The sequence below is a fragment of the Bubalus kerabau genome, chromosome X (genome assembly GCF_029407905.1).
Source record: "Bubalus kerabau isolate K-KA32 ecotype Philippines breed swamp buffalo chromosome X, PCC_UOA_SB_1v2, whole genome shotgun sequence".
In the NCBI taxonomy this organism is placed as follows: Eukaryota; Metazoa; Chordata; class Mammalia; order Artiodactyla; family Bovidae; genus Bubalus; species Bubalus kerabau.
The window spans coordinates 105,920,825-106,065,003 of record NC_073647.1 but is presented as its reverse complement, the minus strand read 5'-3'; the positions used below and the strand labels follow the sequence as shown (position 1 = coordinate 106,065,003).

Genomic DNA, 144,179 nt, shown 5'->3' with positions numbered 1-144,179 from the left:
CTCGCGGAGTTCACTCAAACTCATGTCCATCGAGTCGGTGATGCCTTACAGCCATCTCATCCTCTCTCGCCCCCTCCTCCTCCTGCCCCCAATCCCTCCCAGCATCAGAGTCTTTTCCAATGAGTCAGCTCTTCGCATGAGGTGGCCAAAGTACTGGAGTTTCAGCTTTAGCATCATTCCTTCCAAGGAACACCCAGGGCTGATCTCCTTCAGAATGGACTAGTTGGATCTCCTTGCAGTCCAAGGGACCCTCAAGAGTCTTCTCCAACACCACAGTTCAAAAGCATCAATTCTTCAGCACTCAGCTTTCTTCACAGTCCAACTCTTGCATCCATACATAACCACTGGAAAAACCATAGCCTTGACTAGATGGACCTTTGTTGGCAAAGTAATGTCTCTGTTTTTCAATATGCTATCTAGGTTGTTCATAACTTTTCTTCCAAGGAGTAAGCGTCTTTTAATCTCAAAATCAAGATTACAGTGAAGTACTTCCTCATACCTGTCAAGTAGCGATTATCAAAAAGACAACAAGTAAGAAGTGTTGGTGAGGATGTAGAGAAAAGAAAGCACTCAGCCACTATGGAGACAATGAGGGTTTCCTCAAAAACTGAAAATCAGAACTACCATATGATCCAGGAATTCCACTTCTTAGTATTTTTCTGAATAATAGAAGAAACACTAGTCACAAAAGATATATGTACTCCTCTGTTCACTGCAGCATTATTTAAAATATCTGAAATAATGAAGGAACATAAGTGCCCATTGATCGATGAATCAAAAAGGAAGAAATGGTATACACAGACACATACAATGGACTTTTACTTAGCAATAAGAAAGAATGCAATCTTGTCATTGTTGACAACATGGAGGGACCTAGACAGTATTACACCAAGTGAAACTAGGCACACAGAGAAATACAAATATCACACAGCTTTGTTTTTAAGTGGAACCTCAGAAATAAAATAAGAGAACATGGGAAACAAGATAGAAATAGAGTAAGAGACACAGAGAACAAACTGGTGTTTACCAGAGGAGGAAGGAGTAAGGAGACGTGTAAAACAGGGAAGGGATTATGAGACACAAACTTCCAGTTATAAAATAAGTCATGGGAATGGAATGTACATACAGGAAATATAGTCAATAATCTCGTAATAAAACTCTATGGTGACAGATGGTAACCAAACTTATCCTAGTAATTCATTTCACAATCTTTAAAAATATGGAATCACTCTGTTGTGCACTTGAAACCAATATAATATCAAATGTCAACTTTGGGCTTCCCCAGTGGCTCCGTGGTAAATAATCCTCCTCCAATGCTGGAGCTGCAAGAGGCATGGGTTCAATTCCTGGGTCGGGAAGATCCCAAGAAGGAGGTCAAGGCTATCCCAAGAATACCCACTCTAGTATTCTTGCCTGAAAACTCCCATGGACAGAGGAGCCTGGCAGGCTACAGTCATGTGGTCGCAAAGAGTTGGACATGACTGAAGTGACCTAGCATGCACACATGCATGGCAACTTTACTGAGAAATAAAGAGTGTGGGCTCTGAATGGAGGATGCCGAGGTTTGTGGGTCAATTTTCCTCTGACAGCCTATATGACTTGGAGGAATCCCCCTAACTTCTCTGTCCTCTGCTTTCTCACCTCATCAAATAGGATTGAAGTCTTCTAAAATGATGGGTCTGTGAAGGAGGATTAAGTAAGGTGACAGAAAGAAATATACTTGATGTGGCCTGATACCTGGTAAAGGATGAACAAACTTGAAATGCCATGTTACCCCTGATAAACGTACCCACAGGAACTAAATTCAGCCCCTGAGTTTCAAGAAAACAGGCCCTGCTTGACTTACCTATTCCCTTGGAGCTGGGAGACAAGTCTTCCAAGATAAGTTGGGCTCTGAAGCTCTCTGATGAGATCACAAGTTCAGAAACCAAAAAATTCACCTGTTCACAGAAAGCCCTTGCATTCCTATACACTAACAATGAAAAATCAAAAAGAGAAATTAAGGAAACAATCCCATTCACCATTGCAATGAAAAGAATAAAATACTTAGGAATAAATTTGCCTACAGAAACAAAACACCTCTAGTACCCAAAGCAATCTATAGATTCAACACAATCCTGATCGAAATACCAATGGTATTTTTCACAGAGCTAGAACAAATAAGCTTCCTTGATAGCTAAGAAAGTGGAGAAAACCACTACGCCATTCAGGTATGACCTAAATCAAATCTCTTATGACTATACAGTGGAAGTGAGAAATAGATTCAAGGGACTAGATCTGACAGAGAGAGTGCCTGATGAACTACAGATGGAGGTTCGTGACATTGTACAGGAGACAGGAATCAAGTCCATCCCCAAGAAAAAGAAATACAAAAAAGCAAAATGGCTGTCTGACAAGGCCTTACAAATAGCTGTGAAAAGAAGGGAAGTGAAAAGCAAAGCAGAAAAGGAAAGATATACCCATTTGAATGTAGAGTTCCAAAGAATAGCAAAGAGAGATAAGAAAGCCTTCCCTAGTGATCAATGCAAAGAAATAGAGGAAAACAATAGAATGGGAAAGATTAGAGATCTCTTCAAGATAATCAGAGATACTAAGGGAACATTTCATGCAAAGATGGGCTCAATAAAGGACAGAAATGGTAGGGACCTAACAGAATCAGAAGATATTAAGAAGAGGTGGCAAGAATACACAGAACTGTACAAAAAAGATCTTCACGACCAAGATAATCACGATGATGTGATCACTCACCTAGAGCCAGACATCCTGGAATGTGAAGTCAAGTGGGCCTTAGGAAGCATCACTACAAACAAAGCTAGTGGAGGTGATGGAATTCCAGTTGAGTTATTTCAAATCCTGGAACATGATGCTGTAAAAGTGCTGCACTCAATATGCCAGCAAATTTGGAAAACTCCAGGCCACAGGACTGGAAAAGGTCAGTTTTCATTCCAATCCCAAAGAAAGGCAATGCCAAACAATGATCAAAGTACCACACAATTGCACTCATCTCACACGCTAGTAAAGTAATACTCAAAATTCTCCAAGCCAGGCTTCAGCAATACATGAACCAAGAACTTCCAGAAGTTCAAGCTGGTTTTAGAAAAGGCAAAGGAACCAGAGATCAAATTGCCATCATCGAAAATGCAAGAGAGTTCCAGAAAAACATCTATTTCTGCTTTATTGACTATGCCAAAGCCTTTGACTGTGTGGATGACAATAAACTGTGAAAAATTCTGAAAGAGATGGGAATACCAGACTACCTGACCTGCCTCTTGAGAAACCTATATGCAGGTCAGGAAACAACAGTTAGAACTGGACATGGAACAACAGACTGGTTCCAAATAGAAAAAAGAGTACGTCAAGGCTGTATATCGTCACCCTGCTTATTTAACTTATATGCAGAGTACATTATGAGAAATGCTGGGCTGAATGAAACACAAGCTGGAATCAAGATTGCTGGGAAAAATATCAATAACCTCAGATATGCAGATGATACCACCCTTATGGCAGAAAGTGAAGAAGAACTAAAGAGCCTCTTGATGAAAGTGAAAGAGGAGAGTGAAAAAGTTAGCTTAAAGCTCAACATTCAGAAAACTAAGATCATGCTATCTGGTCCCATCACCTGCTCAAAGGAACAGAAATTTGAACTGAGCATTTTCAAGGTTCACTCACTGACAATTCAGTTGAGAAGTGGCTGCTATAATGATTATGCACTAGGAAGCGGAAAGGTGGGTGTTACTCTGGCACAATAAGCTTCTGGACTTTGTGGGGATAAAAAACAGAAACAGCCCTTCAGTTCAGTTCAGTTGCTCAGTCGTGTTGGACTGTTTGCGACCCCATGAATCGCAGCACGCCAGGCCTCCCTGTCCATCACTATCTCCCGGAGTTCACTCAAACTCACATCCATCAAGTCGGTGATGTCATCCAGCCATCTCATCCTCTGTCGTCCCCTTCTCCTCCTGCCCCCAATCCCTCCCAGCATCAGAGACTTTTTCAATGAGTCAACTCTTCGCATGAGGTGGCCAAAGTACTGGAGTTTCAGCTTTAGCATCATTCCTTCCAAGGAACACCCAGGGCTGATCTCCTTTAGAATGGACTGTTGGATTTCCTTGCAGTCCAAGGGACTCTCAAGAGTCTTCTCCAGAACCACAGTTCAAAAGCATCGATTCTTCGGCGCTCAGCTTTCTTCACAGTCCAACTCTCACATCCATACATGACTACTGGAAAAACTATAGCCTTGACTAGATGGATCTTTGTTGGCAAAGTAATGTCTGCTTTTGAATATGCTATCTAGGTTGGTCATAACTTTCCTTCCAAGAAGTAAGCGTCTTTTAATTTCATGGCTGCAGTCACCATCTGCAGTGATTTTGGAGCCCCCTAAAATAAAGTCAGCCACTGTTTCCCCATCTACTTGCCATGAAGCGATGAGCTTGTTATTTATGTAGGTGTAATTGATAAAGACTCTTTGAAAATTGACTTTGCTGAAACGTTTTATGAGGAATCTCTGATTGAATTTGTAAAAGGCCTTTGAAGTCTAGGAAAGTCACATCAAAGACTTGCCATCAGATTCCTCCTGAGATAGCTATAGATTTGGATGAATCTTATTCAGTTCAGTTCAGTCGCTCAGTCCTGTCCGACTCTTCGTGACCCCATGAACCGCAGCACACCAGGCCTCCCTGTCGATCACCATCTCCTGGAGTTCGCTCAAACTCACATCCATTGAGTCGGTGATGCCATCCAGCCATCTCATCCTTTGTCGTCCCCTTTTCCTCCTGCCCCCAACCCCTCCCAGCATCAGAGTCTTTTCCAATGAGTCAACTCTTCGCATGAGGTGGCCAAAGTATTGGAGTTTCAGCTTCAGCATCATTCCTTCCAAGGAACACCCAGGGCTGATCTCCTTTAGAATGGACTGGTTGGATCTCCTTGCAGTCCAAGGGACTCTCAAGAGTCTTCTCCAACAATTAGGATTCTTCAAATATTTATATTCCACCACCGGTCGGGAAGTGGTCTTTTTTCATCTAATAAGTTTTCTATGAACCCAAGAATTTCCAATCTCTGGTGGGATCAGGTAGAGAAAAAACATAAATATTTTAATTCTGCTCACAAAGGTATAATTTTATAATTTTTCTATAAGTTACAATTGGCTTGAGGTGAAAGGTTTCCTTTTATCTGGAAAACACAGATTAAAAGCCAGTAGTATTTCAGACAGAAATTGTAAAATTATAACCATATTCAACAGTTCACTCAGTCATATATAATTAATCCTTGATCTCTTGTTAACAGTTATATGAAGCCATCAGGTTTTTCCATTAGAATTATTTGCCCAGTTAAGCGATATGATCTGAAAGTTATTAGAAACATGTACTTGTCAGAAAGTCCTTGTTATGAATTTTCTTGAAGAGGAAGCATTTTTGCAAACAGACAGTAAAACAGTAACAGTCTATGAATGACAAAAGACTTAAGGCATGGTTAAAGACCTGTTTGCAATGCAATTGACAAAGAAACTTCATTACTGCTATTACATATAATATTTTAAGATAATAACTAGAGTTATGACTGATAACATTTTACCAGGACATATCAGATTTTTAGGAATTCTATATAATTTCTAGAATATCTATGTTAATAACATTTACCCATACAATAATATTCTAAGAAGATTTTCTACCCATTTTACAATGCTTCCCATATAATTTATCAAGCCAAATGAACCTAATTAGTTTAATATCTCTCTTTGGGATATTTCAAGGGCCCTTTGAAGCATCCCAACGTTAGCTAGAAATCAAAGGAACTTCACTAGAATATGATTTGGGAAATGTGTCAAAAATATTGAAAACATTGGGTCAAAGAGGATCATAGGTCACTATAAAACTATACTTAGTCTCTTAACCAAAGTGACAATAAAGGTTTCAAAGGCTAATCCAGAAAGTTAAAGCAGATTAACAGTTAAAGATAAAAAAGCTTTACAGTCTGTTATCAAAAGTTGATCAATATTTTAAGGAAATTTTGTCCTCCTAACAGAGGAAGAAACTAAATTCAAGTTTCCACCATTTTATTTTTAAGGTTAAAACTCAATTAAATTTATTCTAATTTTAGTTCTGGCCACATGCAGAATATCTTTGTAAAGATTTTTTTCTTTCCCTAGAACCTTCTACAACTTTCAATATCCATATTAATTTGCTCCTTATTTATCTTCCTATTCAGAAATAACCATGTTTAAGACAAAATTACTTCCTTTTCCTGTAACAAAATGGTTTTTTTTATTCCTCAGATCTTCTTTTACTGAACAAGCACACACATCATACTTTCCTTGTTTATTGAAATGTTTTCCTTATTATTTCTAGTAACTTTAGTAACATATTTAAATTAAAATCCTCCTCATAGAAATCTTAATTTTCAATGAAAACTATGAAGTAATCAATTATGAATAATCTTTTACATTAGCATTCTACAGATTGGCAAACTTATAAATACCAATATTTTCTACAAACATGTGCTTTCTTATAGAAAATCTCATATTGTGGTACCAAACATATTTATTTATAATCCTAACTATCTTTAGTTTTTGCTAAAATGAAGCCAATGTTCAGTAATTAATGTTTCAGTATCCTTTTATTTTGTAATGGCCTAGATATTCAATAAACTTCCAGCATTTAACTTAATTTAGCAAGACTCTACAGTTTGAAATTATCAAATATCTGCAGAGACTATTTTTAAGTAGACTTTTTTTTCATACCACACAGCTTGCAGGTTATTAGTGCTTCTACCTGGGATTGAACCTGAGCCCTGGCCGTGAGAGTGCCGAGTCCTAACCATTGCACTGCCAGGGAATCCTCAAGCAGACATTCTTAAAACATAATTATTCCTAAAGAGTTTACCTAAAAGCTCTTATCAAATTTACATTTAATTTACTTGTAAAGAATTTCATCATGCCAAGTTATTTATCCTGCTGACAAATTTGCAACAAGTATAAAAACATCTTGTTTGACAATACAATAAAAATATATCAACACAATGTTGATGGCCCTAAAGACATGTCTGTATTAACTAAACCAATAAACTTAAACTAACTCTAATACCAAATGTTAATCTAATACTGAATATTATGCTGTAATTAAAAAGTTATATGAACATGGTCTCTCTCTCAAAATATTGTACTGTAATCACCTTTCATTATGGTGTGAGATGACAAAATACCAACCTGATGAAGTAAAGTGAGGTGTGTGACATAGGCATTGTGATATAGCATTAGGCTAGGGAAAATAAAGAAAAAAATGCAGAATATTTCCAGTTCATGTGAACCTGAAATTCATTTAGATTCATTTCTTTTATATTTCTGGAAGTTTATATAATCACTTAATTTCCTTTAAGCCAATAAAGCAGCACTCATCTACAATTTAACTTTGATAATGCCTCCCAAAGATAAAGACATATATTTATGATGTACACATAGAGAAATAGGTGACAGACACAACCAGAGATCTCATAGCTTCATTTTAAAACTTAGTCATGAATCAAGCATTATAATATAAAATTCACTATTTTATAAATAACAGTTGGAATAAGTTAAATTTAAAAGGGCTTCTTCTCTCTCTCTCTCCCTCTGCCCCCTCAGTCTCAGGAATTAGAGCTGGTCTAGATAAGCATTCCTGAGAGCCTGGACAGAACATTTATATCTCAAGGCACACGGAGAGAAAAGCAAGTTCTTCTAGAAGGACTCATTCCCTTAGGGTCAGAATTCAAAAAGATGTTTATCAAGCCAGCTTTCTCAAACTTAACAACATATGCAATAAAAGAGTCCCATTTTAGCCATTTTCAGGTCTAGATTTCCTTTAATTCCCAAGTTAAGTAAGTACTTGTAATTATATGTTTTGTAAGTACATAAACCTGGATGGGGTGTTCATTGGAGGCTGGATTTCTGACATTGTTCATTTCTCTATTTTCCATTTTAAAGAGACTATTTTCCATTTTAAAATTGAATTTGTTGGATATAAAATTTATTTATGAAATTGTGTAGTGGGCCAATCTGCTGCTTGTGAGCTTAACTCCGCTAGGTGTCACCCTAGAGTAATTTCAGCTCTAACAAGTCTTGATTTCTCCTTCAGACCATCTAAAACCACCATGGGTCCTTGGATCACTGAATGGGCCAGTTTTTATACATGATCCATGGATGAGCAAGTCTTTAATTAATGAGTGGGTTCCCCTGTGGGACCACTGAATGATATGAAAATTCTGCCACCATCACTCCTGTAAATTTCTCAGTTGCCTGAGAAAACCACAAAGTCCACATGTAATATCTTCTCTTTCATCCTGACAAGTTCTGTTGAGGCAGCCAAATTGCAGAAACTATCCAGGTCAGCCTCTTTCCCAACCATTCAGCCCAGACATCTCAGTGTCTTTCAACTGAGCAAATTCCACTGTCTTTCAACCTGATTCCTTCAGTATCTTCCAACTGAGGAGACCAGATAAGATAGGATAGGGGCAGGGCACAAACATGCCTGAGACTTGGGACATGACCATTTTTTTGTTCCACACTCTCTTTCCTGCAACATCATTGCATAATGCTATAGTTCTAGTTATCTTAAATTTTATGTCACTTCTTTATTCATTATACTGTAATCAGATGTTTAACTATGTCTTTTAAGTCTTTTGTCATTTATAGTCAGTTATTTTTGTACCCTTTGGCTTCATAGAATATAATCAGTCTGATTTCAGTACTGACCATCTGGTGATGTCCATGTGTAGAGTCGTGTCCTGCGTTGTTGGAAGAGGGTGTTTGCTATGACCAGTGTGTTCTCATGACAAAACTCTGTTAGCCTTTGCCCTGCATCATTTTGTACTCCAAGGCCAAACTTGTTACTCTAGATATCTCTTGACTTCCTACTTTTGCATTCCAATCCCCTGTGATGAAAAGGACATCTTTTTTGGGTGTTAGTTCTAGAAGGTATTCATAGAACTGGTCATCTTCAGCTTCTTCAGAGTGAGTGATTCGGGCATAGACTTGGATTGCTATGATGTTGAATGGTTTTACCTTGGTAATGAATCAAGATCATTCTGTTGTTTTTGAGATTGCACCCAAGTACTGCATTTCAGATTCTTTCGTTGACTATGAGGGCTACTTCATTTCTTCTAAGGGATTCTTATCCACAGTAGTAGATGTAATGGTCATCTGAATTATTAATAAATTCCCCCATTCTCATCCATTTCAGTTCACTTATTTCTAAGATGCCAATGTTCACTCTTGCCATCTCCTGCTTGACCATGCCCAGTTTACCTTGATTCATGCACCTAACATTCCAGGTTACTACGCAATATTGTTATTTACAGCATTGGACTTTATATTCACTACCAGACAAATCCACCACTGAGCAACATTTCTGCTTTGACCCAGCTTCTTCTTTTTTTTGGAGCTATTAGTAATTGCCCTCCACTCTTTTCCAGCAGGATATTGGACATCTTCTGACCCGGGGGGCTCATCTTCTAGTATCATATCTTTTTGCCTTTTCATATTGTTCATGGGGTTCTTGTGGCAAAATTATTGGAGGGATTTCCCATTCCTTCCTTCAGTGGACCACTTTTTGTCAGAACTCTTCATTATGACCCATCTGTCTTGGGTGTCCTTGCACAGCATGGTTCCTAGCGTCATTGAATTCTGCACGCCCCTTTGCTACAACAAGGCTGTGACCCATGAAGGGGAGAAGCTCTATGCAGTCAGCAAAAACAAGACTTGGAGCTGACTGTCACTCCGATCATGAGCTCCTTATTGCAAAATTCAGGCTTAAATGGAAGAAAGTAGGGAAAACCACTAGGCTACTCAGGTATGACCTAAGTCAAATCCCTTATGATTATACAGTGGAGGTGATGAACAGATTCAAGGGGCTAGATCTGGCAGACAGAGTGCCTGAAGAACTATGAATGGAAATTCACATCATTGTACAGGAGGCAGTGATCAGAATCACCCCAAGAAAAAGAAATGCAAGAAGGCAAAGTAGTTGTCTGAGGAGACTTTACAAACAACTGAGGAAAGAAGTGAACAACAAGAGAGAAAGGGAAAGATATACCCAACTGAATGTAGAGTTCCAGACAATAGCAAGGAGAGATAAGAAAGCCTGCTTAAATGAACAGTGCAGAGAAATAGAGGAAAACAATAGAATTGGAAAGACTAGAATCTCTTTTAAAAATTGGTGATATCAAGGGAATGGTTCTTGCAAAGATGGGCATGATAAAGACATAAATGGTAAGGACCTAACAAAAATAGAAGAGATTAAGAACAGGTGACAAGAATACACAGACAAACTATAGAAAAGGTTTTAGTGAGTTCCATAACCACAGTTGTGTGGTCACTCACCTAGAGCAAGATATCCTGGTGTGTGAAGTCAAGTGGGATTAGGAAACATTACTAGTAATAAAGCTAGTGAAGGTGATGGAGTTTCAGCTGAGCTATTTCAAATTCTAAAAGATGATGCTGTTAAAGTGCTATACTCAATATGTGAGCAAATTTGGAAAACTCAGCAGAGGCCACAAGATTGGAGAACATCAGTTTTCATTCCAATCCAAAGGAAGGGCAATGACAAAAAATGCTCAAACTACCATACAACTGTGCTCATTTCACATGCTAGCAAGGTTATGCTCAAAATCCTTCAAGCTAGGCTTCAGCAGTATGTGAACTGAGATATTCCACATGTATCAGTTCAGATCAGTCACTCAGTCATGTCCAACTTTTTGTGATCCCATGGACTGTTGCACACCAGGCTTCCCAATCCTTCACCAACTTGTGGAGCTTGCTCAAACTCACATCCATCAAGTCGATGATGCCATCCAACCATCTCATCCTCTGTCATCCCCTTCTTCTCCTGCCTTCAATCTTTTCCAGCATCAGGGTCTTTTCAAATGAGTCAGATTTTCACATCAGGTGGACAAAGTATTGGAGTTTCATATTCAGCATCAGTCCTTCCAGTAAATATTCAGGGCTGATGTCCTTTAAGATTGAATGGTTGGATCTCCTTGCAGTCCAAGGGACTCTCAAGAGTCTTCTCCAACACCACAGTTCAAAAGCATCAATTCTTTGACACTCAGCTTTCTTTATAGTCCAACTCTCACATCCATACATAAATACTGGAAAAACCATAGCTTTGACTAGACGGACCATTGTTGGCAAAGCAATGTTTCTGCTTTTTAATATGCTGTACTAAGTCGTTCATAGCTTTTCTTCCAAGCAGCAAGCGTCTTTTAATTTCATGGCTGCAGTCACCATCTGCAGTGATTTTGGAGCCCCGCAAAATAAAGTCTGTCTTGGTTTCCATTGTTTCCCCATTTACTTGCCATGAAGTGATGGGACTGGGTGTCATGATCTTAGTTTTTTGAATGTTGAGCTTTAAGCCAGCTTTTCACTCTCCTCTTTCACTTTCATCAAGAGGCTCTTTAGTTCTTCTTCACCTTCTGCCATAAGAGTGGTGTAATCTGCATTTGAGGTTATTGATATTTTCCTGGCAAACTTGATTCCAGCTTGTTCTTCATTCAGCCCGGCATTTCACATGATATACTCTGCATATAAGCTAAATAAGCAGGGTGACAATATATAACCTTGACGTACTCCTTTCCCAATTTGGAACCCATCTGTTTTTCCATGTCCAGTTTCAACTGTTGCTTCTTGATCTGTACACAGGTTTCTCAGGAGGCAGGTAAGGTGGTCTGGTTCTCCCATCTCTTTAAGAATATTCCACAGTTTGTTGTGATCTACACAGTCAAAGGCTTTGGCATAGTCAATAAAGCAGATGTAGATGTTTTTCTGGAACTCTCTTGCTTTTTCTATGATCCAACAGATGTTGGCAATTTGACCTCTGGTTCCTCTGCCTTTTCTAAATTCAGCTTGAACATCTGGAAGTTCACAGTTCATGTACTGTTGAAGCCTAGCTTGGAGAATTTTGAGCTTTACTTTGCTAGCATTTAAGATGAGTTCAATAGTGCAGTAGTTGGAATATTCTTTGGCATTGCCTTCCTTTGGGATTGGAATGAAAACTGACCTTTTCTAGTCCTGTGGCCACTGCTGAGTTTTCCAAATTTGCTGGCATATTGACTGCAGCACTTTCACAGCATCATCTTTTAGGAGTTGAAATAGTTCAACTGGAATTCCATCTCCTCCACTAGCTTTGCTTGTAGTGATACTTCCTAAGACCCACTTGAGTTCATATTCCAGGATGCCTGGCTCTAGATGAATGATCACACCATGTGGTTATCTTGGTCATGAAGATCTTTTTTGTACAGTTCTTCTGTGTATTCTTGCCACCTCTTCTTAGTATCTTCTGCTTCTGTTAGGCCCATACCATTTCTGTCCTTTATTGTGCCCATCTTCGCATGAAATGTTCCCTTGGTATCTCTAATTTTCTTGAAGAGATCTCTAGTCTTTCCCATTCTGTTGTTTTCCTCTATTTCTTTGCATTGATCACTGAGGATGGCTTTCTTATCTCTCCTTGCTGTACTTTGGAACTCTGCATTCAAATGGGTATATCTTTCCTTTTCTCCTTTGCCTTTAGCTTCTCTTCTTTTCTCAGCTATTAGTAAGACCTTCTCAGACAACCATTTTGCATTTCTTTTTCTTGGGGATGGTCTTGATCATTGCCTCCTGTACAATGTCATGAACCTCTGTCCATGGTTCTTCAGGCACGCTGTCTATCAGATCCAATCCCTTGATTCTATTTGTCACTTCCACTGTATAATTGTAAGGGATTTGATTTAGGTCATACTTGAATGGTCTAGTGGTTTTCCCTACCTTCTTCAATTTAAGTCTGAGTTTGGCAATACGGAGTTCATGATCTGAGTCACAGTCAACTCCCTGTCTTGTTTTTGCTGACTGTATAAAGCTTCTCCATCTTTGGCTTCAAAGAATATAATCAATCTGATTTCGGTATTGACCATCTGATGATGTCCATGTGTAGAGTCTTCTCTTGTGTTGTTGGAAGAAGGTGTTTGCGATGACCAGTGCGTTCTCTTGGCAAAACTCTGTTAGGCTTTGCCCTGCTTCATTTTGTACTCTAAGGCCAAATTGCCTGTTACTCCAGGTATGTCTTAGAGTACATATGTCTTGGTAATGTCTTCCTATTTTTTTGTTCCAGTCCCCTATAATGTAAAGGACATCTTTTTTGGATGTTAGTTCTATAAGGTCTTGTAGGTCTTTATTAAAGTGAAAGTGAAGTCACTCAGTCGTGTCTGACTCTTTGCAACCCCATGGACTGTAGCCTACCAGGCTCCTCCATCCATGAGATTTTCCAGGCAAGAGTACTGGAGTGGGTTGCCATTTCCTTCACCAAGGTCTTTATATAACCATTCAAATTCAGCTTCTTTAGCATTACTTTTGGGGCACAGACTTGGATTACTATGATACTGAATGGTTTGCCTTGGAAATGAACAGAGATCATTCTGTCATTTTTGAGATTGCGCCCAAGTACTGCATTTTGTACTCTTTTGTTGATTATGCTGGCTACTCCATTTCTGCTAAGGGGTTCTTGCCCATAGTAGTAGATATAATGGTCATCTGAGCTAAATTCGCCCATTCCAGTCCATTTTAGTTCACTGCTTCCTAAAATGTTGATATTCACTCTTGCCATCTCCTGTTTGACCCATGGACCTAACATTCCAGGTTCTTATGCAATATTGTTCTTTACAGCATCAGACTTTACTTCCATCACCAGTTACATCCACAACTGGGTGTTGTTTTCAGAGAAGAGTGAAGAAATAACACCTCCAGATGTATAGGCCAGGTATAGTAAAGGCAGAGGAACCAGCGATCAAATTGCCAACATTCGTTGTGTCATAGAGAAAGCAAGGGAACTCCAGAAAAACATTTGCTTCATTGACTATGCTAAAGTCTGACTGTGTGGTTCACAACAAACTGTGGAAAATTCTTAAAGAGATAGGAGAACCAGACCACCTTGCCTGTCTCCTGAGCAACCTGTATGCAGGGCAAGAAGCAACTATTAGAACTGGACATAGAATCACAGACTGGTTCAAAACTGGAAAAGCAGTATGACACAGCTGTATATCGTCACCCTGCTTATTTAACTTATAGGCAGAGTACATCATGTGAAATGCTGGGCTGGATGAAGCACAGCTAGAATCTAGATTGCTGGGAATAATCTCAACAGCCTCAGATATGCAAATGATACCACTATAATGGCAGAAAGCAAAGAGGAACTAAAAAGCCTCTTGATGAGGCTGAAAGAGGAGAGTGAAAAGCTGGCTAAAACTCAACATGCAAAAAGTCAGATCATGGCATTTGGTCCCATCACCTCACAGCAAATAGAAGGGGAAAAAGTGGAAACTGTGACATATTTCCTTTCTTTGGGCTCCAAAATCACTGCGGATGGTAACTGCAGCCTTGAAATTAAAAGGCACTTGCTCTTTGGAAGAAAAGTTATGACAAACTTAGACACTATATGTATTAAAAAGCCGAGACATCTCTTTGCTGACAAAGGTCTGTATATTCAAAGCTATGGTTTTTCCAGTAGTCGTGTATGAATGTGAGAGTTGGGCTGTAAAGAAGACTGAGTGCTGAACAATTGATGCTTTCAAATTGTGGTTCTGGAGGAGACTCTTTTGTGTCCCTTGGACTCCAAGGAGATCAAACCAGTCAATCCTAAAGGAAATCAACCCTGAATATTCATTGGAAGGACTGATGCTGAAGTTGCAGCTCCAATACTTTGGCTACCGGATGTGAAGAGCTGACTCTTTGGAAAATACCCTGATGCTGGGAAAGATAGAAGGCAAAAAGTAGAAGTGGGTGGCAGAGGGTGCAAGGTTCAGATAGCATCACCAACTCAATAGACATGAATTTGAGCAAACTCCAGGAGACAGTGAAGGACAGGGAAGCCTGGCGTGCTGTAGTCCATGTTGTTGCAAAGAGTTGAACATGACTTAGTGACTAAGCAGCAACAGCAACAACTATTGTACTCTGATACTGTTACAAAAGAGCTTCATCTCCAAGAAGATGCAGTAGAGGGCTACAGAAGCAGTTACAACATCAGGATAATGGCTATGGGAAGATTCCAGGATTGTAGCCCATACCAACTAAAACAAGGCACTGTCATACCCTTGAAGCCCTTAGATCAGGAATCCAGAGATTTTAACTCCCTGACAGGCAGAGTTGATGGCCCCATTTAGCCCTGAAGCAGCTATAGAATACAGACCATCCTCCCTCTGCTTCCAATAAGATTATGGGAGTAAAATCTCTGAGGGGGAATGAGATAGGAAGAGGGAAATGGCACAAACACTAAAAGAATGACAAAGCCCAAGAACATGACATAAACTGGTTAGAATAAGCTACATCCAAGATGGTGGATGAGTCAGCTTCCTCTAGACCTTGAGCCTTAGTATATGTTCACTGTAACACATCACAAGATAAATGAGATGCCCACAAGCACCATGACAGTCCAAGACCAACCATAAAATGTCAAAAAGTGAGTGGTGACCTAATTCCTGGAAAACCAACCCCTCCTATCTCTCAGGTGCCTGTCAGTGCCTGTGTATTCAGTTACTCAGTCATGTTCAACTCTTTGCCACCCCATGGACTGTAGCCCACCAGGCTTCTCTGTCCATGGAAATTTCCAGGCAGGAATACTGGAGTTGGTGGCCACTTTTTTCCTCCAGGGAATCTGTCATAGACTACAAAATAAAACTCAGGATCATCAACTAAGAATTGGGAGATCCAAGAACCAGGAGAGACTCACCAAAATTTGCCTGGACTCTCCAGGGAGATGGACAGGCACAAGAGACTTCTGTTGGTCCCAAGTTTCTAGATCCTTACAGAGTTCAGGCAAAAGAGGGGTCTGCTCTGGCCCCCCTCTTTGGTTGTCAAAACTGTCAACTGGAAAAAAAAAAAGCACAAGGTGAAAGCTGTGAGTTCAGTTTTATTTGGGGACCTACTGAGGACTATAGCTGGGAGATACCCTCAGGCTTAGTAATGCTTCAAATGGAGTCACAAAACTCAGACAAACTATAATACCAATACTACTACTACTACTAAGTCGCTTCAGTTGTGTCCGATTCTTTGCAACCCCAGAGATGGCAGCCCACCAGGCTCCCCCGTCCCTGGGATTCTCCAGGCAAGAACACTGGAGTGGGTTGCCATTTCCTTCTCCAATGCATGAAAGTGAAAAGTGAAAGTGAAGTCGCTCAGTCGTGTCTGACTCTTAGCGACCCCATGGACTGCAGCCTACCAGGCTCCTCCATCCATGGGATTTTCCAGGCAAGAGTACTGGAGTGGGGTACCATTGCGGCATCTTCCCGGATCAGGGATCGATCGAAAACACCCTGTCCCTTGCCTCATCGGCAGGTGGATTCTTCACCACTGGACCACCAGGCAGGGAAGTCCCTTCACAGCCTTCTAAAATCATCTACCCTGAAACAGTCAATGTCGTCCTCCAAATCATTGGACCATCACTACTGAAATGAAGGAAAATATGTTCGTTCAAGAATGTCTTCACTCCTCAGTGCTTCTTGCTTTAGAACCACAAAGGCATCTCTCTCTCTCTCTCTCTCTCTCTCTCTCTCTCACCTCCCCCCCCACACACACACACACAGAGGTGGGCTCATAGTCCAAAAGAAACCAACGTTTGTGTTTATCCATCCCACTTGTTGTGGCTGCCGTGCCGTCGCTCATCAAAGAAGCTGATCTAATACAGAATCCGATGTCTTCTTTTCTAGGACACTTCGAGAAGCAGCAAGCGTGCCGGTTTGTGAGAACCAAAGGTCAACCCAGCATGATGGAACCCAGCCAGGTGTGTGCTCAGAGGCCCATCTAGATTCGAACTCCAGTTCACGGAGGGGAGCGGTGGGAACAGGAATGTGGACTGCGAGTCCAATCATCACCTTACGAAAAGGCAAAATCATCCCCTTCCTCCCTTATTGGCGTCTGCACGGCTCCTCCTGGCCTCAGGGATCCCATTGAAAGGACGTACAGGTTGTGTCCTTTTTCTGGGCCCAATTGTTTAGAAACTCTCTGAGAAAAAGCGGTGACGTCAAGAGATCCGTCCTGAGTTTGGGACTGGGGCTTCCCCAGTGGCCCTGTGGTAAACGATCCCGTGCCCATGCAGGAGACATGGGTTTCACCTCCGGTCCAGGAAGAGCCCACACGCCACCCGTATGCCTCGGTGATTGAGTTTGTGCTCTAGATCCTGGCCACTGTGAGTGTTGAGCCCAAACCCAGCAGCCTCTGAAGTCCACGTGCCCCAGTGCCCCTGCGCCCCAAGAGGAACCACAGCAACGAGAAGCCCAGACACACGACCATAGAGCGGCCCCCTCTCTCCACAGAGAGAGAACAACTTGCCCCCATGGAGAACAACTTGCACGGCCGTGAAGACACAGCACGCCCCAACAGAAATCAAATACAAATGATTGTAAAGCGAGACGGCCTAAGATTGGACACAATCAGCCAATACCTAGTACTATCACTCGGGAAGCTCCCTGAATCTTCTGTAGATAAAAATAAAGAAATCCTAGCTCACTGTGCCATCGGAAGCGCGGGAAGCTCTCCATACAGTGCTAAGAGCACTGTGGAGATGTAACCTGTGGGCACCGTGAGCATGACCAATAGTTATGGCTTATTATAGCAAAATAATAGTTAAAAAATATTTTTCAAAAAAATAGTTAAAAATACAGCAGAGTTCAGGAGAGACCAGGCACAAAATTCCAGTTGTCTGCTTCAGTGGATTTGTGCGAACAATGCTTAGTTCCCCCAGCAAGGAAGTGTGACAACATGCGTAAAGTATTGCCAACCAGGAAAATTCACCTGGACCTTGGTGTCTAGGATATTTATTGGGAGTAGGTCACATACGCACATCTCATAGCATGCATGACTGACCTGAGTCTCCATCCCTTCCATAGGTTATGCTTATACCATATGACCCAAGGCCTCCACCATAAAGCATATTGTTAGCATGGATTATCTGGTGTGGCCTAACACCCCTATGTAAACAAAGACACTCTTATCAGGTAGTATATTCTAAGGTCTTAGAGATTACTACCTAGGCAAAGGGGAGGGCCAAATTTCTTTGGAGTTTGTGAGTATGCACAAACCAGCCTCGCTAAGTTAATCCTATACTGTATACTTATCAAATGTTTAAGATGAAACAAGGGTAATTTTGACCTTCCCAGGTGGTGCAACAGTAAATAATCTGCCTGCCAATGCAGGAGACACAGGAGTCACAGGTTTGATCCCTGGGTAGGGAAGATCCTCTGGAAGAGGAAATGGAAACACACTCCAGTATTCTTGCCTGAAAAATCTCATGGATAGTGAAGCCTGGTGGGCTACAATCCATGGAGTGGCAAAAAGTTGGACATGACTGAGTGACTAAGCATGCACAAAAGAGTACTTTTGCATAATTTCTTCAAGAAAATAGAAGACAGGGAACACTTCCCAAGTCATTTTGTTAAGCCAGCATTATCTTAATACCAAAATGAGATAAGAACGGTACAGGGAAAGAAAACTATGACCTATCACTGTGTTCATGGGCCAATAGATTAAATATAGTTAAGATTTTAATTGTCCCCAAATAGATCTATAGACTTAATGCAATTTCAATAAGAACCCCAGCAAAAGTTTTTGTAGGTACAGATTAATTAATGATAAATTTAAGTTGAAAGGCAAAGGAACTAGAATAGCCAAAATAATTTTGATAAAGGACAAAATTGGAGGGAAAACATGGATTTTAAGAACTGCTATAATAATTCTAGAGTAATACTTTCGCCACCTGATGCAAAGAACTGACTCATTTGAAAAGACCCTGATTCTGGGAAAGATTGAAGGCAGGAGGAGAAGGGGACGGCAGAGGATGAGATGGTTGGATGGCATCACTGACTCAATGGACATGAGTTTGAGTAAACTCCAGGAGTTGGTGATGGACAGGGAGGCCTGGTGTGCTGCAGTCCATGGGGTCACAAAGAGTCAGACATGACTGAGCTACTGAACTGAACCGAACTGAATCTTGACAGTGTGGTATATAGCCAAGAGCTAAACACACAGAGGGACAGACACAACTTTGTAAAATATCAATTTGCCATATTCATGAGGGCAATTCAACAGGGGAAAGGATAATCTTTTCAATAAACAGAGTTAGAAAAATTGGACATGCCCTAGAGATATGAAAGTGTATGATCACACAGACACCATGCACAAATGTTTACGGCAGCTCTATTTGTAATCATCAAAACTGGAAAGGACACAAATGTCCTTCAGTGAATGAATGGATAAACAAACTGTGCTACATCCATATAATGGAATATTAGTCAGCAATTAAAAATGAATTTAACAACTTGGATGAAACTCAAAGGCATTATGGTGAGTTGAAGAAGTCAGTCACAAAATATTACAGGCTGTATTACTCCATTTACATGACATTCTTAAAAAGACAAGGTGTAGTGATGGAAATCAGATGAATGGTTTCAGGGGTATAGGAATGGGAAGAGGGTGTGAGTATAACGTGGCTGCAAAAAGGAGTGATTTGGATTAATAGAACAGTTCTGTGCGAACTGGTGGTAGTTATACAAATCAGTGCATGTGTTAAAATCCATAGAACTGTACACCCTAAAATGTCAATTTCAGTGTATGATGGCTAAAATTATTTGCTAAATTTTCCAATCAGGTGAGAAGCCTTCCTTTCTATAAAACTTCAACACAAGTGTGTGTAGGCTCCTCTGTCCATGGGATCCTCCAGGCAAGAACACTGAAGTGGGTTGTCATTACCCTCTCCAAGGAAGTGTGTGTATGCCTAAGCATTAGTTTTGTTTGTTTTTAACACATATAAAGACTTATGTCACATGTACTCTTATATCTGGTTTCTTTTATTTAACATAACATCTCTGTGTTGGTTCCTTATTTCTCATAGCTATGTATTTTCCAAGGTATGAATATGAACTATTTATTCATTTGCCTGTTGATGTATAATTGGCTTGTTTCTAGATTTTTTACTATTAAGAATAGTTTTACTACATGAACATTCCTGCATCTCTCCCAGGTTTACATGTATGTGCAAGAATGCTCACCCCAGTCTGTAACATGAAAGTGAAAGTGAAAGCCACTCAGTCATGTCCAACTCTTTGTGACCCCATGGACTATACAGTCCATGGAATTCTCCAGGCCAGAATATGGAGTGGGTAGCCTTTCCCTTTTCCAGGGGATCTTCCCAACCCAGGGATTGAATCCAGGTCTCTCACATTGCAGCCAGATTCTTTACCAGCTGAGACACAAGGGAAGCCCAAGAACACTAGAGTGAGTAGCCTATCCGTTCTCCAGCGGATCTTCCTGACCCAGGAATCAAACCAGGGTCTCCTGCATGGCAGGCGGATTCTTTAACAACTGAGCTATGCAGGAAGCCCAGTATAAGATGAAAAAACAGTAAATCAAACACTACCTAACCATTCAATAGAGAATGACTGAATACACTCTGGAAGAAGGCAATGGCACCCCACTCCAGTACTCTTGCCTGGAAAATCCCATGGACGGAGGAGCCTGGTGGGCTGCAGTCCATGGGGTCACTAAGAGTTGGACATGACTGAGTGACTTCACTTTCACTTTTCACTTTCATGCATTGGAGCAGGAAATGACAACCCACTCCAGTGTTCTTGCCTGGAGAATCCCAGGGACGGGGGATCCTGGTGGGCTGCCATCTATGGGGTCGCACAGAGTCGGATACAACTGATGCGACGCAGCAGCAGCAGCAGCAGCAGAGTACACTCTGGCTCTCATAAATGATGGCACACCATCAAAATCACTTCAAAACTTACCAAACAGTGAGCCACTGTTTGGTAAGTTACAAGAGTGTTCCTCACAGGCTGTGGTAATTATGACTAATGTCCCTAATGACTGCAGATGGGTCCCAGTAACCTTTGGGGCAGGGAGCTCCCTGAGTCTTTGCACTCCTGAGGGCAGAGATGAGGACAAAGAGGAAGGAGCCTGTGACACAGGTGACTGGCTGCTCCAAAGCACTCCAGGGAGGGCCTTACCAGGTCCTGGCCTGGGGTTCTGATATCAGAGCTTCCCCATCTGCCTGACTGAGCTTCCAGGAAGGCAGTCCCAGGCCAGGCCTGTGGTGGCTGTGTTGGTCCTTCCCCACCAGCTCTGCCCTCTCCTCCTCCTTTTTGGCAAATCTGCTCTCTCATCTCTTCAGATTCCCCTCCTTTCATGAACACCGCCTGCATGCTGGGAGTGTATTAATAATTGTGCCCACTGTTCAGGTGAGGAGACAGGCCCAGAGAGGGCAGGGGCTGGGCCTGAGGACCCACAGCGGGTCAGAAGGCAGGTTGTGGGTTGTGGTCCTCGCCCTACAGCAGGGCATGTCCTCAGGCCACATAGAGCTTTTCTGCTGCTTCCCCCTCCAGGTCTGTATCTCCACAGACTAGAAGCCCTTGTGCATCTACTTCCACCAGCCAGGGGTTCTAGACCCAGGCAGGCCTTCTGGGCCAGGGGAGGGGACTAGAGGGGTGGAGTCAGAGCTGGCAGCTGGCAAGTATCTGAACAGGGACTTGGGGGCTAAACCTAAACCCCAGGCTCTGTTGGGCTTCCCCCAGTGCCTTCAGCATCCATGGTTGGGCCTCAGGCTGTAGCCCAATCTGCTCTAGGGTCCAGACCCCAGAGCCAGTTCTCATCTTGTGGGGATAATGCAAACTTTCAATGAGAAAAAGAAAATTAAAAATATGAAAACTTCCTTTTAATCATGGAAACGAGCTTTTGGTAGGAGGAAGAAGAGCTGGAGGGAGAGGAAGTCCATCTGCAGAAGACCCTGAGCTTAGACCAGGATCCCCCAGGAGCAAGAGGCAGAGCTGACCTTAGGCTGCCCCCAGATGTCCACACACAGAGAGGGAGGCTCCAAGGGACACCCAGGCCTGGCTCAAATACCCAGAGGCCTGTGACCTTCTCAGGAGTGAATGTTTAGTCTCTGTCCCTCTTCTGTGTTCTCGGGCACTTTCCCAGTCTTGGAGATGAGACACCCCTGCTGGCAGAGACGGGAATTGCTGTAATGAGAACAGTTGGTGGCTGAGCTATGACTGGTCATGCCAAGACCTCCTGTGGGGCCAAGGCTTCAGGCAGGCTTCCATGAATGAAGGCCAAAGGCTGATTTAACCTAGCAGGACCCTTGGGTTTGGACCTGAACTCATCCTGCATCACAGACATCCAGAACAGGAAGTGTGAAGGTTATAGGAGGTAGTCCAGTAACAGCCAAGCTAAAGGCAGAGAGCTCAGGACAGAGAGAGAAGCCACTGTGAGATCAAGATACTGGACCTAGTAATGAGAAGAAGGAGAGAGAGGAAGATCAGGAAGTCTACTTTATCTGAGAGAAGGGCGTGAATGAAACCTAAACCATTGCTTTTAAAAAGAAATCCCACTACTACAGGAGAAAAAAAAATGGCTTATCAAGTAATAAAACCCATTTAAAACTCCTCTCTTCTTGATGTGAGGGATCAAATCTCGCAAGGTTTATTTGACTCCCTGTCTCTCTGAGAAGATCACAAAGGCAGTCTATAGTCCACCATGACTTACATGTTTTAGAGTTATTTCTATTGCTTAAGTAGTATTCACTGTCATTTACTAGACCATAGTTCTGGGGAGAAAAACAGAAAGGATATTGACTCTGCACAAAACTAGTCATTCCATCAGAATGTGATGATCTGGTTTGAATGCCCATCAGAGAACTCTACTAAAAACCAGTCAAAATAAACCATTTTGTACCATAAAAGTAAAGATACACATCTAAACCCTAACATAATTTGTACATAACTTAATGATGCTCTAGTTCCTATGGAGCAGGTGTGAGAATTCTCTTCATATCATCTCACAAAGGAGCACCTGTGCACAAGGACTGGCATCTCAAATATCTCAGCTAAGAGCAGAAGCAACAGCATGCCAGTGTTCCCCATCGTAGGGAGGAATCTTTGATTCCCACTGTGGGGAGAGTGTATCACCTGCCTGCCTCTAAAATAATTCCTGTCCTATGCCTGGTTTTAGATTTGGTTCAGTTATTCAGTCATATTATATCTTTCTTCCACCTTTCAATGATTTCTTTTAATTTCTCATCTTCAGTGGAAACGCCCTTATATTTAGGACACATTAATTTCAAGCAATTCAATTATTTTAGTGAATTAAAACTTTAGAGCAGAATCTAGAATCTGAATATTTATTTAGAACACCAATATCATACAACTTATAGAAAGTTTGATTTTATTAATTTTTAGGAAACCCCACTCCCCTTCAACAGAGAAGGCAATGGCACCCCACTCCAGTAGTCTTGTCTGGGAAATCCCATGGATGGAGGAGCCTGGTAGGCTGCAGTCCATGGGGTCGCTGAGGGTCGGACACGACTGAGCAACTTCACTTTCACTTTTCACTTTCATGCATTGGAGAAGGAAATGGCAACCCACTCCAGTGTTCTTGCCTGGAGAATCCCAGGGACAGGGGAGCCTGGTGGGCTGCCGTCTCTGGGGTCGCACAGAGTCGGACACGACTAAAGCCACTTAGCAGCAACTCCCCTTCAAAGGGAAGACAGCATTATCCCCAATATGGAGCTGACAAGTTCATCAAGATGAAAAACTAGTTTCTTCTCCCTGAAAAAGGAGAGAAAAAGCCCTGTAGAATATTTTTTGAACACAAAAGGCACGGAAGATGTGAGTGAGACTGACTCCTTGTCATAGAAGTAACATCTAGAGACAAGGGTGGCCAAGGACAGCTAGAACCAGTGGGGGAAAATATTTTATTCTGGTTTCCTACTCATAGTCCTCTAGATCCTGGTTGAGGAGCCAAAACCAGATGAACGTGAGGATGAGATAATGAACCTAACTAGCATAGTGAACCATTCCAGGGACTTTGATACTGAGATACTGAAATACTTCTCTAGTCCAGTATCTGAAGCCACAGCAACATCAATAATCACAGCAAAAACCTCTCTTTGCTTCATTCTTCCTGGATGGCTGGATCTGGACTAGAATTGGAGGATTCTGGGTGGGTCAGTTACAGGAGGATGTAATCTTGGTGGTCTGGGACATAACAGGTTACTGGTTAGGGTACTGCAATAAGAACAGCAGACATCAGATCCTCTCAGTTTAGGACCTCTCCTCCATACAAACAAGAATGGCATCTTGAGCATTTAAACTGAGTTCACTGGCACTATCACTCAAGGATTCACACTTGTGAGAGGGAATTTCTGCTTCTAACAGGTAGCAACACAGGAAAGGGGATCCACCCTGCCTGGCTGGTATGGCTGCTGTTCCAATGGCTCACTCTGTCTCAAACTCTCCCTTGTTGTTCTGTCTTGCATCTACTTCAAAGGTATGCAGGAGGGTTAAATGAAATCACTCATGTAAATAATGCTTCACAAACATTTTATCTATTTAAATAATAGTTTTGTTACGTGTTGTTATTGTTCCAGTCGCTTAGTCGTATCCAACTCTTTGCAACCCCATGGACAGCAGCACATCAGGTTTCCCTGTCCTTCACCATCTCTCGGAGTTTGCTCAAACTCATGTCCATGGAGTCGGTGATGCCATCCAACCATCTCTTCCTCTGTCATCCTCTTCTCCTCCTGCCTTCAATCTTTCTCAGCATCAGGGTCTTTTCCAATGAGTCAGTTCTTCGCATCAGGCAGCCAAAGTATTGGAGCTGCAACTTCAGCAGCATCAGTCCTTCTAATGAATATTCAGGGTTGATTTCCTTTAGGATGGACTGGTTGGATCTCCTTGCAGTCCAAGGGATTCCCAAAAGTCTTCTCCAACATCACAGTTCAAAAGTACCAATTCTTCAGCACTCAGCCTTCTTTATGGTCCAACTCTCACATCTGTACATGACTACTGGAAAAACCAAAGCTTTGACTAGACGGATTTTTGCAGCAAAGTAATGTCTCTGCTTTTTAATGCACTGTCTAGGTTTGTCATAGCTTTTCTTCCAAGGGGGAGGCATCTTTTAATTTCATGGCTGCAGTCACCATCTGCAGTGATTTTGGAGCCCAAGAAAAGAAACACTGTCACTGTTTCCATTGCTTCCCCATTTATTTGCCATGAAGTGGTGGGACCCAGATGCCATGATCTTAGTTTTCTGAATGTTGAGTTTTAAGCCAGTTTTTCACTTTCCTCTTTCACCTTCATCAAGAGGTTCTTTAGTTCCTCTTTGCTTTCTGCCATAAGGGTGGTGTCATCTGCATATCTCAGCTTATTGGTATTTCTGCCAGCAATCTTGATTTTAGCTTGTGCTTCATCCAGCCTGGCATTTCACATGATGTACTCTGCATGTAAGTTAAATAGGCAGGATGGCAATATATAGCCTTGACATACTCCTTTCCCAATTTTGAACCAGTCCATTGTTCCATGTCCAGTTCTAACTGTTGCTGTTTGACCTGTACACCGGTTTCTCAGGAGGCAGGTAAAGTGTTCTGGTGTTCCCATCTCTTTAACAATTTTCCACAATTTGTTGTGATCCACACAGTCAAAGGCTTTAGTGTAGTCAATGAAGCAAAAGTAGATGTTTTTCTGGAAATCTCTCACTTTTTCTATGATCCAATGGATGCATAACAACATATAAGACATGGTTGGAAAATTTCTAGGAAGAATGGAAAATAATTGTGTTTGCAGTTCTGACAGGAGTAACAGTACCACGCACCTAATAGGATGATGATATAGCCCGGTAAATACTCGACTCAGGGCCCAGTTGGGAAGACACACTTTGAAAGGAGGGATTTTGTCCCTGAGCCTGTGTGTGCACTTGAGCAAATTTCATAGGAAAAAGCATGACAGGGATGAACTGGGAATATACTGTTGTAAGGTCCTTACACTATATATGAAGAGATATATTATTTGCAGTTGGATTCCAATTAATTAACATTTTGCATTGGAGAATATTAAAGTGATAAAATGATTAGCTAATAGTGGTGACAAAATGAAATCCTAATCAATTAATCCAGGGAACAGTAAACAGGCCTACCTCTCCCATAGAAGGAAAATCAAGGAGAAGAAAAAGGTAGAGGCAGGGAACTGGTAGAACCACCCTCAAAACATTTCGTTCTAATCCTCATGATAGTGGGCTCTGCTTAGGTTTTATTATTTAAGGGATGAAAATTTCCACCAGATGACTTGGTAGTGGGTCCACTGAACTGGAAAAGCTGAGCTTGTGCCACCTGGCATTTAGGGCTCTTCCTGACTAAGCAGGCAAGAAAGGATTTCATATTGCTGGCCGGTGTGTTGACTTGACTATCCAGGAAAATAGAATTGCTGCCACAAAGTTTGATTCACCTCCTCCTAGTTAGTATCTCCCCCTCCCATCCATTTTGGAAAATAAAAAAAAACTTTAAAAAGTTTTTAAATTTTTTCAGGACAAAACCTTCCACTTCTTGAAGTCAATGTATTTTTTCCTATTCTTGTCACTAAGTATTACTAAAAATGCTGCAAATTATATATAAAATATGCCTAAGAGGATTCTGAAAGTTTAAGAGAAGAAAGTAGTAAACTGATAAGAACTCTCAGAAGCCAATGATGAATATGGTTGTGGTGGGTTCCTTAAGTTTTCTTTTTGGTTTATATATCCTGTTCTGGGTACTTGGGAAGACAAAGAAGAAGGGAAAAAAGTCACCTTAGTGACAGAAAACTTTTTGACAATTATCAGTTGTATTTCAGCCAAACACCACAGACACACACACACATACACCAAACTTAAAAGAATGTGTATTCTATGCCCACCTCTGCAAAGCCAAGGTAAGAACCTAAACACCCACACCAAGCTGGAAGTAATGAGGCAGCAATCTACTAAAGTCCAAGATTTTAAAAATCTGGAATCTCATACCACAATACTCAAAATGTCCAGGTTCCTATTTAAAATCTCTCACTGAACCATAAATTAATAATTACAAAGAAAGCATTCAGAGTTTGGAATGACAAAAACTCTGGAGATGGATAGTGGTGATTTTTGCACAATAATGTGAGTGTACTTAATGCCACTGAATTGTTCAATTAACATGCTTAAAATGATAAATTTTATTATATATATTTTACCACAATAAAAAAATCAGGAAAAAACTTTCAGGTGAAGGTGACATAGCATAGTTTGTTTTAAATAAGTAGCTGTAAATAGAGCTAAATGAAATGCAAATGTTCAAATTAGAAATAGTGATACCCTGTTCTTTCTGAATCCAAAGCCTATAGGTGTGACCACTTAGCTGTACAGCACGCCTATTATGTCATAGATGCCTCTACAACATTGTCAGTACTGGCTTAAGATAGGGCTCCGAATAGTTGCTGATTCTATTGTCCTTAGAATGGTTGTCACTGTCAAAAGGCATGCTCTGAAAGATCTCAGGCTCCCTTCTATTGTGAAAATCTCAGTCTTTTGTAACAGCAAAGTGACCCCCCACGGAAACTATGTAAACTTGTCTCAGCGCATCCATCCATCCATCTGTCCACCTGAACATCCATGCATGGGAAATCATGACTTCATCTATCTTTCCACCCAAGAAACATGTTTCTAGAGCTTCAGTAGGCCATGAACTACAGTCCACATCCCATTAAATAGCTTCAGCACTATCCTGTGAGGCAGGGTAAGAGATGCTCTTAAGGAACTTTCTTTCTATTTCAGAATTCTGGTCCTCTGTCTTCTCCTCTGGGATTGATTGCCTCTTTTGGCATTCTGTGACATGTTTATCACAAGCTTATAAACGAGAGCTTTCAGATGAAACTATACTTTTTATGCATATCTCTAGCTGCTGGATCACTGGGATTCTCCCCACTGACCAACACCAAAATACTAGAACATTCACAAGTGATGTAGCTCTACATGGCCATTTGAGTGGTGCTTTTTAACTCAATATAAATCACAGAGCAGGAAAAATAGTATCTAAAGTTTTATTTAAAAGTACAGTTCAATTTAGGAGACAGTTTTTCATATGCAGGATAAACCTCCTCTTGTATTGTACCACTGTACCTCCATCTATTTCTCCACTTGATTTATCACAGGTAAATTTCCAGCCCTGGAGAGAGGATCTGTGCTGTCTTGTTCTAAGTTTCTCTAAATGAAAGGCAACTTATTCAACTGACCTCCCATGATGGTGTTCATCTGCTTAAATCCAGAGCTGATTCATAAGATAACATTATCACAGTATCAGTGATGCACTATTGTGGTTATTTTTTTTTCAAATGAGGCTACATATTCTTTTAGGTGAATGTGACTTAGCATTGTTTGTTCTAAGTAAGTAGTTGCACAAATGGATCTAAATGAAATGCAAATGTCAAAATAAGCCTTGAAAGAATGGGCAGGTAATAATTATAAAAATAAAAGTCAGCCTTTCATGGCCCGATTTCTGCCTCCACTTCCACATCATTGCTGCACCCCCTGCCTCCCCTTTCTGTACCTTATGTTAGAGTTACTGTGCTGCTTTGGGCTGGAAGGGGTGCTTGTGAGTACACATGTTTGCATGTGTCTGGGTGTGCACAGGACCTTGGGACAAGCACATTTATTGAGAATCATATTCCATGTCTGTGAGAGACCTCCCACAGTATATCCTGTGTCTTAGTTTCCACTCCTTCATTGGTTTCTTCTCTTGAGTCAGATGGATTAGGATTCAGTTTCCCTGGTAACCAACACCAGTGTTTCTCCTCTGGTCTCAGAAAGAGAGAGAGAAGGAGAGAAGAGTTTTCCATCTGTCCTGGTCCTTCCAGCTGGGGTGTTGCCTGAGCTGAGTGTACCACTGAGGATGAGCAGAAGAATATTGCCAAGACAACAGGATCCCACAACCCTGTCCAGCACTGAGGCACTACTCCTTCCCCCTCTCTGCATGCTTGGATCTCACTTGAGAATGGGAAATAGGCTTTGGCCAAGAGAGAAGGGACAGATGTATGGTAGAGAATTCAAAGAGAGAGATGAAACCTTAGGAACCTTCAAAAGGGACTGAAGGAGGAAGGGAGTCACAAGGAAACCATTCTGTACAGCACTGAGATACCAGGAGACTATGAAATACATAGAAGACTATGAAATCACAGTGGCTCTAATGTGTGGTTCTGTGATTTTCTCCAGCAGTAAACAGCACTACAACCATTTTCTGAAGCCAAGCTCTGTGTCTCCGGCCTCAGAAAATGGGGTCTGTGCTGTTTGTTAAAGGAGAATGGAGCCTGACATTGCTTATGAGGGGCAAGGATGACTTTGAGGAGATCCTGCTCCCTGCAGTGACAACTCTCATTGGTTACTCTATATCTGTTTTGTTCTTCTTTCTGTGCTCATTTTTTTTGGGTGGGGGTCTCTTGGGTGGGGTCTTTTAATGGGATATAAAACGTTGTCCTCAGTTAAAGGGGAGGATGAGGCAAGGATGCTCCAATCTCCGTAAACATGGACTGATGAGCATGACACCCACTGGTGGGCAAAGGAGGAACTGGCGGGAATGGTCTGCTGTAATCAAATTTACTTGCACTTCTCAGATGGCATGGATGCTTTGGTTAACTTATTCTCTCTGTCCCATCTGATCTGATCTTTATCATGAGTGCCCATTCTCTGGAGTGGATACTAAGTGGCAAACAACAACAACACTGAATTTATATCTAACATGGTAAGTGCAATCTGACGCTATCATGTGAATGGTTCATTTAAAACTGTCTGTTTTGGTGCAATGCTCAGTCTCTCAGATTTCCACCCCACTTCCCTGCTCCTTTCCAGGGTGGGGAAGGTGTATGTATGGTTTACACATCTCCTGGGTGACAATGGGAAGAAGTGGGGGGGGTGGTGTTTATGAAACTCTTATGCTGCTCACAGTATCCTTGGTGGTTTCTAGAGAAGGATGACTCTCCTTTCCTGGTCCAGCTGGTGATACTGACCTGCACTGCCAATGAATGGGGCTGGTTAAACTTGCATTTTTGTCTCTCTCCTCTTGGTTGGGTCCTGCTGCTCCCTAGCTGACCCAGCCTGAGCTCACTCTGATGGTGTCTGCAGACACCTCTAAATCTGGGTCTCATCCTCCATCCCACTCCTGGGCAGGGTGTCCAATTCACAGCCTCAGCTGCAGTGTTATCAAAGCCCCTAGACAGAATAAGTTCAGTTCAGTTCAGTCGCTCAGTCGTGTCCGACTCTTTGAAATACCACGGACTGCAGCACACTAGGCCTCCCTGTTCATCACCAACTCCCGGAGTTTTCTCAAATTCATGTCCATTGAGTCGGTGATGCCATCCAACCATCTCATCCTCTGTCATCCCCTTCCCTTCTTGCCTTCAATCTTTCCCAGCATCAGGGTCTTTTCAAATGAGTCAGTTCTTCACATCAGATGGCCAAAGTACTGGAGTTTCAGCTTCAACATCAACCCTTCCAAAGAATATTCAGGACTTATTTCCTTTAGGATGGACAGGTTGAATCTCCTTGCAGTCCCAGGGACTCTCAAGAGTCTTCTCCAACACCACAGTTCAAAAGCATCAATTCTTCAGTGCTCAGCTTTCTTTATAGTCCAACTCCCACATCCATACATGACTACTGGAAAAACAATAGCCTTGACTAGATGGACCTTTGTTGGCAAAGTAATGTCTCTGGTTTTTAATATGCTATCTAGGTTGGTCATTGGAGAAGGCAATGGCACCCCACTCCAGTACTCTTGCCTGGAAAATCCCATGGATGGAGGAGCCTGGTAGGCTGCAGTCCATGGGGTCGCGAACAGTCGGACATGACTGAGTGACTTCCCTTTCACTTTTCACTTTCATGCATTGCAGAAGGAAATGGCAACCCACTCCAGTGTTCTTGCCTGGAGAATCCCAAGGACGGGGAGCCTGGTGGACTGCCATCTCTGGGGTCACACAGAGTCGGACACGACTGAAGCGACTTAGCAGCAGCAGCAGCAGCAGCAGGTTGGTCATAATTTTCCTTCCAAGGAGTAAGCGTCTTTTAATTTCATGGCTGCAATCACCATCTGCAGTGATTTTGGAGCCCAAAAAAATAAAGTCTGCCACTGTTTCCCCATCTATTTACCATGAAGTTATGGGACCAGATGCCATGATCATTGTTTTTTGAATGCTGAGGTTTAAGCCAACTTTTTCACTCTCCTCCTTCACTTTCATCAAGAGGCTCTTTAGTTCTTCTTCACTTTCTGGCATAAGGGTGGTGCCATCTGCATATCTGAGGTTATTGATATTGCTCCTGGCAACCTTGATTCCAGCTTGTGCTTCTTCCAGCCCAGCGTTTCTCATGATGTACTCTGCATATAAGTTAAATAAACAGGGTGACAATATACAACCGTGATGTACTCCTTCCCCTATTTGGAACCAGTTTGTTGTTCATGTCCAGTTCTAACTATTGTTTCCTGACCTGCATACAGATTTCTCAAGAGGCAGGTCAGGTGGTCTGGTATTCCCATCTCTTTCAGAATTTTCCACACTTCATTGTGATCCACACAGTCAAAAGCTTTGGCATAGTCAATAAAGCAGAAATAGATGTTTTTCTGGAACTCTCTTGCTTTTTTTATGACCCAGCAGATGTTGGCAATTTGATCTCTGGTTCCTGTGCCTATTCTAAAACCAGCTTGAACATCTGGAAGTTCATGGTTCACATACTGTTGAACCCTGGCTTGGAGAATTTTGAGCATTACTTTGCTAGTGTGTGAGATGAATGCAATTGTGTTGCAGTTTGAGCATTCGTTGGCATTGCCTTTCTTTGGGATTGTAATGAAAACTGACCTTTTCCAGTCCTGTGGCCACTGCTGAGTTTTCCAAATTTGCTGGCATGTTGAGTGCAGCACTTTCACAGCATCATCTTTGAGGATTTGAAATAGCTCAACTGGAATTCCACCACCTCCAGTACCTTTGTTCGTAGTGATACTTCCTAATGCCCACTTGACTTCACATTCCAGGATGTCTGGCTCTAGATGAATGATCACACCATCGTGGTTATCTGGGTTGTGAAGATCTTTTTTGTGCAGTTCTTCTGTGTATTCTTGTCATCTCTTCTTAGTATCTTCTGCTTATGTTAGGTCCATACCATTTCTGTCCTTTATTGAGCCAATCTTTGCATGAAATGTTCCCTTGGTATCTCTAATTTTCTTGAAGAGATCTCTAGTCTTTTATTTTCCTCTATTTCTTTGCACTGATCACTGAGAAACCCTTTCTTATCACTCCTTGCTATTCTTTGGAACTCTGCATTCAGATGCTTATATCTTTCCATTTCTCCTTTGCTTTTCACTTCTCTTCTTTTCTCAGCTATTTGTAAGGCCTCCTCAGACAGCCATTTTGCTTTTTTGCATTTTCTTTTTATTGGGGATGGTCTGTCTCCTGTACAATGTCACGAACCTCATTCCATAGTTCATCAGGCACCCTGTCTATCAGATCTAGTCCCTTAAATCTATTTCTCACTTCCACTGTGTAATCGTAAGGGATTTGATTTAGGTCATACGTGAATGGTCTAGTGGTTTTCCCTACTTTCTTCAATTTAAGTCTGAATTTGGCAGTAAGGAGTTCATGATCTGAGCCACAGTCAGCTCCCGGTCTTGTTTCTGTTGACTGTATAGAGCTTCTCCATCTTTGGCTGCAAAGAATATAATCAATCTGATTTCAGTGTTGACCGTTTGGTGATGTCCATGTGTAGAGTCTTCTCTTGTGTTGTTGGAAGATGGTGTTTGCTGTGACCAGTGCGTTCTCTGGGCAGAACTCTATTAGCCTTTGCCCTGCTTCATTCTGTGCTCCAAGCAAATTTGCCTGTTACTCCAGGTGTTTCTTGACTTCCGACTTTGGCATTCCAGTCCCCTGTAATGAAAAGGACATCTTTTTTGGGTGTTAGTTCTAAAAGGTCTTGTAGGTCTTCATAGAACCATTCAACTTCAGCTTCTTCAGCTTTACTTGTCAGGGCATAGTCTTGGATTACCATGATATTGAATGGTTTTCCTTGGACACGAACAAAGATCATTCTGTTGTTTTTGAGACTGCATCCAAGTACTGCATTTTGGACTCTTGTGTTGACTATGATGGCTACTCCATTTCTTCTAAGGGATTCTTGCCCACAGTAGAAGATATAATGGTCATCTGAGTTTAATTCACCCATTCCAGTCCTGATTCCTAAAATATCGACGTTCAGTCTTGCCATCTCCTGTTTGACCACTTCCTATTTGCCTTGATTCATGGACCTAAGATTCCAGGTTCCTATGCAATATTGCTCTTGACAGCATTGGACCTTGCTTCCACCACCAGTCCCATCCACAACGGGGTGTTGTTTTTGCTTTGGCTCCATCCCTTCATTCTTTCTAGAGTTATTTCTCCATTGATCTCCAGTAGAATATTGGGCACCTACCAACCTGGGGAGTTCATCTTTCAGTGTCCTAACTTTTTGCCTTTTCATACTGTTCATGGGGTTCTCAAGGCAAGAATACTGAAGTGGTTTGCCATTCCCTTCTCCAGTGGACCACATTTTGTCAGAACTCTCCACCATGACCTGTCCGTCTTGGGTGGCCTTACACAGCATAGCTCATAGTTTCATTGAGTTAGACAAGGCTGTGGTCTATGTGATTAGATTGGTTAGTTTTCTGTGATTGTGATTTTCCGTCTGTCTGCCCTCTGATGGCAAAGGATAAGAAGCTTATGGAAGCTTCCAGATGGGAGAGACTGACTGAGGGGGAAATTGGGTCTTGTTCTGATGGGCGGAGCCGTACTTAGTAAATCTTTAATCCAGTTTTCTGTCAATGGGTGGAGCTGTGTTGCCTTCCTGCTATTTACTTGGGGCCGAACTATGGTGGAGGTAATGAAGATAATGGTGACTGCCTTCAAATGATTCCATGCATGCACTGCTGCACTCAGTGCCCCCAAACCTGAAGCAGGCCACCGCCGACCCACACCTCTGCTGGAGACTCCTGGATACTCCCAGGCAAGTCTGGGTTAGTCTCTCGTGGAGCCACTGCTCCTTTCTCCTGGGTCCTGGTGCAGACAAGGTTTTGTTGTGCCCTCCAAGAGTCTATTTCCCAGTCCTATGTAAGTTCTGGCAGCTCTATGGTGGGGTTAATGGTGACCTCCTCCAAGAGGGCTTATGCTATACCCAAGTCTGTTGCACCCAGAGCCCCTGTCCCTGTGGCAGTCCACTGCTGAGCCGTAGCTCCACAGGAGACACTCAAACACAGTTCTGTCTCAGTCTCTGTGGGGTCCCTGGGTCCTGGTACACATGAAGTTGGTTTGAGCCTTCTGAGCAGCTCTGGCGGGAATGGGGTTTGATTCTAAACGTGAATTCGTCCCTTCTAGTCTTGCTGGGGCTTCTCCTTTGCCCTTGGACATGGGGTATCTCCTCACAGCTGCTCCTGTGCCTACCATCTTACTGGGGTTTCTCTGACCTTGGACGTGAGGTGTCTCTTCATGGCTGCTCCAGCCAAATACAGCCGCCACTCCTGACCTTGGATGTGGGTTATCTCCTCACAGCTGCTCGCTCCAGCCCTAGACAGGTTAGGCTTCCTTCATGGTAGAACCCTTGGGTCTGAACTCAGCCGATTTCCACATTTCTGCTACAGGGAATGAAGCCCCTAGGGGTCTGCCCACCACAGCAGGAACCATGATCATCTCCAGAAGGCTAAATTCTCCAACCATTCTTCTGCCCACTTTGTAGATGATGGAATGATCCAAAAGAAATGGGGAGGCTGACAATTCAGGAAACCAGAATGAGCATTGCAAAAGCTCACTCCTTGAGAAGGATGAAGCATATGTAATCCAGGTGAAGGCCTCAAATGGGATATGGTCACCTCCTCCATAGGGGCAGCAGCATGCCAGGGTGGAAACAGGCAGATTGGGATTGGGAAACTCGAGAAATCCCATGGGATTGCTTCTGTCTTCTCCACAAATTATTGGCGGGTGGGGCTGGTGGTCATTAGGATGGAGGAAGGTTACTAGTGTGTAGTGTAGGTAGCTAAGAGTGACAATGAACAGCAATTCTTCTCCGGTCATGGATTTAAGATAAAACACTTCTGTAAAGTTGTAAAGTTTTCTCCTCAATGTTCAGGTGTTTAGAGACAGGCAGGGAGTGGGCAGGCAGGAGGGTGCAAGGAGCACAAGAGGTGTGTTTGCAGGGGAGAGGTGTGTTTGCGGGGGACAGCTTCCAGCCCTGGCTCAGCAGAGTGAGGAGATGCATGGCTGATGGTGTGGAAGGACACGTGGTCGGTGAGCTGGAGGTCTCCAGGAGGTTGAGGCTATCAATGCATTAGAGTGAGGGTGCTGGAGGACAGGATATCATATTGATTATGATGAGAGGCAGGAGTGCTAGAAACAGACACCATGAGGGGCACGGTCTTTCCTGATACCCAGGGTGGGACCGTGGGCAGAGGCATGCTCCGGTGGGGAGGAAGGGAGCATCGCTGAGGACGGAGAGGCTCCGGGGTGACTTGGCAAGCCTCATAGGCACTGAGGACAGATCAGAAGAGTGAGGGCTGACAGGAGAATAGTGAGTGTGCCACAAGAGGAGCACATTCACAGGCCAGGAGTGGGCGGGAGGAGAATGGCCAGGGGATTTGTACTAGTCCCGCTTTATTGACTATGCCAAAGCCTTTGACTGTGTGGATCACAATAAACTGTGGAAAATTCTGAAAGAGATGGGAATACCAGACCACCTGACCTGCTTCTTGAGAAATCTGTATACAGGTCAGGAAGCAACAGTTAGAACTGGACATGGAACAACAGACTGGTTCCAAATAGGAAAAGGAATATGTCAAGACTGTATATTGTCTCCCTACTTATTTAACTTATATGCAGAGTACATCATGAGAAACGCTGGGCTGGAAGAAGCATAAGCTGGAATCAAGGTTGCCAGGAGAAATATCAATAACCTCAGATATGCAGATGGCACTACCCTTATGGCAGAAAGTGAAGAACTAAAGAGCCTTTTGATGGAAGTGAAAGACGAGAGTGGAAAAGTTGGCTTAAAGCTCAACATTCAGAAAACAAAGATCATGGCATCCAGTCCCATCACTTCATGGCAAATAGATGGTGAAACAGTGGAAACAGTGTCAGACTTTATTTTTCTGGGCTCCAAAATTACTGCAGATGATGACTGCAGCCATGAAATTAAAAGACGTTTACTCCTTGGAAGGAAAGTTATGACCAACCTAGACAGCATATTCAAAAGCAGAGACATTACTTTGCCAACAAAGGTCTGTCTAGTCGGCTATGGTTTTTTCCAGTGGTCATGTATGGATGTGAGAGTTGGACTATGAAGAAAGCTGAGCGCCGAAGAATTGATGCTTTTGAACTGTGGTGTTGGAGAAGACTCTTGAGAGTCCCTTGGACTGCAAGGAGATCCAACCAGTCCATTCTAAAGGAGATCAGTCCTGGTTGTTCATTGGAGGGACTGATGTTGAAGCTGATACTTTGGCCACCTGATGCGAAGAGCTGACTCATTTGAAAAGACCCTGATGCTGGGAAAGATTGAGGGCAGGAGGAGAAGGGGATGACAGAGGATGAGATGGTTGGGTGGCATCACCGACTCAATGGACATGGGTTTGGTTGAACTCAGGGAGCTGGTGATGGACAGGGAGGCCTAGTGTGCTGCGGTTCATGGAGTCGCAAAGAGTCGGACACGACTGAGCGACTGAACTGAACTGAACTGAACTGCACCGCACGTAGGGGCTGGGTAGTAGGCAACAGGACACGGACGTCACCGGTCAGGTTCCTCAGTGGAGAGTTCCAAACAGGGTCAGGGAGAAAACTAGTGGACTGGGCTGGGAGACTGGCAGCGGCTTCACTGGGCTTCTACGCGAAGGCCCTGAAGGCCAGTGGGATCGTAACTCCATTCCCTGGGTGTGCCCAGGAAGGGCTATGTTGCTATGGCTCGGTTTGTGAAGGCTTAGGCTCCGTGGAGTTTGGGAGGTTCACTTCACTTTTGTGGTCATTACTGGCATCCCGCTTGGCTTTTGCATCCATGACTTTCCGGGCTCTACGCGGGAAAACCAGCGGAAAAGATGAATTTTTCTAGCACTCGTGGCAATTGGTCTCCTCTGACTCTAGATGGCAGCATTGCATTGCACAGCAGCCTTGCCCGCCTCCGGCCCCTCCCTTCGTGCTTTAAAAAAACTCGAAAAAGTCGGCTTCTTTTTAGTCTAAGTGAGCTAGGCAGATCTTTAGGCTAGGTCTGCTCCCTTTAATGGGGTCCCTTTTGAAAACTCACTGCCCATAGACAAAACCCTTTTGCTTTTCAAGTTGACCTTTCTCCTGTGGAGCTGCCTAGGTTCCTTAGCAACTTGTCCTTCTGCTTCTCTGAATGATCTTGTTATGGGTTTACCCTGGGTTTTCCTGGGTTTTTTATCTCATTATTAAAGTCACTGAACTTAAATATAGGAATTTGGAATACAGATAAAGTGTAATAAAGAAGGCTAATCTTATTCACAATCCCATTACCTGGTGATGATCATTAATATTTCATGTTTTCTTTCATAAATGTGAACTTTAAACATGAAAATCATATTACATCGTGACTTGAATATCTCACTTTTTAAAGTCAGGATTTTAACGTGTTCCCCAAGTTGGAAAAATCATTTGAAAAAGACTTTTACATTTTTATTCATTTTTCTTCTAAAAGAATAACACCTGACATGGAAAGCAGAAATACTCTGACCTCCGTCTCAGAGGAAAGTATCATAATGTAACCTTTCTGACAGGAGGTGTATTTTTTGCTTTGTTTTTGCTTACCATATTAACTGCAGCACATTAACAAAACAGTGCTTAGCAGTATGTTCTCAAAATATATTTGTTGATTAAATGAACAGATACCTGGTTTCTTCCCTATGCTTTTCTTTGTAAATATAACATCTTTTTATAATACTGGAATGATACTCTATGAACAATTTCCTACATTGATTTTATTTCCTTTCACTTTATTGTGGGCAATGATTATCTTATTACACTTTTTTAAAAGTTTTGTGGGTTGTTTTACCTTCTTCCCCAGTGAGAATTTTCATTCTTGTGTTGGGGGCAGGAAAGCATCCTGCAAACCAGTGTGCAAACTATCGTCTGACAGACTTGGGACCTGAACGGAGGGACACTCTTGGAGGAGCGCTGAGAAGCTGGACAGCTGACTTTTCCTGTGTGCCACAGGTCCCAAAGGCATAAAATGAGGGCAATAATAGCATCTGCTTCATGGGTGGTGTCCAGCATCAATTACCCAGCAGGATCTTAGCTTGGCGCTTGTAGCTATCATGTAATTATTATTGATGCTATCATCAATATTTGCTGTAATGTGTAGTGGGTAGAGTTTTTCAAGCCACAAGACTCAGTGTATTAAAAATGTTCTCTTTAAACTTATAGCTGATATCTATTCTTCTACTACCCATTTCTGCTTTCTGGTGGAAAAATTCATAATTTGCAGGGAATTTGTAGTAATTTGTAGAGCAATTCAGTCTAGGAGATATGTAGGAGGAACACTGATTTATTACTCAAAGATTATTCCTCCATAAAATGAAAATATTTTGCACCATCTCTGTTTATAATAGATTTCAAAGGGGTAAATTTACTGAACTGAAGTATGTGAACACATAACACTCTTGATGCATATTGCAAGAAACATAATACCCATTTGTATTGTCCCTGACTTTCTATGAGAATTCTTGGTTTCGCATACTGTCATCAGCATGTATTAATTTTTAAAAATAAGTAGTTCATTGATCTTAGCAGTTATATGTGAAGACCCTGACCCACATTCAGGCACATACATTGCAGATACTTTTCTTGGATTTTGCTTTTTAATTATTTGTGGTTTCCAGATGCACAGATAGTTTTATTTTTATGTAGTTAATTCCATTAATGTTTCATGCATAGCTTCGCTCTTTAATACAAAGCTGGTAAAATTCTTCCTAATCCACCTGTTCTTTTATTTACTTTCATCCCTATTTTTCTCTGTGTTTATAGTCCCCTGACTAACCTCCCCCCAACACACACACTAAAATGCCTTTAAGACACAAAACAAATGAAAATTCACAGTAACCACAGGTAGTTAGAATTACCCCAAACTATCTGGCAAAATCTGGATTTCCTACCAACTAAAGGGCTGAGTGAAATGACTCTGTAATCCATCTCAGCACATCTCTTAGTAGGACTAAGGCCATGTGAAGGCAATGGCACCCCACTCCAGTACTCTTGCCTGGAAAATCCCATGGACGGAGGAGCCTGGTAGGCTGCAGTCCATGGGGTCGCGAAGAGTCACACACGACTGAGCGACTTCACTTTCACTTTTCACTTTCATGCATTGGAGAAGGAAATGGCAACCCACTCCAGTGTTCTTGCCTAGAGAATCCCAGGGATGGGGGAGCCTGGTGGGCTGCCATGGGGTCGCACAGGGTCAGACACAACTGAAGCGACTTAGCAGCAGTAGCAGCAGCAAGGCCATATGTATAACCATAAATGAGAATTTGTCTAACCATGATAGAAATAATACACACACACACACACACACACACACACACACACACATTCTGTAGTCATAGAGAAAAGAGAACAGCTTTTAAATTTTTAAATGATATCCTTGAAGTTCATCACTCCCGTCCCCCACAGCATTTCCTGGGGAATAATCCAATCCTGTTGACAGGGTGAGGTGAATCCATCTCTAATTAGAGATTGATAAGCTCCTACTTTCAGGAATGCTGCAGGGTGGGCATTAATGTTAACACAACTGCAGATATCTCTACCCTTTTTTGGCTAATGGTGTAAAGCCTGAAATATCAGCTGCTGTTCAGAAACAGAAAATTGACCGGCAGCCCTTATCCATCCATTGTTGTTCATTTGCTAAGTCATGTGCAACTCTTTGCGACTCCATAGACTGCAGCACAATAGGCTTCCCTGTCCTTGACTATCTCCTGGAGTTTACGCAGATTCATGCCCACTGAGTCTGCGATGCTAACTACCTAGTCCTCTTCTGACCCCTTCTCCTTCTGCCTTCAATCTTTCCCAGCATCAGGGTCTTTTCCAATGAGTCAACTCTTCCCATCAGGTGGCCCAAGTATTGAAGCTTAAGCTTCAGCACCATCCTTCCAATGAATATTTAGGGTTGATTTCCTTTAGGATTGATTGGTTTGGTCTCCTTGCTGTCTAAGGGACTCTTAAGAGTCTTCTCCAGCACCACAATTCGAAAGCATCAATTCTTCAGTGGTTACCCTTCTTTATGGTCCAACTCTCACATCCATACATGACTACTGGAAAAACTATAGCTTTGACTAGATGGACCTTTGCCAGCAAAGTGATGTCTCTGCTTTTTAATATGCTGTCTTGGTTTGTCATAGCTTTTCTTCCAAGGATCAAGTGTCTTTTAATTTCATGGCTGACTTTACTGGTAAAACCTACCAAATACTGAAAGAACAAATATTAATAGCAAAATTTTACAAATTTTTCCAAAAAATAGAAAAAGAGGTAATACTTTCAAACTTTTTTTTTATGGGGACAGTATTACCCTGATTCCAAAACCAGACAGACCATACAGGTAAAGAAAAGCAAATGCTAATAAGACATTAATATAGACACAAAAATCTTCAACAAAATGCATACAATCACGTTCCCTTAGTCTATTTGGGCTGCTAAAGCCTTTGACTGTGTGGATCACAATAAACTGTGGAAAATTCTGAAAGAGATGGGAATACCAGACCACCTGATCTGCCTCTTGAGAAACCTATATGCAGGTCAGGGAGCAACAGTTAGAACTGAACATGGAATAACAGACTGGTTCCAAATAGGAAAAGGAGTACGTCAAGGCTGTATATTGTCACCCTGCTTATTGAACTTGTATGCAGAGTGCATCATGAGAAATGCTGGGCTGGAAGAAGCACAAGCTGGAATCAAGACTGCCCAGAGAAATATCAATAACCTCAGATATGCAGATGACACCACCCTTATGGCAGAAAGTGAAGAGGAACTAAAAAGCGTCTTGATGAAAGTGAAAGAGGAGAGTGAAAAAGTTGGCTTAAAGCTCAACATTCAGAAAACTGAGATCATGGCATCTGGTCCCATCACTTCATGGCAAATAGATGGGGAAACAGTGGAAACAGTGTCAGACTTTATTTTTCTGGGCTCCAAAATCACTGCAGATGGTGACTGCAGCCATGAAATTAAAAGATGCTTACTCCTTGGAAGAAAAGTTATGACCAACCTAGATAGCATATTGAAAAGCAGAGACATTACTTTGCCAACAGAGGTCCGTCTAGTCAAGGCTATGGTTTTTCCATTGGTCATGTATGCATGTGAGAGTTGGACTGTGAAGAAGGCTGAGCGCCGAAGAATTGATGCTTTTGAACTGTGGTATTGGAGAAGACTCTTGAGAGTCCCTTGGACTGCAAGGAGATCCAACCAGTCGATCCTCAAGGAGATCAGCCCTAGGTGTTCATTAGAAGGACTGATGCTGAGGCTGAAACTCCAATACTTTGGCCATCTCATGCGAAGAGTTGACTCACTGGAAAAGACTCTGATTCTGGGAGGGATTGGGGGCAGGAGGGGAAGGGGACGACAGAGGATGAGATGGCTGGATGGCATCACTGACTCGATGGATGTGAGTCTGAGTGAACTCCGGGAGTTGGTGATGGACAGGGAGGCCTGGCATGCTGCGATTCATGGGGTCGCAAAGAGTTGGACATGACTGAGCGACTGAACTGAACTGAATGAAGTACCATAGACTGAGTGGCTTGAACAACATTTATTTCTCATAGATATGGAGGCTGAAAAGTCAAAGATCAAAGCAGTCATAGATTTTATGTCTGTTGAAGGCCTGCTTCCTCATTCATAGTCTTCTTCTTGTATATTTACCTGATGAAATAGATAAGAGAGCTGCCTGGAATCTATTTTATAAGGGCCTTAATCCCATTCAGGAGGATCTACCTTCATGACCTAGTCACTCCCAAAGGCCTCAGCTCTAAATACTATCACATTGGGGGTTAAGATTCGGCATATGGATTTGGGAGGAGGGGTACACAGACATTCACATTTATAGCACACGTCTAATCAGAACCATCCTCACTGTCAAAACAGATGATCCAAGTTATGATTAAGGAACAGAAAATGAAAAAGCAAACTGCTCCTCCAACCCATGGTGAGGGCCTTATTGACTCAATTCCTGAACCTTGTGCACCCCTATAATTTTATTTTATCTCTGAAAAGATTTGGCTAGTCATGAAAGCAGCTCAACTTGTCTAAGAGGAGAGACTGCAAAATAATTACAGTTGATCCTTGAACAACATGGGTTTGAACTGCATTCGTTCACTTATATGCCATATTTTTTTCAGTAAATACTACAGTACCATATGATCTGCAGTTGGTTGGAGCCATGCATGTGGAACCATGGATACAGACTGACCATGGGAATTGAGCATCCTTGAATTTTGGTATTCAAGACAGGTCCTGAAACCAATCCCCTTCAGATACTGATGGACAAGTGTACAGTAGACACCCATTTTCCTTGCTTCAACTTTGCAGCGAATGAGAAGGAATGACCTTTTTAGGAGGTCTGTGAAAACCCCTTCCTCAGAGCACAGTCAATATTTTGAGCAGATTCTTAGTTCCTTGGAAAAGTTTTATACCCATGATGTTGTTTTTATTCAGTCTTACTCAGAGCCCAGTTTTGCAGGAAAAAAAATTCTCATGCTGAAAGCAATAGCAATTATCTGGAATTGGTAATACCACAGATGCATAAGCCTGCGATTTCAGTTGGGGCAAACAAATTTTGGGGTCTCAAAATTTAAAATCCAGGTGTGGCTCAAAATTTTAAATTGAGACCTGAAGAATTAGACAGCTGCAAGGTACTTGGTTGGGGGTCCTTAGGTGGTGCTAGTGGTAAAGAACCCATCTGCTAATGCAGGAGATATAAGAGATGCAGGTTCAAAACCTGGGTCAGGAAGATCTCCTGGAGAAGCAAATGGCTACCTACTCCAGTATTCTTGTATGGAGAATCCCTTGGACAGAGGAGCCTGGTGGTCTACAGTCCATAGGGTTGCAAAGAGTCAGACATGCCTGAAGCGACTTAGCACATAGCATAGGGTACTTAGTGAGGTACCAGTGTATTTTTGGAATCTAGGAGCCTACTTATATGTGCAGGGTTGTGTGAGTGCCCAATAAAGGGCCAAGAAAGCCCCATCAACTCAACTTCTGATTGACCTCAAGGCTCTGAACAAGCAGGAAGTGAAAGATGATGCTTGTAAACTGCCTGACGTTTCAAGGTGTGCTTTCACACACAGATCCCTTTGATTAAATGCATGGAAGACCTGCTAGCTCATGACATTTAAGAAAACACTGATTATTATCAACTGAACCCTAACTATACTGACAAGAGATGACCCCCAAGGAAGCCAAGCTTATAAATAAAAGCAACACAATTTTTTAAAAATGTGAGCAGAGAGCTCAATGTCCCCATTCTGTAAGGAATACAGAATCTGTATAATCAGCCTAGGAAAGTTGCTAAACAAATAAAGAGCCTTAAAAACAACAACAACAAATTAGTGGTGCAGGAGCTTTCTAATTCCAGAACATTAGAAATTACTACATTATTAATTTCTAATTACCACCACATACTATCTACATGTCCTATTTTCAATGAAATGTATGAGACAAACAACAAGAAAGCATGGCCCACATAGCCGAAAAGAAGAAGCCAATTGAAACTATCCCTGAGGTGATCCAGATGATGTCTTTAGTAGGCAAAGATCTTAAGTCCTAAATTTTAAATATGTTCAAAAAACTAAAAGAAATCATGTCTAAAGAAGTGAACGATGCCTACTATGTCTTACTAAACAGAGAACAAGAATAGATAGAAATAATATTCTAAAAAACCATCGTTAGGGTGTTACCCTCCTCTGTATGGTTGAAGATGTGTTAGCACATATGCTTATTTCAGCTAGCAGGAAAGGGGAAAAGGACAAAAACAGGAGGTTAAACCATTTGCTTTAATGGCATGATTTAGATATTGTTTACAACTTGACTATTCATGACCCATTGAACAGAACTTAGTCACATGGTCACATCTACCTGCAAATTAAGATGAAAAATTGAATTTTCATCATATGACTATGTGCCCAGCTAAAATTTCTACTCTCACAGAAAATGAGGAAAATTGTTAGAGGAATTTCTTTCACAGTCAACCCTGTTTTTAGTTTTAAGTGTATGTCTTGCACTTTGTTTAATTAAATCCAAAATATATTGGTTTTATGCTGTTTAAATGGAGTTTTGCAATTAATTTCATTTGGGGATTGTTCATTGTTATTGTATAGGAATATAGTCCTTGTCTATGTCCTACAGCCTTTGGAATTCCTTTATTAATTGTCAAAGCTTTTTTCTTTTTGGTGTGTAGATTCGTTCACATTTTCATTCTTTTTTTATTTTATTGGCGTATAGCTGCTTTACACTGTTGCGTCAGTTTCTGGTGTTCTTCCCCTGTGGCTCCTGCACGTGTAATGCAGGAGACTTGGGGTTCAGTCACTGTGTTGGGAAGATCCCCTGTAGTAGGGCATGGCAACCCACTCCAGTATTCTTGCCTGAAGAATCCCACGGACAGAGGAAGCCTGGTGGGCTACAGTCCATAGTGTCTCAAAGAGTCGGATGCAACTGAAGTGACTGAGCACGCAGATGCAGGCATAGAATAGCTGTGCTGTTGTCTCTGCAGGGAATAATCAGTTTTTGCTGTACAGCAAAGTGAATCAGTCATATGTATACATGCTGCTGCTGCTAAGTCACTCAGTTGTGTCCGACTCTGTGTGACCCCATAGACGGCAGCCCACCAGGCTCTGCCATCCCTGGGATTCTCCAGGCAAGAACACTGGAGTGGGTTGCCATTTCCTTCTCCAATGCATGAAAGTGAAAAGTGAAAGTGAAGTCGCTCAGTTGTATCCGACTTAGCGACCCCATGGACTGCAGTTTACCAGGCTCCTCCATCCATGGGATTTTCCAAGCAAGAGTACTGGAGTGGGGTGCCATTGCCTTCTCCGATATGTATACATATATCCCCTCATTTTTGGATTTTCTTCCCATTTAGGTCACCATAGAGCACCTAGTAAAGTTCTTTGTGCTATCCCGTAGGTTCTCGTTGTTGTTGTTTAGTCGTTAAGTCATAACTGATTGTTTTGCAACCCCATGGACTGTAGCCCACCAGGTTCCTCTAGCAATGGGATTTCCCAGGCAAGAATACTGAAATGGGTTGCCATTTCCTACTCCAGGGAGCTTTCTGACCCAGGGATCAAACTCATGTCTCCTGCATTGGCAGGCAAAGTCTTTACCACTGAGCCACTGGGGAATCCCAGGTTCTCATTAGTTACCTATTTCATACATAGTATTAAATATATGTCAGTTCCGATCTCCCAATTCATCCACCCCTGCCTTCCCCTTGGGATATAGCATTTATTATTGTAAAAATACATCACATCTTCTAGATCGTTTCTTCTGTTGATGAATATTTAGGTTTGCTTCCTTGTCCTGGCTATTGTAAATAGTGCTGAGATGAGCATTGGGGTGCATGTGTATTTTTGAATTATGGTTTTCTCCAGGTATATATCCAGGAATAGGATTGCTGAGTCATATGGTAGTTCTATTTTCAGTTTTTTAAAAATTAATTTATTTATTTTGATTGGAGGCTAATTACTTTACATTATTGTGGTGGGTTTTGCCATACATTCACATGAATCAGCCACAAAGTACATGTGTCTCCCCATCCTGAACCCCCCTCCCACCTCCCTCCCTACCCCATCCCTCTGGGCTGTCCCAGAGCACCAGCTTTGAGTGCCTTGCTTCATGTATTGAACTTGCTCTGTTCATCTAATTTAAATACAGTAATATACATGTTTCAATGCTATTCTTTCATATTGCCCCACTCTTGCCTTCTCCCACATATTCCAAGTCTGTTCTTTACAACTGTGTCTCTTTTGCTGCCTTGCATATAGGGTCGTCATTACCATCTTTCTAAATTCCATGTGTATGCATTAATAAACTGTACTGGTGTTTCTCTGACTTACTTCACTCTGTATAATAGGCTCCAGTTTCATCCACCTCATTAGAACTGACCCAAATGTGTTCCTTTTTATAGCTGAGTAATATTCCATTGTGTATGTGTAACACAACTTCCTCATCCATTTGTCTGCTGATGGACATCTAGGTTGCTTCCATGTCTTAGGCTACTGTAAACAGTGCTGCAATGAACATTGGGGTACACGTGTCTCTTTCAATTCTGGTTCCCTTGGAGTGCATGTCCAGTAGTGGGATTGCTGGTTCATATGGCAGTTCTATTTCCAGTTTTTTAAGGAATCTCCACACTGTTCTCCACAGTGGCTGTTTGCATTCCCACCAACATTGTAAGGGGGTTCCCTTTTCTCCACACCCTCTCCAGCATTTATTGTTTATATATAGACTTTTTTGATGCTGACCATAGAAGACTGGGAGAAGGCAATGGCACCCCACTGCAGTACTGTTGCCCGGAAAATCCCATGGATGGAGGAGCCTGGTGGGCTGCAGTCCATGGGGTCCCTAAGAGTCAGACACGACTGAGTGACTTCACTTTCACTTTCCACTTTCATGCATTGGAGAAGGCAATGGCACCCCACTCCAGTACTGTTGCCCAGAAAATCCCATGGACAGAGAAGCCTGGTAGGCTGCAGTCCATGGGGTCACACAGAGTCAGACACGACTGAAGCAACAAGGAGATCCAACCAGTCCGTTCTGAAGGAGATCAGTCCTGGGATTTCTTTGGAGGGAATGATGCTAAAGCTGAAACTCTAGTACTTTGGCCACCTCATGCGAAGAGCTGACTCATTGGAAAAGACTCTGATGCTGGGAGGGATTGGGGGCAGGAGGAGAAGGGGACGACAGTGGATGAGATGGCTGGATGGCATCACTGACTCGATGGATGTGAGTCTGAGTGAACTCCGGGAGTTGGTGATGGACAGAGAGGCCTGGCATGCTGCAATTCATGGGGTCGCAAAGAGTTGGACACGACTGAGAGACTGAACTGAACTGAACTGATTCTGACTGCTGTAGTTTTGATTTGCATTTCTTTAATAATCAGCGATGTTGGACATCTTTTCATGTTTTTGTTGGCCATCTGTGTGTCTTCTTTTCAGAAATGTCTAATTAGGTCTTCTGCGAATTTTTTCATTGTGTTTTTTTTTTTTTTTTAATATTGAGCTGTATGGGCTGTTTGTATATTTTGAAGATCAACCCTTTGTCAATTGCTTTGTTTGCAAATATTTTCTCTTGTTCTGAGGGTTGTCTTTTCATCTTGTTTATGATTGCCTGTGCTGTGCAAAAGCTTTTAAGTTTCATTAGGTCCCATTTGTTTATTTTTGTTTTTATTTTTATTACTCAAGGAGGTGAGTCAAAGAGGATCTTGCTGCATTTTATGTCAAAGGGTGTTCTGCCTACGTTTTCTTCTAGGAGTTTAATAATGTCTGGCCTTACATTTAGGTCTTATTCTATATTGAGTTTATTTTTGTGTATGGTATTAGAGAGTGTTCTAATTTCAATTTTAATATGCAGCTGTCCAGTTTTCCCAGCACCTGTTATTGAAGACACTGTCATTTCTCCATTGTATATTCTTGCCTCCTATGTCAGAAATTAGGTGACCATATGTACATGGATTTATCTTGGGGCTTTCTATCCTGTTCCATTGATCTATATTTCTGTTTTTGTTTCAGTACCATGTTGTGTTAATGACTGTAGCTTTGTAGTATAGTCTGAAGTCAGGGAGCCTGATTCCTCCAGCTCCATTTTTCTTTCTTAAGATGGCTTTGGCTACTTGAGATCATTTGTGTTTCCATATATTGTGAAATTTTATGCTCTAATTCTGTGAAAAATGCCATTGGTAAATTGATAGGGATTGCATCGAAATTTTACATTGCTTTGGGTAATATGGTCATTTTCACAATATTAATTCTTCCAATGTAAGAACATGGCATATCTTTCCATCTGTTTGTGTCATCTTTGATTTCTTCATCAGTATCTTATAGTTTTCTGTGTACAGGTCTTTTGCCTCATTTTGTAGGTTTATTCCTAGGTGTTTTATTCTTTTTCTTGCAGTGGTAAATGTGATTCTTTCCTTAACTTTTCTTTCTTATCTTTTGTTATTAGTGTATAGTAATATAAGAGATTTCTTCTGTGTATTATTTTTTGTTACTAAATTTATTAATGAGCTCTAGTAGTTTTCTGATTACCTCTTTAGGATTTTCCACATATAGTATCATGTCATCAGCAAACAGGACAGTCATACTTCTTCTTTTCCAATTTGGATTCCTTTTATTTCTTTTTCTTCTCTGATTGCCATGGCTAGGACTTCCAAAACTATATTGAATAATAGTAGTGAGAGTGAACATACTCGTCTTGTTCCTGATCTTAGAGGAAATGGTTTCAGTTTTTTGACATTGAGAATGATGTTTGTGGTGGGTTGTCATATATGGCCTTTATTATCTTGAGGTAAGTTCCCTCTGTTTCCACTTTCTGGAAAGATATTTTTTTAAATCATAAATGTGTGCTGAATCTTATCAAAAGATTTTTCTGCATCTATTGAGATGACCATATGATTTTCATTGGTCAATTTATTATTATGGTGTACAACATTGATTGATTTGCATATATCAGAGAATCTTTGTATCTCTTGGATAAATCCCACTTGACCATAGTGTATGATCTGATCCTTTTAATGTGTTGTTTCATTCTGTTTGTTAGGATATTGTTGGGGATTTTTGCATTCATATTCATCAATAATATTGGCCTATAATTTTCTTTTTTGTGTAATATCTTTGTCTGTTTTTGGTATCAGAGTGATAGTAATATCATAAAATGAGCTTGGGAGTGTTCTTTCCACTGCAAGTTTTTGGAACATTTTCAGAAGAATAGGTGTTAGCTCTTCTCTAAATGATAGAATTTGCCTGTGAAGCCATCTGATCCTGGACCTTTATTTGTTGGAAGATTTTTAATCATATTTTCAATTTCATTACTTTTGATTGGTTTGTTCATATATTCTATTTCTTCCTTGTTGAGACTGAAAGAAAGTTGTAATTTTCTAATCATTTGTCCATTTCTTTTATGTTGTCCACTTTATTCACATATAGTTGCTTGACTAATCTCTTATAATCTTTCATATTTCTGCATTTTCAGTCTTAACTTCTACATTTTCATTTCTAATTTTATTGATTTGTGTCCCCTCCTTTTTTTCTTGTTGAGTTAAAAGTTATCAATTTTGTTTATCATCTCAAAGAACCAGATTTTAGTTTCATTGATCTTTGTTATTGCTTTCTTCTTTTTGATTAATTTCTTCTCTGATCTTTATGATTTATTTCCTTATACTAACCTTGGGTTTTTGTTGTTGTTGTTGTTGTTGTTGTTCTCTCTCTAGTTCTCTTGTTCCTTGAGGCAGGATTTTATTGCTATAAACTTCCCTCTTAGAATTATTCTTGCTTCATCCCATATGTTTTGGGTCATTGTGTTTTCATTGTTATTTGCTTATGGTATGTTTTGATTTTTCCCTTTTATCTCTTGGTTATTTAGTAACATATTATTTAGTTTCCAGATGTTTATATTTTTTATAGTTTTTTTCCTGGTTTGATTTCTAATGTCATAGTGATGTAGTCAGAAATAGATGCTTGATATAATTTCAATTTTCTTAAACTTACTAAGGCTTGATTTTTCACCAAAGATGTGATCTATCCTGGAGAATGTTCTATGTGCACTTGAGTTGAAACTATATTTTGTCTACTGAAAGTATTTTGTATCTGAAAGTATATCCCATGCTTTTAGATGGGATAGCCTATACATATAAATTAAGTCTTTTTGGACTAATGTGTCATTTACAGTTTTTGTTTTCTTATTAATTTTCTGTCTGAATGATCTATCCATTGATATAAGTGGAGTGTTACTGTTCTCCACTGTCATTGTGTTACTGTTGATTTTCCCTTTTATGGCTGTTAACATTTGCCTTATGTATTGAGGTACTCCTATATTAGGTTCATAAATATTTTCAATTGTTATATCTTCTTGGATTGATTGCTTGTTCATTATGTAGTGTCCTTCATTGTCTATTGTAATAGTCTTTATTTTAAAGTCTCTTTTGTCTGATATAAGAATTGCTACTCCAGCTTTCTTTCAATTTCCATTTGCATGGATTATCTTTTTCCATCGCCTCACTTTCATGCTGTGTGTGTCCCTGGGTCTGAAATGGGTCAGTTGTAAGCAGCATATATACAGGTCTCATTTTCATATCCATTCAACCAATCTGAGTCTTTTGGTTGGAGCATTTAATCCATTTACACTTAAGGTAATTATCAATATACATGTTCCTATTACTGTTTTCTTAATTGTTTTAAGTTTGTTTTTATAGGTCTTTTTCTTCTCTTCTGTTTCACACATAGAGAAGTTCCTTTAGCACTTGTAAAGCTAGTTAGGTGGTGCTGAATTGTCTGTAACACTTGATTTCTCTGTTGAATTTGAATGAGATCCTTGCTTGATAGAGTAATCTTGGTTGTAGGTTTTTTTTCCCCCTTTTATCACTTTAAATATATCCTGCCACTCACTTCTGGCCTGCAGTTTCAGCTGAAAAATCAGCTGACAACCTTATGGTGATTACCTTGTATGTTGTCTGTTGCTTTTCCCTTGCTGCTTTTAATATTTTTCATTGTATTTAACATTTATTAATTTGATTAATATGTGTCTCAGCATGTTTCTCCCTGGGTTTATCCTGTATGTACACTCTGCACTTCCTGGACTTGGGTGACTATTTCCTTTCCCATGTTAGTGAGGTTTTCGATTATAATCTATTCAAATATTTTCTCAGGCCCTTTTTGTCTGTCTTCTTTTGGGACTGGTATAATTTGAATGGTGATGCATTTAATTTTGTCCCAGAAGTCTCTGAGACTCTCCTTATTTCTTTTCGTTCTTTTATCTTTATTATGTTCAACAGCACTTATTTCCATCATTCTGTCTTCCACCTCACTTATCCTATTTTCTTCCTCAGTTATTATGCTATTGGTTTCTTCTAGTGTATTTTTCACTTCAGTTACCATGTTGTTCAATACTGTTTATTAGTTCTTTACTTCTTCTAGGTCTTTGTTAAAACTTTCTTGTATCTTCTGAATTTGTACCTCCATTCTATTTCCGAGATCTTGAGTCATCTTTACTATCATAACTCTGAATATTTTTTCATGTAGATTGCCTATTTCCTCTTCATTTATTTGATTTTGTGGGTTTTGACCTTGCTAATTTGTCTGCAACATATTTCTTTTTTGTCTCATTTTATCTTACTTTATATTTATGGTTTCATTTTCACAGGCTTCAGGGTCATAGTTCCTCTTGCTTTTGTTGTCTGCCCCCTGATAACTGAGGTTGATCTAGGCGCTTGTGTAGCCTCCTGTTGGGAGGGACTGGTACCTGCATTCTGGTAGGTGGAGCTGAATCTTTTCCCTCTGATAGGCAGAGCCACATCAAATGGCGTGTTTTGGGATGTCCATGAGCTTAGCACAAACTTACACAGTCTATTTGCTGACAGGTAGGGCTTTGTTCTGTCTTGCTAGGTGCTTGGTGTGAGGTGTCCAGCACTGGGGCCTGCAGGAAGTTGTATGGAGCTGGATCTTTGTGTTGAGATGGATACTTATGGGAGAGTGCCTACTGATTAACATTCTCTGCTGCTGCTGCTAAGTCACTTCAGTCGTGTCCGACTCTGTGTGACCCCATAGATGGCAGCCCACCAGGCTCCCCCATCCCTGGGATTCTCCAGGCAAGAACACTGGAGTGGGTTGCCATTTCCTTCTCCAATGCATGAAAATGAAAAGTGAAAGTGACAGTGAAGTCGCTCAGTCGTGTCTGACTCCTAGCGACCCCATGGACTGCAGCCCACCAGGCTCCTCTGTCCATGGGATTTTCCAGGCAAGAGTACTGGAGTGGGGTGCCATTGCCTTCTCCTAACATTCTCTAGGCCCAGGAATTCTCTGGTGGTCCGGTTTCTTGGACTTGGCACTACCACCCTGGAGGCCCAGACCTGACTTGTGGTTGGGGAATTAAAATCCTGCGAGATGCAGGTGTGGGCAGAGTAAAAGCAAAGAAAAAAAGGAAAAGAAAAGAAACAAACTAATCCCAAGACAAGTAACAAAAACAAAACAAATAGGAACAACAACAAGCAACACTCCACATACAAAAAGAAGAAAGAAAATGGACAAACTGAACCCAAGAGAAATGATTAAAAACAAAACCAAACAGAAACAAAGAATGTGACAGGAAAAAAAATACAAAGAAAACCAAAGCAAAGCAAAAGAACAAAGAAAAGAACTCAAAAATGAAAAGAATCAACAAGGACTAAGCTAGGAAAAACAAAAAATGAAAAACAAAACAAAAGCAGAAGGCAAACTAAAAAAAGCAAACATAAAACACATAAAAATGATTTTAAAAAACCCAAAAAACAAAAACAAGAAAAAAAATCACAAAATGGGAAAAACTAAAGTAAAATAGAAACATAAAAAACGTACTAACAAAAATAAGAATCACAAATAACAAATAATAAAACAACAATACCAACAACTGAACAAAATGAAACAAACAAAAAATAATAATAGTAATAAGAACATTTTCCTGGGGCCTCCTCTGTCAGTGTCCTTGCTCCCACAGTGAGCCACAGCCTACCCCTGCTTCCCCAGAAGGCACTCAGTACCTCTAGGTAGGTCTCTGGATCTGCTGTGGGCACTGTGGGGCCAGCTCAGACTCTGACTTGGCCAAACTCCCATGTGTACTTGCTCCCAAAGTTGATTGCTGCTAAAGCTAGACTGGTCTTAGTTGTGGGAACACCTGTTGTCTATTCAGATAGTCCACAGACAAAGAATATACCAAGCTGATTGCAAAGACTTAATCCACAGCTTGTTCAGCTGCACGGAGAGATTTCCATTCTTCTTACTTAGTTGCACTGCCCTTGGGGCTCAACTTTGATTTTGGCCCCAGCTCTACATGTGGGCCACCCTCAGCCATCTGTTCCCCACCGAGATGAGAGGGGTCAAAAGTACCAGCTTATTGGGATATCTTACTCAGGCCAGTGAGGGATGTGGTGGCCAGAGATGGGGTGTTCACCAAGTGCCTGTGGTGGCAGTGACTTGCAGGGAGTTACAGCAGACTGGGACTTCACTCTGGTGGGAGTCCTTCCCAATGTCTGCAGAGGCAGGAGCTGGCATGTGGAGGCAGTGGTGGCCCTGTCCCTTGTGAATCACTCAACAGTAGCATCTCATTTCCTAGGCAGACCATGCTTCCTCCAGGGAATTTCTGGCCTTGGAGTCCCCTCACTCCCATACCTTCTGTTAAGTCTGTACAGGTGACAGCAGTCCTCTCCCTGAATCTGTTTTCTTAATCCCACACTTTACCACTCAGCACCCACCTGCGTTGGCAGATTCTCATCTCAGGCAGGGATGCCCAGAGCTGATTCCTGAGGAGGATGCAGGATGGGTGGCGCTCAGGACCCTGGAGCTGCCATGGGAAGAGGAGGCTTTGGCTTGAGAGACAGGCAAGGCTGCTCAGATGGGCACCCCTCCCAGTGCCCAAACAGGTCAAAGCCAGTGGAAGGGGATGAGAGTTACAGTTGCAGCCCTACCCCTTGTGCACCACTCATCAGTGTTGCTTTGCTTCTGTGATATCCTGGGCTTTGTCTGCAAACTTTCCTAGTAATGGAGCTCTTTACTCTTATTCCTTCAGGCTGTTTTTTCACAGCTAACAGCTGTCCCCTCTCTGGGTCTGCACTGCAAACCCCACTTTTTAGCACCAGCCCTCACTCGGCAACAAGAGACACACAACTCAAGCTAGGGTTTGCAGGGCTGCAGCATGGGCCATGCACACAGTTCTTACTTTGCCCTGCCTTCCACTGACTATCTGCTGCATTCTCCTTTAATCCCATGAAGATCTCTTTCTGTCCCAGCTGATTTCCCCACTGTGAGGGGATTTTTCTGAGTGTGGAAAACTCTTCTCACCTTCAGCTTCCCATTAGGGTTGCTGATCCTTTTTGATTCCCCTTTCCTTTCTTTTGTCCTACCTTATTGTGAGGGTAGTTTTCTTGTTTTTTTTAGGTGTTCAAAGTCTTCCACTAATGTTCAGCAGGTGCTCTGTGAGAACTGTTTCTTTTGTAGATGTATTCTTGATGCACTTGTGAGGAGAGATAAATTCCATGTCCTCCTATTCTTCCATCTTGACTTCTCCCCCAACATTTTCTATGTACAAGACCATATCATCTGTGAATAGTTATGCCTCTTCCTTTCCAGTCTGGATACATTTAATTGTATTGCTTGTTTGCCCTGGCTAGAACCTCTATGACAATTTTGAATAGAAGTGGCAAGAGGGGCATGCTTGTCTTGTTCCTGATCTTAAGAGAAAAGAATTCACTCTTTCCCAATTAAGTTTGATGTTTGCTGATGGTTTTTTCATATAATTTTAATCAAATTTATATTCTAATCCACTTTTAATGAGATTTGACCATGTTACTTGCATAAACCCTCCTCAGATTTTTGCATGCCTTTGGCTCATTTCTAGAGTTTTGGGGAAGTTGATTGTGGCAATTTTTGGCACAAACACTGTTTTTTATAGAGGGGTAGATTTTTGAAGATCCACAGTCCACTCTTCTGTAAGTGTTTCTCCTAGTCATGATTTTAGTGCTGAAAAATTCCAATTTTTATTTACTGGTTTTTGTGCTGTGCCCATTTTACTCCCTCCTCTTAGTGGAGGATAACTTGAGGCTATTTGAAAATGATAGACTTGGCTGGGAAGCCTGTCTGAATTTTGCCTCTAGATTGATGCTTATTGTCTTACAGAGATGATGTTATAGGTGATACTGAAGAAAATTTTAGGGCCACAGACTTGTCTCTTGCCAAGGCTGCCACCTTATTACAATAGCCACTTTTTAAGAGTTCATTTTTCTTGCAGGACTTTGCCAAATGCAGCAAGAAGAAGACAGCTGACATTAAAATTTTCTTTTTCCAACCAGCTTTGCAGAAGGGGATTTACTATGACAATTAGAAGTTATCAAAATTATTGGAAAAGCTGGAGGAATGTACTGTAGCATGAATTTCTAGAAATTGCTCCCAGAATCTGTTCCCTTGCAGTGAAACTATCAATAACTTCTTGACATCACAAAACTAGAGATTGGACACTAACATATTCACATTACTTTTGAGCAGATGACAACAAAAAGATACAGTAAAATGGCCTCCAACAACTTCTTCCTTCTAAATATTGTGTGAATGTATTTAATTGGAAAAATAACTTTCATTGAGAAATCTGGTTGCAAGAGAATTTGTAAGAAGATACACTAGAAAGTGGACGCAATGGAGATTGAGTGAGCCAAATGACCTTGTCTGCTATTAAATGAATAACATAAATCTTGACATGAAAACCCTTTAGAAGTGACAAATACGGCTAACATAAATTGTGCTCTAAATAGAAGCAACTATTTACAAATAAATATCTAACTCATAAAAATGAATGCTCTATATAGTATTGAACTTACAGGATGAATAGTGTGGAAAAGATACATATATTGTTCCTTTTTATTGAAGTTACTGAGAGCACGGGTTACACAGAAATTATATTTATTTATGTGTATAAAAGTAAATTTTGACATAAATCAACAAGTCTGCTCCTAATATTTGTAGGGTATAGGACATCAGGAAAATTAGAGATCCCTGAACTATGCCTTTTACCTCCCCATTTCAAACTCTGTTTCTCAGCACAAGTGTTCTTATGTGCATGCATATAGACATCATAGACACTCTAGCCCTCCAGGTCCAAGATATAAACACAGTCACCTCTTCTAACATAAATGCTTGCCCTGCACCATCTACCAGGCCTGGGGGTGCACATAGTTACATCATGGTTTATCTTCAGGAAGACAGACTTGGAAAAAGGCCCTGAAGGCTGGCTTGGAATAATCATTTGGGCAAGAAATTTCAAAGTTTCAGGTACCTGAAACATGGCATAGAAGGGGAGCATGGACTCTGTGTGGGCAATCCCCTTTCACTACAGATTCGTCATTCCATGGTGAGTGACAAGGCAAATGCAGAGCCAGATTATGGCTTCTGGTGCCTGAGTCCAAGGAAAGTACTGCTATTCAGAATTCATAGATGTGGTATATATCAAAGTTATGAAATCAGGAAAACAGTTTTCTTTTTTAGGACTGTAGTGAATTTTTAAATTAAAAACTTGCATTCAAATATAATTGATGTAAAATACTATGTTAGTTTCAGGTGCACTACACAGTGATTTGACATTTGCACACATTGTGAAATGATCACCATGAAAGTCAAGTAACTATCTGTCCCCCCAAAAACTTATTTTGATATTGTTAACAATATTCCATATGTGATATATTACACTCCCATGACCTACTTATTTTCTAACTGGAGGTTTGTACCTCTTAATCCCCTTCACATAGTACTTGTGACCCCTCAATCCCCTCCCATCTGGCAACCATCTTTTTTCCTCTTTTCTATGAGCTTGTTTTGTCTCTTTTGTTTTTCAGATCATGAATGATCTGCAGTATTTGTTTTTCTATATCTGACTTACTATACTTAGTAATATTCTCTAGATCCATTCATGTTGTTGCAACATGTTTTTTTGTTAGATCCATCCATGTTGTTGCAAATGGCAAGATTTAATTATTATTACTATACCTGAATAATGTGCATTTTCTTTAACCACATCTTCTTTAACCATTCATCTATTAATGGAGACTTGGGTTTTTCCCCTATCTTGCTGTTGTTGTTCAGTCACCAAGTCATATCTGACTCTTTGTGACCCCATGGACTGCAATATTACCCGGCTTCCCTATCCCTTACCATCTCCCACAGTTTGCCCAGGTTCATGTCCATTGAATCTGTGATGCCATCCAACCATCCAATCCTCTGTTGCATTCTCCTCCTTCTGCCTTCAACCTTTCCCAGCATCAGGGTCTTTTCCAATGAATCGGCTCTCTGCATCAGGTGGCCAAAGTATTGGAGCTTCAGCTTGAGCATCAGTCCTTTCAAAGAATATTCAGGGTTTATTTCCTTTAAGATTGACTGGTTTGATCTCCTTGCAGTCTAAGGGACCCACAAGAGTCTTCTCTAGCACCACAGTTCGAAAGCATCAATTCTTCAGTGCTCAACCTTCTTTATGGTCCAACTCTCACATCTCTACATGACTACTGGAAAGACCATAGCCTTGAATATACAGACCTTTGTTGGCAAAGTGAAGTCTTTGCTTTTTGGGTTTCCCATATCTTAGCTACTGTAAATAATGCTACAGTGAACATTGATGTGCATATATCTTTTCTAATGAGTGATTTTTTTTTCCCTTCAGATAAGTGCCCCGAAGAAAATTGATAGATCATATGGCAATTCTACTTTTAATGTTTTGAGGAACCTCTGAAATACAGCCTCTAGTGGCTGTATCAATTTACATTCCCACCAATGGTGCAGGAGACATCCCTTTTCTCCACATCCTTGCCAACACTTGTTACTTGTTGTCTTTTTGATAATAGCCATTCTAATAGGTGTGAGGTGATATCTCATTGTGGTCTTATGTTTCCATTTCAGCCTTTTTTGTGTGTTTTTTGGGCATCTTTATGTCTTTTTTGGGAAAATGTTTATTCAGATCCTCTGCCCATGTTTAAATTGAGTTGTTTTTTATATTGAGTTGTTGGAGTTCTGTGGATATTTTTGAGTTCTGTTAATATTGAGTTGTTTGACTTCTGTTAACATTTTGGATATTAACCCCTTATCAGATATGTGGTTTGCAAATATCTTCTCCCATTCAGTTGACTGCCTTATCTATTTGTTGATCATTTCCTTCACTGTGCAAAAGCTTTTTAGTTTGTTGTAGTCCCATTTGTTTATTTTTGTTTCCCTTACCTGAGAAGACAGATCCAAAAAATATTGCTGGATGAATGTCAAAGAATGAACTGCCTATGTTTTATTCTAGAAGTTTTATGGTTTTGGGTCTTACATTTAACTTCTTAGTCAATTTTGAGTTATTTTTGTAAATGATATGAGAAAGTAGTGCAGTTTGATTTTTTCTGCATGTGTTTGTCCAGATTTTTCAACACCATTTATTGAAGATGCTCTCCTTTCCCCGTTGTTTATACTTGCTTCCTTTGTTGTAGATTAGTTGGCCATAAGTGCACAGATTTATTTCTGGGCTCTCTATTTTGTTCCATTGATCCAAAAGTTTGTTTTTATGCTAGTACCATACTGTTTTGATTACTGTTACTTTGTAGTATAGTTTGAAATTAGCCAGTAAGATACTTCTAGCTTTGTTCTTCTTTCTCAAGATTGCTTTGACTATTTATGCTCTTTTGTGTTTCCATGCAAGTTTTAGAATTATTTGTTCTAGTTCTGTGAAAAATACTATTGTTATTTTGATAGAGATTGCACTGAATATATATATTGCCTTGGGGGTGGGGGTATGGTCATTTTAACTATTTTAATTCTTCCAATCCATGAGCATGATATGTCTTTCCATTTCCTTGTACCATCTTTAATTTCTTTCATCAATGCCTTATTGTTTTCAGAGTACAGGTATTTTACTCTTTGATTAGATTTATTTCTAGATATTATATTCTTTTTGATGTGCTTGTAATTGGAATTGATTTCTTAATTTTTCTTTCTTGTTCATTGTTACTGTATAGAAATATAACAGATTTCTATATTTCAATTTTATATTTTACAATTTTACTGAATTCATTTATTAGTTCTAATATTTTTTTGTTAGTGTGTTCAGGAATTTTTACATATAGTTTCATGTCATCTCTTCCCTAACTACTTTGGCTAGGACATTAAATACTATATTGAATAAAAGTGGTGAGTGAGCACCTTTGTCTTGTTCCTGATCTTAGAGGACATGCTTTCAGCTTTTCACTGTTGAGTATGATGTTGGCTATAGGTTTGTCATATACAACTGAAATATATTCCCTTTATACCCACTTTGTTGAGAGTTTTTATCCTAAATGGATGTTGAATTTTGTCAATTTTTATGCATCTTTTGAAATGATCATATGATTTATAATCTTTAGTTTGTTAGTGTGTATATCACATTGCCTGATTTGCAGATATTGACCCATCCTTGTGTCCCTGGGATAAATCCCATTTGATCATGTATACTGCACAATTGCACTCATCTCACACGCTAGTAAAGTAATGCTCAAAATTCTCCAAGCCAGGCTTCAGCAATATGTGAATCATGAAATTCCTGATGTTCAAGCTGGTTTTAGAAAAGGCAGAGGAACCAGAGATCAAATTGCCAACATCTGCTGGATCATGGAAAAAGCAAGAGAGTTCCAGAAAAACATCTATTTCTGCTTTATTGACTATGCCAAAGCCTTTGACTGTGTGGAGCACAATAAACTGTGGAAAATTCTTCAAGAGATGGGAATACCAGACCACCTGACCTGCCTCTTGAGAAATTTGTATGCAGGTCAGGAAGCAACAGTTAGAACTGGACATGGAACAACAGACTGGTTCCAAATAGGAAAAGGAGTATGTCAAGGCTGTATATTGTCACCCTGTTTATTTAACCTATATGCAGAGTACATCACGAGAAATGCTGGACTGGAAGAAACACAAGCTGGAATCAAGATTTCTGGGAGAAATATCAATAACCTCAGATATGCAGATGACACCACCCTTATGGCAGAAAGTGAAGAGGAACTAAAAAGCCTCTTGATGAAAGTGAAAGTGGAGAGTGAAAAAGTTGGCTTAAAGCTCAACATTCAGAAAACGAAGATCATGGCATCCGGTCCCATCACTTCATGGGAAATAGATGGGGAAACAGTGGAAACAGTGTCAGACTTTATTTTTCTGGGCTCCAAAATCACTGCAGATAGTGACTGCAGCCATGAAATTAAAAGACGCTTACTCCTTGGAAGGAAAGTTATGACCAACCTAGATAGCATATTCAAAAGCAGAGACATTACTTTGCCAACAAAGGTCTGTCTAGTCAAGGCTATGGTTTTTCCTGTGGTCATGTATGGATGTGAGAGTTGGACTGTGAAGAAGGCTGAGCGCCAAAGAATTGATGCTTTCGAACTGTGGTGTTGGAGAAGACTCTTGAGAGTCCCTTGGACTGCAAGGACATCCAACCAGTCCATTCTGAAGGAGATCAGCCCTGGGATTTCTTTGGAAGGAATGATGCTAAAGCTGAAACTTCAGTACTTTGGCCACCTCATGTGAAGAGTTGACTCATTGGAAAAGATTCTGATGCTGGGAGGGATTGGGGCAGGAGGAGAAGGGGACGACAGAGGATGAGATGGCTGGATGGCATCAGTGACTCGATGGACGTGAGTCTGAGTGAACTCCGGGAGTTGGTGATGGACAGGGAGGCCTGGAATGCTGCGATTCGTCGGGTCGCAGAGTCGGACATAACCGAGTGACTGATCTGATGATATGTTTAATATATTGCATTTGGTTTGCTAATATTTTGTTGAGGATGTTTTCATCTATGTTCATCAGGGATATTGGCCTATAATTGCTTTTTTTCTGATGATTTTAGTTTTGGTATCAAGATGATGCTAACATCATAAAATGAGTTTGGAAGCGTCCCTTACTCTTCAATTTTTTGGAACAGTTTGAGAAGGATCAGTATTAACTGATCTTTATATGTTTTATAGAAATCACCTGTGGAGCTATCTAGTCATGGATTTAGTTTGTTGGGAGTTTGTTTATTACTGGCAATTTGATTGCTCTTGTTTTCTATTTCTTCTTGATTCAGTCTTTGGAGATTGTATTTTTTAAGGAATTTATCCATTTCTTCCAGTTTGTCTATTTTATGGGAATATGACTGCAGTAGTTTCTTATGATCTTTTGCATTACTGTGGTGTCACTTCTTACTTTTCCTATGTTTCTGATTTTATTGATTTGGGCACTCTCCCTTTTTTCTTGGTGAATCCGGATAGATTTTATAAATTTTGTTTATCTTTTCAAAGAACCTGCTCTTCATTTCATTTGTCTTTATATTTTTTAGTCTCTATTTGATTTATTTCTGATCTGATCATTATTATATCTTTCCCTCTTTGAGTTTTGTTTGTTCTTCTTTTTACTAGTTCCTTTAAATTTACTTTTAGATCATTTATTTGAGATTTTTCTTACTTTCTGAGGTAGGCTTTCATTGTTCCAAATTTTCCCTTTGGACTGCTTATGTTGCATCCCATAGGTTTTGAATTGTTTTGTTTCTGTTTTCATTAGTCTTGAGGTTTTTTGTTTTTGTTTTTGTTTTCGTTTATTTTCTTCAGTGGCCCATTTTTTATTTAGTGGAATATTGTTTTACATCCACACATTTGTGGATTTTTCAGTTGTTTTACTTGTAGTTGATTTTTAGTCTCACACCATTGTGGTCAGAAAAGGTGCTTGATATGATGTAAATCTTGTTAAATTTATTGAAACTTGCTTTGTGCCTAGCATGTTATCTATTCTAGAGAATGTTCTGTATTCACTTGAAAAGAATGTATATTCTGCTATTTTCAGATGAAATATTCTGTATATATCTAGTAGTCTATTTGGTATAATGTGTCGTTTAAGGGAAGTGTTTCCTTATCACTTTTCAGTCTGGATGATGTCTCCATTGATGTTAGTGTGGTGTTAAAGTCCTCTACCATTATATTACTATTCATTTCTCCCTTTATGTTTGTTAATATTTGCTTTGTGTATATATATATCCTCCTATTTTGGGGGCATATGTATTTACAATTATTATATCTTCTTGTAAAATTTATCCCTTTCAGTCAGTTAGACAGTTCAGTCACTCAGTCATGTCCAACTCTGCGACCCCATGGACTGCAGTACACCAGGTCTCCCTGTCCATCACCAACTCCCAGAGCTTACTCAAACTCATGTCCATTGAGTCGGTGATGTCATCCAACCATCTCATCCCCTGTTGCCCCATTTCCCTCCAGTGTTCAATCTTTCCCAGCATCAGGGTCTTTTCAAATGAGTCAGTTCTTTGCATCAGGTGGCCAAAAGATTGGAGGTTCAGCTTCAGCATCAGTCCTTCCAATGAACATTCAGGACTGATTTCCTTTAGGATGGATTGGTTGGATCTCCTTGCAGTCCAAGGGACTCTCAAGAGTCTTCTCCAACACCACAGTTCAAAAGCGTCAGTTCTCTTGAGCTCAGCTTTCTTTATAGTCCACCTCTCACATCCATACATGACTACTGGAAAAACCATAGCCTTGACTACATGGACCTTTGTTGGCAAAGTAATATCTCTGCTTTATAATACACTGAATATGTTGGTCATAACTTTTCTTCCAAGGAGCAAGTGTCTTTTAATTTCATGGCTGCAATCACCATCTGCAGTGATTTTGGAGCCCCCCAAAATAAAGTCTGTCATTGTTCCCCCATCTATTTGCCATGAAGTGATAGGACCAAATGCCATGATCTTAGTTTTCTGAGTGTTGAGCTTTAAGCCAACTTTTTCACTCTCCTCTTTCACTTTCATCAAGAGGCTCTTTATTTCTTCTTCACTTTCTGGCATAAGGGTGCTGTCATCTGAATATCTGAGGTTATTGATATTTCTCCTAGAATCTTGATTCCAGCTTGTACTTCATCCAGCCCAGCATTTCTCATGATGTACTCTGCATATAAGCTAAACAAGCAGGGTGACAATATACAAGCCTTGACATACTCCTTTCCTGATTTGGAACCAGTCTGTTGTTTCATGTCCAGTTCTAACTGTTGCTTCCTGATCTGTATACAGATTTCTCAAGAGGCAGGTCAGGTGGTCTGCTATGCCCATCTCTTTAAAAATTTTCCATAGTTTGCTGTGATTCACACATTCAAAGGCTTTGGTGTAGTCAATAAAGCAGAAATAAATGTTTTTCTGGAACTCTAGTGCTTTTTCGATGATCCAATGGATTTTGGCAATTTCATCTCTGGTCCCTCTGCTTTTTCTATATCCAGCTTAAACATCTGGAAGTTCATGGTTCACGTATTGTTGAAGTCTAGCTTGGAGAATTTTGAACATTCCTTTATTAGCATGTGAGATGGGTGCAATTGTGCGATAGTTTGAGCATTCTTTGGCATTGCCTTTCTTTAGGATTGGAATGAAAACTGACCTTTTCCAGTCCTGTGGCCACTGCTGAGTTTTCCAAATTTGCTGGCATATTGAGTGCAGCACTTTCACGGCATCATCTTTTAGGATTTGAAATAGCTCAACTGGAATTCCATCACCTCAACTAGCTTTGTTCATAGTGATGCTTCCTAAGGCCCACTTGACTTCGCATTCCAGGATGTCTGGCTCTCTGAGAGTGAATATGAGGCAAACTGCCTTTCCAAAAACAAATGGACATATGAAAAATATCCTGAGGTCAGGAGCATGGGCAAGTCTGTGTGTTCTGTACAGTATGGGTCATTCAATTGGAATGGAAATAAGATGTGTTAGATATATTGGACTGAGCTGTTGCAAAACACAGGAACTGGTGGGCACCTGGGACCCTGGAGAGGAGGGTAACACTGTATAAATGGATTTCTAGAGACATCCTACAACACTGTGAGACAAGGGAGGGTTAGATGGGGACATACCCCAGATTTTGTGTGGTCTTTCTTCCCAAACTGGTGCCCTGAGACATTTCACAACCTTCCTGGGACTCTGGTTGTCCAGTCTCTGAAATGAAGAGAAAATGTGAAAGAGGTAATAGGGTACTTGGGGTAAGTGGGAAGGGAAGAGATGCTTGCTTAGTTCTGCTGCTTTCCAAATTCAGGAGGCTGGCAGAGACCTCTGTCCTCCAAGTCTCCCCTAGGGCCTGGTAGAACAGGGCTGGGACAGAATGTGGGATCCCTATCAACTGGCCTCATGGTCTGGTTAGCAGTCTCCCAGAACAAAGAGGAGAGGAGGGAGTCATCTGTCCCGAGTGACTTCCCTATCGGGGGTCATGGAACTTTTCTTGGAGTAGCACTTCTGAACTCTGACTAGAACCGAGGTCTGTGCTACAAAATCGAGGCTGTTGGAATCCATACCATGAGATAGAGGCTACAAGGTGAAAAGAGAGGGAGTGCGTTGCATCCCAGGAGTCTTAGAATCCATAGGCATGGTTTGGAGGTAAGAAAAAATTGCTGGTAAGTTGGCTAAAGGCCAAGAGTGTCTACATCTTCCAACTATGTAAGTACGTTGTGGAGAGGTAGAAATTCTACATTCATATTGGGCTGCTCTACAGTTTCTATCTTCTTCTTCCAGCAAGTGGGCACAGGGCAAGGTAGAATTAAATATCATGTGCTTTTTCAATCCCTAAATAGTAGCTTGTGTACCTCAGCGGAAGAGGGAGTGCACACATTTCTCTGCCTTTCTCTTTGTCTCATGCTTAGTCCCTAGACATGACAGGAAACAATGCCTTGGTTACCATGGAAACTGAAGCTGAGTGATGCATTGAACTGTGGGCAGAAAGCAAAGGTTTTCTTGATATGAAGGCTCTTAGGAGTAGAGATTTGAGCAAATTCTTTAAATATGAGCAAAGCAATTTCAATTTCCACAGGCATGTTGATCCCTGCAACTATTATTACACAGAAAATGCAAAGCTGCATGCCTGCATCCATGCATACAGATTCTCATGCACATGAATACAGATGTCATTCTCCACATCATGCTGGCTGGTCAAGGATTCCTGCGGGTGAATCTGGGCTTGAGCATACATCATCTCCCTCTCATCTCTCCTCTCCTGCTTCTCTCTCTCTTACCTGCACTGTCTTTCAGTTTCTCCCTTCTCTGTCTTTCCTCACCTCTTCGCCCCTCCTTAGTTTTTCATTCTGGTCGTCCATTGTGCCTTGCTATTTGTCCTTCCTCCTTCTCTATATAGTTTGTTCACCTCCCACCCCTCCCCTGCCTCTATGTATGAAGTGACTAATAATTCATTCACTCAATAATGATTGGCCTAATATGGGCCATGTAGTTTAAACTTCCAACCTCATAAGACAGATATCATTGTTCCATTGCAAATTAGGAATAGTGATGTGAAATTAAAGAACAGGGAGCTATAAATGTGAACAATAGGGGACCCAATTTCCCTGGTGGGCTCAGTGAAGTAAATGTCATCAGCATTTGCCACCCACATCGTCTTATTGCCTCTTTAGGTTACTGCCTTCTGTTTCACATTGGGGGCACTACTCTCCTTTGCAGCATGGTGGGACCCTCTCGTAAAATGTCCAGCACACTCTTGAAAGTTTAAACATTAAATCTAATGGGATGCCCACTTCTTTGAATCTGACTAATGAACAGACCAAAACAGGTAAGGAGCTGTTTCATCTTGTCACTGCATCCTTGTTCCTGCTTCCAAGTTCCCCAGAAGCACCTTTGTTCATGCCCTTCATCCATTCTCTTGCTCATTCTTTCTTCTTCCATCTCTTCCTTGTCCCTCTGGCCTTGCCAGATCTTTTTTCTTAGAGTCCTAACCCGACAAGGACAAAAAGGATGGGCAAGGAGACAATAATAATTATAAAGTATTAGAAGGCGGAAAGCAGACAGATGAGTACTATCTCACTTGGCAGATTTAGAGCCCAGCAGTGAGGAAAGTCCCAAGCAACATTCTTTAACCCCCTTCACCAGACCTTCCAACTGTCTGTAAGATTGGCAGTGGCCTGTCCACCCCTACAATTTAGAGGTAGTGGTTGGGGTTGTAAATCACATGATTGCTCTTAGGTTAGTTAAGAAACATTTTGACACCAGAGCCCCTCTCAACAAACTGTAGCCTGGACAAATTGCTTTCTCCAAACACTAGGGAGTTTGCAGAGAGACTCACAATTTGGAGGGAGTGAATCAGCAGATTTATGGATGTGGGACCTCGGGATCAGGTGAAAGCAGGCATCCAAACCCAACACAAGGATTTAAGTAGAAAATGTACTATACATAAAAGATCAATCCTCAATCTCATGCCCAATTTGCGAGACAGAGTGCTGGCATCTTGCCTTTTCCCCATGGATGCAGGAGGTTCTTCCTGGGTAATCTAACCATCCCAAGAGTAGAGATTTCATAATTAGAGTGGGCAATGGTCTCCAATTTTTCCATATTAGTTCAAAATAATTTCTAATTTTGATGCTTCCTTCTTCCAGCCATAGGTTATTTCAGCGACACATCTTTGTTTACAAACATATCTGTTGCCAATTTATACTTTAAATGGCATTTTATGGTTGATAGTGGTCAGAAAATCACCAAAGAATGTATTCTTTATGTATTCTCCTGGAGTCTACTTATATGAATATCTTTATTAACTTTTCCATGGAATACAGCACAAAAAATGGAATTGCACAGAAAATGGAATTGCACAAAATGTAAATGTTTTGATCTGTAAATTATTGCATCACAAAAGAGTGAGTAACTGCAACCTTGGTCACATATTGCAGGAACCTGAAGCCTCTGCTTTCTCACTACCATCTTCCACCTCAGCAAATCTAACCAGTATTTGACTTTTGGCACCTTAATTTTGCCTTTTTGTGAAACATTACACATAATAAATGGGCTTCTTCAGTGGCTCAGCAGTAAGGAATCTGCCTGCAAGGCGGGAGCCACAGGAGATGCAGGTTGGATCCCTGGGTCAGGAAGATCCCCTGGAGGAGGGCATAGTAACTGCTCCAGTATTCTTTCTTGGAGAATCCCATGGCAGAGGAGCCTGGTGGGCTATAGTCCATAGTGTTGCAAAGAGTCAAACATGACTGAAGCAACTATGCATACACAGATGCACACAAAATAAATACCTATCCTTTTTAAAAAAATTTTTATTGAAGTACAGTTGATTTATAATGTAGTGTTAGTTTCTAGTATACTCAAAGTAATTCAATTCTACATGTAAATATATATATATATATATATATATATATATTCTTTTCCATCATGGTTTATTATTAAAAGACATTGAATAGAGTTCCCTGTGCTATATATTATGTCCTTGTTGCTTATCTATTTTATATGGAGACATTTGTATCTGGAAATCCTGAACTGCTACTTTATCCCTCTTGCACTCGCTAAATATATATTCTTATAATCTACCTTTCTTTTGATATATTTTTATATATTGCTATTCATTTTTGTCGTGGTGTTAGTTGTCGTTCATTGATTTCCATTACTGAATAGTATTTAAATATGTATGACCATACCAAAACTGATATGCCTTATATTTATTTTTTGTTATAATTATATTGATTTATATTTATATGGGTTGGGTCTTCACTGCTGTGAAGGCTTTTCTCTAGTTGTGGCAAGTGGGGGCTACTGTCTAGCTGCGTTGCATGGCTTCTCATCGCAGTGGCTTCTTTTGTTGTGGAGCATGGGATCTAGGGCACATGGGCTTCAGTAGTTGTGGCACCTGGACTCGGTGGTTGCAGCTCCTGGGCTCTGGAACACAGGCTCAATAGTTGTGGCACATGGGCTTAGTTGTTCCACAGCATGTGGGAGCTTCCGAGATTAATGATTGAACCCAGGTTTCCTGCATTGGCAGTTGGACTCTGTACCACTGAGCCACCAGGGAAGCCCAATACCTTCTATTTCTAATGGACATTTCAGTAGTTTGCAGTCCTGAAGCATTAAAAATGTTACTGTAGTGAACATTCATATCTATGTCCTCTGAATTGTTAAAGGCTGTACTTGGATAGCCTGGTCTTTTTCTTTATCTCAGAGGGGAAACTTTCAACATTTCATCACTAAGTGAGGTGGATTTTGTAGGCTTTTAAAAGATATTCTGCCTTCTCTGCAATCATCCACTGTTTTTTTCAGTCTAACTTCATTGAGGCTTTAGATGGATAAGTCGAAGATCTCTCTTGATAAATGTCATATTGCACTTGGAAATGTATGGGTTATTTTCAAATACCTTTTGATATTGATTTCTAACATAATCCACAACAATAGGAGAACAGACTCTATGATTTCAAAACCTTAGACCATGAAATTTTTGCACGCTGCTTTATGTCCCTAAACACGTTCCAGTGTCTCTGACTTTACAGTCTATGTGAACTTGAATAGAATTTGTATCCTACTGTTGTGTGAAAATTTTATAAATCTTCGTTATATTGAATAGGTTCACAGTGCTTTTCAGATCTATAATATACTTCTACTTCTCTATATATTCATTCTATTAATTTTTGAGAGTTTGATATTGAAATGTCAACTGAAAATCTTAATTTATCTACTTAAAGTAATTGTAATATATAGTGAAACTATATGGCCCATTTTTTGATTGGGTCATTTATTTTTCTGGAATTGAGCTTCAGGAGTTGCTTGTATATTTTTGAGATTAGTTTGTCAGTTGCTTTATTTGCTATTATTGTCTCCCATTCTGAAGGCTGTCTTTTCACCTTGCTTATAGTTTCTTTTGTTGGGCTGGTGCATTGGGCTGACCCAGAGGGATGGTATGGGGAGGGAGGTGGGAGGGGGGTTCAGGACGGGGAACATGTGTACACCCGTGGCGGATGCATGTTGATGTATGGCAAAACCAATACAATATTGTAAAGTAAAAAATAATAATAATAAAGAAACTATATGTAACCTTCTTCTGTATTTTCCAAGTCTACTATAAATGTGCTATCATACTTTAATAATTTTTAAAAATTAAAATATAAGATATTCTGACTGGATTAATTGTGTAAGCTTAAGTGGCACAGCATGATGATTTCATTCATGTATGTACTGTGAAGTGATTACTACCATGAGGTCAGTTAACACCTGCATTTTATCACACAGTTACAATGTGTGTGTGTGTGTGTGTGTGTGTGTGTGTGGTGAGGTCATTTAAGATTTACTACCTTACAACCAAGAGTATGTGATAGAGTATTGTTAAATATAATCACAAGGCTGTGTATTAGAATCCGAGAACTTTTTCTTCTTTTAACAAGAAGCCTGTAGCCTTTGACAAGCATCATCCATTTCCCCCACTCTCTAACCACTGGCAACCACCAATCTACTCTGTTTCTATGAGTTTAGCTTTTGTAGATTCCACATATAAGTGAAAACATGCAGCGTTCATCTATCTCTTTCGACTTATATCACTTAGCATACTGCCCTCAGGGTCCACTCATATTGTCAAGATTCCAGGTTTTCATTCTCTTTTATGACTGAATAATATTCCACTACATATCTCACATTTTCTTTATTCATTTACCTGTAGATGGATACTTAGGTTGTTTCCAAGCTTTGGCTAATGTACATCATGCTGAATGAACATGAAGGTGCAGATACCTCTTCAAGATAGTGACTTCCTTTACTTAGGATGTATACTCAGAAGTAAGATTGTTGGATCATGTGGTAGTTTAATTTTTAATATTTTGAGGAACCTCCATATTGCTTTCCATGGTGGCTCTACCAATTTTATTCCCACCAATAGTACACAAGGTCTCTCTTTTCTCCACATCCTTAGATGTTTCTTTTTTATAATTTTTCTGCATCTGTAGGAAATGTAAGTTTATTTTATCCTTAGTATGTTAATTCTATTAAATACATTAATTTTCAAGTGTTGAACCACTTCATTTTTACAGTAGTTTTGACTTGCTTGTGATATATTATCCTTTTAAAATATATAACTGGATTATTTTTGTCATGAAATTTCTTCCCCAATACTATGTATATTTTAAGATACTCCTCAAAAAAGTCCCCAAATTAAAAAAAAAGGAGCAGAGTTTATAATGATAGGTTAAAGTATAAGCATACTTTCATAAATAATGGAAAAAATAGGCTATGAAATAAATTTTCCGTGTAAAATAAGCCTTTTTGAGCATTTCCATTTTATCTCAGTTTTTATCTCTTCTATTTATAACATCTGGCTTTTGGAAACCCACAGTTTTATCCTCCTTTTTGGCAATTTATGCTTAAATAGTTAAAATTACGGGCTGACAGGAACAAGCATAAGTACAAGATTAAGGTTTTTATTATGTGTTTAATCAGTGTTTAATCTTCCTTCTATGTTAATGTGAAATATTACCCTATATATTTCATTTCTCATAATGTCTAGACTTCATAGAATGAGCTGAGAAGTGATTGCTGTTTTTTATACTTTCTGCCTTGTATATAATATTGCTATTTTTTTCTTCTTTCAAGTTTTGTAGAACTGGTTGGTGAGATCATCAGAATATGGAAGTTGTTTCTGCTGTTGTTCTCTTCAGATTTGATTCATTTAGTATTTATGGGACAATTCAGAGTTTTAGTTTGTTTTGGTATCATCTTGTTGTGCTTTCTCAAAACTTGTACATCATATCTAATTCTTCATATTTATTTGCATAAAGTTGTTCATGATTTTGACTAATGATCTCTTAATATATTTATTATATCTATAATCATGTCTCTTAATTCATTCCAGACATTGATTTTTAGATAACTTCTCTCTTTTTTGTTCGAGCTTACATGAGGTGATTGTCAATTGTGTTGCCTTTACCAAGAATTAAACTTGGCTAGTATAATCTTTTTATGTAGTACTTCTGAATTATTTTATTACATTTTATTCTTCCTTTTGCTTTTGAGCTTATTTAGAACTCCTGTGTCTGTATGGCCCAAATATTACATATGGGTGAGCTGCTGTGCTTCTCCCCTCATCTCTGTCTCCAGCAATAACACATGGGTAGCTTGAAATCACCATGGTGAGAGTATTTACACCGCAGAAATCAGTAAGCACTATAAAACAGGCTTGAGTTATTGTTTTGTGATTGTCTAGAGCATAAATTAGCAAACCACTGGCTAATGTATTCTTATTTCATCTCTGCTGCTTTCATTGTGTTGAATATGCTATCTTTTCACATTGCTGAGATGATGTACATGTCATTGATTGTTTTTTCCTTTCTTTTTCTCTAGTACACATATTGAAGCTGGATCCTACAAATTTTGTTTAGTATTCAGTTCAGAATTTTTAATAATTTCATTGCTTTCTTCTTCAAGCTCTGGGTAATTTAGAAGGATATATATATAATTTGGCTGAACACCCAGTCTTAGCTGTGGCATACGGGATGTTTAGTTGCAGCATGTAATATCTCTTCAGTAGCAGCATGCAAACTCTTAGTTGTGGCATATGAAATCTAGCTCCTTGACCAGGGATCACACCCAGGCCCCTGCATTGGGAGCTTGGAGTCTTACCCACTGTACAGCCAGGAAAATCCCCAGAAGGATATTAATTTTAAAACATGCAGGGGATTTTCTAATTATCATCATTAATCAACTTACAGCTGAATAGCATTTTCGTCAGGGAATATACTCCTATTTCATTGTCTTGAAATTTTCTGAAGACTTGCTTTATGGTCAACATGTGGTGTTTTTTGGTAAACATCATTAGCATTGAAAAGACTGTGTATCTTGCAGTTGTGCAGTTGAATGTGATAGGAATGCATAAATATATATTGCTACGTGTGTTCACTGTACTTTTCAAATCTCTCATGTCTTTGCAAATTTTTATGTATGTGTTGTATCATTCACTGAGAGAAGTGTTCTGAAATCTCCCACTATGATGGTGGAGTAATATATATGTCCCTCCAACTGTGCCAAGGTTTGCATCATATACTGAAACCACATTATTCAGTGAAAACAGACTCATAATTGTTTTATTTTCCTGGTGAATTTGAGTAATTTATGATTTTTAAGTTAATAATTATAACATTTACCTAAGTAAATGTCTTTTTGCCCCAGGGGCCAAAGTTTTGATAGAAATAGAGCTACACCAGCTTTTTTTGATCAATATTTTTCAGGTACATATTTTACCAATTCATAACATTAATTTTCTGTATGCTTGTATTTGAAGTAGCATATACCATGAAGCATACATTGCTGTTTTTTCCATCTTCTGCCTAATGCTTCTCCACTTCCTCCTCCTCCTTCTTCATTTGGCTTGTTAATCTTTTTTGGTTTTTTTCCTTGACTGGAGTATTTACCTTTAATGTGATTATTGTTATACATAATTTTATATCTACCATGTTACTATCTTATATCCTATTATTACCATTTCTCTATGCTCATTTATCTCTTACATTTTGTCTTCTCTTTGATTAATTTCACTTTCTTTCTGTTTCCCAATTCTATCACCTTGATAGTTATTCAGTCTTTATTATTCTTTTAGTGATTACACAGTTCAGTTCAGTTGCCTACTCGTGTCTGACTCTTTGCAACCCATGGATTGCAGCATGCCAGGCTTCCCTATCCATCACCAACTCCCAGAGCTTGCTCAAACTCATGTCCATAGAGTCAGTGATGGACATGAGGAAATCAGTCCTGAATATTCATTGGAAGGACTGATGCTGATGCTGAAGCTCCAATACTTTGACCACCTGATGCAAATAACTGACTCATTTGAAAAGATATTGATGCTGGGATCTCATCCTCTGTCATCCCCTTCTCCTCCTACCTTCAATCTTTCCTGGCATCATAACCTTTTCAAATGAGTCAGTTCTTCGCATCAGGTGGCCAAAGTATTGGAGGTTCAGCTTCAGCATCAGTCCTTCCAATGGATATTCAGGACTGATTTCCTTTATGATTGATTGGTTGGATCTTCTTGCAGTCCAAGGGACTCTCAAAAGTCTTCTCCAACACTAAAGTTCAAAAGCATCGAATCTCAGGTGCTTAGCCTTCCTTATGGGTCCAACTCTCACATGACTACTGGAAAAACCATAGATTTGACTAGATGGACCTTTGTGGGCTAACTAATGTCTCTGCTTTATAATATGCTGTCTAGGTTGGTCATAGCTTTTCTTCCAAGGAGCAAGTGTCTTTTAACTTCATGGCTACAGTCACCATCTGCAAAGATTTTTGGACCCCAAGAAAGTAAAGTCTGTTACTGTTTCCATTGTTTCCTCATCTATTTGCCATGAAGTGATGTGACCAGTTGCCATGATCTTTGTTTTCTGAATGTTGAGTTTTAAGCCAGCAGTCACTCTCCTCTTTCACTTTCATCAAGAGGCTCTTTAGTTCCTCTTCACTTTCTGCCATAAGGGTGGTATCATATGCATATCTGAGGTTATTGATGTTTCTCTGTGCAATCTTGACTCCAGCTTGTGCTTCAACCAGCCCGCCATTTTGCAGGATGTACTCTGCATGTAAGTTAAATAAGCAGGGTGACAATTTACAGCCTTGACATCTTCCTTTCCCAATTTGGAACTAGTCTGTTGTTCCATGTTTGGTTCTAACTATAGCATCTTGACCTGCATATAGGTTTCTCAGGAGGCAGGTAAGGTGGTCTGGTATTACCATCTCTTTGGGAATTTTCCACTGTTTGTTGTGATCCACACAGTCAAAGGCTTTAGAGTAGTCAATAAAGCAGAAATAAAAGTTTTTCTGGAATTCTCTTGCTTTTTCTATGCTCCAACAGATGTTGGCAATTTGATCTTTGGTTCCTCTGCCTTTTCTAAAACCAGCTTGAACATCTATCTGAAAGTTCATGGTTCACGTATTGTTGAAGCCTAGCTTGGAGAATTTTGAGCATTACTTTGCTAGTGTGTGAGATGAGTGCAATTGTGCAATTGTGTTTGAGTATTCTTTGGCATTGCCTTTCTTTGGGATTGGAATGAAAACTGACCTTTTCCAGTCTTGTGGCTACTGCTGAGTTTTCCAAATTTAATGGCATATTGAGTGCAGCACTTTCACAGCATCATCTTTTAAGATTGGAATTCCATCACCTCCACTAGCTTGTTTGTAGTGATGCTTCCTAAGGCCCACTTGACTTCACATTCCAGGATTTCTGGCTCTAGGTGAGTGATCACACCATCATGGTTATCCAGACCATGAAGATCTTTTTTACGTAGTTCTTCTGTGTATTCTTGTCACCTCTTCTTAATATCTTCTGCTTCTGTTAGGTCCATACTGTTTCTATCCTTTATTGTGCCTATCTTTGCATGAAATGTTCACTTAGTATCTCAAATTTTCTTGAAGAAATCTCTAGTCTTTCCCATTCTATTTTTTCCCTCTGTTTCTTTGCACTGATCACTTAGGAAGGCTTTCTTATCTCTCCTTGCTATTCTTTGTAACTCTGCATTTAGAAGGGTATATCTTTCCTTTTCTCCTTTGCCTTTAGCTTCTCTTCTTTGCTCAGCTATTTGTAAGCCCTCCTCAGACAGACATTTTGCCCTTTTGCATTTCTTTTTCTTGGGGGTGGTTTTGATCACTGCCTCCTGTACCATGTCATAAACCTCTGTCCATAGTTCTTCTGGCACTCTGTCTATAAGAACTAATCCCTTGAATCTATATGTCACTTCCACTGTATAATTGTAAGGGATTTGATTTCAGTTATACATGAATGGTCTAGTATTTTCCCTACTTTCTTCAATTTAAGTTTGAATTTGGCAATAAGATTTCATGATCTGAGCCACAGTTAGCTCCTGGTCTTGTTTTTGCTGACTGTATAGAGAGTCCCCATCTTTGGCTGCAAGGAATATAATCAATCTGATTTCAGTATTGACTATCTGGTGATGGGATGTGTAAAGTCATCTCTTGTGTTGTTGAAAGAGGATGTTTGTTATGACCAATGCGTTCTCTTGGCAAAGCCGTTAGTCTTTGCCCTGCTTCATTCTATACTCCAAGGCCAAACTTGCCTGTTAATCCAGGTATCTCTTGAATTCCTACTTTTGCATTCCAATCCCCTATGATGAAAAGGACACCTTTTTTTCGGTGTTAGTTCTAGAAGGTCTTTTTTGTGTTCATAAAACCATTCAACCTCAGGTTCTCATCATTAGTGGTTGGAGCATAGACTTGGATTACTGTGATATCGAAATGTTTGCCTTAGAAAGGAACAGAGATCATTCTGTTGCCCCCAGGGTCAGGGGCACTGAATACAACAGTACTGGAATAAGCCCTTTTGAAGGAGGCCACCATTACCACCATTACTCCTACCATAGTTGGGCCTCAGGCCAAACAACAGGGTGGGAACATAGCCCCAAACAAGACCCAGATTCCCCCACAGCCAGTCCCTCCTATCAGGAAGCTTCTACAAGCCTCTTAATCCTTATCCATCAGAGGGCAAACAGAATGAAAACCACAGTCACAGAAAACTAACCAAACTGATCAAATGATTCACAGACTTGTCTAATACAATGAAACTATGAGCCATGCCATGTAGGGCTACCCAAGATGGATGGGTCATCATGGAGAGTTCTGACAAAACATGGCCCACTGGAGAAGGGAATGGCAAACCACTTTAACATTCTTGCCTTGAGAACCCCATGAACAGTATGAAAAGGCAAAAAAATGCAACACTGAAAGATGAACTCCCCAGGTCTGTAGGTGCCCAATATGCTACTGGAGAAGAGGGGAGAAATAACTCCAGAAAGAATGAAGAGATAGAGCAAAAGCAAAAACAACACCAAGTTGTGGATGTGACTAGTAATGGAAGTAAAATCCAATGCTGTAAAGAACATTATTGCATAGGAACCTGGAATGTCAGGTCCATGAATCAAGGTATAAATTTGAAGTGATCAAACAGGAGATGGCAATAGTGGACATAGACATTTTAGGAATCAGTGATCTAAAATGGACTGGAATAGGCAAATTTAATTTGGATGACCATTATATCTACTACTGCGGGCAAGAATCCCTTAGAAGAAATGAAGTAGCCCTCATAGTCAACAAAGGAGTCTGAAATGCAGTATTTGGGTGCAATCTCAAAAATGGCAGAATGATCTCTGTTCATTTCCAAAAAACCATTCAATATCAACAGTAATCCAAGTCTAGTGGTTACTGGGAGACTACAACTTGAAATCTTAACTCCTCAAAATCTGAAATAAATTGGTCCCTTTTTCTCATCCCCAAAATTGTGCATGTGTTAGAACACTTGGTCCATATTTACCCTTTCCTTACTTTAATATTGCTGCTTTCATGATTTTTAATCCCTCACAGATATAAATACACAAATGCATATGGTTTTAACCTCAAGAGATCGCTATTTTTAGTATAAGTTTATAAAACTAGTATTATTTAGATATATCCACATATTTGTCTTCTACTTCATATTCATTGCTTCCATGTCCTTTGGTTGGCTCAGAGGTCACTCTTTCTCTTCATTCATTGAAAGTGCAGAGTCTTTACCCCTGGACCACCAGGGAAGTCCCATGACTGTACCTTTGCAGTAATTTACAAAGTTAGCCAATGTGAGCATTCCAAATATGTAATTCTCTTTCTGTGTTATTTGGACTATTCCAATCCTTTGTATGTCAGTAAAAGTTGTAGAATTATCTTGTTGCTTTCTAGTCATTGAACGTGCTCTGTATCAATAGGTCAACTGTGGGATAATTTGCTTCTTAACACTATTGACTCTGAAAATTCAAACACATGCTCCATTTATTTACTTAGTTGTGAATTTCTCTCAGCATTTCTTACTGTGTATCATTTTGTATTCCACTCACATTTTATTAATTTCACCTGTAAGTGGTTCATGTTTTGCATAAGTTATAAATTATGATTTCATTTAAACTTCTAATTGTTTTTCCATTAAATAACTATAATTGATTTCTTTGATTGTGTTAGGATATATTTTAATATTTTACATATAATTTGTATATTTGTTCTGTGTAATTTCACTTGGAAGCTATTTTAGATATTATTTGACTTATTTATTTTTAATTGAAGGATAATTGCTTAACAGAATTTTGTGGTTTTCTGTCAAACATCAATGAGAATCAGCCATAGGTACACCCATGTTCCCTCCCACACGAACCTCCTTTCCATCTCCCTTCCCATCCCACTCTTCTAGATGTCAAAGAGCTCCTGTTTGAGTTCCCTAAGTCATCTAGCAAATTCCCATTGGCTATCTATTTTATATATGGTATGTCTGTATCCATGTTACTCTCTCCATACATCTCACTGTCTCCCTCCTCCCCTCCCTGCGTATCCATAGGCCTGTTAACTATGTCTGTTTCTCCATTGCTGCTCTGAAAATAAATTCATCAGATAACTATAATTGATTTTTGTTTGCTGACCTCATATTCTGATTCATGTTGATGTATGGCAAAACCAATACAATATTATAAATTAACCTCCAATTAAAATAAATAAATTTATATTTTAAAAAGTTGCTTATCTTAGTGGTAGTAATTCTAGGAAGTTTTTAAACAGCTAGTTAAAGATTTTCCGTGCACTGATTATTTCCTCTATGAATAAAAACAGTTTTACTCCTCCCTTTTCACTTTGTATACTTTCAAGTATATCTTTAAAATCTTCCCTTAATGCCCTACATAGGACTGCCAGTCCAGGGCTGATCAGGAGTGACAAGAGATCTTAGGGGGAAAGTCCTCAGCTTTTTAACTGTGAAGTGTGTTCTTGGTGACATTTGTCAGGTTAGGGGCTCTCTCCTGTTTCCAGTTTCCAGATAATTCTTAATCTGGGTAGATTATTGGAAAAGTGAAAGTGTTAGTCACTCAGTAATGTCCAAGTCTTTGCTGTCACATGGACTGTAGCCCACCAGGCTCCTCTGTCCATGGAATTCTCTAGGCAAGAATACTGGACTGGGTTGCCAGGCGATTCTCCAGGGTATCTTCCCCACCCAGGGATTGAACCCAGCTCTCTGGCATTGCAGGTCAATTCTTTACCATCTGAGCCCGAGTAGAATGTTACATTCCGTTAAGTGCTTTTTCTGAATTATATTAGCATTCTCCTGCAGCTACAACAAATTACCACATGCTTGGCTTAGCACAACACAATTTTGTTATCTTACCATTCTGGAGGTCAGAAGTGTGAAATGGGTTTTAACAGGGCCAAAGTCAACGTGTCCACAGTCTTATGTTCCTCTGAGGCTACTAGGGAAGAATCTGTCCCATGCCTTTCCTATGTTAGAGGCCACCTCTACTCCTTGGATCCTGCCCCTTTCTCCATGTTCAAAGGCAGCAGCCTAGCATCTTCCAGCTTGCCTCCTCTCTGACCTCTGCTTCTGACATCACATCTCCTACTCTTCAGTCTCATTTTCCTGCCACCCCTTATAAATAGGACCTTTGTGATTACATTGGTCCACCCAGATCATCCAGGATAATCTCCACATCTCAAGATCCTCAACTTAATGACATCTGCAGAGTATTTTCTGCCATGTAAAGTAACATATTCACAGGCTACAGAGATTACTGCACTTGGGTGCCATTGTTCTGCCTAGGATGTGCATCATTTGAGATGATGGCATGGCTCTCTTTTGGAGAGATTAATATGATTGATTTCATATATTGATTTCCAAATATTCAAGAGGACTTTCACTCTGAGAATTACCCCATTTGGTCAGAACAATTCCTTTTATGTCTGTTGTTTTTTATTTACTAGCCTTTTGTTACAAATGTTTGTGTCTATCTTCTTGAGGAATATTGGTTTGCAGTTATATTTTCTTGTAATGTCTTGGTCTGGCTTTGGTATAGGGATACTTTGGTATAAGGATCATAGCTTCAGAGAGAGAATTGCCAAGTGTCACATTCTCTTCATTTTTCTGACAGGATTGTATAAACTGGTGCTATTTCTTCCTGAAATGGTCCATAGACCAGACCAGCGAGGCCAACTGTGGCTGGAGTTTGCTTTGTGGGAAGATTTTAGCCAAAACTTCCATTTCTTTAAGAGATATAAGGATACTCAGGTATTCTCTGTCTTCTTGAGTGTGCTTTGAAAAACGGTGTCTTTCTAACAATTGGTTGTGTTTTTTTTCCTATGTTGTCTTTCTATTAAAGTTTTTCTAATTAGTCCCTTACTGTCATTTTAGCGTTTTTGCACTCTGAAGTCATGTCCATTCTGTGGCTCCTTACACTGGCCACTTGTGTCTTAGTGACTCTCTTTTCTTGATTAGTCTACATCCAGTTTACACATTGTATAAATGTTTTGAATGGATCAGCTGTTGGCTCCATTGTATTTTCTCTATGACTTCTTTGTTTTCCATTTCATTGCTATCTTTATTGTTTCCTTGTACTTCCTCTCAGATTAATTTTGACTTCTTTGGGAGGCATCTCAGTTTTGTAGTTCCTTGATGTTAGCCCTTTCCTCTTTCTAAATACAATCACGCAAAGAGCAAATTTCTCTCTAACCAAGGCTTTAACTTAATCACACCAAAGTTGATACGTTGTGTTTACATTTCCCTTTAGTTGATAATACTTTCAGATTTCCCTAGTGTCTCTTTGATCGTGTGTTATTTTGAAATCTTTGTTAAATTACAAAGTCTGGGGATTCTCTAGAAAACTTCTTGCTATGAATTTCTCGATTGATTCCACTGTGCCCAGAGGACATCCTCTACTTGACTTTAATCCTTCTTAATTGATGGAGTATTGTTTTCTAATCCGATGAGAGGCTCTTTCTTGGTGCACGTCCCACGTGCCTTTGAAGAGGATGTGTTTTCTGCTGCTATTGAGAGGAATGTACTATAATTAGGTCTAAGTAGTTGAGAATGTTGTTAAAGTTCTCTTTATAACTACTGGCCTTCTGCCTACTTACTATATCAAAATCTCAGAAACAATGTTTGAATGTTCCAAATGTTAAATGCATTTGTCTATCTAGATCTCTTTCAAGTTCAGTCTGTTTTCCCTTTATGTAATTTAAAGTTCAATTGTCCAGTGCATTGAGGACTGTTGTGTTTTCCTGAGTAATTAGCCCTTTCCCCCTCGTTATTAAATATGCTTATTTATCACTGATTAATACTCCTGATCCTACAATCGACCTTATCCTTTATCATACCTTCTCATTTTGTCTTACAATTTACCGTCACATATGGCCTATTTTTTCCAACCCTTTTCCATTTAACCTGCCTCTGTCTCTAAACTAAAATGAGTTTCTATTTAACAACAAATTGTGGAATCGTGCACCTATTCTGTCTAGAAATCTCAACCTTTTACTTGGAAAGTTCAGGATATTTACATATAGTTTAAGTAGAAATAGTATTGGCTTTAAATCTGTCATCTTATTTCAAGTCAATTTCTTTCCCTCTTTTCTTTCTTTCCTTCATTCCTCCTTTTCTTTCTCTCTCTTTCTTCTACCCTTCTTTCTTTCCATATTTCCTTAAGTTTTTCCTTTCACCCAATTCCCTTGCCATCTTCTGTACTGCTGATGTAGTTCTCAGTATTCCATTTTAATGTACATATTTATTACTTATTCCTTTTGTTTTATATGTAAGTGGTTCCTGTAGAGAATATACTACATAATTTTAGTATAAATTTAGACTTTTCACTTTCAAAGAATAAGATTCTTTACCCACACCAACACCTTTATTTTTATGATCCTGTCCATTTGCTTTTGTTTCCATACAATTCTTAAAACATATATTATACCCCAGATAATGCATTGTTATTGCTCTTGGAAACATTCAGTTACCTTAATCTTTGAGAAACCATTCCCCTCCCAGTCCCCCACACATTTAGCATTGGTATAGACGTTTGCTCCTTTGTGTTGATCTGTGCTCCTATTTGACGTGCTTTTCATTTATCCTAAATAAATGCATTCGGTATTTTCTATGGTGCAGGGCACTGCTGGAGAATTAGGAAAGCTTTTTGTCTGTTTGTTCGTTGAAGGACTGTTTTATCATTATTTCTTTAACTTTATTTTTAAATTAATGTTTGGTGGCATCATCATCTTCTGGACATCCAATTTTAGGAATTTCAGCACTTCTGAAGCTTCTTGTAACCACCATCACAATCGGTATACAGAACATTTCTGCAACCCCCAAGACGTCCCCAGTGCTATCCTTTTGCAGCCATGCTCTACTCCCACCCTTAACCAAGGCACCACCAATTTGCCGTCTGTGACAATACACATTTGTCTTTTCAAGACCATCCTACGTATCAAGCCATTTAAAAGTAACTTGAGGCTGGCTTCTATCACTCAGCGTAATATTACTGAGTTTCATCCACATTGTTGACTGTATCAATAGTTCTTTCCTTTCTAGGGCTGAATAGTATTCAACAATATGAAAATGAAGACTTCCCTGGTGGCTCAGACGGTAAAGCGTCTGTCTACAATGCGGCAGACCTGGGTTCGATCCCTGGGTCGGGAAGATCCCCTGCAGAAGGAAATGGCAAGCCACTCCAGTACTATTGCCTGGAAAATCCCATGGACAGAGGAGCCTGGTAGGCTACAGTCCATGGGGTCGCAAAGAGTTGGACACGACTGAGCGACTTCACTTTCCTTTCCAAAATGAAAATGATGCACTTTGCTGAAGGACTGTTAGGGTTGTTGCTCTGTTTTGTTGATTATGAACACAGCTATTGCTATAACATTCCTGAACAGGTTTTGTGTGAACTCACGTTAAACTTCCCTAGGGCAAATACTTTAGGGTGAAGTTGTTGGTCACGTGGCTAAGCATAAGTTTTACTTCATGAGAAGCAATACATCTCTGTCCACAGTGCCTGTGCCACCCTGCATTCCCACCAGTAACCTGTGGCCAGTCCACTCGCTGCCCATCCTTAGCATCATTTGGTATTGTCTGATGTTTTCTTGTTTGTTTCTTTGTTCATTTTGCTTAGTTTTGTTGTGTTTTGGCAATTTTAAGATACGAAGACTGGTATTTCACCTTAGTTTTAATTTGCACTTGCCTGAGAGCCCGGGAAGTTGAACGTACGTTCGTTCACGTGCTCAGTTGCCCCTGTGTATTCTTTTCATTGAAGTATCTCTTCAGATATTTTTTCCACTATTTCCTTTCTGTTGACTTTTGACAGTTCTTTATATGTTCTGGATACAAGACCTTTGTTGGCTATGTAATTTTAAAATACATTCTCCCAGCCTGCGATTTGTCTTCTCAAACTCCTGACATTATCTTTCACAGAGGAAGGCGGGGTTTTTTTGTTGTTGTTTTTTTTTTGGAGTCATAGCTAAAACATTGTTGCCAAACTTGAGGCTGAAGATTGTGTGTTATTTTCTTTTAAATGTCTTACAGTTTCATGCTCCTGGTTTATATCTAAGATTCATTTTTAGTGGGTTTTAGGATAAGGTATGAGGCTCTCTTTCAGATGGACATCCCATTCTTCACACACATATTCTGATAAGACAATACTTTCTTCATTCAGTCGCTTTTGCAACTTTGTCCAGAACGAATTGGCTATATTTGAAGAAGCTAGTTCTGGAGTCTTCCCTCTGATTTATTTATCTGTGTGTCTGTTGATTCACCATTGTCACACTGGCTTTTGTTTACTGCAGTTTTATAAGGATTATTATTATTATTTTGCTTGGAGCCCCCTTTATAAGATATTTTTATTAATTGTTATTGGAGGATGGTTGTTTTACAATTTTTGTCTTAGGGTTTGCTGTATAGCAAAGGGAATCTGCCATATGTATATACATATCCCCTCTTTTTTTGGATTTCCTTCACATTTATGCCAGCAGAGAATTAAGTAGAGTTCCCTGTGTGATATAGTAGGTTCTCATTAGTTATCTATCTTATGCAGTGTAGAGTATATGTGTTAATCCCAATCTTCCAATCATCCCTTTGGATATCTATATGTTTGTTCTCTGCTCTGTATCTCTATTTCTGCTTTGCAAATAAGTTCATCTGGTCATGTCTCTAGATTCCACATATAAGTGATATTATAAGATAATCTGTTTTTCTCTTTCTGACTTTCTTCACCCAGTATGACAGTCTCTAGGTCCATCCACGTCTCTGAAAGTGGCCCAGTTATGTTCATTTTTATGGCTGAGTAATACTTCACTGTATATATGGATCACCTCTTGTCTACCCATTCCTCTGTCGATAGACATTTAGGTTGCTATTGTAAGTATTGTGGCGATGAACACTGGGGTGCATGTATCTTTTTGAATCGTGGTGTTCTCGGGGGGTATATGCCCAGGAATGGGAGTGCTGGGTCTCATAGTAGTTCTACTTGTAGTTTTTAAGGAACATCCCTATTGTTCTCCATGTGGCTGCACCAATTTGCATTCCCATCAACAGGGTAGGAGAGTGTCCTTTTCTCCCCAGTACTACAACGTTTATCATTGGTAGGTTTTTAGATGTTGGCCATTCTGACCAGTGTGAAGCGATACCTGATTGTTGTTTTGAAGGGCTTTCCTGGTGGCACAGTGGTCAAGAATCCGTCTGCCAATGCATGAGACACGGGTTTGATCCCTGGGTTGGGAAGCTCCCCTGGAGAAGGAAAAGGCAATGTACTATGGCATGCTTGCCTGGGAAATCCTGTGGACAGAGGAGCCTGGTGGGCTACAGTCCATGGGGTTGCAGTGTTAGACATGACCGAGTGATTGAGCAACAACAGATATTTTGATAATGGTCATTCTGGTGTGAGGTTATACACCCATTGTTGTTTTGCTTTGCATTTCTCTACTAACTAGTGAAGTTCAGCATCTCTTCCTGTGTTTGTTGGCCATCTGTATGTCTTCTTTGGAGAAATGTTTACTTAGGTATTTGGCCCATTTTTTGATTGGATTGTTTGTTTCTCTTTTTATATATTGAGCTACATGAGCTGTTTGTATATTTTAAAGATGAATCCCTCATCGGTTGCTACGTTTACACATATTTTCTCCCGTTCTGTGGGTTGTCTCTTTGTCTTGTTTATGGTTGCCTTTGCCTTTTGATTTAATTAGGTCCCATTTGTTCATTTTTGTTTTCATTACTCTAGGTGGTGGGTCATAAAAGATCTTCCTGTGATATGTCAGAGAGTGTTCTGTCTATGTTTGCTTCTAAGAGTCTTTTTATAATTTACTTGAAAAAATATTTCTTTTTTTTTTTCCCACTGCTCAGGGCCTTAGTTGTGGCATGTGGGAACTTAGCTGTGGAATGTGAGATCTAGTTCCCTTACCAGGGACCAAACCCTGGTCCACTCCAATGGGAGCATGGAGTCTTAGCCCCTGGACCACTAGGGAAGTCCCTGCTCTAAGAGTTTATAGTGTCTGAGCTTACATTTAAGTCTTTAATCCATTTTGAGTTTATTTTTGTGTATGGTTTTAGGGAGTGTTCTAATTTCATTCTTTTTTTAATTAATTAATTTTTTATTGAAGGATAATTACTTTACAGAATTTTGCTGTTTTCACATGTAGCTGTGCAGTTATCCGAGCACCGCTTATTTTTTTTTCTTTTTTTTTTAAATTTTATTTTATTTTTAAACTTTACATAATTGTATTCGTTTTGCCAAACATCAAAATGAATCCGCCACAGGAATACATGTGTTCCCCATCCTGAACCCTCCTCCCCCCTCCCTCCCCATACCATCCCTCTGGGTCGTCCCAGTGCACCAGCCCCAAGCATCCAGTATTGTGCATCGAACCTGGACTGGCAACTCGTTTCATACATGATAAGCACCGCTTATTAAAGAGGCTGTCTTTTCTCCATTGTGTATTTTCACCTCTCTGTCAAAGATTAGGTGACCATAGGTGCGTGGGTTTATCTCTGGGCTTTCTATCCTGTTCCACTGATCTTTATTTCTGTTTAAGTGACAGTACCATACTTTCTTGATAACTGTCGCTTTGTAGTGTAGTCTGAAGTCAGGAAGGTTGATTCCTCTAGCTCTATTTTTTCTTTCTAAAGATTCTGTTGGCTATTTGGGGGTCTTTCATGTTTTTGTGGAAAACGTAAAATTTTTTCTTCTAATCAGTGAAAAATGTCATTGGTAATTTGATAGGGATTTCATTGAATCAGTAACTTGCTTTGGGTTATATAGTCATTTTCACAATATTGATTCTTCCAGTCCAAGAACATTGTGTGTGTGTGTGTGTGTGTGTATGAAAAAAACTGAAGTCGCTCAGTCACTCAGTCGTGTCTGACTCTTTGCGACCCCATGGACTGTATCCTACCAGGCTTCTCTGTCCATGGCATTTTCCAGGCAAGAATACTGGGGTGGGTTGCCATTTCCTTCTCCAGGAGATCTTCCCGACCCAGGGATTGAACTCGGGTCTCCCGCATTGTAGGCAGACGTTTTCCCGTCTGACTATATCACTCCATCTGATTGTGTCTTCTTTGACTTCTTTCATCAGTGTCTTATAGTTCTAATGAGCACAGGTCTTTTGACTTTTAAGGCAGGTTTATTCCTAGGTATCTTATTCTTTCCGTTGCAGTGGTAAATGAGATTGTATTCCTGATTTGTATTTCTCATCTTTCATTGTTAATGTGTAGGAATGCAAGCAATTTCTGTGTGGGTTAATACGTTTTAAATGAGATAATATGACTCCTCCCATTTTATTCTTCCTTTCACAATGTTTGGGTTAATTTAGTTTCTTTTGCTTTTTTCATAAGCTTTAGAATCAACTTGTCTACACCTGCTAAACTTGCTTCCAGGGTTTTTATTAGACTTGCATTAAATCTATAGATAAATTGAGGGGAGAACATTCATCTTTTCTGTGGTAAACATGCCAATCCCTGATTGTGGCATATTCTTCTATTTACTTAGGCTATTTTCAATTTCTTTGTTCACTGTTTTGCGGTTTACGGCATGCAAATACCGTGTGTCATTTGTTAGATTCACGACACAGAATCGCCGGTATTTGTGAGTGGTACGTGGTAGCACTCTCTTCGGTTTCATTTTCCAACACTTCTTTGCTAGGATATAGAAATGTGGTTGATTTTGTTCTAATCTTGTATCCTGCACTCTAGGTAAATTCACTTACTAGTTCTGGGAGATTGTGTGATATCTGTGTCATTTCAACAGAGATAATCAGCTTGTGAATTGGAACAATTTTAATTTAGTCTGCTGATTTGTGCCACAGCATGGATGAATTTCCAAAGCGTTGAGGCAGAGGGGAAAGCAGGCAGACCGAGAAGATTATATGTTGCACATTGATGTGTATTACAGGCTCTAGTGAAGAGCATTCTAACCTATAAGCGAAAGAGAAAGGAGATCAGTGGTTGCCTAAGGCTGCACGTGGATGGTAGGGATTCACTGGGAGGGAGCAGAAGGGAACTTTATTAGGTGATGGAAATGTTCTCTTTCTTGACTGAGGTGCTAGTTACATGGTAGATTTATCAAAGGCCTTGGACCTGTACACTTAAATGGACACATTTTTTTTGCTGGACAATGAAACCCCAGTACAACTGATGAAGAGAATCTTTGAGTATTTGGAGGAATTCGGGTTGCAAATAAGCAACATCCAAACCGTGGACCTCTGATAATGAAAATCTTCAGGGCTTTATCAGTCACGCAATGTTCTCTTTGTGGGCAGCAAGCAGGGGACTCTCGCCAGGCTCTGCAGTCTTCCGAAACCCGCCCACACACAGAAGAGCACAGTGTACTTTGGGCAAGAATGTGAAACTACAGCTGAGGTTGGACACCATTTCCTGGGAACAGCCTTCAGCCCTTGCTGCCCTCGTCCCTCCTGCAGTCCGAACCTTGGGCCTAGGGCCCATTCCCTCCCCCGTGTTGGGGAAGGAAAGAGGAGGAGATTTGCCAGGGTGGCCTGATTCTAGGACTCCACCTCTGCCTCCCCACTCTGGGCGCCAGGACACCACAGTGTCCTAGAGAGCTTCAGAGAGAAGCTAATTTGTAGGTGTTGCCTTCCTGAAAGGTACACGGTTGTCAGGATCTCAGCTCGCTCAGATTCCTGGCTAAAAGCGGTGCACTGCTCATAGTGAAGCTTCATCTTCCAATGTCTTCCTTCCTTGCTTTCAGAAGGCTCACTTTCACCTAGAGCTGATGTCTCATGCCTCCTCCATCCAGGTGGCCTCAAGTAGCCTCAAGCTTTCAGCTCGGTTCAGCTCAGTCGCTCACTCGTGTCCGACTCTTTGAGACCCCATGGACTGCAGCACACCAGGGCTCCCTGTCCATCACCAACTTCCGGAGTTTACTCAAACTCATGATAATTGAGTGGACATGATGGTGATGGTGTCCATCCAACCATCTCATCCTCTGTCATCCCCTTCTCCCACTTTCAATCTTTCCCAGCATCGGGGTCTTTTCAAATGAGTCAGCTCTTCGCATCAGGTGGCCCAAGGATTGGAGTTTCAGCTTCAGCATTAGTCCTTTCAATGAATATTCAGGACTGATTTCCTTTAGGATGGACTGGTTGGATCTCCTTGCAGTCCAAGGGACTCTCAAGAGTCTTCTCCAACACCATAGTTGAAAAACGTCAGTTCTCTTGAGCTCAGCTTTCTTTATAGTCCACCTCTCACATCCATACATGACTACTGGAAAAACCATAGCCTTGACTACACGGACCTTTGTTGGCAAAGTAATATCTCTGCTTTATAATATGCTGAATATGTTGGTCATAACTTCTCTTCCAAGGAGTAAGCGTCTTTTAATTTCATGGCTGCAGTCGCCATCGGCAGTGATTTTGGAGCCCCCTCAAAATAAAGTCTGTCACTGTTTCCACTCTTTCCCATCTATTTGCCATGAAGTGATGGGACCGCATGCCATGATCTCAGTTTTCGGAATGTTGAGCTTTAAGCCAACTTTTTCACTCTCCTCTTTCACTTTCAACAAGAGGCTCTTTAGTTCTTCTTCGCCTTCTGCCATAAGGGTGGTGTCATCGGCATATCTGAAGTTATTGATATTTCTCCTGGCAACCTTGATTCCAGCTTGTGCTTCATCCAGCCCAGCGTTTCTCATGATGCACTCTGCATATAAGTTAAATAAGCAGGGTGACGATATACAAGCCTTGACGTACTCCTTTCCCTATTTGGTACCAGTCTGTTGTTCCATGGCCAGTTCTAACTATTGCTTCCTGACCTGTATACAGATTTCTCAAGAGGCAGGTCAGGTGGTCTGGTATGCCCACCTCTTTAAGAATTTTCCACAGTTTGTGGTGATCCACACAGTCAAAGCCTTTGGCATAGTCAATAAAGCAGAAATAGATGTTTTTCTGGAACTCTCTTGCTTTTTCAATGAACCAACGGATGGATCCCTCCTGTTTTCCAGGGGCCTCGTACAAGTGAAGACTTCTCTGGACAGTGTACGGGAGTTCATTTGCTCCACACTCTCCTCAGCTCTTAGCATCCACTGACTTTTGCATTTTCGACTTTCATGTGTTCATTGGGAATGTACACCCCTTTTCACTTCTCGAAATTTTTAACCCCTGGAAAGTCGACTGTCTCAAAATAAATCGAATGTGTTTGCTTAACCCCACACTAGGGCAACTGGCCTGGAAAGGGGCTGTTGTGTCCCCCTCAGGTGTGAGAGTCCATTTCTGACCAGGATGTTGAAGTGTTGGCCTCTCCAGGCCACAGGAGTGAGGATGTGCCAGGAGGTTGGTGGGCAGTGGCAGGCCTCAAAAGCCTAGGGTGACCCTCAGGGGCAGGGAGGCCATGAGGGGTGGGGTTCTGGCTCAATGAAGGGATTTGGAATGCAAGACTCTTGAGAGTCCCTTGGACTGCAAGGAGATCCAACCAGTCCATTCTGAAGGAGATCAGCCCTGGGATTTCTTTGGAAGGAATGATGCTAAAGCTGAAACTCCAGTACTTTGGCCACCTCATGCGAAGAGTTGACTCATTGGAAAAGACTCTGATGCTGGGAGGGATTGGGGGCAGGAGGAGAAGGGGACGACAGAGGATGAGGTGGCTGGATGGCATCGCTGACTCGATGGACGTGAGTCTGAGTGAACTCCGGGAGTTGGTGATGGACAGGGAGGCCTGGCGTGCTGCAATTCATGGGGTCGGAAAGAGTCGGACGCGACTGAGCGACTTGTCTGATCTGATCTGATCTGTTTCCTGGGCGATCAGGAGGGGGGTGTTTGCAGAGAGGAGTGAGAGGTGGGGGTGTCCCCGCATGGCACTGTGACTCCCTCAAAGGCAGTGGCAACAGACTGCAGTGATCAGAGCACACAGTTGGGCTCAAAGCATCCTGGGTTCCAGTCCCAGCACTGCCACTTCCTGGCTGTGGGACTCAGGGCAAGTGTCTTCCCTCTCAGAGCCTCAGGGTCCTCATCCATGGAATGTGCCTGATCATCTGCTCCCTTGAGGCTATCTGGTGATTGACATCAAGGCCATGCCAGCCATGGCATGCGAATCGTCGGGAACTGGACACAAGTGAATCAATCGGTGAATGCTTGTCCATCAACAAGTGTCTGAGGAGTCAGAGGGCACAGGCTTGGGCTGGGGAGAAATCTGCGGGAGCTGCCGAGGTGCATGTACACCTCCGCCAAGGCCCTGGCGCATAGTAGGTCCTCAGAAAACACTGGCTGAGACCTGTTGTGGCCTTTGTGGTGGGGGACCCCGTGGAAGGGCTGACGCTGGGGGTGGCAGGGAGGCCTGCCTCGGTCTCATGTCTGCCCTGCGGTTGAAGGTCGGCCACCTCCGCGGTGCCAATCGTCAGTTTCTGGGGCACTCAGGGTCTGTCCCCGATCCCTGGGACCCGCCTTCCTCCTTGCTCCTGAGGCTGCCTCTCTGCTCACTTCCTCACTCCCCACCCGGCTCTCAGCACTGCCCCCTGCAGGGTGTGGAGGGGCAGGAGCCAGGTGAAGATATCCATAGGGAAGGGGTTGGAAGGAGAGAGAGGCGCAAGCCTGGAGGCCCGGAGAGGTGGTGACTTCCCCAGCGTCCTGCCTCTGAGAGCTGCTCTCGCCTCCTTTCCAGATGAGCTGCCTCATCTCAGGTGCCTGTGGCGCACAGTGCTCCCACTCACACCTGCGGCTTGTGGTGAGTGCCCCGACCTCGTCCATGAGAAGGCAGGTACCTACTGAGTGCACAGTAGGGTCCTGGGAGGTCCCAGGTTGAGGGAGCCAGAAATAGTCCAGTGTCATTCATCACGCCAGAGCGGGGTTCCCCAAATCCCGACCATCAACCGGATACCTGCACCTGGGAAGGGACTGAATCTCTGTCAGAATCACAGAGTGTCCACGGGGCGAGGCATCAACCCAGCAGCCAGGGAGGCAGACACCAAAGCACCAACAAATAAGGCAGAAACCCACATGAAGCCTGTCTTTAAGGGAGGGGTACACACAGAGCCTGCCTCCTGCGGGTACGGCCCAGGCCGTCACTCAGAAGGGTTGCGCTAGTGGTGGACCCCTGCTGCCTCCTTGGAATTCTTCCTCATTTTTGAGCCAAGTGATGGGTGTTTTTGCTTTCCACTGGGTCTGGAACATGATGCAGCTGGGTCTGGGTCAGGATGCAGGTCTGGTTGAGGGAGTGGAACCTGTTCTTGGGGCAAAGAAGCAAGCAATGGGTGGCTGGGCAGGTGGGCTGCGGTCTTTGCACTACTCTCTCCTTCCTCTTAACCCGGAGCCTTGTCCTCCAAGCTGTGGACATCACTGAGATACCCAGAAAAGCCCCAGATGGCCCCTTCCTGCTACAGAGTCCTTCCCAGAGTTCCAAAGTGTCTCTGCCCTCACTGTCGTCTGCCTGGGGAATGAAAGTTTAGCCTCAGCCCCCTCAGGGATCACACAGCCCTTGAAGACTCAGGGACCTAGGCTGGCCTTGGCCTCACTGGGAGAGCCCTGCTTCCATGGAGAAGTACCCTGGAGCCTCCCAAAGAGTCTCGGGTCATGGTCATGGGCAATGGGCTGTCCAGGTCTGCCTGCAGCTTTCTCCCATGAAATAGGCTGTCTTGCCTATGATGGTTTCTGCTCTACCTGCTGGAGGGGTGAGGATGTCACCGTGAGGCCTACCTCGCCGTCCTTAGGACTCGGGAAGAGGGATGAGGTCCTAAAATTGTGTGGCTGATGAGGGAAGGAATCCTGGACAGCGACTCCAGAGATGGGGAGGGGCAGGTAGGTCCTGGGGGATGTCTGTGGAGCCTGTCCCTTGGCGGGAGGGGCAGTGGCACCAGCTCACAGCCCTCCACCCCACCCTTGCTCCTGTGAACCGCCCCTGTGTTTGACTAGGGGCACACAGTGTAGGAGACCATGATGCTGTGGACCAGAGCCTTTGGAAACTCATGGTTGCCCCCCCTCAGGGGCATCTCTGCCCTTCCCAGCACCGGACCCACCCACACCTGCCTGTCTTTTAGGCAGAGGCGGCCCCCGCCTGTCCCCGAGGGCCTGATCCGCGGGCTGCTCAGAGCCACACCTGCCCAGGAAAAAGAGGAAACAACCGACCGAGTTCATAACTTTAATGTAACACAGATACCCAAAACACGACAGCACGAGAAAAGCACACAATGAAAGCAGGAAGGGCATAGAGTGCGTCATCTTGCATGCCATCTTCCATGGACGGGGAGAAGCGGGCCTGGAGTGCTCTGTCGGGGACCGGGCAGCGGAGGCACTCTGGCTCGGCGGGGGACTGCCGCAGCTCCTCAGGGCTGCCTGGAACCAGGAGACACACAAGCCAGAGTAGAGGTGTCAATGCATGTGAGGGACAGCAAGGACAGACTGAGTGTCTTGTCCCGCTCTCCTCGTTCCCCCAGGACACCCCAGGCCTGCCCCTGATATCTCCCAGCCCCTCCCCACCCCAGCCTCCAGAGTCCCGTGTAATGACCTCCAATCTTACTGAATCCAGGAGAAGAAGCTGGCACTAGTTCTGGCGGCGTTTCTGGTCCGGATGGTGGAGCTGGTGCTGGGGCCATCGAGCATGCTGGCGCTGGCCGCGCCATTGGTGCCACTGCTGACACCAGCCCTCCAGGTACCTCTCCTGTTGGCACGGTTGCTATTCAGAATGTACTGATGGTATCTGGCCCAGAAAGCGAAGGGGATCCTGGACCAGGCGTCGCCAAAATCTCCGTCCTCATCCCAGGTCAGGAGCTCCACCTGGATATCGTCCCAGCTCCACCGTCCAATCAGAGCTTCCTCCCCGATGTTCATCTGGGCCCTCATCTGGGCCCTGGCGTGCTCCTCGGCCATATCCACATCCATCGTCTTGAAAGCATCATCCACAGCCTCCAAGAAATGAGCCCTCCATTCGCGGGGGTCTCGGTTCTGATACTGCGATGGAGGCACAGCAGCCGTTTGCACACTTACCCTACCTCGCTCAGCGCCCGCTTCCCGCCTTTCACTCGCTTAAGCGCTTTGTGAAATCATGTTAAAGACCCACACGACTGAAATCAGGCTCCCGTCATTCCGTGCCAGACCTGGGATTTCACCCCGTCCACTCCCTACAGCCTGTGAACTGGTGTCAGCGACTTGGGAACCTTGCTGGGCCTTGGCGTCCTCACTGGACAAACGGCGTCAGGAGGCCGGGACCAAGACGCAAACCAGGTATGGGAAGATGCAGCCAGAACACAGGCTCTGCCTTACCTGGGCGATGAATCTCAGCACCCTCATCTTGCTGGTCTCATGGCAGGCGCGCAGACCCCAGAGAAACTCATACTCGGGTGGGCTGCTATTGGGGACCTTCTTGTATTCCAAGTACCTGTGTGAGAGAGGACAACAAACCTCTGCTCCCAGACAGGCACACCTGTGGCTGCTCCGGTGGCTCCCAGGTAGTTCCTTCCCAGCCCCGAGGCTGCAGCTCAGCTGCTGCAGGAGGCCTGCCCTGGCCCCGCAGCCCCTGCCCCCACTTCCACACCGGCTCCCAGGGTTTCTGCCTCCTAAATGGAGGGGCTCACATCCCTAGGCCACTGGTCCTGCCCAGTAGACATGGGGAGGTGCAGGAGGCACGTGTAGGGTACTTGTTCAGAGGAAGGCCACGAGTTTTGTGCCCCTTGTCACAATAACCCAGATTCCTGTTGGGTCTGGTGTAAGCAGGAGCCATTTCTTCAGGCTCCATGCTCTGAGCACAACCCACCATGGGGCTTGTCCGTGACCTGACTGAACCCTGGGAGAATCCATCCTAGAAAACGACTGTATGGGAAGAAACAGTCAACCAAGAGTAGGGGACTCCACGCATACTCCCAAACATCTGTGAACGTGTGTTTGTGGGGCGGCGGATGGAGGAACATGCACACGGGGCCTTTGTGAGGGCACAAGAGATCTCCAAGCACTGATGATGGGGGGGAGCCTGGGCTAGAAAATCGGCAGGGCCAGGCTCCAGGCCCAGACGGGCCTTACTCCAGTCAGGGCCATGATCAGGTTTCCACTCTCGGAGTCCCAGGCCCCTGAGATGTAAAGCCGGGATGCTGCCTACAGGGCAGGTGCTGAAGGAGGTGGGGGCTGTACCGTCCCACCCGGTGTTTACAGACCGCAAGTGCTCCCTTTCCCCAGGCCTCCCTGGGATTGTCCCCTCAACCCCCACACTCGCACCCTCCCAACCCACACTCACACCAGACACCCATCCCTCTGGTGTTAAGACATGGGCCGGGGAATGGCGTCCTCAGCCAGAGCAGCACACGAGGAAGGCCTGAATGGGGGGCAGAGATACTCACTTCTGCTTCACAAAGTCCTCTGTAATGAGTTTCCTCAGATCGCCAAGGAATGGGTGCCTCACCCTGAGTGCAAGGAAAGGAAGGCGTGACTAGAGAGAGTGGCAGTGCCTGGGTTGGGCAGGAGCGCTCCCAGCAGGACTGAGGGCCTCCTAGCCTGTGAGGCGTCCTCATGGACACCTGGGCTGGCAGCAGAGGCCAGGCAGCCACTTGTCGGCAGGGCCCCAGGGAGGGGCTGGATGGAGCCCCAAGCTCCGATGGTGTCTCTGAGGTCTCGTGTCGGAACAGAGAGGGGACACGGGGCAGAAGAGGGCTTGGGGTTCAGGACCATTTCCCCACGCACCCTGGTGGACCCTTGGCACTCTACCTAGTCTAGGATGCCACGCCCCACAGAGACCGCTAGGCCACTGCAATCCTGGGGCCTCCTGTGCCCAAGGACACACTGAGGAGCGGGAGCCAAGAGACCCCAAACATACCCGGGGCGCAGTCCCATCTTGCGGAGTGCCTCCCAGAGGACAGCTGTGAGGAGAGATGAGGTACAAGAGTTTAGCAGACGGAGGGAGGTGAGACGACCGCCAACCCCCCAGCTGCCTGTCCAGCCACTCACCCTCGCTGGCGCGGTTGCCGTTCATGAAGATGACACCCAGAATCACCAAGAGGAGACTCAGCCTGGGAGTGTCCTTGGTCCTGAAGGCGTAGAAAGAGGGATCCTGTCCAGCAGCCATTTGCCCAGGTGACCACAGCCGGCTCACCCAACTAGCCTCTCCCACACTGCTGGGCTACAGGGCAGTTCCTCCCACTCTGTATGCCTTGCTATACCTGGTCCAGACAATTCCTTCCTCGGCCTGAGACTGAGGCCCTTCATCCATCAAACGTGGATGCTAACACCTCTTCCCAGGGCTCTGTCGAGGATGGGGTTAGGCGGGGAGCAGACGATTGGCAACCCTGAGTCCAGAGGCACACCCTGACCTTCCCTGCCCTTTGCCCACTGCATCTGGAGCACGACTCCACTGGAGACCCCCGGCCCCCACTCTCCCCTTTCCCTGCCCCCTGCCCGAGGCCCACTCTGCCAAGCCCTGGCTGGGACCTTAGCAGAGAGAGGCAATCAAGAAGCTTGCTTTCCCAGGAAGACAGGGGCGGGGAAGGGTGGGCAGGGCTGAAACCCAGAGAGCCGCAAAGCCTCGCCCCAAGCTACTTGCCCCTGCCTGCCCTTAGCTGCTCAGCACTGCTAACTCTGGGTGGGAGCCGTGCTAGGCCCCCCAGCCCTACTTTCCCGTTTCTCGAGAGGAGGGGGCAGGCACCACCAAGGAAGACCGCCAGCCTCCTGTGCTTTCTCACTTTCCCAGGAGGCGGGCTGACGAATCCCGTGTGCAGACGAGAATGTACAGGTGCTCTTCCTTGTCAATTTCCTTCAGGTGGATCCCGAACTTCTACAGTGGGGAGAAAACGGGATGTGAGATCAAACATCCAAGCTGGGTGTCCTGCAGGCGGTCATTCAATTCCCTGTTAGAACTCCTTCTTGGCGGGGAACCCCAAGCCCTGGGGGAGGAGGGAGAGGAGAGGCCATGGAGGAAGTGCCCTGTGGGAGCACTGACACTGGCTGAGACAACGGGAGCCACCTCAGGAGACCACAGGCGCTCAGAGAGCACGAGCGGGAGGAAGGAGGGGAGGAGGCGTGCAGAGGAAGCTCCCAGGTGCAGAGGCCAGGGAGGGCTTCCCTCCAGAGCATGCAGTCCGGCCCCTGGGCCTTGAGGGGATGCAGAGGGGGGAGGCGGGCAAGGGTTCCCTGCTGCTCCTGCTCCACGGAGCTGCCCCCGGCCCCACACCCACCTTTTCCAGGGTGTACGTTGCTCGTTCAATGATCTCAGGGAAGTGTTCGTCATATTCTCGGATGACATCCTTCAGCATGTCTGCAGGAGGGGAGGGTGGGCAAAGCACCGGGGCTGAGCAGCAGCCACAGAGCTACAGCCTTTCCGTCAGCCCTGCTGAGGGGAGCACGCTCAGGACCCCACACCGTGCCAATGGAGCCATCGGCCAGGCCTGATCTGTGTGTGTGTGGTGGGGAGAGGGCATCTGGTGGGAGGCCCACAGGGCAGGGTGGTGGGAGCGGGGAAGGACAGGGTTCAGGGAGGGGGCAGAGGCTGCCCACCTGAGCGCTTGATGGGGATCTTCTTGTAGTCTTTAATCATCAGATATTTCACCAACTTATTTGCCTGGAGAAGGAAGAGCGCACGGGGAAATCAAAGCGTGGGTGACCTCAAAGAACTGGCCCGCAAGGGAGGAGAGGAGGGAGATAGGGGGAAGGGCAGGCTTCCTTCTTACCCTCTCTTGCAGAAGGGTCACATTGCGGGGTGGCAAGCACAGCACGTGCCTTGAGGGTACCTGGGACCTCAGGGCCATGGAGGGCCGAGGGGCCATCTGAGGCCGCGCAGTCGTCAGCAGGGGCTGCGATGCCCTCCAGGTTGGTGGGACCGCAGGAGGCTCTCTCTCCTCCTCGCTGCTCTCATATTCGTCATCCAGGTGCTTGGACTGTACCATTAGACAGAGGAGAGACTCAGGGCGACCAGGCTCCCTGAGTCGCCTGGCACACATCTTAGCCAGAGCAGGTACTTGGAAATAAGGCTAGTAGATGACACGTGGATGACACGTGCCCACTGCTTACTAAGTGCCAGGCACTGAGCCAACCGCTTCTCCCTCCAGGCCCGAGGGTAGGGACTACGTGGAGTAAAAACATGCTGGTAAACTTGGCTTGGAGAAACACGTACACGCTGAGAGAAGAGGGAGGGGGAAGAAGAGGGAGAGGAAGGGAGGGGAGGAGGCAGAGAGCTGAGAGGGCAGAGAAAGCAGGGAGCAAGGAGGGTGGGAGAAAGCAGGGAGGTCTCACCTTCTTTGTCCTCTTGCCTCCCATTCTGGCCCAGGGCTCCGCACTCTGCTGAGAAGTGGCAGCTGCACTCTCAGGCTCAGGGATGCTCGTGGCCATCTTGGCCTTGGCGGCAGCTGCTGCCACAACATTCTGAGGCTCCACCCAGCGAGTCTTGGCGAGAGCCTTCCCGGACTTGGTCGTCTTGGGCCGGGTGGCCGCCCCCTCCCCGGCAGAGGCTGCCTGGGTGCCCCTGGAGGCAACACTGGGGCCCTCTGTGGCAGCCTCTTGGGCCGGGGCAGGTCTCTTGGGGCGTGGGAAGGCCATGCCACTGACACCTGCCGGCTGGCTGAAATCAAAGGCGTCGTTCTGACCCAGGAAGGCTGTCTTGGGCCGGGTGGCATCCATCTCACTTGCACGCGAGGCCTGGGGGAAAGCACAGGCCGTACTAGGGCCCTCGGCCGCAGCCTCCTGGGCCTGGGAGGATGTCTGCGGCTGTGGGGACCTTGTTGGAGCCCCAGGGGCAGCCATCTCGCTATTGACTAGCATCTGGGAGCTGTGCGGAGAAGCGACGCTTGTCTCAGGGGTGGCTGCCGGAGCCTGGGCAGCAGATGTCATGGGCTGGGTATCGCCTCCTGACGCCTGGTGTGTGGCCACCGGGTGGTGGTTAGTGACCACCTGATTGTAGGTGGCACGGGCAGCAGTGGCAGCGGCCCGAGCAGCTTGGTTAGAGGCGGCGGCCCGGGCTACGTTGGCAGCACGGGCAGCCGTCTCGTTGGCAAGTGTTTCTGGATCCATCCGAAATGCCTCCAGCAGAGTTCTGGCCAGCACTGGGTTTTCCAGTTCCCAGGGCTCATTCTGCAAGACCAGGGAGGGGAAGGGAGGGCAGGGCAGAGCAAGGGAGGAGAGGGGAGGGGAGGGCAGGGCAGGGCATGGCAGGGGAGGGGAAGGCAGATAGCTCTACACAGATAGCTCCCCCTGTGTTGGCCAGCCTCCGACCAGCCCCCAGGCCCTCCCAGCACTTCCCCCCCGCCCCCCCCGCCCCGCTGCTCCCAGTAGGAGAGGGAAGGTTTGGGCAAGCTGGGCAGTCCTTCCCCCTTCAACTCCAGCCCTCATCGGCCCCCTCCTCCCATCCTCCCTGACGTCACAAGAGAGAAGGCCCAGGGTTAGCAGGTGGCCGAGGAGGGGGCCTCACCGCTAAGATGCGAAAGCCTGGACCCAAGCTCCCAAAGGCTCTGAGGATGCGGATGTCAAAGCTGGTGAGGGCGCCGTAGCCTCCGAAAGCACCAAATTCTTCATAGTCGTTGCCTTCAACCATGTCTTCCTCCCCGACTTCATCACTACCCTCGTCCATGTCTTCAACGTTGTACCCTTCAGATTCCTTGCGGTAGCTTCCCTCTGCCATGCTGGGGGTCCCAAGGAGAAGAGGGCTCAGCCTGAGAGGGATGAGGAGGCCTCTTCAGGGGGAGGGGGCGGGATCCAGCAGGAGGCGGGATCTCTCAGGAGGTGGAGGGCTGCAGTCACCGGGTTCCCAGGCAGTGTAAGGTTGGGGCGGGGGTGAGGGCTGCTGGGGTAGATTCCCTCAGAGACAGAGCCCTAGGAGAAGGACAGAGGAGGTCGGAGGAGACCCTGCACTGAAAGGGGAGTTTAGGTCACACAGGCGCCCCAGACCAGCGGCTGGATTGGAACAAGGGGTGGACTGGCGGGCTTGGGTCCAGAGAGTCCCATAAGAGATGCTTTGAGAGAGGGGAAATAAAGCGCCTCGATTTAACGGCTGGAGCAGGGGGCCAGGATGCTGGGGAGGAGAAGACATGAGAAGGCTCAGACAACGGGGACCGCTGGAAGCTCTGGGAAAATGAATCCCAGGGACCCTCTAAGTCGCAGTGGTGGGGATTCAGGTGATTCAGGTCTAGGCTGGGCTCATACAGGAGCGCTCAAGATGGATGGAGTGGGGTGCGGGTAGGGGGGCGGTCCTCGGACTAGGTGAGGCTCGAACTGGAAGCGCTGGAGGTCTCAAAGGCCAGGATCGCAACTCGGGGAAGGGGGCAAAGCGGTCAGTTGGGTTGCACCGATCTCAGAATGGTTGGAGTGGGGGTGGGGCCTCCGCGCTAAGGCAGCTCAGCACGGAGCACACGCGTCTGTTAAAGGTGTTCAGATGGTGGGCTCCGGTGTTAAGCAGGGCTCGAGTCCGGGAGCCTGGGTCTGGTGGCCATGGTGGGGGGCGGCTCCTTTGTTGACCACGGGTCTAACGGGGTTCAAGTTCTGCGTGCTTGGGCTTTGTTCACATCCGGGGGCGGGGGTGGGGTGGGGAGGAAGGGCACAGCGTACCCGGTTCCACTTGCCCTCTCCCGGTCCTGTCTAGGGCTGGATCCTTACCTTCCCTGGGGCTCCAATGGCGTCCGTCCTCAGCACCAGGAACCCCGCAGCCGCGCCCTCGCCTACTGCTGCCAGCACAGCAGCTCCCACCACCCCGCCCCTTTTCTCCCCGCACCCCCCCATCCCCCGCGGCTGGGCAGCCTGCGCATGCGCGGACCCCTCCAGCCGGCCCGCTCTCCCAACAAAAGCCTTTTCCACCAGGTCCCCTGTGCGCATGCGGTTCCGCCAGTGGGTGGGCGGGGTGGGGTGGGGGCGTTTTCTCCCTCCCGCCAGATTCCCCTCACCGTCAACCCCTCCGACCCCGCTACACCGACCGGGGACGCGGGCACGCACGCCCTGTATTGCGGTTCCAACCCATCCATCACATACCCTCAGTCCCCCCACTTTTGCACAATGCTTCTCAGCCCTGCCCTCCCCCTTGCCTCTAAGCTCCTCCGGTGTGGTCTGGAATACACTGAGCCCTGCTTCCCCAGCATGAATGACCCCTAGGTCACCAAAACAGAGGTCTCTAGCCCGGTCGGTCGGTACCTGCAACAGGAGAAATGGAAATGGTGAGAGGACACCAGTTCCCTGTGTGTTCTCCTCCACTATCCATGTCTAGGGCCCCCCAGACACACTGGGAACATCTGCTTCCCCAACCACTCCTCGGGCAGCTTGTGTGTGCTGGGCATTATCTTCCTCTCACAGCAGCCCTGGGTAGTGGGTGTCAGCACCCCCATTTTACAGATCAGGAAGCTGAGGCACAGACAGACGCATTGCCCTGAACTCACTCGACAAGGCCACAGAGCCAGTGAGGTGAAAATGCAGCATTTGGGCTCGGGTCTTCCTGACTCCAAAACCCGTGTTCCATTAGCACTGGCCCCGGGGATCGAGGCACCCTCCCCTCTTCAGTTGGAGCAGCAGATCCAGGCCACCTCCCCTGCCCTGTGACCATCTGTCCCAACAAACTGGGTTTCCGCTCTCTGAGACCTAAGCTCATGCTCTGCATCCCAGGGGGAACAGATAGGGGGCCCCAGGCCCACCCCTCGCCTGCTCTGTGTGGGTCCATCCAGGTGTGCGAATTGTTCCTTGGGGTCCACTCCCCGCTCTGACTGTCAGGCCCCTTCGCTGTGAGTGGCACAAATGGGCTGTCCCTGAGGCCTTCCTGGTGCCCGCTGGAGCGGCCAGGACAATCAGGCACTTGTGTGTCTGAGTCATGGCAAGCCCTGATTCAGAGTAAATGTTTGGCCTGGTTCCTTCCATGGCTGGGGCCTGGGGCAGCTGTGGTCTTGTGGATAGATGCTCTCGGCTGGACTTCCAAATTCCAGGGACGGAGTGCTGGGTCAGTCTGTCGCTAGCTGTGTGAGCCCACTCGGGTCACTGGACATCTCTGAGCCTGGTTTCTCAATATGCAAAATGGGAAGCAAAAGGAGAACTTACTGGGGTCCCACCCAAGGGCTCACATGCTTCAGAATCACTGAAGAAAGTCCTATGCTCCCATTTCAAATTGCACCTCTTTTTTTTTTTTTTTTAAACAAACTAACATAGTGGACTTTTATATTCGTTTTTATATCAGCCTCTCTAGGACCCCTGTGTCTGAATGGAAGCTATTGCTAGGACCAGAGCTTTTACTCTCCAGTGACCAACATCAATTCTGCCTGGCTGGATGGCTTTCCTCAGCTGTTGCATAGCAACCTTCCCTGTCAGCTAGCTGCTTGTGTCTCTCAGCCCTTCTTGTGTAACACGTTTCTGTACGACGTGACCAGACCTTAGAAGTGAAAGTCTTGACGAGCCGCTGTGCGCTAATAGAAAATGCCGTGTTCCCTTCTCATTTTGAAACTGTGTGGTTTTTTTTTTTTAAACAAAATCCATAGTGGACTTTTACACTTGTTTTATTTTATTTTTATTCTTATTTTTTCTTTCTTCTTTTTTTAATGGAGATGTAATTGACATTGAACATTATACTACTTGACATCTCCACGTGGGTGTCTCAAGGGCTCCTCACAGTGAGTCTGTCTCACTGTGGTATTGGGATAGCCACCCCTCCCACACACTCACATCCCCCATCTCTCTTGTTTTTAAAACTCCTGTCTTCACAATCTCAGTACATGGCACCACGATGCACACAGCTACTCACTCCAGAAAAGGGAAGTCAACTACCACCACTGCCCTTTTGTCATACACTGCACCCAGGTGGGAGACCTCTGCAGCTCTCCAGCACTACCTCTCTGTGCAGCTCTCACCCCTCCATTACTCCCAGAATATTCTAGTCACATTGGCCTCTTGGAATTCTCAACTCTGTCTCCTTCACTCATTGAGCTCTGTTTGTGTTCAGTCTTTCTGTGCTGCAGCCTGGGAACTCTATCCAGGCAAGAAGTTGGGGTTGGGGGATATCGGACAACCCAGGGGATCACCTTGTTAATTTCCCTTATGTTGGGGACCCCTTATCCTGTGTGGCTCATGGTGCCATGATGTAAAGCTTTATAACATTTTTGATTTATAGATGTTTAGGTGGCAGAGCAAATCAGATTCCTGTTAATTCATCGTGGCCAGAAGCATGATAACTTTTTCTTACATTCAAATGTTTTAACTGTGAGCTATGCTTTTAAGATGTATCCACTCTGCTATGCATAGTCTAATTCTGTCTACGTGACCCGCAGGAATAACACAGAGTGTGCATGTGTGACATTTTACTTGTCTGTTCCCCCAGGGACAGACAATCATATTTCTCATCTAAGGTAATAAACACCCATCCAAGATTTCTCAGCAGGGGTTTGTCATATTGGGTTTCAATGGTCACTTTTTAAGAAAGAATTTTTTGAAGAAAAGTGGAGAGACTAGTAGAGGGGCAAGAATAGAAACATCCAGAAACCAGAGTGTTTGTCGTTCCATCATACTGATGGGAAACAGTTATGAGTTGTACAAGAGAGATGGCAATGCTTGTTCCCCATTCATTCCTTGGTATGACTTTGTTAATTTCCATTATCTTGAGAACCCCTTATTCTGTGTGGTACATGAAGCCATGATGTAAGCTTTATAACATTTTTGATTTATAGATATTTAGTTGACAGAGCAAATCAGATTCCTGTTAACTTTGTAATATCTGGCGGTATAAGTATCCATCCTGACTTTTAATTTTTTTCAGTGATTGTTATGCTTTTAATATTGTATCCAAATTGCTATTGTCAACTGTAAATTGTCCCTTGCAACTCCTAGAACAGGTCTTCAGGTAGTTAGGCATTTTCACAAGTTAATTTTATGAGACCAATCCTTGCATCTTCTCATATCTAGAAAAGCACTAAATCTCTTCATCTGACATCAGCTCCTCATGACCAGCAGAAAACTTTTGTAAAGATAAGTACTTGATTATATGAAGTCCCCTTTCACCAAAATCATGTATATTGACCTTCTCCCCCTATCTCTTTGGAGCAGTTTCTCAGAGCTATCTGAGGTGCTATCTCCTGGGCTATGGGTCCTCAAATAAAACTTGCCCCAAATAAAAGTTAATGTACAACTTTTACATTGTGCAATTTTTTAAAGTCAACACTATGTACAGTTAATGCACGATAAGCATTCATGATATTTTTCAATCTCCTTACCCCAAAGTTTAGGTTTTACCTTTATTCCTAGACAAGTATAAAATGAGAGAAGTATAGGCTCATTAAGAAGACCAAAGACAAGAATTAGAGGACACTTCAGAAGGAACAACATAAGTCAGAAGAAAGTGGCATACCGTTTTTAAAACAATAAAACAATAAACATCCACTCAGAATTTTATACTCAATGAATATCTGTTTAAAAATGATGTTGAAATAAAAGGTTTTACACATACTCAAGCTGAAATAATTAATCACCAATAGATTTGCCCACAGGAGACGTTACAGGATGTCCTTCATGCACAAGAAAAATGACTATAAATGGAAATATGGTCTACACAAATGAGTAAACAATACTGTAATGGTAGATATTAAAGTAGATATAATCAATTAATTTTTACATTAAGAATAATCTATTATTGATGATGTAAAACAAAAATTCATAACAATACATTATTACTGTGTATATATGTGCTTAGTCACTCAGTTGTGTCCGACTCTTGCAACCCCATAGGCTGTAGCCTGCCAGTTTCCTGAGTCCATGGGATTCTCCAGGCAAGAATACTGGAGTGGGTTACCATTTCCTTCTCCAGGGGATCTTCTCGACCCAGGGATCAAACCCAAGTCTCCTGCATTGCTGTCAGACTGTTATAAAAAGCCATGTGAAATTAATTTCTTGGGAAATAATAGCACAAAGACTGGGGGGGGTGTACATAAGATTCTAAATCTACTTGTGAAGTGGTATAATATTATTTGAATGCAGATTGTGATATACTAAAGAAGCATCAAATGTAAACACTAATGTACCTATTGAAAGAATTATGGCTAGTGAACCTATATGGGAGATAATGAAATCATGAAATACTCATTTAATTTAAAATGTTTTAAAGAGATAAAATGAAACAACAGATGACCAAATAGAAAAAAACATGGCAGATTTAAATCCAACCATATCAATAACAAGATACAAATTGTCTAAACATACCAATTAAATTTAGAGGTTGAGAAATTGGATTCCTTTTTCTTTTAATTGACTTTATTTTTAAAAGCAGTTTTAGGTTCATATCAAAATTGAGCAGAAGTTACAGAGCCATCCCATATACCTCCTGCCCCAACAGAGACAGAGCCTCCCCACTATCAACATCCTGCACCAGAGGGGTGTACTTCTTACAATCAATGAACCTATATTGACATATCATTATCACCCAAAGTCCACAGTTTGCATTAGGAATCGCTATTATACTTACCATGGGTTTGAACAATATGTAGCCACTATTATAATATCATACAGATTAATTTCACTGCCTCCCAAATCCTCTGTGCTCCACATAGTTATCCCCTACTCTCTCCTAAGTGCCAGCAACCACTGTTTTTTAAAAACTTACCTGCATAGGTTTGCCTTTTCCAGAATGCCATATAGTTGGAATCATACAGTATGTACCATTTTCAGATTGGTTTCTTTCACTGGGCCATATATATTTAAGCTTCTTGAATGTCTTTTTAGGGCTTGATAGCTCATTTCTTTTTAGTGCTGAATTATATTCCATTATCTGGATGTGTCACAGTTTGTTCATCCATTTGCCTACTGAAGTACATCCTGGTTGCTTCAGAAGTTATGGCAATTATTACTAAAAGTGCTGTAAACATTCATATGCAGGTTTTTTTGTGGACGCAAATTTTCAGCTCATTTGGGTAAATACCAAGGAGCATGGCTGCTGGATTACAGGGTTAGAATAGGTTTAATTTTGTAAGAAACTCTCAAACTGTCTTCCAAAGTGGTTGTACGGTTTTGAACTCCCACCAACAATGAAAGGAGAGTTCCTGTTGATACACATCTTTGCAGGCATTTGGTATTGCCAGTGTTCTGGATTTTGGCCATCCTGATGGGTGTGTAATGGTATCTCATTTTTTAAATTTGTATTTCTCTAATAACATACAATATGGAGCATGAAAATTGGATTTTAAAAAGTTCCAGCTATATGCTGCTATATGAATCCCATTTTAAATGTAAAGGTACATATAGGTTAAAAATAAAAGTTCAGGAAAAGATATATCAGGCTACTAAAAATCAAAACAGGGTTGTAATGGATATATTAATATCAGATAAAGCAGAATTCATAATAAAATATATTGCCAACGATAAGAAGATTTATAAGAAGATCGTCTATATTTATGATTGCCTGTGCTGTTCTTAGTCGCTCAGTCATGTCCGACTCTGTGACCCCATGGACTGTAGCCTGCCAGGCTCCTCTATCCATGGGAATTCTCCAGGCAAGAATACTGGAGTAGGTTGCCATGCCTTCTTCCAGGGGATCTTCCCAACCCAGGTATTGAACCCAAGTCTCCTGCATTGCAGGCGGATTCTTTACCATAAGGCCAATTCATCAAGAGGGCATAAAAATTCTAGCTGTTTATACATCTATGAATGGAATTTAGAAATATATGAAAGAAAGGAAAATCCACAATTAGGGTCGGAGATTTTAAGTCTTTTCTCTCCCCAGTTGAACAAGTTGACAAAAAAATCAGTAAGTGTATAGAATACTTGAAAGTGCTGTCACTGAAATTAATCCAACTTATATATATATATATTTACATTTTATTGGAGTATAATTTATTTACAATGTTGTGTTACTTTCAGGTGTACAGCAAAGTGACTCTGTTATACAAGTACGTATATCTACTAGATTCTTTCCTCATTAGGCCATTATAGAGTATTGAGTAGACTTTCCTATACAATAGGTCCTTATTAGCTATCTATTTTATATATAGTAGTATGTATGGGTCAATCCCAATCTTCCAATTTATCCCTCTTCTCCTTACCTCCCCCCAGTAACTATAAGTTTATTTTATACATATGTAACTCTATTCAGTTTTGTAGATAAGTTCATTGTCTTACCTTTTTATAGATTCCACATATAAGCCATATCATGATATTTGTCTTTTTCTTACTTCACTCAGTATGATAATTTCTAGGTTCATCCATGTTGCTGTAAATGGCATTATTTTGTTCTTTTTTAAAGGCTAAACGATATTCCATTGTATGTATGTACCACATCTTCTTTATCCATTTCTCTGTTGATGGACATTTAGGTTGCTTCCATGTCCTGGCTATTGTAAATAGTGTTACAATGGACATTGGGGTGCATGTATCTTTTCAAATTATGTTTTCCTCTGGATTTATGCCTATGACTTGGATTGCTGGATCATGTGGCAGTTCAATTTTATTTTTTAAGGAACTTCCATAGTGTGCTCTATTTTAAGGACACAATCCCCAAGAACAACAACAACAACAAAATATTGTTTTCATATGTACATGAAAATTTACCATGATAGACAATATTCTGGGCCATAAATACATCTTACAAATAAAAGGATTAATATCATCTAAAGGGTTTTCCTGAAGAACAATGAAATTAAATTAGATGTAAATAACAGGAATGTATCTGCAAAATTCCCCAAATATTTGCAAATGACATAGCATACTCTTCAATAACATATGGGTGAAAGAAAAAAGAAGTTTAGAAAGTAATTAGAATTTAATGAAAAGTAAAGTACAACTTATTAAAATTTGTAGGATGCATTTAAAGCAGTCTTTAAAAGCCAATTTATAGCACAAAATGCTTATAATTTTTTAAGTCAGAATTAAATCAAGTTTAATATATATTAACAAGAGCAAACCCAAATACAATTAAAACTGAAATAGCAAAGGAAAGTAAATATGGGAAAGTGTAGAAGTCACTGAAGTAGACAACAACAACCAAAAAAAGGACAGGAAATTAAACAGATCAAATCTGATCTTTAAGAATATAAATACAATTGATAAGCCTCTATCCAAAATAATCAGAGAAATAAAAAAGAGAATGCATGAATTATCAATATTAGGAAAGAGAAAATTACTGTTAATTATATCACTAACATTAAAAATTTATGTCAATATTCAATAACTTTATTCTGGTCAATGGGCATTTATGCAACAGAAATAATCAAGAAAATGGAATTTTAAATACCATTTCCAATAGCAAAAATACCACTTATTAGAGCATGAAAAGAATTACATAAGGGAGATGTGACAAAAATTGAGCAACTCTTTACTTGGAAACATTAAGACATTGCTGAGAACAATTAAAGAGGACCTAGATAAATGGAATATATAATTGTACATTTATATGGAAACAAAAAACTTTTCAAATAGCCAAGCAATTTTAGGAAAGAAAAATGAAACTGAAGGTATCACAGGCTGTGATTTCAAACTATACTACAAAGCTACGTTCATCAAAATGCTACAGTACTGGCACAAAAGCAGACATGCAGATAAATGGAGCAGAACAGAGCCGAGAAATAAAGCCACAGTTATACGGGCAATTAAACTATGACAAAGGAGGTGCGAATATATGACGGGGAAAAGTCAGCCTTTTCAATAAATGGTGTTGAGAAAACTGAAGAACTACGTGTGAAAGAATCAAACTGGTTAATTTCCTCACATCACATACAAAAATACACTCAAAATGGATTAAAGATTTAAATGTGAGACCTGAAACCATAAAACTTATAAGAAAAACATTGGCAGTACAGTTTTTAATATCTTTCTTAGCAATATTTTTTTGGATACGTCACCTGAGGCAAAGGAAACAAAAGCAAAAATAAACAATTGGAACTGCATGAAACTAGAAGGGTTTTGCTCGGTGAAGGAAACTATCAACGAATGAAAAGGCAGCCTGCTCAATTGGAGGGAGGAGATATTTGCAAACAATATATTGATATGGGGTAAATATAAAAAAATATATAAAGGACTGATACAACTCAACATCAAGAAGAAAGAAAACCCTAACAACTCAACTAAAAATAGGCAGAGGAACTGAATAGATATTTTTCCAAAGATGGCCGAGAAACATATGAAAATATGCTCAATGTCACTAACAATCAGGGGAATACAAGTCAAAAAGATGATGAGCTATGACCTCACACTTGTCAGAATGATAACCATCAAAAGACAACAAATAACAAGTGTTGGCAAGGATATGGAGAAAAGAAAGGGCTCCTTGTGGACTTTGCTGGAAATGTAAACTGGTGCAGCCAATGCAGCACAAAGTTTCCTCAAAAAAATTAAAAATAAAACTGTCATATCGTAGCACTTCTGCTATTTTTGGAAAAGCCTTTCAGCTATTATTAAATTGTATATTCATAATGTTATGCACTATTCTTTCTGGTTTCTCACCACTCACCACCTTCATCCCTGAAAAAAAGGATAAAATATATTTATCCAATAATAACTTTCCCTTGATGATCAGTCCCTAAATAAGCCTCACAAGTGTGCTGATTGATCAGCCTCTTGCTTAGGCCTGTGTTAACTGTCCTAGGACTGCTGTTAACTATTGGGAAACTGATGTTGCACTGTCATTGACTCTCATCCTGTTTGCTTCTCTCTGTCTTCCCTAAATATTTCATTGAGAAGTCATACCCGTGCTGCATACACCATCACACAAAGGTGCCCACCTGGGCTCACTGTAAACTTTTAGTCATTTTCTCAGGGGAAGGGAGGGAAGATCTTATGGCAGAACTAAGATCGGTGTGTCCAGTGGAATCAGTGTGGCTAGCCCTTCTCTGTTTAAGTCCACATAAGTCCTCAAGGTGTTGCCTGTAAGCCTCTATCAGCTTAGGATACAATTCAGGCCCATGGTGAATTATAATAAAACATGAAAGTATTAATCACTCAGTCATGTCTGATTCTTTGCCAGCCAGGCTTCTCTGCCCGTGGGGTTTTCTAGGCAAGAATACTGGAGTAGGTTGCCATTTCCTCCTCCAGGGGATCTTCCCAACTCAGGGATCAAACCTGGATCTCCTGAATTACAGGCAGATTCTTTATTGTCTGAACCACCAAGGAAGCTCATACAGCTTGGGAAATATTGGCATTTAAATGTCAAAATATGGCTGTTTTATTTCCACTGAGTCTCATTACTCTAACACCACATGCAAGAATATCCTTGGGATTGAGTGATCATGGTTACAATCTTTTCATGGCTTGTGGTATTAAATTCTCTATTTCATTTTAGATATTTGATATAATAAATTCCCAATACAGCAGCAGGGAAAAATCCCACCTGGAATGCTTGCTTTGCTCCTGAGAGGATTCAATTTCTTGCCAGTGCCCCCACGATGGGGAATTTTTCATGGTATATATACAAAGGACTTGATATTTCCATTTTCCTTACTACAAAACCATTGCATACATCAGTCTATTGCCTTCCCTGGATACGCTTCCCACACAGACTCGTGAATGGAGCTTCCTTCAAAATGAGGAGTGTCTACTTGTCCCTGTCCCTTTTTCTGTAGCCTTATCACTGGTAAGACCTCCAGACACTAGGCTTTCACCAGAAGCAATGAATGGAGTTGGACCTTTATTGCCCTGATTTTTTTACAAACAGCTCTAATTTTTCATGGCTAATGTTAAGAGCTAGAATGAAGAGGAGGAATGTATGAAATTCATTATTTTGATCACTACCCAGTAAGGTGTGTTATTGGGGAGACATGTTCCTTTACTTTCTGCCTGCTTTCTGCATGTCACCTTATGGTCCCACTTGCTGTCTCTGTTCTCCATCTCTCCTGAGCTCCCCTGCATCCTCCCCCGCTTTCTGCTGCTACCTGTCTGTCTCCCTCTTTCCTATGTCTTTTCAGTTCTCTAACTGGTTTTTCTACTCAGTCTCCCCTTCTCCTTCCATCATGTACCCCCCGTTCCACATCTATGTGTCTTCCATTTCCTGGCTCTCCCTGGCATATCCCTGTCTGTTTTCCCATTGCTGGGCCCATGTGAAACTGCATATGGGAAGACCATGGATATATACTTAATACTTTCATACCCAGTGCCTCTATGGATTCTTCCATTCTTTTCATTCTGTTTCTCAATTCATTGACTCCTCTGTTCATTCATTTATTCCTCCCACAAACATATTTGAGACCCCAGAAGGGAACAAGCACTGGACTAGATCCTCAAGATATACAGTGGAGAACAAAACAGACGATGGCAAATTTCACCATTGGACTTGCACTGGAATGGGCAGCAAGGGTTTCAAAAAGTGTTTCAAACATATATACACAAATACATTAATTATGACAGATACTGATAAGTGCTATGGAGGAAGTTTTCAATGTGCTAAGAAAAAAGAGAAGAGGAAAAGTAATTTATTAATTTTATTTATTCATTTATTTTTATTGTTATTTTTTATTGGATTATAGTTGACTTACAATGTTTCAAGTGTACAGAAAAGTGATTCAGTTACACACACATATATATTTTTCAGATTTTTTGCATTATAGATTATTACAAGATATTGAATATAATTCCTTGGGCCATACATTAGGATTTTGTTGTTTATTTATTTTATATATAGTAGTGTATCTGGTAATTACAAATTTACCCCTACCCTCCATTTTCCAATTGGTAACCATAAGTTTGTTTTCTATGTCTACAAGTCTAGTTCTGTTTGGTAAATAAATTCATTAATATCATTTTTTAGATTCCACAAATGAATGATATCATATGATATTTGTCTTTCTTTCTCTGATTTGCTTCACTTAGCATGATTATCTCTAGATAATCTACATTTTGCCACAAATGGCAATATTTTATTATTTTTTATGGCTGAGTAGTATTCCATAATAAATTTATAACACGTCTTCTTTATTCATCTGTTGATGGACATTTTGGTTGATTCCATGTCTTAGTTACTTAAATAGTGCTGCAATGAACATCGGAGTGTATGTATCTTTTCAAATTATGGTTTTCTCCAGATATATCCCAGGAGTGGGATTTCAGGGTCACACGATAGTTCTATTTTTAGTTTTTCAAGGAACCTCCATACTGGATGTACCAATTAACATACCCACCAACAATATTGAAGGGTTCCCTTTTCTCCACATCATCTCCAGCATTTACTATTTGTAGACATTTTGATGATGGCCTTTCTGACAGGTGTGAGGTGATACTTTATTATAGTTTTGATTTGTATTTCTCTAATAATTAGCAGTGTTGAACATCTTTTCATGTGCCTTTTGGCCATCTGTATGTCTTCTTTGGAGAAATGTCTATTTAGGTCTTCTGCCCATTTTTTTTATTGGGTTGTTTGTTTTCTGATATTGATTTATATACACTGTTGTATATTTTAGAAATTAGTCCCTTGTCAGTTGCATCATTTGAAAATATTTTTCCTCAGTCCATCAGTTGTCTTTTTGTTTTGTTGATAGTTCCCCCTGTTTTACAAAAGATTTTAAGTTTTATTAGTTCCCATTTGGTCATTTTTGCTCTCATATCTTTTGCCTTGGGAGATTGATCTAAGGAAATATTGCTATGAATTATGTCAAAGAATGTCTTGTCTATATTCTCTCCTAGGAGTATTATGGTTTCAGGTCTTACATTTAGGTCATTAAACAATTTTGAGTTTATTTTTGTGTATGGTGTTAGGGATTCTTCTAATTTCATTATTTTACATGTAGCTGCCCACTTTTTTTCAGCACCACTTATTGAAGAGACTGTCTTTTCTCCATTGTATATTCTTGTCCCCTGTGTCATAGATTAATGGATCATAAGTGTGTGAGTTTATTTCTGGGCTTTCTATACTGTTTCATTGATCTATGTGTCTTTTTTTTGGTCAGTACCATACTGCTTTGATGACTGTAGCTTTGTAGTATAGTCTGAAGTCAGGGAACGTGATTGCTCCAGCTCCATTCTTCTATCTCAGTATTGTTTTGGCTATTCAAGGTCCTTTGTGTTTCTGTACAAGTTTTAAAATTTTTTGTTCTAATTCTGTGAAAAACACCATTGGTAATTGATAAAGATTGCATTGAATCTGTAGATTGCTTTGGGTACTGCAGTCATTTTAATAATATTGATTCTTCCAATTGGATGAGTAATTTAAATTGAGGATGAAATGGTTTCTGGCCAGGAAAGACCTTCAGGAAGAAGTGATATTTAAGTTGAGACCTCAGAAATAAGTATGAGGTAGACAGGTGAACAGGAGAAGATGAAGAGTTATCACTTCAGATTTCCCAGGAGCAGCACCATACAGTCTCTAAGGTAGTAAGTAGTATGGCTCCTGAAGGTACTAAGAGAGTGCCATACTAGTTCAAGCAAAGGAAAGATGGGAATACTTTAGGGTCAGACAGTGGAGAAAACCTTATTCCAGTTCATATCTATGCCTCTCAAGGAGACAAGGTATTCTAGTTTGTTTAATGAAGTGAAAGTGAAAGTTGCTCAGTTGTGTCTGACTCTATGCGACCCCATGGAATGTAGCCCACCAGGCTCCTCTGTCCATGGAATTCTCCAGGCAAGAACATACTGCAGGCAGATTCTTTACTGTCTGAGCCACCAGGGAAGCCCTACTTTGTTTAATATATATCCTTTTTCTATTTTTATTCCAGTTTTTTTTTCAGATATTATTGGTATACAGCACTGTATAAGTTTAAGATACACAGTATAATAATTTGATTTAGATATATCATGAAACAATTACCACAATAAGTTCAGTGAACATCCATCATATCATAAAGATACAAAGGTAAAGAAATACAAGAAGCTCTTTTGCTTGTGATGATAACACTGAGGATTTACCCTTTCAAAACTTTCATATATAATGTACAGCAGTGTTAATCATATTTATCATGTTGCACATTACATCACTAGTACTAGTTTATCTTGTCACTGGAAGTTTGTACCTTTTGACTCAGTTCAGTTCAGTTCAGGCGTTCAATCGTGTCTGACTCTTTGTGACCCCATGGATGCCAGGCATTCCTGTCCATCACAAACTCCTGGAGCTTGTTCAAACTCATGTCCATTGAGTCAGTAATGCCATCCAACCATCTTATCCTCTGTAGTCCCCTTCTCCTCCTGCCCCCAATCCCTCCCAGCATCAGGGTCTTTTCCAATGAATCAACTCTTTGCATGAGGTGGCCAAAGTACTGGAGCCTCAGCTTCAGCATCAGTCGTTCCAATGAATATTCAGGACTGATTTACTTTAGGATTGACTGGTTTGAACTCCTTGCTGTCCAAGGAACTCTCAAGAGTCCTCTCCAACACCACAGTTCAAAAGCATCAATTCTTCAGAGTTCAGCTTTCTTCATGGTTCAACTCTGACATCCACACATGACTACTGGAAAAACCATAGTTTTGACTAGATGGACCTTTTTCAGTAAAGTAATGTCTCTGCTTTTTAATATGCTGTCTAGGTTGATCATAGCTTTTCTCCCAAGGAGCAAGCATCTTTTAATTTCATAGCCACAGTAGCCATCTGCATTGATTTTGGAGCCCAAGAAACTTAAGTCTGTCACTGTTTCCATTGTTTCCTCATCTATTTACCATGAAGTGATGGGACCGGATGCCATGATCTTTCTTTTCTGAAGGTTGAGCTTTAAGCCAACTTTTTCACTCTCCTCTTTCACTTTCATCAAGAGGTTTTTTTTGGTTCCTCTTCACTTTCTGCCATAAAGGTGGTGTCATCTACATATCTGAGGTTATTAATATTTCTCCCTGCAATCTTCATTCCAGCTTCTGCTTCATCCAGTCCAGTATTTTGCATGATGTACTCTGCATATAAGTTAAATAAACAAGGTGACAATATACAACCTTGACATACTCCTTTCCCAATTTGGAACCAGTCCATTGTTCCATGTCTCATTCTAACTGTTGCTTCTTGACTTGCATACAGATTTCTCAGGAAGTGAAAGGCAAAGGAGAAAAGGAAAGGTATATGAATTTGAATGCTGAGTTCCCAAGAATAGCAAGGGGAGATAATGAAACCTTCCTGAGTGATCAATGCAAAGAAATAGGTGAAAACAATACAATGGGAAAGACTAGAGATCACTTCAAGAAAATTAGAGATACCAAGGGAACATTTCATACAAAGATAGGCACAATAAAGGATAGAAATGGTATGGACCTAACAGAAGCAAAAGATATTAAGAAGAGGTGGCAAGAATACACAGAATAACTATACAAAAAATATCTGAATGATTTGGATAACCATGATGGTGTTATCACTCACCTAGAGCCAAACATCCTGGAGTGTGAAGTCAAGTGGGCCTTAGGAGGCATTACTATGAACAAAGCTAATGGAGGTGATGGAATTCCAGTTGAGCTATTTCAAATCCTGGAAGACGATGCTGTGAAAGTGGCACTCAGTGTGCCATTAAATTTGGAAAACTCAGCAGTGGCCACAGGACTGGAAAAGGTGAGTTTTCATTCTAATCCCAAAGAAAGGCAATACCAAACAATGTTCAAACTATCACACAATTGCACTCATCTCAGTTCAGTTCAGTTTAGTTGCTCAGTCATGTCCAACTCTTTGAAACCCCATGGACTGCAGCACGCCAGGCCTCCCTGTCCATCACCAACTCCCAGAATTTGCTCAAACACATGTCCATTGAGTCAGTGATGCCATCCAACCATCTCATCCTCTATCGTCCCCTTCTCCTCTCCCCTTCGATCTTTCCCAGCATCAGGATCTTTTCAAATGAGTCAACTCTTCGCATCAGGTGGCCAAAGTATTGGAGTTTCAGCTTCAACATCAGTCCCTCCAATGAACATTCAGGACTGATTTCCTTTAGGATTAACTGGTTGGATCTCCTTGCAGTCCAAGGAACTCTCAAGAGTCTTCTCCAACACCGCAGTTCTAATACGTGAATTCTTCAGTGCTCAGCTTTCTTTATAGTCCAATTCTCACATCCATACATGACTACTGGAAAAACCATAGCCTTGACTAGATGGACCTTTGTTGGCAAAGTAATGTCTTTGCTTTTCAATATGCTGTCTAGGTTGGTCATAACTTTTCCTCCAAGGAGCAAATGTTTTAATTTAATGGCTGAAGTCACCATCTACAGTGACTTTGGAGCCCCCCAAAATAAAGTCTGCCACTGTTTCCGTGGTTTCTCCATCTACTTGCCATGAAGTGATGGGACTAGATGCCATGATCTTCATTTTCTGAATGTTGAGCTTTAAGCCAACTTCTTCACTCTCCTCTTTCACTTTTAACAAGAGGCTCTTTAGTTCTTCTTCACTTTCTGCCATAAGAGTGGTGTCATCTGAATATCTGAGGTTATTGATATTTCTCCCAGCAATCTTGATTCCAGCTTGTGCTTCATTCAGCCCAGGGTTTCTCATGATGTACTCTGCATATAAGTTAAATAAGCAGGGTGACAATATACAAGCCTTGACGTACTACTTTTCCTATTTGGAACCAGCCTGTTGTTCCATGTCCAATTCTAACTGTTGCTTCCTGACCTGTATACAGATATCTCAAGAGGCAGGTCAGGTGGTCTGGTATTCCCATCTCTTTCAGAATTTTCCACAGTTTATTGTGATCAACACAGTCAAAGGCTTTGACATAGTCAATAAAACAGAAATAGGTGTTTTTCTGGAAGTCTTGTGCTTTTTCCATGATCCAGCAGATTTTGGCAATTTGATCTCTAGTTGCTCTTCCTTTTCTAAAACCAGCTTGAATATCTGGGATTTCACAGTTCACGTATTGTTGAAGTCTGGCTTGGAGAATTTTGAGCATTACTTTACTAGTGTGTGGGATTTCCCTGGTGGCTCAGGCAGTAAAGCGTCTGTCTACAATGCAGGAGACCCGGGTTCGATCCCTGGGTTGGGAAGATCCCTTGGAGTGGGAAATGGCAATCCACTCCAGGACTATTGCCTGGAAAATCCCATGGACAGAGGAGCCTGGTAGGCTACAGTCCATGGGGTCGCAAAGAGTCGGATAAGACTGAGAGGCTTCCCTTTACTAGTGTGAGATGAGTGCAATTGTGTGGTTGTTTGAGCATTCTTTGGCATTGCCTTTCTTAGGGATTGGAGTGAAAACTGATCTTTTCCAGGCCTGTGGCCACTGGTGAGTTTTCCAAATTTGCTGACATATTGAGTGCAACACTTTCACAGCATCATCTTTTAAGATTTCACATAACTCAACTGGAATTCCATCACCTCCACTAGCTTTGTTCATAGTGATGGTTCATAAGGCCCACTTGACTTCACATTCCAGAATGTCTGGCTCTAGGTGAGTGATCACACCATCATGATTATCTTGGTCGTGAAGATCTTTTTTGTACAGTTTTTCTGTGTATTTTTGCTACCTCTTTTTAATATCTTCTGCTTCTATTAGGTCCATACCATTTCTGGACATGCCATCTCATCTCACATGCTAGCAAACTAATGCTGAAAATTCTCCAAGCCAGGCTTCAACAGTACATGTACAGTGAACTCCCAGATGTTCAAGCTGGATTTAGAAAACACAGAGGAACTAGAGAAGATCAAGTTGCCAACATTTGTTGGCAATTTTTTAGTGGCTGAATATTCCATTGTAAATATACCACATCTACTTTATCTGTTCATCTGTTGATGAGCATCTAGGTTGTTACCATATCTTTGCCATTGTAAATAATGCTCCAATGGACATAGGGTTCTTTTCAAATTAGTTTTTCTGTTTTCTCTGGGAAAATACCCAGAAATGGGATTACTGGACGATATGACAGTTTTATTTTTAATTTTTTTGAGGAAACTTTGTGCTGCATTGGCTGCACCAGTTTACATTTCCAGCAAAGTCCACAAGGAGCCCTTTCTTTTCTCCATATCCTTGCCAACACTTGTTATTTGTTGTCTTTTGATGGTTATCATTCTGACAAGTGTGAGGTCATAGCTCATCATCTTTTTGACTTGTATTCCCCTGATTGTTAGTGACATTGAGCATATTTTCATATGTTTCTCGGCCATCTTTGGAAAAATATCTATTCAGTTCCTCTGCCTATTTTTAGTTGAGTTGTTAGGGTTTTCTTTCTTCTTGATGTTGAGTTGTATCAGTCCTTTATATATTTTTTTATATTTACCCCATATCAATATATTGTTTGCAAATATCTCCTCCCTCCAATTGAGCAGGCTGCCTTTTCATTCGTTGATAGTTTCCTTCACCGAGCAAAACCCTTCTAGTTTCATGCAGTTCCAATTGTTTATTTTTGCTTTTGTTTCCTTTGCCTCAGGTGACGTATCCAAAAAAATATTGCTAAGAAAGATATTAAAAACTGTACTGCCAATGTTTTTCTTATAAGTTTTATGGTTTCAGGTCTCACATTTAAATCTTTAATCCATTTTGAGTGTATTTTTGTATGTGATGTGAGGAAATTAACCAGTTTGATTCTTTCACACGTAGTTCTTCAGTTTTCTCAACACCATTTATTGAAAAGGCTGACTTTTCCCCGTCATATATTCGCACCTCCTTTGTCATAGTTTAATTGCCCGTATAACTGTGGCTTTATTTCTCGGCTCTGTTCTGCTCCATTTATCTGCATGTCTGCTTTTGTGCCAGTACTGTAGCATTTTGATGAACGTAGCTTTGTAGTATAGTTTGAAATCACAGCCTGTGATACCTTCAGTTTCATTTTTCTTTCCTAAAATTGCTTGGCTATTTGAAAAGTTTTTTGTTTCCATATAAATGTACAATTATATATTCCATTTATCTAGGTCCTCTTTAATTGTTCTCAGCAATGTCTTAATGTTTCCAAGTAAAGAGTTGCTCAATTTTTGTCACATCTCCCTTATGTAATTCTTTTCATGCTCTAATAAGTGGTATTTTTGCTATTGGAAATGGTATTTAAAATTCCATTTTCTTGATTATTTCTGTTGCATAAATGCCCATTGACCAGAATAAAGTTATTGAATATTGACATAAATTTTTAATGTTAGTGATATAATTAACAGTAATTTTCTCTTTCCTAATATTGATAATTCATGCATTCTCTTTTTTATTTCTCTGATTATTTTGGATAGAGGCTTATCAATTGTATTTATATTCTTAAAGATCAGATTTGATCTGTTTAATTTCCTGTCCTTTTTTTGGTTGTTGTTGTCTACTTCAGTGACTTCTACACTTTCCCATATTTACTTTCCTTTGCTATTTCAGTTTTAATTGTATTTGGGTTTGCTCTTGTTAATATATATTAAACTTGATTTAATTCTGACTTAAAAAATTATAAGCATTTTGTGCTATAAATTGGCTTTTAAAGACTGCTTTAAATGCATCCTACAAATTTTAATAAGTTGTACTTTACTTTTCATTAAATTCTAATTACTTTCTAAACTTCTTTTTTCTTTCACCCATATGTTATTGAAGAGTATGCTATGTCATTTGCAAATATTTGGGGAATTTTGCAGATACATTCCTGTTATTTACATCTAATTTAATTTCATTGTTCTTCAGGAAAACCCTTTAGATGATATTAATCCTTTTATTTGTAAGATGTATTTATGGCCCAGAATATTGTCTATCATGGTAAATTTTCATGTACATATGAAAACAATATTTTGTTGTTGTTGTTGTTCTTGGGGATTGTGTCCTTAAAATAGAGCACACTATGGAAGTTCCTTAAAAAATAAAATTGAACTGCCACATGATCCAGCAATCCAAGTCATAGGCATAAATCCAGAGGAAAACATAATTTGAAAAGATACATGCACCCCAATGTCCATTGTAACACTATTTACAATAGCCAGGACATGGAAGCAACCTAAATGTCCATCAACAGAGAAATGGATAAAGAAGATGTGGTACATACATACAATGGAATATCGTTTAGCCTTTAAAAAAGAACAAAATAATGCCATTTACAGCAACATGGATGAACCTAGAAATTATCATACTGAGTGAAGTAAGAAAAAGACAAATATCATGATATGGCTTATATGTGGAATCTATAAAAAGGTAAGACAATGAACTTATCTACAAAACTGAATAGAGTTACATATGTATAAAATAAACTTATAGTTACTGGGGGGAGGTAAGGAGAAGAGGGATAAATTGGAAGATTGGGATTGACCCATACATACTACTATATATAAAATAGATAGCTAATAAGGACCTATTGTATAGGAAAGTCTACTCAATACTCTATAATGGCCTAATGAGGAAAGAATCTAGTAGATATACGTACTTGTATAACAGAGTCACTTTGCTGTACACCTGAAAGTAACACAACATTGTAAATAAATTATACTCCAATAAAATGTAAATATATATATATATAAGTTGGATTAATTTCAGTGACAGCACTTTCAAGTATTCTATACACTTACTGATTTTTTTGTCAACTTGTTCAACTGGGGAGAGAAAAGACTTAAAATCTCCGACCCTAATTGTGGATTTTCCTTTCTTTCATATATTTCTAAATTCCATTCATAGATGTATAAACAGCTAGAATTTTTATGCCCTCTTGATGAATTGGCCTTATGGTAAAGAATCCGCCTGCAATGCAGGAGACTTGGGTTCAATACCTGGGTTGGGAAGATCCCCTGGAAGAAGGCATGGCAACCTACTCCAGTATTCTTGCCTGGAGAATTCCCATGGATAGAGGAGCCTGGCAGGCTACAGTCCATGGGGTCACAGAGTCGGACATGACTGAGCGACTAAGAACAGCACAGGCAATCATAAATATAGACGATCTTCTTATAAATCTTCTTATCGTTGGCAATATATTTTATTATGAATTCTGCTTTATCTGATATTAATATATCCATTACAACCCTGTTTTGATTTTTAGTAGCCTGATATATCTTTTCCTGAACTTTTATTTTTAACCTATATGTACCTTTACATTTAAAATGGGATTCATATAGCAGCATATAGCTGGAACTTTTTAAAATCCAATTTTCATGCTCCATATTGTATGTTATTAGAGAAATACAAATTTAAAAAATGAGATACCATTACACACCCATCAGGATGGCCAAAATCCAGAACACTGGCAATACCAAATGCCTGCAAAGATGTGTATCAACAGGAACTCTCCTTTCATTGTTGGTGGGAGTTCAAAACCGTACAACCACTTTGGAAGACAGTTTGAGAGTTTCTTACAAAATTAAACCTATTCTAACCCTGTAATCCAGCAGCCATGCTCCTTGGTATTTACCCAAATGAGCTGAAAATTTGCGTCCACAAAAAAACCTGCATATGAATGTTTACAGCACTTTTAGTAATAATTGCCATAACTTCTGAAGCAACCAGGATGTACTTCAGTAGGCAAATGGATGAACAAACTGTGACACATCCAGATAATGGAATATAATTCAGCACTAAAAAGAAATGAGCTATCAAGCCCTAAAAAGACATTCAAGAAGCTTAAATATATATGGCCCAGTGAAAGAAACCAATCTGAAAATGGTACATACTGTATGATTCCAACTATATGGCATTCTGGAAAAGGCAAACCTATGCAGGTAAGTTTTTAAAAAACAGTGGTTGCTGGCACTTAGGAGAGAGTAGGGGATAACTATGTGGAGCACAGAGGATTTGGGAGGCAGTGAAATTAATCTGTATGATATTATAATAGTGGCTACATATTGTTCAAACCCATGGTAAGTATAATAGCGATTCCTAATGCAAACTGTGGACTTTGGGTGATAATGATATGTCAATATAGGTTCATTGATTGTAAGAAGTACACCCCTCTGGTGCAGGATGTTGATAGTGGGGAGGCTCTGTCTCTGTTGGGGCAGGAGGTATATGGGATGGCTCTGTAACTTCTGCTCAATTTTGATATGAACCTAAAACTGCTTTTAAAAATAAAGTCAATTAAAAGAAAAAGGAATCCAATTTCTCAACCTCTAAATTTAATTGGTATGTTTAGACAATTTGTATCTTGTTATTGATATGGTTGGATTTAAATCTGCCATGTTTTTTTCTATTTGGTCATCTGTTGTTTCATTTTATCTCTTTAAAACATTTTAAATTAAATGAGTATTTCATGATTTCATTATCTCCCATATAGGTTCACTAGCCATAATTCTTTCAATAGGTACATTAGTGTTTACATTTGATGCTTCTTTAGTATATCACAATCTGCATTCAAATAATATTATACCACTTCACAAGTAGATTTAGAATCTTATGTACACCCCCCCCAGTCTTTGTGCTATTATTTCCCAAGAAATTAATTTCACATGGCTTTTTATAACAGTCTGACAGCAATGCAGGAGACTTGGGTTTGATCCCTGGGTCGAGAAGATCCCCTGGAGAAGGAAATGGTAACCCACTCCAGTATTCTTGCCTGGAGAATCCCATGGACTCAGGAAACTGGCAGGCTACAGCCTATGGGGTTGCAAGAGTCGGACACAACTGAGTGACTAAGCACATATATACACAGTAATAATGTATTGTTATGAATTTTTGTTTTACATCATCAATAATAGATTATTCTTAATGTAAAAATTAATTGATTATATCTACTTTAATATCTACCATTACAGTATTGTTTACTCATTTGTGTAGACCATATTTCCATTTATAGTCATTTTTCTTGTGCATGAAGGACATCCTGTAACGTCTCCTGTGGGCAAATCTATTGGTGATTAATTATTTCAGCTTGAGTATGTGTAAAACCTTTTATTTCAACATCATTTTTAAACAGATATTCATTGAGTATAAAATTCTGAGTGGATGTTTATTGTTTTATTGTTTTAAAAACGGTATGCCACTTTCTTCTGACTTATGTTGTTCCTTCTGAAGTGTCCTCTAATTCTTGTCTTTGGTCTTCTTAATGAGCCTATACTTCTCTCATTTTATACTTGTCTAGGAATAAAGGTAAAACCTAAACTTTGGGGTAAGGAGATTGAAAAATATCATGAATGCTTATCGTGCATTAACTGTACATAGTGTTGACTTTAAAAAATTGCACAATGTAAAAGTTGTACATTAACTTTTATTTGGGGCAAGTTTTATTTGAGGACCCATAGCCCAGGAGATAGCACCTCAGATAGCTCTGAGAAACTGCTCCAAAGAGATAGGGGGAGAAGGTCAATATACATGATTTTGGTGAAAGGGGACTTCATATAATCAAGTACTTATCTTTACAAAAGTTTTCTGCTGGTCATGAGGAGCTGATGTCAGATGAAGAGATTTAGTGCTTTTCTAGATATGAGAAGATGCAAGGATTGGTCTCATAAAATTAACTTGTGAAAATGCCTAACTACCTGAAGACCTGTTCTAGGAGTTGCAAGGGACAATTTACAGTTGACAATAGCAATTTGGATACAATATTAAAAGCATAACAATCACTGAAAAAAATTAAAAGTCAGGATGGATACTTATACCGCCAGATATTACAAAGTTAACAGGAATCTGATTTGCTCTGTCAACTAAATATCTATAAATCAAAAATGTTATAAAGCTTACATCATGGCTTCATGTACCACACAGAATAAGGGGTTCTCAAGATAATGGAAATTAACAAAGTCATACCAAGGAATGAATGGGGAACAAGCATTGCCATCTCTCTTGTACAACTCATAACTGTTTCCCATCAGTATGATGGAACGACAAACACTCTGGTTTCTGGATGTTTCTATTCTTGCCCCTCTACTAGTCTCTCCACTTTTCTTCAAAAAATTCTTTCTTAAAAAGTGACCATTGAAACCCAATATGACAAACCCCTGCTGAGAAATCTTGGATGGGTGTTTATTACCTTAGATGAGAAATATGATTGTCTGTCCCTGGGGGAACAGACAAGTAAAATGTCACACATGCACACTCTGTGTTATTCCTGCGGGTCACGTAGACAGAATTAGACTATGCATAGCAGAGTGGATACATCTTAAAAGCATAGCTCACAGTTAAAACATTTGAATGTAAGAAAAAGTTATCATGCTTCTGGCCACGATGAATTAACAGGAATCTGATTTGCTCTGCCACCTAAACATCTATAAATCAAAAATGTTATAAAGCTTTACATCATGGCACCATGAGCCACACAGGATAAGGGGTCCCCAACATAAGGGAAATTAACAAGGTGATCCCCTGGGTTGTCCGATATCCCCCAACCCCAACTTCTTGCCTGGATAGAGTTCCCAGGCTGCAGCACAGAAAGACTGAACACAAACAGAGCTCAATGAGTGAAGGAGACAGAGTTGAGAATTCCAAGAGGCCAATGTGACTAGAATATTCTGGGAGTAATGGAGGGGTGAGAGCTGCACAGAGAGGTAGTGCTGGAGAGCTGCAGAGGTCTCCCACCTGGGTGCAGTGTATGACAAAAGGGCAGTGGTGGTAGTTGACTTCCCTTTTCTGGAGTGAGTAGCTGTGTGCATCGTGGTGCCATGTACTGAGATTGTGAAGACAGGAGTTTTAAAAACAAGAGAGATGGGGGATGTGAGTGTGTGGGAGGGGTGGCTATCCCAATACCACAGTGAGACAGACTCACTGTGAGGAGCCCTTGAGACACCCACGTGGAGATGTCAAGTAGTATAATGTTCAATGTCAATTACATCTCCATTAAAAAAAAGAAGAAAGAAAAAATAAGAATAAAAATAAAATAAAACAAGTGTAAAAGTCCACTATGGATTTTGTTTAAAAAAAAAAACCACACAGTTTCAAAATGAGAAGGGAACACGGCATTTTCTATTAGCGCACAGCGGCTCGTCAAGACTTTCACTTCTAAGGTCTGGTCACGTCGTACAGAAACGTGTTACACAAGAAGGGCTGAGAGACACAAGCAGCTAGCTGACAGGGAAGGTTGCTATGCAACAGCTGAGGAAAGCCATCCAGCCAGGCAGAATTGATGTTGGTCACTGGAGAGTAAAAGCTCTGGTCCTAGCAATAGCTTCCATTCAGACACAGGGGTCCTAGAGAGGCTGATATAAAAACGAATATAAAAGTCCACTATGTTAGTTTGTTTTAAAAAAAAAAAAAAAGAGGTGCAATTTGAAATGGGAGCATAGGACTTTCCTCAGTGATTCTGGAGCATGTGAGCCCTTGGGTGGGACCCCAGTAAGTTCTCCTTTTGCTTCCCATTTTGCATATTGAGAAACCAGGCTCAGAGATGTCCAGTGACCCGAGTGGGCTCACACAGCTAGCGACAGACTGACCCAGCACTCCGTCCCTGGAATTTGGAAGTCCAGCCGAGAGCGTCTATCCACAAGACCACAGCTGCCCCAGGCCCCAACCATGGAAGGAACCAGGCCAAACATTTACTCTGAATCAGGGCTTGCCATGACTCAGACACACAAGTGCCTGATTGTCCTGGCCGCTCCAGCGGGCACCAGGAAGGCCTCAGGGACAGCCCATTTGTGCCACTCACAGCGAAGGGGCCTGACAGTCAGAGCGGGGAGTGGACCCCAAGGAACAATTCGCACACCTGGATGGACCCACACAGAGCAGGCGAGGGGTGGGCCTGGGGCCCCCTATCTGTTCCCCCTGGGATGCAGAGCATGAGCTTAGGTCTCAGAGAGCGGAAACCCAGTTTGTTGGGACAGATGGTCACAGGGCAGGGGAGGTGGCCTGGATCTGCTGCTCCAACTGAAGAGGGGAGGGTGCCTCGATCCCCGGGGCCAGTGCTAATGGAACACGGGTTTTGGAGTCAGGAAGACCCGAGCCCAAATGCTGCATTTTCACCTCACTGGCTCTGTGGCCTTGTCGAGTGAGTTCAGGGCAATGCGTCTGTCTGTGCCTCAGCTTCCTGATCTGTAAAATGGGGGTGCTGACACCCACTACCCAGGGCTGCTGTGAGAGGAAGATAATGCCCAGCACACACAAGCTGCCCGAGGAGTGGTTGGGGAAGCAGATGTTCCCAGTGTGTCTGGGGGGCCCTAGACATGGATAGTGGAGGAGAACACACAGGGAACTGGTGTCCTCTCACCATTTCCATTTCTCCTGTTGCAGGTACCGACCGACCGGGCTAGAGACCTCTGTTTTGGTGACCTAGGGGTCATTCATGCTGGGGAAGCAGGGCTCAGTGTATTCCAGACCACACCGGAGGAGCTTAGAGGCAAGGGGGAGGGCAGGGCTGAGAAGCATTGTGCAAAAGTGGGGGGACTGAGGGTATGTGATGGATGGGTTGGAACCGCAATACAGGGCGTGCGTGCCCGCGTCCCCGGTCGGTGTAGCGGGGTCGGAGGGGTTGACGGTGAGGGGAATCTGGCGGGAGGGAGAAAACGCCCCCACCCCACCCCGCCCACCCACTGGCGGAACCGCATGCGCACAGGGGACCTGGTGGAAAAGGCTTTTGTTGGGAGAGCGGGCCGGCTGGAGGGGTCCGCGCATGCGCAGGCTGCCCAGCCGCGGGGGATGGGGGGGTGCGGGGAGAAAAGGGGCGGGGTGGTGGGAGCTGCTGTGCTGGCAGCAGTAGGCGAGGGCGCGGCTGCGGGGTTCCTGGTGCTGAGGACGGACGCCATTGGAGCCCCAGGGAAGGTAAGGATCCAGCCCTAGACAGGACCGGGAGAGGGCAAGTGGAACCGGGTACGCTGTGCCCTTCCTCCCCACCCCACCCCCGCCCCCGGATGTGAACAAAGCCCAAGCACGCAGAACTTGAACCCCGTTAGACCCGTGGTCAACAAAGGAGCCGCCCCCCACCATGGCCACCAGACCCAGGCTCCCGGACTCGAGCCCTGCTTAACACCGGAGCCCACCATCTGAACACCTTTAACAGACGCGTGTGCTCCGTGCTGAGCTGCCTTAGCGCGGAGGCCCCACCCCCACTCCAACCATTCTGAGATCGGTGCAACCCAACTGACCGCTTTGCCCCCTTCCCCGAGTTGCGATCCTGGCCTTTGAGACCTCCAGCGCTTCCAGTTCGAGCCTCACCTAGTCCGAGGACCGCCCCCCTACCCGCACCCCACTCCATCCATCTTGAGCGCTCCTGTATGAGCCCAGCCTAGACCTGAATCACCTGAATCCCCACCACTGCGACTTAGAGGGTCCCTGGGATTCATTTTCCCAGAGCTTCCAGCGGTCCCCGTTGTCTGAGCCTTCTCATGTCTTCTCCTCCCCAGCATCCTGGCCCCCTGCTCCAGCCGTTAAATCGAGGCGCTTTATTTCCCCTCTCTCAAAGCATCTCTTATGGGACTCTCTGGACCCAAGCCCGCCAGTCCACCCCTTGTTCCAATCCAGCCGCTGGTCTGGGGCGCCTGTGTGACCTAAACTCCCCTTTCAGTGCAGGGTCTCCTCCGACCTCCTCTGTCCTTCTCCTAGGGCTCTGTCTCTGAGGGAATCTACCCCAGCAGCCCTCACCCCCGCCCCAACCTTACACTGCCTGGGAACCCGGTGACTGCAGCCCTCCACCTCCTGAGAGATCCCGCCTCCTGCTGGATCCCGCCCCCTCCCCCTGAAGAGGCCTCCTCATCCCTCTCAGGCTGAGCCCTCTTCTCCTTGGGACCCCCAGCATGGCAGAGGGAAGCTACCGCAAGGAATCTGAAGGGTACAACGTTGAAGACATGGACGAGGGTAGTGATGAAGTCGGGGAGGAAGACATGGTTGAAGGCAACGACTATGAAGAATTTGGTGCTTTCGGAGGCTACGGCGCCCTCACCAGCTTTGACATCCGCATCCTCAGAGCCTTTGGGAGCTTGGGTCCAGGCTTTCGCATCTTAGCGGTGAGGCCCCCTCCTCGGCCACCTGCTAACCCTGGGCCTTCTCTCTTGTGACGTCAGGGAGGATGGGAGGAGGGGGCCGATGAGGGCTGGAGTTGAAGGGGGAAGGACTGCCCAGCTTGCCCAAACCTTCCCTCTCCTACTGGGAGCAGCGGGGCGGGGGGGGCGGGGGGGAAGTGCTGGGAGGGCCTGGGGGCTGGTCGGAGGCTGGCCAACACAGGGGGAGCTATCTGTGTAGAGCTATCTGCCTTCCCCTCCCCTGCCATGCCCTGCCCTGCCCTCCCCTCCCCTCTCCTCCCTTGCTCTGCCCTGCCCTCCCTTCCCCTCCCTGGTCTTGCAGAATGAGCCCTGGGAACTGGAAAACCCAGTGCTGGCCAGAACTCTGCTGGAGGCATTTCGGATGGATCCAGAAACACTTGCCAACGAGACGGCTGCCCGTGCTGCCAACGTAGCCCGGGCCGCCGCCTCTAACCAAGCTGCTCGGGCCGCTGCCACTGCTGCCCGTGCCACCTACAATCAGGTGGTCACTAACCACCACCCGGTGGCCACACACCAGGCGTCAGGAGGCGATACCCAGCCCATGACATCTGCTGCCCAGGCTCCGGCAGCCACCCCTGAGACAAGCGTCGCTTCTCCGCACAGCTCCCAGATGCTAGTCAATAGCGAGATGGCTGCCCCTGGGGCTCCAACAAGGTCCCCACAGCCGCAGACATCCTCCCAGGCCCAGGAGGCTGCGGCCGAGGGCCCTAGTACGGCCTGTGCTTTCCCCCAGGCCTCGCGTGCAAGTGAGATGGATGCCACCCGGCCCAAGACAGCCTTCCTGGGTCAGAACGACGCCTTTGATTTCAGCCAGCCGGCAGGTGTCAGTGGCATGGCCTTCCCACGCCCCAAGAGACCTGCCCCGGCCCAAGAGGCTGCCACAGAGGGCCCCAGTGTTGCCTCCAGGGGCACCCAGGCAGCCTCTGCCGGGGAGGGGGCGGCCACCCGGCCCAAGACGACCAAGTCCGGGAAGGCTCTCGCCAAGACTCGCTGGGTGGAGCCTCAGAATGTTGTGGCAGCAGCTGCCGCCAAGGCCAAGATGGCCACGAGCATCCCTGAGCCTGAGAGTGCAGCTGCCACTTCTCAGCAGAGTGCGGAGCCCTGGGCCAGAATGGGAGGCAAGAGGACAAAGAAGGTGAGACCTCCCTGCTTTCTCCCACCCTCCTTGCTCCCTGCTTTCTCTGCCCTCTCAGCTCTCTGCCTCCTCCCCTCCCTTCCTCTCCCTCTTCTTCCCCCTCCCTCTTCTCTCAGCGTGTACGTGTTTCTCCAAGCCAAGTTTACCAGCATGTTTTTACTCCACGTAGTCCCTACCCTCGGGCCTGGAGGGAGAAGCGGTTGGCTCAGTGCCTGGCACTTAGTAAGCAGTGGGCACGTGTCATCCACGTGTCATCTACTAGCCTTATTTCCAAGTACCTGCTCTGGCTAAGATGTGTGCCAGGCGACTCAGGGAGCCTGGTCGCCCTGAGTCTCTCCTCTGTCTAATGGTACAGTCCAAGCACCTGGATGACGAATATGAGAGCAGCGAGGAGGAGAGAGAGCCTCCTGCGGTCCCACCAACCTGGAGGGCATCGCAGCCCCTGCTGACGACTGCGCGGCCTCAGATGGCCCCTCGGCCCTCCATGGCCCTGAGGTCCCAGGTACCCTCAAGGCACGTGCTGTGCTTGCCACCCCGCAATGTGACCCTTCTGCAAGAGAGGGTAAGAAGGAAGCCTGCCCTTCCCCCTATCTCCCTCCTCTCCTCCCTTGCGGGCCAGTTCTTTGAGGTCACCCACGCTTTGATTTCCCCGTGCGCTCTTCCTTCTCCAGGCAAATAAGTTGGTGAAATATCTGATGATTAAAGACTACAAGAAGATCCCCATCAAGCGCTCAGGTGGGCAGCCTCTGCCCCCTCCCTGAACCCTGTCCTTCCCCGCTCCCACCACCCTGCCCTGTGGGCCTCCCACCAGATGCCCTCTCCCCACCACACACACACAGATCAGGCCTGGCCGATGGCTCCATTGGCACGGTGTGGGGTCCTGAGCGTGCTCCCCTCAGCAGGGCTGACGGAAAGGCTGTAGCTCTGTGGCTGCTGCTCAGCCCCGGTGCTTTGCCCACCCTCCCCTCCTGCAGACATGCTGAAGGATGTCATCCGAGAATATGACGAACACTTCCCTGAGATCATTGAACGAGCAACGTACACCCTGGAAAAGGTGGGTGTGGGGCCGGGGGCAGCTCCGTGGAGCAGGAGCAGCAGGGAACCCTTGCCCGCCTCCCCCCTCTGCATCCCCTCAAGGCCCAGGGGCCGGACTGCATGCTCTGGAGGGAAGCCCTCCCTGGCCTCTGCACCTGGGAGCTTCCTCTGCACGCCTCCTCCCCTCCTTCCTCCCGCTCGTGCTCTCTGAGCGCCTGTGGTCTCCTGAGGTGGCTCCCGTTGTCTCAGCCAGTGTCAGTGCTCCCACAGGGCACTTCCTCCATGGCCTCTCCTCTCCCTCCTCCCCCAGGGCTTGGGGTTCCCCGCCAAGAAGGAGTTCTAACAGGGAATTGAATGACCGCCTGCAGGACACCCAGCTTGGATGTTTGATCTCACATCCCGTTTTCTCCCCACTGTAGAAGTTCGGGATCCACCTGAAGGAAATTGACAAGGAAGAGCACCTGTACATTCTCGTCTGCACACGGGATTCGTCAGCCCGCCTCCTGGGAAAGTGAGAAAGCACAGGAGGCTGGCGGTCTTCCTTGGTGGTGCCTGCCCCCTCCTCTCGAGAAACGGGAAAGTAGGGCTGGGGGGCCTAGCACGGCTCCCACCCAGAGTTAGCAGTGCTGAGCAGCTAAGGGCAGGCAGGGGCAAGTAGCTTGGGGCGAGGCTTTGCGGCTCTCTGGGTTTCAGCCCTGCCCACCCTTCCCCGCCCCTGTCTTCCTGGGAAAGCAAGCTTCTTGATTGCCTCTCTCTGCTAAGGTCCCAGCCAGGGCTTGGCAGAGTGGGCCTCGGGCAGGGGGCAGGGAAAGGGGAGAGTGGGGGCCGGGGGTCTCCAGTGGAGTCGTGCTCCAGATGCAGTGGGCAAAGGGCAGGGAAGGTCAGGGTGTGCCTCTGGACTCAGGGTTGCCAATCGTCTGCTCCCCGCCTAACCCCATCCTCGACAGAGCCCTGGGAAGAGGTGTTAGCATCCACGTTTGATGGATGAAGGGCCTCAGTCTCAGGCCGAGGAAGGAATTGTCTGGACCAGGTATAGCAAGGCATACAGAGTGGGAGGAACTGCCCTGTAGCCCAGCAGTGTGGGAGAGGCTAGTTGGGTGAGCCGGCTGTGGTCACCTGGGCAAATGGCTGCTGGACAGGATCCCTCTTTCTACGCCTTCAGGACCAAGGACACTCCCAGGCTGAGTCTCCTCTTGGTGATTCTGGGTGTCATCTTCATGAACGGCAACCGCGCCAGCGAGGGTGAGTGGCTGGACAGGCAGCTGGGGGGTTGGCGGTCGTCTCACCTCCCTCCGTCTGCTAAACTCTTGTACCTCATCTCTCCTCACAGCTGTCCTCTGGGAGGCACTCCGCAAGATGGGACTGCGCCCCGGGTATGTTTGGGGTCTCTTGGCTCCCGCTCCTCAGTGTGTCCTTGGGCACAGGAGGCCCCAGGATTGCAGTGGCCTAGCGGTCTCTGTGGGGCGTGGCATCCTAGACTAGGTAGAGTGCCAAGGGTCCACCAGGGTGCGTGGGGAAATGGTCCTGAACCCCAAGCCCTCTTCTGCCCCGTGTCCCCTCTCTGTTCCGACACGAGACCTCAGAGACACCATCGGAGCTTGGGGCTCCATCCAGCCCCTCCCTGGGGCCCTGCCGACAAGTGGCTGCCTGGCCTCTGCTGCCAGCCCAGGTGTCCATGAGGACGCCTCACAGGCTAGGAGGCCCTCAGTCCTGCTGGGAGCGCTCCTGCCCAACCCAGGCACTGCCACTCTCTCTAGTCACGCCTTCCTTTCCTTGCACTCAGGGTGAGGCACCCATTCCTTGGCGATCTGAGGAAACTCATTACAGAGGACTTTGTGAAGCAGAAGTGAGTATCTCTGCCCCCCATTCAGGCCTTCCTCGTGTGCTGCTCTGGCTGAGGACGCCATTCCCCGGCCCATGTCTTAACACCAGAGGGATGGGTGTCTGGTGTGAGTGTGGGTTGGGAGGGTGCGAGTGTGGGGGTTGAGGGGACAATCCCAGGGAGGCCTGGGGAAAGGGAGCACTTGCGGTCTGTAAACACCGGGTGGGACGGTACAGCCCCCACCTCCTTCAGCACCTGCCCTGTAGGCAGCATCCCGGCTTTACATCTCAGGGGCCTGGGACTCCGAGAGTGGAAACCTGATCATGGCCCTGACTGGAGTAAGGCCCGTCTGGGCCTGGAGCCTGGCCCTGCCGATTTTCTAGCCCAGGCTCCCCCCCATCATCAGTGCTTGGAGATCTCTTGTGCCCTCACAAAGGCCCCGTGTGCATGTTCCTCCATCCGCCGCCCCACAAACACACGTTCACAGATGTTTGGGAGTATGCGTGGAGTCCCCTACTCTTGGTTGACTGTTTCTTCCCATACAGTCGTTTTCTAGGATGGATTCTCCCAGGGTTCAGTCAGGTCACGGACAAGCCCCATGGTGGGTTGTGCTCAGAGCATGGAGCCTGAAGAAATGGCTCCTGCTTACACCAGACCCAACAGGAATCTGGGTTATTGTGACAAGGGGCACAAAACTCGTGGCCTTCCTCTGAACAAGTACCCTACACGTGCCTCCTGCACCTCCCCATGTCTACTGGGCAGGACCAGTGGCCTAGGGATGTGAGCCCCTCCATTTAGGAGGCAGAAACCCTGGGAGCCGGTGTGGAAGTGGGGGCAGGGGCTGCGGGGCCAGGGCAGGCCTCCTGCAGCAGCTGAGCTGCAGCCTCGGGGCTGGGAAGGAACTACCTGGGAGCCACCGGAGCAGCCACAGGTGTGCCTGTCTGGGAGCAGAGGTTTGTTGTCCTCTCTCACACAGGTACTTGGAATACAAGAAGGTCCCCAATAGCAGCCCACCCGAGTATGAGTTTCTCTGGGGTCTGCGCGCCTGCCATGAGACCAGCAAGATGAGGGTGCTGAGATTCATCGCCCAGGTAAGGCAGAGCCTGTGTTCTGGCTGCATCTTCCCATACCTGGTTTGCGTCTTGGTCCCGGCCTCCTGACGCCGTTTGTCCAGTGAGGACGCCAAGGCCCAGCAAGGTTCCCAAGTCGCTGACACCAGTTCACAGGCTGTAGGGAGTGGACGGGGTGAAATCCCAGGTCTGGCACGGAATGACGGGAGCCTGATTTCAGTCGTGTGGGTCTTTAACATGATTTCACAAAGCGCTTAAGCGAGTGAAAGGCGGGAAGCGGGCGCTGAGCGAGGTAGGGTAAGTGTGCAAACGGCTGCTGTGCCTCCATCGCAGTATCAGAACCGAGACCCCCGCGAATGGAGGGCTCATTTCTTGGAGGCTGTGGATGATGCTTTCAAGACGATGGATGTGGATATGGCCGAGGAGCACGCCAGGGCCCAGATGAGGGCCCAGATGAACATCGGGGAGGAAGCTCTGATTGGACGGTGGAGCTGGGACGATATCCAGGTGGAGCTCCTGACCTGGGATGAGGACGGAGATTTTGGCGACGCCTGGTCCAGGATCCCCTTCGCTTTCTGGGCCAGATACCATCAGTACATTCTGAATAGCAACCGTGCCAACAGGAGAGGTACCTGGAGGGCTGGTGTCAGCAGTGGCACCAATGGCGCGGCCAGCGCCAGCATGCTCGATGGCCCCAGCACCAGCTCCACCATCCGGACCAGAAACGCCGCCAGAACTAGTGCCAGCTTCTTCTCCTGGATTCAGTAAGATTGGAGGTCATTACACGGGACTCTGGAGGCTGGGGTGGGGAGGGGCTGGGAGATATCAGGGGCAGGCCTGGGGTGTCCTGGGGGAACGAGGAGAGCGGGACAAGACACTCAGTCTGTCCTTGCTGTCCCTCACATGCATTGACACCTCTACTCTGGCTTGTGTGTCTCCTGGTTCCAGGCAGCCCTGAGGAGCTGCGGCAGTCCCCCGCCGAGCCAGAGTGCCTCCGCTGCCCGGTCCCCGACAGAGCACTCCAGGCCCGCTTCTCCCCGTCCATGGAAGATGGCATGCAAGATGACGCACTCTATGCCCTTCCTGCTTTCATTGTGTGCTTTTCTCGTGCTGTCGTGTTTTGGGTATCTGTGTTACATTAAAGTTATGAACTCGGTCGGTTGTTTCCTCTTTTTCCTGGGCAGGTGTGGCTCTGAGCAGCCCGCGGATCAGGCCCTCGGGGACAGGCGGGGGCCGCCTCTGCCTAAAAGACAGGCAGGTGTGGGTGGGTCCGGTGCTGGGAAGGGCAGAGATGCCCCTGAGGGGGGGCAACCATGAGTTTCCAAAGGCTCTGGTCCACAGCATCATGGTCTCCTACACTGTGTGCCCCTAGTCAAACACAGGGGCGGTTCACAGGAGCAAGGGTGGGGTGGAGGGCTGTGAGCTGGTGCCACTGCCCCTCCCGCCAAGGGACAGGCTCCACAGACATCCCCCAGGACCTACCTGCCCCTCCCCATCTCTGGAGTCGCTGTCCAGGATTCCTTCCCTCATCAGCCACACAATTTTAGGACCTCATCCCTCTTCCCGAGTCCTAAGGACGGCGAGGTAGGCCTCACGGTGACATCCTCACCCCTCCAGCAGGTAGAGCAGAAACCATCATAGGCAAGACAGCCTATTTCATGGGAGAAAGCTGCAGGCAGACCTGGACAGCCCATTGCCCATGACCATGACCCGAGACTCTTTGGGAGGCTCCAGGGTACTTCTCCATGGAAGCAGGGCTCTCCCAGTGAGGCCAAGGCCAGCCTAGGTCCCTGAGTCTTCAAGGGCTGTGTGATCCCTGAGGGGGCTGAGGCTAAACTTTCATTCCCCAGGCAGACGACAGTGAGGGCAGAGACACTTTGGAACTCTGGGAAGGACTCTGTAGCAGGAAGGGGCCATCTGGGGCTTTTCTGGGTATCTCAGTGATGTCCACAGCTTGGAGGACAAGGCTCCGGGTTAAGAGGAAGGAGAGAGTAGTGCAAAGACCGCAGCCCACCTGCCCAGCCACCCATTGCTTGCTTCTTTGCCCCAAGAACAGGTTCCACTCCCTCAACCAGACCTGCATCCTGACCCAGACCCAGCTGCATCATGTTCCAGACCCAGTGGAAAGCAAAAACACCCATCACTTGGCTCAAAAATGAGGAAGAATTCCAAGGAGGCAGCAGGGGTCCACCACTAGCGCAACCCTTCTGAGTGACGGCCTGGGCCGTACCCGCAGGAGGCAGGCTCTGTGTGTACCCCTCCCTTAAAGACAGGCTTCATGTGGGTTTCTGCCTTATTTGTTGGTGCTTTGGTGTCTGCCTCCCTGGCTGCTGGGTTGATGCCTCGCCCCGTGGACACTCTGTGATTCTGACAGAGATTCAGTCCCTTCCCAGGTGCAGGTATCCGGTTGATGGTCGGGATTTGGGGAACCCCGCTCTGGCGTGATGAATGACACTGGACTATTTCTGGCTCCCTCAACCTGGGACCTCCCAGGACCCTACTGTGCACTCAGTAGGTACCTGCCTTCTCATGGACGAGGTCGGGGCACTCACCACAAGCCGCAGGTGTGAGTGGGAGCACTGTGCGCCACAGGCACCTGAGATGAGGCAGCTCATCTGGAAAGGAGGCGAGAGCAGCTCTCAGAGGCAGGACGCTGGGGAAGTCACCACCTCTCCGGGCCTCCAGGCTTGCGCCTCTCTCTCCTTCCAACCCCTTCCCTATGGATATCTTCACCTGGCTCCTGCCCCTCCACACCCTGCAGGGGGCAGTGCTGAGAGCCGGGTGGGGAGTGAGGAAGTGAGCAGAGAGGCAGCCTCAGGAGCAAGGAGGAAGGCGGGTCCCAGGGATCGGGGACAGACCCTGAGTGCCCCAGAAACTGACGATTGGCACCGCGGAGGTGGCCGACCTTCAACCGCAGGGCAGACATGAGACCGAGGCAGGCCTCCCTGCCACCCCCAGCGTCAGCCCTTCCACGGGGTCCCCCACCACAAAGGCCACAACAGGTCTCAGCCAGTGTTTTCTGAGGACCTACTATGCGCCAGGGCCTTGGCGGAGGTGTACATGCACCTCGGCAGCTCCCGCAGATTTCTCCCCAGCCCAAGCCTGTGCCCTCTGACTCCTCAGACACTTGTTGATGGACAAGCATTCACCGATTGATTCACTTGTGTCCAGTTCCCGACGATTCGCATGCCATGGCTGGCATGGCCTTGATGTCAATCACCAGATAGCCTCAAGGGAGCAGATGATCAGGCACATTCCATGGATGAGGACCCTGAGGCTCTGAGAGGGAAGACACTTGCCCTGAGTCCCACAGCCAGGAAGTGGCAGTGCTGGGACTGGAACCCAGGATGCTTTGAGCCCAACTGTGTGCTCTGATCACTGCAGTCTGTTGCCACTGCCTTTGAGGGAGTCACAGTGCCATGCGGGGACACCCCCACCTCTCACTCCTCTCTGCAAACACCCCCCTCCTGATCGCCCAGGAAACAGATCAGATCAGATCAGACAAGTCGCTCAGTCGCGTCCGACTCTTTCCGACCCCATGAATTGCAGCACGCCAGGCCTCCCTGTCCATCACCAACTCCCGGAGTTCACTCAGACTCACGTCCATCGAGTCAGCGATGCCATCCAGCCACCTCATCCTCTGTCGTCCCCTTCTCCTCCTGCCCCCAATCCCTCCCAGCATCAGAGTCTTTTCCAATGAGTCAACTCTTCGCATGAGGTGGCCAAAGTACTGGAGTTTCAGCTTTAGCATCATTCCTTCCAAAGAAATCCCAGGGCTGATCTCCTTCAGAATGGACTGGTTGGATCTCCTTGCAGTCCAAGGGACTCTCAAGAGTCTTGCATTCCAAATCCCTTCATTGAGCCAGAACCCCACCCCTCATGGCCTCCCTGCCCCTGAGGGTCACCCTAGGCTTTTGAGGCCTGCCACTGCCCACCAACCTCCTGGCACATCCTCACTCCTGTGGCCTGGAGAGGCCAACACTTCAACATCCTGGTCAGAAATGGACTCTCACACCTGAGGGGGACACAACAGCCCCTTTCCAGGCCAGTTGCCCTAGTGTGGGGTTAAGCAAACACATTCGATTTATTTTGAGACAGTCGACTTTCCAGGGGTTAAAAATTTCGAGAAGTGAAAAGGGGTGTACATTCCCAATGAACACATGAAAGTCGAAAATGCAAAAGTCAGTGGATGCTAAGAGCTGAGGAGAGTGTGGAGCAAATGAACTCCCGTACACTGTCCAGAGAAGTCTTCACTTGTACGAGGCCCCTGGAAAACAGGAGGGATCCATCCGTTGGTTCATTGAAAAAGCAAGAGAGTTCCAGAAAAACATCTATTTCTGCTTTATTGACTATGCCAAAGGCTTTGACTGTGTGGATCACCACAAACTGTGGAAAATTCTTAAAGAGGTGGGCATACCAGACCACCTGACCTGCCTCTTGAGAAATCTGTATACAGGTCAGGAAGCAATAGTTAGAACTGGCCATGGAACAACAGACTGGTACCAAATAGGGAAAGGAGTACGTCAAGGCTTGTATATCGTCACCCTGCTTATTTAACTTATATGCAGAGTGCATCATGAGAAACGCTGGGCTGGATGAAGCACAAGCTGGAATCAAGGTTGCCAGGAGAAATATCAATAACTTCAGATATGCCGATGACACCACCCTTATGGCAGAAGGCGAAGAAGAACTAAAGAGCCTCTTGTTGAAAGTGAAAGAGGAGAGTGAAAAAGTTGGCTTAAAGCTCAACATTCCGAAAACTGAGATCATGGCATGCGGTCCCATCACTTCATGGCAAATAGATGGGAAAGAGTGGAAACAGTGACAGACTTTATTTTGAGGGGGCTCCAAAATCACTGCCGATGGCGACTGCAGCCATGAAATTAAAAGACGCTTACTCCTTGGAAGAGAAGTTATGACCAACATATTCAGCATATTATAAAGCAGAGATATTACTTTGCCAACAAAGGTCCGTGTAGTCAAGGCTATGGTTTTTCCAGTAGTCATGTATGGATGTGAGAGGTGGACTATAAAGAAAGCTGAGCTCAAGAGAACTGACGTTTTTCAACTATGGTGTTGGAGAAGACTCTTGAGAGTCCCTTGGACTGCAAGGAGATCCAACCAGTCCATCCTAAAGGAAATCAGTCCTGAATATTCATTGAAAGGACTAATGCTGAAGCTGAAACTCCAATCCTTGGGCCACCTGATGCGAAGAGCTGACTCATTTGAAAAGACCCCGATGCTGGGAAAGATTGAAAGTGGGAGAAGGGGATGACAGAGGATGAGATGGTTGGATGGACACCATCACCATCATGTCCACTCAATTATCATGAGTTTGAGTAAACTCCGGAAGTTGGTGATGGACAGGGAGCCCTGGTGTGCTGCAGTCCATGGGGTCTCAAAGAGTCGGACACGAGTGAGCGACTGAGCTGAACCGAGCTGAAAGCTTGAGGCTACTTGAGGCCACCTGGATGGAGGAGGCATGAGACATCAGCTCTAGGTGAAAGTGAGCCTTCTGAAAGCAAGGAAGGAAGACATTGGAAGATGAAGCTTCACTATGAGCAGTGCACCGCTTTTAGCCAGGAATCTGAGCGAGCTGAGATCCTGACAACCGTGTACCTTTCAGGAAGGCAACACCTACAAATTAGCTTCTCTCTGAAGCTCTCTAGGACACTGTGGTGTCCTGGCGCCCAGAGTGGGGAGGCAGAGGTGGAGTCCTAGAATCAGGCCACCCTGGCAAATCTCCTCCTCTTTCCTTCCCCAACACGGGGGAGGGAATGGGCCCTAGGCCCAAGGTTCGGACTGCAGGAGGGACGAGGGCAGCAAGGGCTGAAGGCTGTTCCCAGGAAATGGTGTCCAACCTCAGCTGTAGTTTCACATTCTTGCCCAAAGTACACTGTGCTCTTCTGTGTGTGGGCGGGTTTCGGAAGACTGCAGAGCCTGGCGAGAGTCCCCTGCTTGCTGCCCACAAAGAGAACATTGCGTGACTGATAAAGCCCTGAAGATTTTCATTATCAGAGGTCCACGGTTTGGATGTTGCTTATTTGCAACCCGAATTCCTCCAAATACTCAAAGATTCTCTTCATCAGTTGTACTGGGGTTTCATTGTCCAGCAAAAAAAATGTGTCCATTTAAGTGTACAGGTCCAAGGCCTTTGATAAATCTACCATGTAACTAGCACCTCAGTCAAGAAAGAGAACATTTCCATCACCTAATAAAGTTCCCTTCTGCTCCCTCCCAGTGAATCCCTACCATCCACGTGCAGCCTTAGGCAACCACTGATCTCCTTTCTCTTTCGCTTATAGGTTAGAATGCTCTTCACTAGAGCCTGTAATACACATCAATGTGCAACATATAATCTTCTCGGTCTGCCTGCTTTCCCCTCTGCCTCAACGCTTTGGAAATTCATCCATGCTGTGGCACAAATCAGCAGACTAAATTAAAATTGTTCCAATTCACAAGCTGATTATCTCTGTTGAAATGACACAGATATCACACAATCTCCCAGAACTAGTAAGTGAATTTACCTAGAGTGCAGGATACAAGATTAGAACAAAATCAACCACATTTCTATATCCTAGCAAAGAAGTGTTGGAAAATGAAACCGAAGAGAGTGCTACCACGTACCACTCACAAATACCGGCGATTCTGTGTCGTGAATCTAACAAATGACACACGGTATTTGCATGCCGTAAACCGCAAAACAGTGAACAAAGAAATTGAAAATAGCCTAAGTAAATAGAAGAATATGCCACAATCAGGGATTGGCATGTTTACCACAGAAAAGATGAATGTTCTCCCCTCAATTTATCTATAGATTTAATGCAAGTCTAATAAAAACCCTGGAAGCAAGTTTAGCAGGTGTAGACAAGTTGATTCTAAAGCTTATGAAAAAAGCAAAAGAAACTAAATTAACCCAAACATTGTGAAAGGAAGAATAAAATGGGAGGAGTCATATTATCTCATTTAAAACGTATTAACCCACACAGAAATTGCTTGCATTCCTACACATTAACAATGAAAGATGAGAAATACAAATCAGGAATACAATCTCATTTACCACTGCAACGGAAAGAATAAGATACCTAGGAATAAACCTGCCTTAAAAGTCAAAAGACCTGTGCTCATTAGAACTATAAGACACTGATGAAAGAAGTCAAAGAAGACACAATCAGATGGAGTGATATAGTCAGACGGGAAAACGTCTGCCTACAATGCGGGAGACCCGAGTTCAATCCCTGGGTCGGGAAGATCTCCTGGAGAAGGAAATGGCAACCCACCCCAGTATTCTTGCCTGGAAAATGCCATGGACAGAGAAGCCTGGTAGGATACAGTCCATGGGGTCGCAAAGAGTCAGACACGACTGAGTGACTGAGCGACTTCAGTTTTTTTCATACACACACACACACACACACACAATGTTCTTGGACTGGAAGAATCAATATTGTGAAAATGACTATATAACCCAAAGCAAGTTACTGATTCAATGAAATCCCTATCAAATTACCAATGACATTTTTCACTGATTAGAAGAAAAAATTTTACGTTTTCCACAAAAACATGAAAGACCCCCAAATAGCCAACAGAATCTTTAGAAAGAAAAAATAGAGCTAGAGGAATCAACCTTCCTGACTTCAGACTACACTACAAAGCGACAGTTATCAAGAAAGTATGGTACTGTCACTTAAACAGAAATAAAGATCAGTGGAACAGGATAGAAAGCCCAGAGATAAACCCACGCACCTATGGTCACCTAATCTTTGACAGAGAGGTGAAAATACACAATGGAGAAAAGACAGCCTCTTTAATAAGCGGTGCTTATCATGTATGAAACGAGTTGCCAGTCCAGGTTCGATGCACAATACTGGATGCTTGGGGCTGGTGCACTGGGACGACCCAGAGGGATGGTATGGGGAGGGAGGGGGGAGGAGGGTTCAGGATGGGGAACACATGTATTCCTGTGGCGGATTCATTTTGATGTTTGGCAAAACGAATACAATTATGTAAAGTTTAAAAATAAAATAAAATTTAAAAAAAAAAGAAAAAAAAATAAGCGGTGCTCGGATAACTGCACAGCTACATGTGAAAACAGCAAAATTCTGTAAAGTAATTATCCTTCAATAAAAAATTAATTAATTAAAAAAAGAATGAAATTAGAACACTCCCTAAAACCATACACAAAAATAAACTCAAAATGGATTAAAGACTTAAATGTAAGCTCAGACACTATAAACTCTTAGAGCAGGGACTTCCCTAGTGGTCCAGGGGCTAAGACTCCATGCTCCCATTGGAGTGGACCAGGGTTTGGTCCCTGGTAAGGGAACTAGATCTCACATTCCACAGCTAAGTTCCCACATGCCACAACTAAGGCCCTGAGCAGTGGGAAAAAAAAAAAGAAATATTTTTTCAAGTAAATTATAAAAAGACTCTTAGAAGCAAACATAGACAGAACACTCTCTGACATATCACAGGAAGATCTTTTATGACCCACCACCTAGAGTAATGAAAACAAAAATGAACAAATGGGACCTAATTAAATCAAAAGGCAAAGGCAACCATAAACAAGACAAAGAGACAACCCACAGAACGGGAGAAAATATGTGTAAACGTAGCAACCGATGAGGGATTCATCTTTAAAATATACAAACAGCTCATGTAGCTCAATATATAAAAAGAGAAACAAACAATCCAATCAAAAAATGGGCCAAATACCTAAGTAAACATTTCTCCAAAGAAGACATACAGATGGCCAACAAACACAGGAAGAGATGCTGAACTTCACTAGTTAGTAGAGAAATGCAAAGCAAAACAACAATGGGTGTATAACCTCACACCAGAATGACCATTATCAAAATATCTGTTGTTGCTCAATCACTCGGTCATGTCTAACACTGCAACCCCATGGACTGTAGCCCACCAGGCTCCTCTGTCCACAGGATTTCCCAGGCAAGCATGCCATAGTACATTGCCTTTTCCTTCTCCAGGGGAGCTTCCCAACCCAGGGATCAAACCCGTGTCTCATGCATTGGCAGACGGATTCTTGACCACTGTGCCACCAGGAAAGCCCTTCAAAACAACAATCAGGTATCGCTTCACACTGGTCAGAATGGCCAACATCTAAAAACCTACCAATGATAAACGTTGTAGTACTGGGGAGAAAAGGACACTCTCCTACCCTGTTGATGGGAATGCAAATTGGTGCAGCCACATGGAGAACAATAGGGATGTTCCTTAAAAACTACAAGTAGAACTACTATGAGACCCAGCACTCCCATTCCTGGGCATATACCCCCCGAGAACACCACGATTCAAAAAGATACATGCACCCCAGTGTTCATCGCCACAATACTTACAATAGCAACCTAAATGTCTATCGACAGAGGAATGGGTAGACAAGAGGTGATCCATATATACAGTGAAGTATTACTCAGCCATAAAAATGAACATAACTGGGCCACTTTCAGAGACGTGGATGGACCTAGAGACTGTCATACTGGGTGAAGAAAGTCAGAAAGAGAAAAACAGATTATCTTATAATATCACTTATATGTGGAATCTAGAGACATGACCAGATGAACTTATTTGCAAAGCAGAAATAGAGATACAGAGCAGAGAACAAACATATAGATATCCAAAGGGATGATTGGAAGATTGGGATTAACACATATACTCTACACTGCATAAGATAGATAACTAATGAGAACCTACTATATCACACAGGGAACTCTACTTAATTCTCTGCTGGCATAAATGTGAAGGAAATCCAAAAAAAGAGGGGATATGTATATACATATGGCAGATTCCCTTTGCTATACAGCAAACCCTAAGACAAAAATTGTAAAACAACCATCCTCCAATAACAATTAATAAAAATATCTTATAAAGGGGGCTCCAAGCAAAATAATAATAATAATCCTTATAAAACTGCAGTAAACAAAAGCCAGTGTGACAATGGTGAATCAACAGACACACAGATAAATAAATCAGAGGGAAGACTCCAGAACTAGCTTCTTCAAATATAGCCAATTCGTTCTGGACAAAGTTGCAAAAGCGACTGAATGAAGAAAGTATTGTCTTATCAGAATATGTGTGTGAAGAATGGGATGTCCATCTGAAAGAGAGCCTCATACCTTATCCTAAAACCCACTAAAAATGAATCTTAGATATAAACCAGGAGCATGAAACTGTAAGACATTTAAAAGAAAATAACACACAATCTTCAGCCTCAAGTTTGGCAACAATGTTTTAGCTATGACTCCAAAAAAAAAACAACAACAAAAAAACCCCGCCTTCCTCTGTGAAAGATAATGTCAGGAGTTTGAGAAGACAAATCGCAGGCTGGGAGAATGTATTTTAAAATTACATAGCCAACAAAGGTCTTGTATCCAGAACATATAAAGAACTGTCAAAAGTCAACAGAAAGGAAATAGTGGAAAAAATATCTGAAGAGATACTTCAATGAAAAGAATACACAGGGGCAACTGAGCACGTGAACGATCGTATGTTCAACTTCCCGGGCTCTCAGGCAAGTGCAAATTAAAACTAAGGTGAAATACCAGTCTTCGTATCTTAAAATTGCCAAAACACAACAAAACTAAGCAAAATGAACAAAGAAACAAACAAGAAAACATCAGACAATACCAAATGATGCTAAGGATGGGCAGCGAGTGGACTGGCCACAGGTTACTGGTGGGAATGCAGGGTGGCACAGGCACTGTGGACAGAGATGTATTGCTTCTCATGAAGTTAAACTTATGCTTAGCCACGTGACCAACAACTTCACCCTAAAGTATTTGCCCTAGGGAAGTTTAACGTGAGTTCACACAAAACCTGTTCAGGAATGTTATAGCAATAGCTGTGTTCATAATCAACAAAACAGAGCAACAACCCTAACAGTCCTTCAGCAAAGTGCATCATTTTCATTTTGGAAAGGAAAGTGAAGTCGCTCAGTCGTGTCCGACTCTTTGCGACCCCATGGACTGTAGCCTACCAGGCTCCTCTGTCCATGGGATTTTCCAGGCAATAGTACTGGAGTGGCTTGCCATTTCCTTCTGCAGGGGATCTTCCCGACCCAGGGATCGAACCCAGGTCTGCCGCATTGTAGACAGACGCTTTACCGTCTGAGCCACCAGGGAAGTCTTCATTTTCATATTGTTGAATACTATTCAGCCCTAGAAAGGAAAGAACTATTGATACAGTCAACAATGTGGATGAAACTCAGTAATATTACGCTGAGTGATAGAAGCCAGCCTCAAGTTACTTTTAAATGGCTTGATACGTAGGATGGTCTTGAAAAGACAAATGTGTATTGTCACAGACGGCAAATTGGTGGTGCCTTGGTTAAGGGTGGGAGTAGAGCATGGCTGCAAAAGGATAGCACTGGGGACGTCTTGGGGGTTGCAGAAATGTTCTGTATACCGATTGTGATGGTGGTTACAAGAAGCTTCAGAAGTGCTGAAATTCCTAAAATTGGATGTCCAGAAGATGGTGATGCCACCAAACATTAATTTAAAAATAAAGTTAAAGAAATAATGATAAAACAGTCCTTCAACGAACAAACAGACAAAAAGCTTTCCTAATTCTCCAGCAGTGCCCTGCACCATAGAAAATACCGAATGCATTTATTTAGGATAAATGAAAACCACGTCAAATAGGAGCACAGATCAACACAAAGGAGCAAACGTCTATACCAATGCTAAATGTGTGGGGGACTGGGAGGGGAATGGTTTCTCAAAGATTAAGGTAACTGAATGTTTCCAAGAGCAATAACAATGCATTATCTGGGGTATAATATATGTTTTAAGAATTGTATGGAAACAAAAGCAAATGGACAGGATCATAAAAATAAAGGTGTTGGTGTGGGTAAAGAATCTTATTCTTTGAAAGTGAAAAGTCTAAATTTATACTAAAATTATGTAGTATATTCTCTACAGGAACCACTTACATATAAAACAAAAGGAATAAGTAATAAATATGTACATTAAAATGGAATACTGAGAACTACATCAGCAGTACAGAAGATGGCAAGGGAATTGGGTGAAAGGAAAAACTTAAGGAAATATGGAAAGAAAGAAGGGTAGAAGAAAGAGAGAGAAAGAAAAGGAGGAATGAAGGAAAGAAAGAAAAGAGGGAAAGAAATTGACTTGAAATAAGATGACAGATTTAAAGCCAATACTATTTCTACTTAAACTATATGTAAATATCCTGAACTTTCCAAGTAAAAGGTTGAGATTTCTAGACAGAATAGGTGCACGATTCCACAATTTGTTGTTAAATAGAAACTCATTTTAGTTTAGAGACAGAGGCAGGTTAAATGGAAAAGGGTTGGAAAAAATAGGCCATATGTGACGGTAAATTGTAAGACAAAATGAGAAGGTATGATAAAGGATAAGGTCGATTGTAGGATCAGGAGTATTAATCAGTGATAAATAAGCATATTTAATAACGAGGGGGAAAGGGCTAATTACACAGGAAAACACAACAGTCCTCAATGCACTGGACAATTGAACTTTAAATTACATAAAGGGAAAACAGACTGAACTTGAAAGAGATCTAGATAGACAAATGCATTTAACATTTGGAACATTCAAACATTGTTTCTGAGATTTTGATATAGTAAGTAGGCAGAAGGCCAGTAGTTATAAAGAGAACTTTAACAACATTCTCAACTACTTAGACCTAATTATAGTACATTCCTCTCAATAGCAGCAGAAAACACATCCTCTTCAAAGGCACGTGGGATGTGCACCAAGAAAGAGCCTCTCATCGGATTAGAAAACAATACTCCATCAATTAAGAAGGATTAAAGTCAAGTAGAGGATGTCCTCTGGGCACAGTGGAATCAATCGAGAAATTCATAGCAAGAAGTTTTCTAGAGAATCCCCAGACTTTGTAATTTAACAAAGATTTCAAAATAACACACGATCAAAGAGACACTAGGGAAATCTGAAAGTATTATCAACTAAAGGGAAATGTAAACACAACGTATCAACTTTGGTGTGATTAAGTTAAAGCCTTGGTTAGAGAGAAATTTGCTCTTTGCGTGATTGTATTTAGAAAGAGGAAAGGGCTAACATCAAGGAACTACAAAACTGAGATGCCTCCCAAAGAAGTCAAAATTAATCTGAGAGGAAGTACAAGGAAACAATAAAGATAGCAATGAAATGGAAAACAAAGAAGTCATAGAGAAAATACAATGGAGCCAACAGCTGATCCATTCAAAACATTTATACAATGTGTAAACTGGATGTAGACTAATCAAGAAAAGAGAGTCACTAAGACACAAGTGGCCAGTGTAAGGAGCCACAGAATGGACATGACTTCAGAGTGCAAAAACGCTAAAATGACAGTAAGGGACTAATTAGAAAAACTTTAATAGAAAGACAACATAGGAAAAAAAACACAACCAATTGTTAGAAAGACACCGTTTTTCAAAGCACACTCAAGAAGACAGAGAATACCTGAGTATCCTTATATCTCTTAAAGAAATGGAAGTTTTGGCTAAAATCTTCCCACAAAGCAAACTCCAGCCACAGTTGGCCTCGCTGGTCTGGTCTATGGACCATTTCAGGAAGAAATAGCACCAGTTTATACAATCCTGTCAGAAAAATGAAGAGAATGTGACACTTGGCAATTCTCTCTCTGAAGCTATGATCCTTATACCAAAGTATCCCTATACCAAAGCCAGACCAAGACATTACAAGAAAATATAACTGCAAACCAATATTCCTCAAGAAGATAGACACAAACATTTGTAACAAAAGGCTAGTAAATAAAAAACAACAGACATAAAAGGAATTGTTCTGACCAAATGGGGTAATTCTCAGAGTGAAAGTCCTCTTGAATATTTGGAAATCAATATATGAAATCAATCATATTAATCTCTCCAAAAGAGAGCCATGCCATCATCTCAAATGATGCACATCCTAGGCAGAACAATGGCACCCAAGTGCAGTAATCTCTGTAGCCTGTGAATATGTTACTT

General features: G+C 43.1%; 2 protein-coding genes, 1 long non-coding RNA gene and 2 other non-coding genes across 13 annotated transcripts; 3 read left to right on the top strand and 2 right to left on the bottom strand.

Annotated features, from left to right (window-relative positions):
• Window positions 1-34,480: 34,480 nt before the first annotated feature.
• Window positions 34,481-87,795, top strand: LOC129639553 (uncharacterized). Its single transcript, XR_008708468.1, has 2 exons — window positions 34,481-34,663; window positions 87,594-87,795. It is a non-coding gene; the product is annotated as an uncharacterized LOC129639553 (long non-coding RNA).
• Window positions 87,796-90,449: 2,654 nt separating this feature from the next.
• On the bottom strand, window positions 90,450-98,243 carry LOC129638562 (melanoma-associated antigen D4). 5 transcript variants are annotated; one of them, XM_055563087.1, is made up of 13 exons: window positions 98,140-98,243; window positions 96,959-97,169; window positions 95,788-96,621; window positions 95,226-95,432; window positions 95,053-95,116; window positions 94,734-94,813; window positions 94,242-94,333; window positions 93,511-93,590; window positions 93,380-93,422; window positions 92,907-92,969; window positions 91,840-91,954; window positions 91,097-91,527; window positions 90,450-90,912 (listed from the first exon to the last, which is right to left on the bottom strand). In XM_055563087.1, exons 2-13 carry the CDS (start codon window positions 97,166-97,168, stop codon window positions 90,903-90,905), a joined length of 2,229 nt encoding a protein of 742 aa, XP_055419062.1. In that variant the 5' UTR covers window position 97,169; window positions 98,140-98,243; the 3' UTR covers window positions 90,450-90,902. The 5 variants fall into 5 exon arrangements, with proteins under 5 accessions (XP_055419062.1, XP_055419063.1, XP_055419064.1 ...); XM_055563088.1 differs by having other exon boundaries at window positions 96,959-97,199; window positions 98,140-98,162; XM_055563089.1 differs by lacking the exon at window positions 98,140-98,243 and having other exon boundaries at window positions 91,085-91,527; window positions 96,959-97,249.
• On the bottom strand, window positions 92,201-92,327 carry LOC129640505 (small nucleolar RNA SNORA11). Its single transcript, XR_008708872.1, has one exon. It is a non-coding gene; the product is annotated as a small nucleolar RNA SNORA11 (small nucleolar RNA).
• A 25,569-nt stretch (window positions 98,244-123,812) lies between the features above and the next one.
• Window positions 123,813-131,606, top strand: LOC129638628 (melanoma-associated antigen D4). 5 transcript variants are annotated; one of them, XM_055563197.1, is made up of 13 exons: window positions 123,813-123,916; window positions 124,887-125,097; window positions 125,867-126,268; window positions 126,624-126,830; window positions 126,940-127,003; window positions 127,243-127,322; window positions 127,723-127,814; window positions 128,466-128,545; window positions 128,634-128,676; window positions 129,087-129,149; window positions 130,102-130,216; window positions 130,529-130,959; window positions 131,144-131,606. In XM_055563197.1, exons 2-13 carry the CDS (start codon window positions 124,888-124,890, stop codon window positions 131,151-131,153), a joined length of 1,797 nt encoding a protein of 598 aa, XP_055419172.1. In that variant the 5' UTR covers window positions 123,813-123,916; window position 124,887; the 3' UTR covers window positions 131,154-131,606. The 5 variants fall into 5 exon arrangements, with proteins under 5 accessions (XP_055419172.1, XP_055419168.1, XP_055419171.1 ...); XM_055563193.1 differs by having other exon boundaries at window positions 125,435-126,268; XM_055563196.1 differs by having other exon boundaries at window positions 125,435-126,268; window positions 130,529-130,971.
• LOC129640504 (small nucleolar RNA SNORA11) lies at window positions 129,729-129,855 on the top strand. The gene has a single exon (XR_008708871.1). It is a non-coding gene; the product is annotated as a small nucleolar RNA SNORA11 (small nucleolar RNA).
• Window positions 131,607-144,179: the final 12,573 nt, after the last annotated feature.

Coding starts and splice junctions, on each gene's coding strand:
- LOC129638562 (XM_055563087.1), bottom strand. CDS start 97,168: ATGGCAGAGGGAAGCTACCGCAAGGAATCTGAAGGGTACAACGTTGAA. Junction 96,622..96,958: donor CAGGCTTTCGCATCTTAGCG/GTGAGGCCCCCT, acceptor CTGGTCTTGCAG/AATGAGCCCTGGGAACTGGA. Junction 95,433..95,787: donor GAGGCAAGAGGACAAAGAAG/GTGAGACCTCCC, acceptor CTAATGGTACAG/TCCAAGCACCTGGATGACGA.
- LOC129638628 (XM_055563193.1), top strand. CDS start 124,888: ATGGCAGAGGGAAGCTACCGCAAGGAATCTGAAGGGTACAACGTTGAA. Junction 125,098..125,434: donor CAGGCTTTCGCATCTTAGCG/GTGAGGCCCCCT, acceptor CTGGTCTTGCAG/AATGAGCCCTGGGAACTGGA. Junction 126,831..126,939: donor TGACCCTTCTGCAAGAGAGG/GTAAGAAGGAAG, acceptor TTCCTTCTCCAG/GCAAATAAGTTGGTGAAATA.